General features: G+C 36.8%; 4 protein-coding genes across 5 annotated transcripts in view; 1 reads left to right on the top strand and 3 right to left on the bottom strand.

Moving 5' to 3' along the window:
• Positions 1-5,010, top strand: part of LOC137402547 (zinc metalloproteinase nas-14-like) — an 8,613-nt gene extending 3,603 nt beyond the window's left edge. Inside the window, exons 5-6 of the mRNA XM_068089049.1 lie at positions 1-180; positions 4,865-5,010. The exon at positions 1-180 is cut by the window's left edge and continues 39 nt beyond it. Coding sequence (XP_067945150.1) covers positions 1-180; positions 4,865-5,010 — 326 coding nt within the window. The remainder of the gene's footprint in view (positions 181-4,864) is intronic.
• Positions 5,011-33,028: 28,018 nt separating this feature from the next.
• LOC137401620 (exosome complex component RRP45-like) lies at positions 33,029-77,704 on the bottom strand. Of its 2 annotated transcripts, none has more exons than XM_068088056.1 (11): positions 77,593-77,704; positions 69,053-69,139; positions 67,311-67,405; positions 64,156-64,289; positions 62,952-63,040; positions 37,010-37,147; positions 36,014-36,129; positions 35,010-35,142; positions 34,254-34,409; positions 33,599-33,760; positions 33,029-33,513 (listed from the first exon to the last, which is right to left on the bottom strand). In XM_068088056.1, exons 2-11 carry the CDS (start codon positions 69,116-69,118, stop codon positions 33,343-33,345), a joined length of 1,260 nt encoding a protein of 419 aa, XP_067944157.1. In that variant the 5' UTR covers positions 69,119-69,139; positions 77,593-77,704; the 3' UTR covers positions 33,029-33,342. The 2 variants fall into 2 exon arrangements, with proteins under 2 accessions (XP_067944157.1, XP_067944158.1); XM_068088057.1 differs by having other exon boundaries at positions 36,047-36,129.
• LOC137401858 (uncharacterized) lies at positions 41,213-57,632 on the bottom strand. Its single transcript, XM_068088333.1, has 7 exons — positions 57,329-57,632; positions 56,181-56,335; positions 55,669-55,812; positions 54,088-54,180; positions 49,079-49,255; positions 45,696-45,830; positions 41,213-41,464 (listed from the first exon to the last, which is right to left on the bottom strand). The coding sequence occupies exons 1-7, from the start codon at positions 57,630-57,632 to the stop codon at positions 41,213-41,215; spliced, it is 1,260 nt and encodes a 419-aa protein (XP_067944434.1).
• Positions 77,705-80,398: 2,694 nt separating the features above from the next.
• LOC137401970 (thiosulfate transporter TsuA-like) lies at positions 80,399-92,851 on the bottom strand. The gene is made up of 9 exons (XM_068088441.1): positions 92,736-92,851; positions 92,402-92,485; positions 91,815-91,975; positions 90,963-91,114; positions 87,876-87,978; positions 85,256-85,373; positions 84,141-84,253; positions 83,678-83,829; positions 80,399-80,671 (listed from the first exon to the last, which is right to left on the bottom strand). The coding sequence occupies exons 1-9, from the start codon at positions 92,797-92,799 to the stop codon at positions 80,557-80,559; spliced, it is 1,062 nt and encodes a 353-aa protein (XP_067944542.1). The 5' UTR covers positions 92,800-92,851; the 3' UTR covers positions 80,399-80,556.
• Positions 92,852-104,907: the final 12,056 nt, after the last annotated feature.

The following is a 104,907-nucleotide window of genomic DNA, read 5'->3' as shown; positions in this document are numbered from 1 at the left end:
CTGACTCTTTGGGTTTTCCATACGAGCACAAAAGCTTGATGCACTTTGATGGGTTCAAATTCGCTACTGGTTCCAAGCCGACCATCGTCTCCAAGGTACCAGGAGTACTGCTTGGCAATAAAATAGCTCTGACAGTTCAAGATGTTACCATGATCAACACATTGTATGCTCAGTGCAAGAGTAAGTAGACACTAAATGGGTAGCCTTTGGTCTAGCTAATAGTAGGTTGTCTGAAGGGCATGGACTGCCAAACTGAAGTAATTGAAGTGTAAGGGCTTGTTCTGAGGCTTGCAAGGAATTATTCTTTGGGCTCTCATAATTTGTCATGAACATAGAGCCTAGATACATTATACAACTTTATAGAACATAGATACATTGTACAACTCTATAGAACATAGAGACATTATACAACTCTATATAACATAGATACATTGTACAACTCTATAGAACATAGAGACATTATACAACTCTATATAACATAGATACATTGTACAACTCTATAGAACATAGAAACATGGTACAACTCTAGAGAACATAAATACACGGTACAAATCTATAGAAAATAGATACATTGTACAACTCTATAGAACATAGATACATGGTACAACTCTATAGAACATAGATACATTATACAACTCTATAGATAATAGATACATGGTACAACTCTATAGAACATAGAGACATGGTACAACTCTAGAGAGCATAGATACACGGTACAACTCTAGAGAACATAAATACACGGTACAACTTTAGAGAACATAGATACATGGTACAACTCTATAGAACATAGAGACATGGTACAACTCTAGAGAACATAAATACACGGTACAACTCTAGAGAAGATAGATACGCTGTACAACTCTAGAGAACATAAATACACAGTACAACTCTATAGAAAATAGATACATGGTACTACTCTATAAAACATAAATACATGGTACAAATCCAGAGAACATAAATACACGGTACAACTCTAGAGAACATAGATACATTGTACAACTCTATAGAACACAGATATATTGTACAACTCCATAGAACATAGATACATTGTACAACTCTAGAGAACATAGATATATTGTACAACTCTAGAGAACATAGATACATTGTACAACTCTAGAGAACATAGATACATTGTACAACTCTAGAGAACATAGATACATTGTACAACTCTAGAGAACATAGATACATTGTACAACTCTAGAGAACATAGATACATTGTACAACTCTAGAGAACATAGATACATTGTACAACTCTAGAGAACATAGATACATTGTACAACTCTAGAGAACATAGATACATTGTACAACTCTAGAGAACATAGATACATTGTACAACTCTAGAGAACATAGATACATTGTACAACTCTAGAGAACATAGATACATTGTACAACTCTAGAGAACATAGATACATTGTACAACTCTAGAGAACATAGATACATTGTACAACTCTAGAGAACATAGATACATTGTACAACTCTAGAGAACATAGATACATTGTACAACTCTAGAGAACATAGATACATTGTACAACTCTAAAGAACATAAATACATGGTACAACTCTAGAGAACATAGAGACATTGTACAACTCTAGAGAACATAAATACACGGTACAACTCTATAGAACATAGATACGATCAAGTGTGCTATCACAGGGTCATGCAGATTCTTAAATGGAGAGTGTGAGCAAAGTTGCCATGATGAGGACCCAAAGCAAGTCTACTGCACCTGTCTAAAAGGCTACAGACTGAACAGTGACAAAAGAACCTGCTACGGTATCGTTTATTAGCCATTTCCATTTAACCATTTTCACATGTAGCCATCACTGTAAGCTAGTGCTTGGAGTGTAGAAAAATTTTGATTAGCCACTGTCTCCCAACCTTACACTCAATATATATTTGAGTTACAAATAAGGCATTATGGCTGTATTGCTTAGTTATTAATATAGTTTTATTATTATAGTTATTATCATAGTTTTTGTGTGTTTGCCTTCGGATCAGGCTCCCGGCTTTCATTCCTGTGCAAAGAAATATTTTTTCTCTAAAGCTCTCAGCATTGCTTCAGACGGGTGGATGGGCACTGCTCTTATTACAGTAAAGACTACTACAGACAGTATTATCCCACGACCAAACACGAGCGAAGCGATTGTTTGGAAGATTTATGATAAATGCCTATGTGCACACAACTCACGAAAATTATTCATCAACGGCCGTCACAAATCTTTGTACCGAAATCTCATCAACAAATTTAACCATTTTTCAATAGAGTCGTTTAAGTATAATAACGATACAAAACACATATAAAGCTATTTAAACCATAACTGTCACGAACAACTTTTATCGTATTTACTAGGTAAATCAGACACGCTGATTCCAATTTTGTACTCAAAATAAAGATTAGTCCACTAAATTTCAGAGTAATAAAGGCTTTTTTACAGCGTTTTAATATCGGTCTCGAAAACAACACGATTGGCATAACAAGCTCCGCCCATAAATACGTGACGTAACCTAGCTTTTTAGGAACAGAAGTTACGTAAGTATGTTTAGACCGATTTAGAATAATAGAGATGGGTGTTTTAAAATCCATTAATATCTAAATTCAGCCTTAAAAATAATATTACTCCTTTCTGAAAGGTAGATAAGCTATTTAGCATTGCATATTTAAAAAAGCGCGATAACAACGCTAGCTTGTGATAAAACCGCGCTTTTTGAGCTCATTTTTCTCGGCGTTCAGCCCATTTAAACGTCATGTAACAAGCTACGAGCAATTTTAAATAGTTTATATACCTTTAATAAAAGACTGAAATTATTTTACAGGCTGAATTTAGATAATAATGGGTCTTAACACACCCATCTCTATTATTCTAAATCGGACTAGACATTCCTAACTTCCGTTTCTGAAAAAGCTAGGTTTCATCACATATTTATGGGCGGAGCTTGTAATGCCGATTGTGTTGTTTTCGAAACGGATATTGAAACGCTTTAAAAAAGCCTAAATGACTTTGAAGGTTAGTGGACTAATCTTTATTTTGAGTACAAAATCGGAATCAGCTTGTCTGATTTACCTAATAAATATGATAAAAGTTGTTCGTGACAATTATGGTTTAAATATGTTACCAAGTCTTTATTATTTGTAGAAAGTTTCCTAAACCTTACCCATCTGATCGGATTATACATAAAGATACAGATTAATTTGCCCTAAAATCGTTATTAAAACTTGACAAGCCTTATTTTTATCAAAATTAAGACCGGCAAACGAAACGCCAAGCGACAGAGAATAGAACAATTAAGTCGTGCGCATTTCACGAAACAAGAAACGTGCACATTTCACCAGTCTATAGCATTGTCCAATTGCCGAAGGTTTCTGTACTTAACGTGGAAGTACTGAAAAGTAATCGTTTCTTTTTTGAATTGTTACTTTTTTCAAAGTAATTGACCCTTTGGACACTTGTGAGTACTTTGGTATTCCAACTGATGCCCAAAGCAGTGAAAGTAAAGTAAATGACGATAATAATTTTTTTAACGATTATTATGAGATTATTACAATATTTAATTATAAGAATAATTATTCGACTTTATAAGATTTAATTATCAGAATAAGCATTCGAATTTACAAGATCGAAGTATATATTTTTTCTAAATAGCTTTGTTAAATAGATTTTCTAAAAATCTTTATAAATATCACAACTTCTTGATATTGTTAGCTATGACGTTTTGAAATGTAAACAAAATTGTGCATTGGTTTTCTATTATTATTGTATTACAATATTAATAATATTGGTTATGTGATGTGGAGAACCGGATGTCCGGTTCGCGACAAGAGAGGGGGATTGCGGCATCTTAACTGCGAGAACGTGAGAGGTAGGACGCAAGAACTAGGAACTTAAACCAGGTACGTTAGAGGTTATTCTAATAGTATCAGTGTTTTTCACTTCTAATATTGTATTTCTCCTATTGCGGGGGAGAGATATAAACATATAATCTTTTCCTTTCATTATTGCTGTTTGTTGTACATAATAACACCCAGTACATTACAGCTACCATTGCAGTTATCCTATTGCACTGCAGTGCCATTTGACTGATGATATTGCATTTCTCAACCATCAGTACCCTTTCTTTTTTCCAATATCACTTTGGCCGTGGGCTGTATGACAGGGGAATTTCTAGTAGTTACTATTATTATATTTCTTATAGTGTGGGATTGTTGTTATATTCAGTCTGAAGGTATAGAGATAATCTTTTTACAAATTGTAATTTCGCATGCCTTCATTGTGGTTTGAAATCACAGTTAATTTTCAGGTAAGACGTGGTAAGGGCAGGCAAAAATATTTGAAGCACTCAACTAGAGTGGATGAATTGTTTGAAAGACTGATCAACCGAGTGACAGTAATCAACTGCTGATTTGAAGTTCAGTCATCTGACTCAGCCTGTTTGCTGAGTCAATTTTAACTCAGTTTGCTAGTCTGTTAGAAATTCAATGTTTGACATGTTGTAGTTTGTTTGCTTTATAATAAACAGATACAAGCCTCAGCTAGAATAATCATAACCCAACCAGTGTTATGAATATTACAAATCAGCCAGTGTTATAAATGCTACACATCAGCCAAGTAGTTAAGTTGAACAACAATATTTACTGTTGATATTTACTGTTGATTATCAGGTTAAGATTGGAAAGGCTTACACCACTTTATTCAGTTTGGCCGGTGTGCTGTCACCTACTTGTAGTCGTATTACATCCATGTGTTTTTCAAGTTCACACAAACTGGATTTAGCTGTTTTTAAGTGTTGTTATACTTACGCAGGCTGTTATAGAGTGGATTTACGGATTTACATAAGCGAGATAAATACTATGCTAACTTGATGCAGATGTGGATGAATGCTTGGAGCAGAATGGTGGATGCGACCACGTGTGCACTAAACACGGAGCCTGGTTTGAATGCTCATGCAAAGATGGGTATTCCTTGGCATCTGATGGATATTCATGCGAAGGTCAGTGCTTGATTACCTTTTAGTCATCGTTCTTACCTGTTTCTCTCTCTCGCCTTTCTCTCTTCTCTCTCACTTCTCTCTCTCTTTTCTCTCACCTCTCTCTCACCTCTCTCTCACCTCTCTCTCACCTCTCTCTCTCACCTCGCTCTCTCTCACCTCTCTCTCCCACCTCTCTCTCGCCTCTTTCTCTCACCTCTCTCTCTCACCTCTCTCTCACCTCTCTCTCTCTCTCACCTCTCTCTCTCTCTCACCACCTCTCTCTCTCTCTCTCACCTCTCTCTCTCTCTCTCACCTCTCTCTCAACTATCTCTCTCACCTTTCTCTCTCACCTCTCTCTCTCATCTCTCTCACCTCTCTCTCTCACCTCTCTCTCACCTCTCTCTCACCTCTCTCACTCACTTCTCTTTCTCACCTCTCTCTCCTCTCTCTCACCTCCTTCTCTCTCACCTCTCTTTCTCATTTCTTTTTTGCACCTTTTTTCTCACCTCTCTTTCTCACTTCACTTTCTCACCTCTCTCTCTCAACTTTCTCTCACCTTTCTCTCACCCTCCTCTCACCTTTCTGTCACCTTATTCTCCCCTTTCTCTCACCCTTCTTTTTTAAAACTCTAATCTCACTATTATTTTATTTTCTCCACCCAATGTTTTAATTTTCACTTCTTTTTGCTCTTCTCCCTCTACCTCTCTCTTCTTTTTGTTTAGTTCTCTGTCGTTCTCCTATATATCTTTAGTCTTTTTACTGGTTTTACACTATTTGAATTTTTATCTCTTTTTTCTCAGCTAATGCCAAGAGTGTTTGTATATTTTATAAATTAAGGCAATATAGTTAACAAACAGTATTTAAGGCAATGAAACTTGCTGAATATGGCCATCCTGAAGCTAATTCAAAGCATAGCTTTTCATAACCAATTAAATTAAGGGATACCGGAAGACCCAAGGCATGGCATGTTTTTTCATGATGTAAAGCCTATCAGCTTCTCATACTCATTTTCATTGAAGGGCATTTACCATTATTATTACCAGTACCATTACCATTATTATTACCATTATCATTACCATTGTCATTACCATTACCATTATTATTACCATTATCATTATCATTGTCATTATCATTACCATTATTATTACCAGTATCATTATCATTACCATTGTCATTATCGTCCCACGACCATATGAGCGGAGCGAAGTTTGAGAGTTTTTATGATAAATGCATCTGCACACAACTTACGAAAATTATTCATCAACAACGTCGCAAACCCTCGTTTCGAAATCTCATCAACAAATTTAACCATCGTTTTGTAGAGTCGTTTAAGTATAATAACGATACAAAACACATATAAACCTATTCAAATATATTACCAAGTCATTGAAAAGTGTCAACAGTATCTTGAAACTTACCCATCTGAACGGATTATACACAAATAGACAGATTTATTTGGCCGAAAATCGTTATTAAAACTTGCTAAGCCTTACTTTTATCAAAGTTAAGACCGGAAATTGAAACGCGGAGTGACAGAGAATAGAATGATTAAGTCGTGTGCATTTTACAAAAAAATAACGTGCACATTTCATCAGTCTATAGCATTGTCGAATTGCTGAAGGTGTCTGTAATTAACGTAGGAGTACTGAAATCGTTTCATTTTTGCCGATTTCAAAGTAACTGACATTTTAGACACTTTTGAGTACTTTGGTATTCTAACTGATGTCCAACGCAGTGTAAGTAAAGGAAATGACGATGATATTTTTTTCTAACGATTCTTATGAGGTTATTACAATGTTTAATTATAAGTTTGGATGACTACAGGACAATGACTACGTAGTACAGATTTTCTAAAAATCTTTATAAATATCACAACTTCTTGATATTGTTAGCTATGACGTTTTGAAATGTAAACAAAATTGTGCATTGGTTTTATATTGTTACTATATTAATAATATTGGTTATTCTAATAATATCAGTGCATTTTACTTCTAATATTGGCCAATATTGCATTTCTCCTATTGCAGGGGGAGAGATATAAACATATAATCTTTTCCTTTCATTATTGCTGTTTGTTGTATATAATAACACCCACACCCAGTACATTACAGCTACCATTGCAGTTATCCTATTGCACTGCAGTGCCATTTGACTGCTAATATTGCATTTCTCAACCATCAGTACCCTTTCTTTTTTTCCAATATCACTTTGGTCGTGGGCTGTATGACAGTGGAATTTCTAGTTACCATTGTCATTATCATTACCATTGTCATTATCATTACCATTGTCATTATCATTGTCATTATAATTACCATTGTCATTATCATTACCATTGTCATTACCATTACCATTGTCATTATCATTACCATTGTCATTATCATTACCATTGTCATTATCATTACCATTGTCATTATCATTACCATTGTCATTATCATTGCCATTGTCATTATCATTACCATTGTCATTATCATTACCATTGTCATTATCATTACCATTGTCATTATCATTACTATTGTCATTTCCTCGTATCATTGTAAACCAATCTCAAATTGGTTTACAATGGATATGAGGCTTGGCAATAGGCTTATAGAATTGCTAGTTTTTTGGATGAAAAAACATGAAAGTTGTTTTCTTGTTGCAGCCAATGACCAGTGTGAAGATGGGTCTCTTCAGTGTGAGCAAAACTGCTTATATAACAAGTGCAGGTGTAAACTGGGTTACACATTGAACAAAAATGGCAGAAATTGTGATGGTAAGTTCTACAATTGACTCTTGAAGTAAAACAAAATGATTTAGTTTTTGCTAAATTCTTAGATGGCTCTTCCACGAGTATCAGCTGCTTGAAGTATCGCAGAGGGTGTCTGCAGCGTCTTCATACATCTCTTCAACGTTGTGTGTAATAGTAGCTTGTAATGGTGACCGGAGGTGACAGATGACAGGTGGTAGGTAGTAGTACTAGCTGATAGTAGTCACTAGTAGGCCTGAAAACAGTTAATAGTAGAGTATTAGTCTTTGCTCCTATTAAAGCTCCAAGATAAATCAACAATTGGTCAGTTTTATGTTAGATATAGGCTCATATTCTTTTAGATACCTCATGATCTAGTATAATGAAGTACTCGCTCACCAACCATCCAATAATCTTGAGCTATTCATGACCACTTTTGGAGTGTGCGTGTAGTTGTATGTATAACTTTTAATTTGTATTGGTAATGATGTTTGTTATTACATCTCATAAGAAAGAAAAAAACACAAATTAAAAAACGGAAATCAAGAATTATTGAGTGAGTTGAACAAGTGTTTTAAAAGTTGGTAATCTAATAGTATTGTGGAGTCGGATAGTGAATTGAATGTTGTAGTGACAGAAAGTTCATAAACTAAAACATACGATGGTGGATGTAGTATGTTGGTGTCACGAAAAGGAAAATAATGTTTGTCATATGTGTGGAAGGATAAATACAAATATTCTGGGCATAGCATGCAGGAGAAACGTGCGGTGCAAGCAAACTAGCACGTTTGGGATAAAGCAAAACATTAAAAATTTTATAATAAGTAAAAGTGTGGTACGCCGCAATATGCTCGGTTGTGCACAAGTTTTGGTGTAGATTTCTAGAAGAGGAATATCCTTTAAGGCTGTCGGTATGGGGAGAAGGGGAAATATATATCTACACCATTGATATATACATGGACATGTAGATGCCGAAATACAGATGTAAATATACAGATGTGGATATGCAGATATGAATATACAGATGTGGAGATACAGATGTAAATATTTAGATGTTGAGATACAGATGTGAATATATCGCACAAATGTGATTGTAAAGCATTACAGATGTGGATGAATGTGCTAATTACAATGGAGGCTGTGAGGCAGTATGCCAGAACACAGAGGGCTCCTTCCACTGCTTGTGCCCTTCGAATTCCTTTCTCAGTAATGATGGCAAAACATGCACAAGTGAGTCTTTCTATTGTCCAGTAAGTGTTTTACTGCTAATCTAGTTAATAATCATATAACTATTATAAAACAAATAATAGACTAAATTTGGTATTGAATAATTGTATTGTTTTGTAAAGCAATAGTTATTGTTTCTATGTCATTGCTTTGTGTGAAGGCTTCGCTCCGACCTATTTCTTTTCCAAACTTGAGAGTGCCAGCTGTTTTGAGTTGAGAGAATAAATATATTTGATCAAGAGTAATAATAATAAGGTGCAACTAGGGTGTATTATAGTAAAGGGAACAATATCATTTGAGCGCTCCTGGTGATGTGCGTCTGGTGGGACTCCTGCACATTCTCATTACTGCTGAACCTGTCCTTCCGACTCTGGGGCCGGCTGGTCTTTTCTCTTCTGGGCAGCCTTTGGCCGGTTTGGTTCAGTTTGAGTCATCTTCATGGTTCAACTGGCCCGAGTCGTAGGTCGGCTGGTGTCCCCAACACTAGTCACTACGGAGCTCAATAGCACTCTGACAAAGCATGCTCGAAGTAATGTTTGACTTCTAAGTGACTTCTGTTGGGATCTTCTATGATCCCAGCAGAAGTCACTTAGATATTATTCAGTTCTCATGTTTTACAGTGATCAGTGTCAACGCTTGAATGCAGTGATGTTAGGTGTTTTTCATTGTAAAGTTTAGCACTGAAACATGGTTTTCATTGCTAAACTCGAGCAAGTCCCTCGCTCTCTCAGGACACGGAGAGTGACAGCCAAAGGCTCATGGCTGATGGGACCCACCTGCCATTCTACAGAGTAGTACATCTCCCTATGCAGTTCCGCGATGTAAGAACCGAGAAGGTGATTGTGGTGAGCCACATTAGCAAGGTTGCTATCCTAGGAATGTCCTTCTTGCTGGCGCACCAGTTTGCTATAGAGGGAGATTTTGGCCGTGGTAAGAGCCATGAAACATTTCCCTGCCCTATCTTTGAGGACGGCAGTTCTTTCTGCATATAGATTAGACTTTTATTCAATGGTTATGCTGGCGGAAGGAGCCCTCGAACCGGGTGGCTAGAAACTTTTGCCAAAATAGTTGATTGTATGAGCCTGTTTGCTGCCGCGGAAGCCTGGGAAGTCGGCCAAGTGCCAACCGAGGTCACCTTGAGACTCTTCGACACGAAATGGATAATGAGTCGAGGTGACACCAACAAGAAGCTGGTCCGGATGCAATCTGCTGGACTAGATCAGTGGTCATCATATAGCCATGCTACCATACTCGAACAAAGGAATTAACTTGGGGTCAACTAGAGTTGGGAGGACAGGAACTCCAACAGCTACATAAGATTGGGTCTTTCCTCAGGCTACCTGAATGGGGTACGGGAGGCTCGGACACTCCCATATAGCCACCATCAGTGGTGCATTTGCCATAAGAGAGATAACCTTTTGGCAGACTTACACCCTTACTCACTCTGGGGTGACTAGAACAATCAGCCGATTGCAACTGGCCTGGTCCTGGCCAGAAATGACAACCACGGTGAGAAAAATGATCAAGAGCTGTGGCACGGTGGCACCAAGATGGCCGGCGGCAAGCATAGACTTTATTCCAGACACCTCTGGCAGAAGGTGGTTGTAGATTTTGTGGAAAGGATGTCAGAAACACTGAGAGGGATCAATTGGATCCTGGTGCTAACAGACCATTTCACAATATGACTAGTAGCTCTGGCTTTTTCGGAGGCCATGGCCTCAGTGGAGACTAAAACCTTCAATGATCAACCAGGAGCTTCCATATCAATCATCCTTCCATATCAACCAGGAGCAAAGTTTAAGAGTCGGCTAATGATTGGCCTGTGCCAACTTGGCTTGATGAAAAATTTCTATGATACCCTACCACACACAAGCCAACAGTGTAGTTGAGCGCAATAACAAGCAGCTTGGCAACTCTCTATAAGCACTGCTGCTGACCCAAGATCAGGGGGAGTGAGACAGGTTGCTCCTCCAGCTGATGAGAGCATACCGAGGTACACCGCACTCGGCCACTGGAGAGACGGCCAATGTGTTAATACTCGAACATGAGTTAGGCTTGCCTGACCAGCTAGGGTTCAGCACAGCACTCATGAAAGCCCAACCTTTACACGAATATGCGGTGGAGATGCTGAAAAAGCTGAAAAAAGCTCATGCAGCCTTCAGAGAAGAACAGACGATCATCCCGCAAGAAGACCAAAAAGAACTCTTTCTATATGCACCAGGAAACTGGGTTTGGCTCCTAAATAGAAAATGAAAAAGAGGATAGCCTGCAGCTCCAAACAAGGTTTGTGAGGCAACACTAGATTATTAAGACTTGACCCAACCACGCTTGCCTGATAGAGCGCTAAGGGCAATTGTTTGTGCAAAATGAGAGCCGCCTGAAACTTTTCCAAGCTTGCTTGGAAGAGTGCCAGCTGGTAGCTTCATGAAAACTCATTGAGGCCCGAATATGAAAGAAGCCAGGACCAAAAGACAGGAAGCTCAAGCAGAGTGGAGGGTTAAGATGGAACTGAAAAACCACAAGGCTGAAGCTACCAAAAGTCCAGAGTTTAGCCAAGAACTTGATGCTCAGCTAAATGAACTTCGAAGGCATCATAAAAAGCAGAAATGAGATATTCCGAAAGAGTCAGCTGGACCCGCAAGTTCATTGCCGGTCCAACTTTTAAGCCCAGAGCAAAGAGCATGTGGTGTTACTTGGCACAACTCCAGGCTTGCTCGGATCACTTGGCAACCAGATTGGTATGAAGAGTGACTCAACCAGATAAGGCAGTACACTATTGTGAAAATATGTTGAGTCTGTTAGAATAACTGGAGATAGGAAAGGAAGAAGACTTGGTGGGCTCGCTAGATTTGAGTCAGAAGTCTCCATCCGTGTGTGAAAGCACAAGCCTGGCTTACTTTGACAAGCTAATGGGACCCCCAGCAACCAAGAAGAATAGAGTGTTCTGGCTAGCCCACCTTTCACTCAGAGACGCTCATGTTGAGCCACACCTAGTTGGCACTCTGTCTTTGAGCAACTAGCCAATGCCTGCTCAAACCATTTCCTTCAAAATGCCGAAAAGTCAACCGAGTGAGCCGAGTGAAGCACCCTTCAAAATACACAAGCGTCTCGATTGTGTAAGGGAGGTGGAAAGAGCCGAGTTGTTTGATCCAGCACTGATCTCTTGTTTATTCAGGACCATGCCCATCGAAACATCAGCCTCAATTGAGTGACCTGCCCAGAGGTTACAAGTACAAATAGCAAAACTAACGAAAAGTTTTGACGGAGTGGTACATCAGTGATGACACTTGGACCAGTGTGATCGAGGCGTTGCATAGGCCTAGCACTTGTGGCTTGTTTGGAGTCACTGCTAACGTCCAGCAGAATAGACAATATGTCCTCCAACATTTTGCCATCTACACGTGCCCCTGCCACTAACAGCAGGTTTCTTGTGTCCAAGTAATGTTTAAAAAAACCGAGACCTTGGCATACAAGCCAGCTTGGCAATCCCGAATTGCCTCTACATGGTCGAGTCTACATGCTGCCAGTCTACTTCCAAAGAAGAGGATGACCAAAGAATAGATCTACAGTCCACCTACTCAAACTAGAGATCGAGCAGAAGCGGCTTCGACTCGGGTCGAGTCCCGCGCTGAGAGATTGGTTCTTTTGCTAGGAGGGCTTACAGCCAACAAGCTCCTCTATCACCAGCTAAAGGAGCAAGCACGCCAGCTGTTTAAAGACATTCGCTGCTGGCAAGAGCTAGCCCTCTGTTTTGCCAGACTCATCTGGGCTCGACAGTTTGTGGAAAGGATCGGGTATTTGAGGCTCAAACCCTGAGGTTTGGAATGCGACAGCACCAGTTCTGGTTTCTACTGCTTTTGCCTCTGAACATGGAGTAAACAGCTTTCAGGGCCTCCACCGGGGGAGAGTGTAACTGCAGTGTAACAGCCCCTAGACCAGGGCAGGATGCCTGGCCGACCCCAAGGCCGATGCCACAAGCTGGCTGAGACTTGGCTGAGACCAGGCCCAGCGGGAGATCCGACAGATGATGAAGACTCTGTCGGCCGAGAAAAGACAACCGAGACCAACAAAGGACCAATGGGCGTAGCCCGCTAAAAACGATGTGTATAAGGAGGTCAGAAGAAGGACGAGATGAGATATTGCCGGCAATCTTTTGAATGTTGTTCTGCTGTATGTGCAAACACTGAACTACGTGTATTCATATATATTTGTCAAATATATTTTTTTCTTATTGACTCTCAGGGCTTTGATTCTTTTTGAGCAGTAAAGGGAAGCAGTAAAGTTTCCTTTACAATGTAAAGAATCAGTGAGTATAAATCGTTTGACAAGTTGATGAATACATATTACGTGACAGGTTAGTGATTACATATCATGTGACAAGTCAGTGATTACATATCATGTGACAAGTCAGTGATTACATATCATGTGACAAGTCAGTGATTACATATTATGTGACAAGTCAGTGATTACATATCATGTGACAAGTCAATGATTACATATCATGTGACAAGTCAGTGATTACATATCATGTGACAAGTTGATGAATACATATTATGTGACAGGTTAGTGATTACATATTATGTGACAAGCCAATGAATACATATCATGTGACAAGTTAGTAATTACATATCATGTGACAAGTCAGTGATTACATATCATGTGACAAGTCAATGATTACATTTCATGTGACAAGTCAGTGGTTACATATCAAATAATGCAAGCCTTTTGCAGACATCTTGTGCCCCAAGCCATCCTCAGTGCCCAGTGCCAAGATAAACTGTACCAACCAAGAAATGGTGGATGGAACAGTCTGTTGGTATGAGTGTGCCAAAGGTTTTAAGATGATAGGAGTAGCTGAGATTAGCTGCTCTAACAGGGTGTGGAGTCATGCACCTCCCAACTGTGAAGGTGAGCTACCAGACTGGCCGAGCTAGAGGTATTCAGCAGAGTGCTGGTGCATGCAATGATTATAACCTCGCAGGGTTATTTACTTATTTACCTGATCTATTTACCTTGACCTGCGAACATCACTAGTTCGGTAATAGAGAGCTTCTTTCACTCTAAAAGATAATCGACAGTGTTTTAGTGTGTGAGGTGCTCAATTTTAAATTAATATTTTTTATAACTTTGAGATGAAAAATATGTTTCATGTTGGCATACGAGCAGAAACTGTAGCTAACACTGACACAACATACTGTGAAATATATTTTGTGTTAGCGGATCTGCTTGAAGATGTCTCAATTTTTAAAGAATAAGATTGCAAAATTCTCTATGTGTAATAGAGCTGAATCCTATGAACTTGTGAGTTTCTCTGCTTTCAGACAATGTAAATGTGTTATCGACCGTGGGCCAAGGCATTTTATCTTGCATTTCCGTTGGCTTCTCTTTTCACTGGAAGTTTTGTGCACTTGATAGATTTGATGGTGAGGAATTCATATCCGATGAGTTGCCATTCTTACCATTCCCACTAATGAGATAATTTTCAGATTTTAGGTTTGTTAGATTTTAAGGATTTGCCTCATTTTATACCCAAATGTAATTGGCTCTTTACTGAGCGTGTCACATTTAACAAATAAAGCTATTAGACCATATATATATACATATGTACATACGTTTATATATATATATAAATCTCAAAGTTATATTCATATATAGTGATAAAGTTTTAGGAACGAAAAATGCACTTCGTACTAGATTTGAACTCATGAAGATTACAACAGCAAGTTTGCAGACACATGCACCTAACAACAAGTTAAGCCATTTTTATCGTTTCCATTGTCCTTACCATGTAATGTATATCCTTTTCGAGAATGTACATGATAAATGTGCACTTTTTATTATTAATTAATACTGTGTGCCCTCGGGTTACAATGCCCATGTTATAAAAAATTTTTGCCTTATGATATGAGACGTGATGTTTTGCTGTCTTTTCTATATGAGGCCGAAAATCTTTTCGACGTTTTTCTGCCATATGTTATCAACAAATGTTTCTCTCGAACTGCAAATTTGCCAGACGGTGTACTAGTTGCGTCGGAATAACGAAAACGCCGATATGCTGTTTGCTGAAATCCCTCTTACAATGCCTGAAAGAGATACGATGCTTGCTCTATCTCAGCTCAGGGTTATTTGTTATAAGTTATAGCGAAAACCAAACCGGAAACAAATATAGAATAGAATTTTGGAAGACGACAATTAAAAGTTCAGTTTGAATTTTGATTTCATCACTGATATACTAAATCACTGCAAAATAAATATAAGAAAACTTTGCAAATCTGATGCTCTTACGGGAGAAAATCTTAATGACAGGGGAGAGCTCTTGTCTGCTCGACCCACAGTCTACTAGTAAACTATGCAGTCAAGGAAGATCATTGATTTGTTGGTGGGATTAAGTTTGCTTAGTAATACTGTGTGAGTGCTGGTTGCCTCTTCAATATGGGGATTTGCCTCTCCTGTCGTGTAACTAGCGCTGATATTTATTATATCCCAATTGTACACAGCTGTACAACACTCTTCATCAGATACTGTACATATATATTATATATTTTATTTTACTAAGGTAGGTTATATTTTATGCATTACGTTATTTGAAACTTGAGAATCCAGCATTACAAGTCTACACATTACGTCGAAGATGCTGAGTTTGTGACAGATCTATTGATGCGACACACATCGCATCTATAGGTCTATACATGCAACACACATCACAAAACCCCCCTTTCCAAACTCCCAATCGACTGATTATTGGTGAGAGCACATGGCAGAGGCTGGGTAGTCAGTCCATAGAACACTTGTCAGCTATTCACTCTAGCAGGTATCGGGTGTGTTGGGTTATCGGGTGTGTTGGGGCATCAGGTGTGTCGAGGTATCGGGTGTGTCGGAGTATCAAGTGTGTTGGGGTATCGGGTGTGTTGGGGTATCGAGTGTGTTGGGGTATCGGGTGTGTTGGGGTATCGGGTGTGTTGGGGTATCGGGTGTGTTGGGGTATCGGGTGTGTTGGGGTGTCGGGTGTGTTGGAGCATCGGGTGTTTTGGGGTATCGGGTGTGTTGGGGTATCGGGTGTGTTGGAGTATCGGGTGTTTTGGGGTATCGGGTGTTTTGGGGTATCGGGTGTGTTGGAGTATCGAGTGTGTTGGGGTATTTGAGTGTACCATACTCATGTACTGTTGTAATTGTGCAGTATATCCATCAACCCATATCTTACAGCGACGAGTAGGTGTGCTCTGGACAATGGTAGGTGTGAACAGCAATGCTGGGCCAGCTCTTGGGACAGCATTCAATGCAGCTGCAGGAATGGTTTTAAACTCAAGTCAGACGGTGTTTCTTGTCAAGGTTTGTCAACTTAACAGAAAGCTTTTGATAAACATTGTAAATAAACAGCTTTTTTCTAACTTTACAAACTTTTTAAGTTGAAGTCAACTCATTGTGGTTTGAATTATTCAAGTGTGAATTATTTGTAATCTTTCAACTCCTTTCTGGTTAGAGATAAATATTAGACCTGCTATGGCATACTTGGGCTAGGAACTTTGTCTGATTTAACTCTAGCTTTAGTTCTAGTTGTCTGCAAAATATTGTACCGAGATATATTTCCTAAAGTAATCATCGTGATGCATGAATCTATGATGTAGTATTGTATGTCACAAATCAGCCAAAGCATAAATCAATATTAATGAATCGCATTTCGTCATTGCCTGTCTGTTAGTCTGCATAAATGGTATGAATTTCCACATATTTTGGCTGATTTTATCCGAATTTCATGCACATGCTCCGTGCCTTCAGCCAGGTTGTTAAAAATATTTGGTCTCAGAGCTTTGTGTGGTTTTAGAGAATCAGCCTCTTAAACACCCACCTGGGGGCCTAAACACCCACCTGGGGGCTTAAACACCCACCTGGGGGCCTAAATACCCACTTGCGGGCTTAAACACCCACTTGCGGGCTTAAAGCCCTACTTGCAAGCGTAAACACCCACCTGGGGGCCTAAACACCCACCTGTGGGCTTAAACACTCACCTGTGGGCTACTCGATTAAAAATGAAATAAATCCTGTGCTTCGCGAGACTTCTTGCTAGTATGTGAATAAATCTCAGTGTGGTTTGTCTAGTCACTAATTGGTTTAACAAGACAACGGGTCATTTTTATCTATTTTAATGATGAAGTGTAATGAGCCACTCTGATGATAAAGGATCCATTCAGTACAACACTTGACTACACTGCAGACCCATATATTAATTAAAAAAATTTAAGTAAAATTGTTTCTTAACTTATCAAATAAGTACACGTTATATTTAAAATCTTTTCATCAAGTTAAGTAGGCTACTGCCAGTCAGGGGGAGTTATGTAAATCCAAAGTGTGGTATGACCAACAAATGATGTGAGTTTGCAAGTTTGCTGTAACCTCTGGTCATTTGAAAGGTGTGTGACAATATTTGATCTGACTACAGACTGAATAATGAGTATTTGTATCTTCAATTCTCAAGGCACAAACGCCAGTCTTTTGATAGATAGTATTGCCCAAGTAGCAATTTTCCACTAAAAATGCTAACCAAAAGCTCCTCTATTGTTTTGCACAAGGATTGAGAATGACAACAGAAAGATATGCGTAACGTCAAAAAATTAGGGTATGACGCTAACGCGACTCGTTTAATGTAATATTATAAAAGACTTTGTAAATTAAACAGCTGGCCATTGAGAATCCCGCTAGATAGTAGTATGATAGCAGTAGTACTAGTAGTATGATAGCAGTAGTACTAGCAGTATGATAGCAGTAGTACTATTAGTATGATAGCAGTAGTACTAATAGTATGATAGCAGTAGTACTAGCAGTATGATAGCAGTAGTACTAGCAGTATGATAGCAGTAGTACTAGTAGTATGATAGCAGTAGTACTAGTAGTATGATAGCAGTAGTACTAGCAGTATAATAGCAGTAGTACTAGTAGTATGATAGCAGTAGTACTATTAGTATGATAGCAGTAGTACTAATAGTATGATAGCAGTAGTACTAGTAGTATGATAGCAGTAGTACTAGCAGTATGATAGCAGTAGTACTAGTAGTATGATAGCAGTAGTACTAGTAGTATGATAGCAGTAGTACTAGCAGTATAATAGCAGTAGTACTAGTAGTATGATAGCAGTAGTACTAGTAGTATGATAGCAGTAGTACTAGTAGTATGATAGCAGTAGTACTAGTAGTATGATAGCAGCAGTACTATTAGTATGATAGCAGTAGTACTAATAGTATGATAGCAGTAGTACTAGCAGTATGATAGCAGTAGTACTAGTAGTATGATAGCAGTAGTACTAGTAGCATGATAGCAGTAGTACTAGTAGTATGATAGCAGTAGTACTAGTAGTATGATAGCAGTAGTACTATTAGTATGATAGCAGTAGTACTAGTAGTATGATAGCAGTAGTACTAGCAGTATGATAGCAGTAGTACTAGTAGTATGATAGCAGTAGTACTAGTAGTATGATAGCAGTAGTACTAGTAGTATGATAGCAGTACTACACGTAGTATGATAGCATCTACTACACTTAAAGTAGATACGTCAAAACTCTCCTTCATACTTGGTTTTGTAAGAAAATACCAGACCCTCTGCTAAACTGTTGCTGTTTGATTTATTTTACACCAAATCATGACATACAAGATTATAAAAAAGTAAAGTACACTGAGGGCCTATATGCGCAGTAGCATGGCTATTCGAGGTGCAGAGCCCGAGTTAACAGATTTGATTGATTGTCAATGAAGAGAACAAGGTTGTCTAAGCAATAGAAATCAGAACAAATCTATTCTAGAGATTACAGCAAGTACTGCTTCAAAGCAGCCCTAAAACCACCATAACTATCAATTTACTTCAGCCAAATTGGCAAGGAGTTCCATGCTGATGACACACGATACACAACCCGTCTATGGCCACCAGTAAGGGAGTAGAGTGGAAAGGGTAATAAAAATAAATAATGAAGAGTCTCGTAATATGTTGACAAGTTAGTTTGAGATTTAAATTGTGTGAAGGCTAAAAGACAGCAATGATATACAGCCCCCATGGGGGGCTGTATATCATTGAGGACAGATTCTTAGTTGGTATAGCTGTTGTGTAGGCAAAACACGTGATCTTTTAAACGAAGGAGTTTATGGAAAATAAGAATTTTTTTATGATATACTTTTCTGAGCAATCGCTTCTGGGTAACCAAGATTTTGTTTAAGTAGCTCATCAGAGCATTTCTCCATGCTTCCCATCAAGAAAGTATTTTACTGTTGATTATATTATATAAAAGCAAAAAAAGCATTTCTGGTAAGATCAACGAGGCCTGGGAAATAAGTCCCAGGCTTTGTCGCAGTTGTTTTCTCAATAGTTGTATTAATCGTGTACTACTATCTATTGTAACGCCTAAAATATTTATGCTATCCATCATTTGTATGTTTTGTCCATTCATGGAAATTTTTTCTGTTGATCGAAAATTATTTTGTGGATTTTGAATAGCTATGAAACTAGTCTTGTCAACATTTAATGTTAGTTTGTTTAGTCACATCAACATTTTATCGGGTCTAATTTTTGTTAATTATACTTATATATTTATTCAAGCTTTTAGCAGTATAAAATAAGTTAGTATCACCAGCAAACAAAATAGTTTTAAATTTATTAGTACTCTTTACAAGATCATTTATATATAACAAAAATAGTGTTGGTATAAGGATGGCTCCTTGGGGTACTCCACATCTAATTACTAGAGGTTGGGATATTTTCTGAAATATTATAGCACTTTTATGACGATTTAATAAATAATTTTGAACTAACTTTAAATTTGAATGAGAAAATATTATTTGCTTTAGCTTATTTATTAATATAGAGTGATCTATTGTACCAAAAGCCTTTGAGAAGTCAATGAAAACACCTAAAACAGATAGACTATTGTTTAAAGGTGCAAGTGTATCCTTTGTAAATTCTATCAATGCTTCACTGTTGGACACTCTGATAGCCTATCAGAAACTCCGATAGACAATCTTAGAGAATTACAGAAACTGTTAGCCTATCTGATATACCAATCGCGTAGACTGAGGCCCTTTTAGACCATTGGTATATCTCCTTAAAAAGTGTAGGCTGTCCTTAACTTTTTTGATTATTTTATACTTTTTGGGTCACCTTTCATTCATTGTTTAACGCTTGAAGATATTGCTCCACCAACCATAACAAGCTGCCCGCAAGACATCTATGTCAAAACCGTTCCCAAAAAGAGCTGGGCTTCCATCACCTGGCACCTGCCTGAATTCTTTGTGAGTTCCTAATTGTAAATACTTAAGAGTGTGTTTACTTAACATTTTATGTACATGTTCAATGAATATGTGTAGATCTATGAATAGATCTATGAGAGCGAGTAACTTAATGCCAATGAGAGTTTATGCTATGTGACCTGTCATGTGACCATGTGCATGTCTTTTGTAGAGAGGCTGCATTAATGTTGACAAGTCTACATATATTTGGCTGTGTATATGAGTCAATGCATTTATGTGAAAGATATGTGAACTCAGTGTGAACAGTGCTATGTGAACGCTATTGTGAATGCTTTGTTAACACTATTGTGAATGCTATGTGAAAGCTATGTAAAACTACGTGAAGCTATATGAAACTATGTAAAGCTATGTGAAACTATGTGAAGCACTTTAAAAGCTATGGCAAGTCAAGGAGAGTTAGGTGAAGCTATGTTAAGGTTTATACAATTTTTATTTTTAGCGACGCATATATCAATTACAGAGATAATTCAAGAGCAAGCAACGTTAAATTGAGTTTTTTGGAGTAGATTTTACTTCATTGGTGAAATCTATAATATACCTTAGCTTATTGAGGGTTTCTAGTATGCCTACTATCTCCACCACCTTTAGTCAACACTGAGGGTTCCTAGTATGCCTAGTATCTCCACCGCCTTTAGCCAACATTGAGGCTTCCTAGTATGCATAGTATCTCCACCATCTTTAGCCAACATTAAGGGTTCCTAGTATGCGTAGTATCTCCACCATCTTTAGCCAACACTGAGGGTTCCTAGTATGTCTAGTATTTTCACCACCTTTAGCCAACACTGAGGGTTCCTAGTATGCCTAGTATCTCCACCGCCTTTAGCCAACACTGAGGGTTCCTAGTATGCCTACTATCTCCACCGCCTTTAGCCAACATTGAGGGTTCCTAGTATGCCTAGTATTCTCACCACCTTTAGCCAACACTGAGGGTTCCTAGTATCTCCACCGCCTTTAGCCAACATTAAGGGTTCCTAGTATGCCTAGTATCTCCACCACCTTTAGTCAACACTGAGGGTTCCTAGTATGCCTAGTATTCTCACCACCTTTAGTCAACACTGAGGGTTCCTAGCATGCCTAGTATTCTCACCACCTTTAGCCAACACTGAGGGTTCCTAGTATGCCTAGTATCTCCACCGCCTTTAGCCAACACTGAGGGTTCCTAGTATGCCTACTATCTCCACCGCCTTTAGCCAACATTGAGGCTTCCTAGTATGCCTAGTATTCTCACCACCTTTAGTCAACACTGAGGGTTCCTACTATCTCCACCACCTTTAGCCAACATTGAGGGTTCCTAGTATGCCTAGTATTCTCACCACCTTTAGTCAACACTGAGGGTTCCTAGTATCTCCACCGCTTTTAGCCAACATTGAGGGTTCCTAGTATGTCTAGTATCTCCACCACCTTTAGCCAACACTGAGGGTTCCTAGTATGCCTAGTATCTTCAACACCTTTAGCCAACACTGAGGGTTCCTAGTATGCCTAGTATCTCCATCGCCTTTAGCCAACATTGAGGGTTCCTAGTATGTCTAGTATCTCCACCACCTTTAGCCAACACTGAGGGTTCCTAGTATGCCTAGTATCTCCATCGCCTTTAGCCAACATTAAGGTTTCCTAGTATTCCTACTATCTCCACCGCCTTTAGCCAACATTGAGGGTTCCTAGTATGCCTAGTATCTCCACCAACTTTGGCCAACATTGAGGGTTCCTAGTATGCCTAGTATCTCCACCAACTTTGGCCAACATTGAGGGTTCCTAGTATGCCTAGTGTCTCCACCGCCTTTAGCCAACATGCTTTATTAATGCGTTTGCAGTGACAAAGGTAACTACTTTTGTAGCCGTTGTAAGAGAGGACCTATTCTGATGTTCAATAGACAAAGGAGAGCACATTTTAGACCAGACTTTTAAAACATTTATAATAATATTGATAAAAATACATTCATGTACGCGCAACTCCAGTTTCCATTGAACCTTTAGGTTATTGGCAGCCCAAAAAGGTGAGCGCAGTCTAAAGCTGCCCAGCATTGACATAAAAAACTATAAAGCAGATCTTTGCACAAGTCCGAGTTCTTACCAGAACATGCTAGAGAAAAAGCGGATAGGCATATGCAATTAACTCCCTTTGTAGATGTTGTTTCTATCGCAATTCACAGATATTACAAAAAATCTATTTGAAAACCTTGTCAATTTTAGGACAACGTAAAGGCTGAAATCACCTCTGGTCCAGTGATGCAAGATAAGATTGGGGGTGTGTTTGATATTGGAAGCCACAGCGTTGAATACGTTATTACTGATCAAGCTGGTAACAATGCTACCTGCAGGTTTAAAATTAAAGTTGATGGTATGTCATATAAATATACATATATATATATAAAAACATTTCCTCACCGAATATATATAATATATAATATTGAATCAGCGAAGTGGGTGGTAATGTCTGCTCAGGCTCAGGTCAACTGGAGACCGAGAAGTTAGAGCACTCACCTCAAGAATTTAGGCATTCCCAATAGCACGCTTTTCTATAGCTGACTTGTTTTGGTTTTTACCAGTATTTTGGGCACGTTTGATGTTCCGATGACTAGTGGAATTACATGGTGTTCTTACATGGCGTTTTTACGTGGCGTTCTTACGTGACGTTCTTACGTAACATTCTTACGTGATGTTCTTACGTGACGTTCTTATGTGGGTGTTCTTACGTGGCATTCTTACATGGCGTTCTTACGTGACGTTTTTACGTAACATTCTTATGTGACGTTCTTATGTGGGCGTTCTTACGTGGCATTCTTCCATGATGTTCTTATGTGACGTTCTTATGTGGCATTCTTACATGCAAGCACTTTTCAATCTCAGCATATTGAATGCTTGAATTTAACACTGAGTTAACTCTACAAAACAAACATGAGTCAGTACATTGCACCTAGTTTATGCTGTCTCATACACTCACTTGTTTGCAGATGTCGAGCCACCAAGCATGTTCAATTGCCCCAAGCCGAGAGCATATACTGTCACAGGTTTAGAGCAAAACATTGAAGGTGCTTATCTGTATTTCTAACTCATTCATTTTTCTTTATTGACTTTTATTACATGAAGTTTTTCTGTTAAAACTTAGGAATGCTTTCCAGTCTGGTCAGCGTCAAGCTATTAAAGACAACATCAGAAGCAACCCTTGTAACTCGAAAAGACCATAGTATTTGTTTTACGCCTCTATTCTAGTTGATTGGAATGATCCTGGATTTTGGGACAACTCTGAGACAAAGGTCAAGGTCACCACAGATCTGCCAATAAATAGACGAATTGATCCTCACTCTCAAGAAATTCACTATATAGCCTCAGACCCATCTGGGAACTCTATTGTGTGCACAGTTATCATAACAGTTGATGGTGAGGATTTTGACTAGAAGTCTGATGATTTTAGTGCCAATGTTTACCTTGAATAGCTTGCTGATGTTTTGAGTTATTTACGTGTCTTACGAAAACATGGAATCCTATGCGCTTGACTTCAAAAGGGGAGACAACTATTAATTATTGCATATATCTACAGTCAAACCTCAGCTTACAATCATCTTAGCATACATGTCTGTCGTAATGTTGGAGCATAAATGTGCCTTAACATACTTAATAGTTTCCAACATAAATGTGTGATACACAGAATTTGGATGACCACATTTGAACTGATCTGAAACAGTATCAGTGAACAACCGTTTACTTTTTTTCTTGTGGTATGGTTGATACTCCTCTTATTGAGCTTGTGTCAAAATAAAACGCGCTCTGCTTATGAAGAGTATTATGAACTTATGCTCACGAACTTAGTGATTTTGTATTTTTCCATCGCAGTTTTTCTAAAGTTGAGATGCAATCTACTGTGCCGGATGTTAGCGAAATGAGCCAGCTAAGAACATTAGCACATAGTCAGCCGGCTAAGACTTCATAAACCAGAACATGCACTGTCAGCCAAGCAAGCAGAAATTAATCAGTCGACCATGTACAATTATTACGGCTAACGCTAGCACGGTTACAGCTAACTCGGGCTAACAAGATGAAAGTGGGCGCTGCTGAAAGCATCTCGGCTAGCAAGGATAAAGTTGGCTCTGCTAGTAACTGCTAGCTAACTTTGCTAGTAACGGTTAGGCTATAACCGGCTAGGCTGAAGCTGCACAATTAACGCATCACTATCATTATTGGAGACGTGTTACATACCCACGACTAGCCGAGCATGGAGAAGGGGCGGAGCTTGCCGGCCAGAAGAGAATATAAGGAGAGCAGATGAGCAGAGAAAAACAGAGCTCACCTGGCAGACTCTTGCATGCAGTTCTCTTAGCCTCTCTTGTAGACACACATTTTAATTGTACTTTTTTACACATATTTATATTAAATATATCTTTCCCTCGTACTCAAAGTTGTCTGGTTCTTGTGAAACAGTAATGGGACATACCAGTTTCCTTTACAATATAAAACAACAATGATCAGCTCAATACAGGCTTATTTCCTAATGATGAAACAAAACCTTTTTTGTCTTAAAATCATGCTTCTCAACAAACTAGTGCAAGTATTAGCAGCTGTAAACAAAAAAATTAGGCATTTCTTTCCCTAAGTAAAGACAATAACTTATGAAATGAGAAAAATCATTTAGTTCATTCTTTAAAAACCTATAATCTGTTTTTGAAGTCGCCGTAACAAAGAAAATAAGAGCAATACGGTTAAAGGAAAGTCTCCACCAAAAAAAGCGCTGACGCCGGACGTAATAATTAGATAAAAAATGTTAAAAATATCAAGTATTAACAATAAATATATTTATACAGTAAATATATTGTGCTGCGTTTAAGTTTAAGTAGTCTTTAGTAGCTTCGCTCTGTCACCACTCTGCATATCTCGAGTTTGTCTTTTGTAGTGCCAAAAAAATGTATCCATAAACAATAGATCTACCAAGGTTCCACAAACAATAGATATACCAAGGTTCCACTAACAGTAGATATATCGAGCTTCCATAAACAGTAGATATACCGACATTCCACAAACAGTAGATACACCGAGGTTCCACAAACAGTAGATATATTAAGGCTCCACAAACAGTAGATATACCAAGGTTCCACAAACGGTAGATATACCGAGTTTCCACAAACAGTAGATATACCAAGGTTCCACAAACGGTAGATATACCAAGGTTCCACAAACAGTAGATATACCAAGGTTCTACAAACGGTAGATATACCGAGGTTCCACAAACAGTTGTTTGTTTCAATGAAAATACGTTAATATACTCTTACTATTCACAAATGGCATAACTTATATAATATTTCAGTAATCTTATGGTATAAATATTTTACAGTTAAACCCATAAGCTGTGACAAGTTCCCCATTCAGCCTCGTGGGGGGTACATGAAGTGTGACAAGTTTGTGTTTGGAACTCAGTGTCGACCAGTCTGTCAGAATGGTTATGACTTGAGCAGGGATGGTGTTGCTGATATCTACAGTTGTACCAATCAACTGTGGGCACCAATGCCGAACCAGTTTGAGTGTCCAGGTACACACAATGTCTTTATATGTAGGGATTTCCTGTCATCAATGGAAATCTGCAGTTTATGGTCAAGTCATTCAAGTGTCTTTGCCTTCCATGCCGTGTGTACTATCACTGTCATCCCGGTTTCATTTTACATTGTATGTAATGCCCGCATTTTGTTCATGTCTTACAGAAACCTTTGTTAAAGCACATCAATTATATCAGTACTTTTATCAGATATTTCAGTACTTCAAAGTCTTGGCTTTCGAGTGAGCTTATATTCAATACACAAAAAATAATAGAACTATGAAAAATAGGGTGTAAAAAGTATGTCCTGCAATAACAAAACACTTGGTTGTGGTTCCCACAATGTGATGTCATAATTAGCATTTAACCTTAGCTCGTCGATCCCTTTCGCTGCCATTGAGGCTATGCTTTTCTGTGACAATCGGTGCACTTAAACTCAAAGAGCACTAATAATAAACTAGGATTCTAGATAATCAACAATGTCCGAGGATCGTGCTAACGCCCGACCGATACAAACACATGTTCTGGGTTAGTAGATTTCGGATGATTGTTATAGTTTGCTTTTTTCATCTTTCCGTTCATTTTAAACATTTATAGTAATTATCACATCGTTTTATATGGTGGCATTGTTTGTCCCTTGCTGCCTTTAGAACCAAAAGTTGTGAAACTAGTCGCTGCTGTAGTAATATTCTTATCTGAAGAATTCGTATCACTTTTCATGCTGCTTTTTAAATACAATTATGCTTCAATAAATATACTATCGTTGATAAAGGTAATGAAATCACATCGATTAAATTGTGACCTGCCGTGGCATGGCTCTAGGGCTATATGTAAATTGCACTCTCGCGAGATCACGCAATGCTTGAAATTAGTTAGCCTCAGTCGTGCCCCTCAACATCACAATAAAAAGAAAGGGCTAGTGCATAATATCATCAGGAAAACATAGCATGGTGCTTGGAATCTGAGCTATTTATCATAGAAATAATCTGTACATGGAAAGCTAATGACACTGATTCCTTTGTCGTCTTCATTAGTTCTCTGGAGTTGTCCTACCTTTGCCTGCCATTAGCGTCATTATCGTAGTTGATAAATAAGCGGTAAGAGCACACAACACCGAGTATGAAAATTGTGATGTCATACTTTGCGAGCCTATACCATTGAACATTTCTGTGGTAGAACTCTGTGGAAATCCTATTAACACCAACCAATGTCTGTCTCACCATGTCAAGCAATGGCTCATTTGGAAGCCAAGATTTTGAAGAACCTGAATAAGCTGAAACAGTACTGATATACTTGATATGCTTTAATAAATCTGTATAACTATCATGACATTCTGTTTTTTATGAATCTATCGCAACTTTACAACTCACAACTTGACTTATCTTCCAGCCATCACCTTAATTTCTCATTCTAACAAATTCACAACACTTTATAACAGCTCATTTGTTCCTACTGGTAACTTATCCCCTTTCTCTACTAGTTTTCAGTTATGTTCCCTTGAACTTTCTATGTATTCATTTGTCTATTCTATCCAGCCTCAACCATCGTAGCGTTCTTAGAATGAATTCCCAAAAGTGAGCTTATAGCATGGCATAGATTTTTGGAGAGCTTTTCTGTTCATTGGTTCTTTGATAAATTAAATATTTCATACATTTCAAATTGATTTGGTGTTAGTGTTGAACTGTAATAGCTGCCGAGTTCTCTTAAAGGTTTACTTGCAACAAAATTCACATTACAGTTATTTGGTATCAAAAGATTCACCATGTCTTACTCTGCTGTATTGTAGGTGCAAGATATTTGGCAATGTGATTACAAGCTTTTAAAAGCTCAAAAACGAACAGTTAATCGCAGCCATCATGAAAACGCCATAGTTTGGAATCTCTTTATTTCGATGACGTACTCAAACATTGTGGTTATTGTTTTAACGCGTGATGTTATCACGTGAAATTAAAGGCCAATAAAAGGCTAAACATAAAATGTCTCTGAGCACTAGCTTATGACAAAAACTTCGCGTTCTACCAGAAAGCCAGTATCAAATATAAATGTTCGCTACTTTACAGTTTCGTTTCAGCCTGGTCTAACCATCCACTCGTAATCTGATCATGTGACCCATACTTCCTGCCAAACGGCATGAACAGCAGCCTATTTTTGCAGCATTTTTCGACCTTCACAGGTGACCAACAGGCTCCTCAGATTTATCAGAAGATGATATGCATTCCTTTGAGGTAAGGTTAAAAATTAAACGAATTTTCATGGTAGGTTTTGAGATATCAGTGCTCAAAGTGACAATGATGATAAAATAGACGCGTAAGGACAATAGACATGGTTTTATTGAATGCGAGAAGTATATTTGTGAAAATATTTTGACGAATGAGGTTGTATGGAAGTGTAAACAGAAGCCATTGCATTCGATTGTGTCCCATTTGAGCCGTTTTGGAAAAGAATACCAATCTACGGCATTTTCGTGATGGCTGCGATTAACTGTTCGTTTTTGAGCTTTAAAGAGCTTGTAATCAGGTTTCCACATATTTTGTGCCTACAACAGAGCAGAGTAAGACATGGTGAATCTTTTGATATCAACTAACTGTAATATGAATTTTGTTGCAAGTCAACCTTTAATTGAGTAGATCAGATTAAACCAATGAAGTGTAACTTTAACCTAATATTATTTGCATTTAAAACTTAGTGTGAGTTCCTCAATCAATAGTTTAATCTAGCGGTAAAAACTAATAACTGCCAATGTAAGTTCAAAGTGGTCTATAATCTATTTTCAACAGTGAAATACTCAATAATTACCTAACATTAGATTTGAATTTATTGTGGTAGAAGATTAATGATGACGCTGGAGAGTTAAACTCCTATACGCTCTAACATGCCCTCTAATAAATACTTGTGCTCAAGTCTCAAGTCTGTTATGCCTCCAGTCTCAAGTCTGTTATGCCTCAAGTCTCGAGTCTGTTATGCCTCAAGTCTGTTATGCCTCAAGTCTGTCATGCCTCAAGTCTGTTATGCCTCAAGTCTGTTATGCCTCAAGTCTGTTATGCCTCAAGTCTGTTATGCCTCAAGTCTGTTATGCCTCCAGTCTCAAGTCTGTTATGCCTCAAGTCTGTCATGCCTCAAATCTGTCATGCCTCAAGTCTGTCATGCCTCAAGTCTGTTATGCCTCAAGTCTGTTATGCCTCAAGTCTGTCATGCCTCAAGTCTGTTATGCCTCAAGTCTGTTATGCCTCAAGTCTGTTATGCCTCAAGTCTGTTATGCCGCAAGTCTGTTATGCCTCAAGTCTGTCATGCCTCAAGTCTCAAGTCTGTCATGCCTCATGCCTGTTATGCCTTAAATGGTAACCATAACAAAACTCCTGCTGTTACTTTTTTATAGCTATTATATTCTTGCCATTTGGTTTTGGTAAATGTTGGCCTAAATCTGATAATCTTGCTAAACAAAGTCAAATAAATACTAAAGCAAGAAAGTCTGGAATACGAGTTGAGAGATTCACTTTATTGACTTTGGTCCTCACTAACACTCACTTGCAACTCAACTAGTAAACATACTTTATCTGTAGTCATTCAGAACGCTCTGAGGGGTCCAGTTCTCTATTACACTTTGCTCTATCATGTCCCCTGCAACCACTCCATGATTCAATCTGTGGAGCCAGTCGCGGCTGCCACTGCTGACAGGTAAGCCCAACTAAGAGACCAACTATATTAATAGACTTTATATCTATAATTTGGAGTCGATCATTATCTCTTGTTAGCATGTGACATTATCACGTGACAATAACATATAATGTTATCATTTCACATAACATGATGTTAACATATGACAATAGCATATGATATTAACATATGACATTAACATATGTTAAAATATGGCATTAACATAACACATTATAGAACATATAGTAAACACCTTAACATGTTAACATATGATATTAACTTATGACAATAACATACCACATCAACATATGACATTAGCATATAGCAACAATATACATTGTATGATACTACCATATAACAAGGCATATGATGTTAGCATATGACAATGACATAAACATATGATATTGACATATGACAACAATACATTAACCTATGACAATGGCATTAACATGTGATACTAAAATGGGCCATGTTGACAATATCCAGGGTTATTTGTGCCTTACAGTTTTAGCTGTCTTGGGACTCCTTTACAGATATAAGAATATCTTTTGCCCTAACAATGGAGCATCTTGCAAGTTGACTGTGACGACAACATGCATTGGCAAGTACTTCGTTGTACGGTTGGACACGGATGAGCTGCTCACTGCCCCTATTACTGATAAATACTTGCGCAAAATAAAAGATGACATTGCAGCCAAGGCAACAGGTGATTCAGATTATTCTCTAGATGTCTAATTAGATCAGCAGCGAGTTATCTGCTGTCAATTATGTCATATTTCATCTAATGAAACACTTCCTAGCTAACTCAGGTCTTAACACAAGTGCTAGATTACTGAATTCAAATCGTGTTGTTGTCTTACACAAAGTTTAGGTGGTTACGATTGCAGTTTTAAGCAATTGCAATGCTGCTTTGTTTGAGAGCTACTTCTTTAAAAAATAAAAACGCAAGTTTTTATTAGGCATTATTATCTTAGCTATACCTATTTTAGCTATACCTATTTTAGCTATACCTATCTTAGCTATACCTATCTTAGCTATACCTATTTTAGCTATACCTATCTTAGCTATCCCTATCTTAGCTATACCTATCTTAGCTATACCTATCTTAGCTATACCTATCTTAGCTATACCTATCTTAGCTATACCTATCTGAGCTATACCTATCTTAGCTATACCTATCTGAGCTATACCTATCTTAGCTATACCTATTTTAGCTATACCTATCTTAGCTATCCCTATCTTAGCTATACCTATCTTAGCTATACCTATCTTAGCTATACCTATCTTAGCTATACCTATCTTAGCTATACCTATCTGAGCTATACCTATCTTAGCTATACCTATCTGAGCTATACCTATCTGAGCTATACCTATTTTAGCTATACCTACCTTAGCTATACTTATCTTAGCTAACACATGATACTGGTCAGACAGCTGTTAGCTGTTATACACCTTTGATAAACAAGTATGGATTGGTATACTAAGCATTAGTAGCAGTAGTGAATCATTCTCAATAAAGCTTTATTTCTCAGTTGATCCTATTTGCTGTCCATAAGTTCATCTATGATTTCTTATAGGACTCTTCTATTACCTGCCCGTTTCTAGTATGGTTATATCACCTGCTGCTGATGCTGATGGATATAAGGCTATCCCTCATATCGATTTTGAGTGCCAGGATGGTGCCATTAAGGATCTTACCAATCTGAAATGCTGTAAGTTGCACTTATTACTAGCACTTGTTGTATCATATCAACATACGGAAGGTACTTATTACTAGCACTTGTTGTATCATATCAACATACGGAAGGTACTTATTACTAGCACCTGTTGATCTCATCAACATACTGTAGGTACTTATCACTAGTACTTGTTGTATCTCATCAACATACTGTAGGTACTTATTACTAGTCCTTGTTGGATCTCATCAACATACGGAAGGTACTTATTACTAGTACTTGTTGTATCTCATCAACATACTGTAGATACTTATTACTAGTACTTGTTGTATCCCATCAACATACTGAAGGTTATGGCGCCTTACAGTGCCTCGCCTTGCGTGTTCGCAACTCGAGTTGTACAACTCGAGTTGTACAACTCGAGTTGCCGTGTTGTACAACTCGGCCTGGGTTTTTGATGAACTCGAGTTGCGTTACGCAAAACTAACACGGGTTCGTAAAGAAAGCAAAGTGAGTAATTGGGGTGTCTCATTTACAGAAATTTAATAATAATAATTTAAATATGTATACATATTTAAATTATATATATCGGCGAGATTTGCGCATATTCATTTCTATAAATTTAAAGAGACAAAAACAATTGTAGAATGTAAAAAGCAAACTAAAAAACAATCTATATGAGAGCCGAGCAGCGAAATTTTTTTCCCAAACAGGTTTACATACGGCAGTAAAATTTTGGCTCATGATTGGCTTTAGTAATTGAGTTTTAGTAATAAAAACCTACATCATTACATTGAAAGTTAATAGTTATAATTAGAGAGGAACACAAAATTCCAAAATTGTATTCAAAATGGCTTAAATTAATGAGTTTTAAGTGAGCGCCTCTTACGTTTTAACAGCACTTTTTGAATGATAACATCAGTTTTGCTACTTTAGAATTTTGTGTTCCTTTCTAATTAAAACTATTGATTTCTAATGTGATGATGTAAGTTTTGGTTACTAAAACTCAATTACTAAAGCCAATCATGAGCCAAAATTTTACTGCCGTATGTAAACCTGTTTGGGAAAAAGAAATTCGCAGCCAGCCGGGCAACTTCTTTTTCAAATAAAAAAAGAGTCATCTCTCTAGAATCTGACAAGAAACTGAATGAACACCGAAAATGAACATAGAAATTATTTCAATGGCATTTAATGATGCACCAAAATAAATTCCATATATAGAAAATATTGCTAGAGAAAATAAAATGATGAGATGTTCTCAAGCCGAGTTGTTGAACTCGAGTTGCTGTTGAAAGAACTCGGCTTGGATTTTGATGAACTCGAGTTGTGCAACTCGAGTTGTACAACTCGAGTTATATTTACAAACTCGAGTTGTGCAACTCGAGTTGTACAACTCGAGTTGCAAACTCGGCACAGTATAATTCTAATAATTCGCTATTAGCTCTAGTTTTACAGTACATACATAGTTTAATTTCTTTTAGCTAACGGGTGCCTATTGATATACTATTGTTAATATAACCAGATCTACGGTTATTCTACCGTAATACCAATATATTGCACCTTACTTTTGAAAAGTCGTGTTGCGCGTTCACAACTCGAGTTGTGCAACTCGAGTTGCGAACACGCAACGCGAGGCACTGTAAGGCGCCATAGAAGGTACTCGTGTTGTATCTCATCAACATACTGAAGGTACTTATTACTAGTACTTGTTGTATCTCATCAACATACTGTGGGTACTTATTACTAGTACTTGTAACTCATCAACGTACTGTAGGTACTTTTTACTAGTACTTGTTGGATCTCATCAACATACTGATGGTACTTATTACTTGTACTTGTTGTATCTCATCAACATACTGATGGTACTTATTACTAGTACTTGTTGTATCTCATCAACATACTGTGGGTAGCCTATTACTTTGCTATTATGTTTGTAGTTTATCACTCAAGTTGAAGCAGACTCAGAGGTTGTAAAGATTTGCTGTCAGATGAAATATTTGTAAAAACTGAGAAACAAAATACAGTTTAAATTAAACCATGGTTTACTTGGTACTTCTAACTTTGTACACCGAAATTCAAATGGCAGCAAGCCATAACACTTTTACTTCAGAATACTATGAGTCCAAATTCCATATCGGTTGGTAAGTCTAACTCTTTGTCACCAATATAGTAAATCTCGTATCAGTTGACAAATCTATCCGTCTTCAGCACACAACACCAGAAGTTGTGTTGTTTGTCACCAGAAGTAATGACTAACAGCAACGACTTGTGCTTAGAGAATTGAGTCTCTAGACAGCAGTGTCTGGTGTGTCCAGTCTTACCACTTCCTCTTCCTCGCTATCACTAGCTCTCGTCTTTATCTTTACCTTTTTCCTTCGCTTCCTTTTCCTATCGAGTGCTTTGTTCTGTTCTGATATCGGCTCTTGGGTCCATGCTGATCCGCCACCTGTGCCTATTTCCTGCAACATCACCACCACCCAATCAACAGTCTTGTAGACTCTATTTACATGTAGATATTTCGGTATACCACTAACGCTGACTAACCATAGTAGACTCCCGAGCATCCTTTGCCTCTTCGCTCACCGAACCACCTTCCATTTCATTTACACTCTCCTTGCCTGTCTCGCCACCACTGTCTTCAGCCTGGTCATCGGAAGAGTCACTGAACTTTGCGTGTGACAGCAGGGTGACGCTCTTCTCCACTTTCTACATGATTACACGGCAAGAATTTCTGATCATGTTCCCTGCAGCTCAAACTTATATCTACTAGGCAATGGTTAAGCATTACATAATTATTCACTCCTATAGCTCATAATGTCGCTGATACGAATAGAAATAAGATTGAGTATAATTTCACTAGACGTTAGAGCAATAGTGGGATATATTGGTCAGTAGCAAGTGCAGATGAAGTTCATATCAAAGTCATTGCTCTAAAGCACAGCTTGAAATTTGTGTGTATTTATGCCGTTTGCAGTAAAACATAAATTCATCAATGACATCATAGACATCAAGAGTATTCACGACGGATGTGAAACCACAGCAACAAATGTTGTAAATTTCAACAGAGAGATACTTCATTAATCAAAGGCCATCAAAGGGTCTAATCCTAGTCTCAGTTTCGGCCATATCTAATCCAATAGCCATTCAGACTAGATACCTGCTATAGGCCTACTTAGACGCGCGTAACATCAGGTATTACCTCTGCTAAGGAGTGCATTCTGAGATGTAGGTGCAAGTCGCTAGAGCTAGGGCCATTACCCTGTTCTCTTGAAACTTTGTCACGCAAGAGTGCGTGCTGTGCGAATTCTGTAATGGTAATCACTTTGCTGGCAGCAATGTTCGTACATCTTGGTATCTGAAAGGGAGAGGATCTATTGAGGAAGGAAATGATATTAAAACAAGGCTATTGCTTACCTACTACAGTGGGCCCCTGGGTTACGATGTCCCTGTTATACAACTTTTTCGTTTTACGATGTCACACACAAGGTTTTCTAGTAAAACTTATCTTTTAGTATGCGTTTAGTAAGCTAAATTCTTTCAAGTTAAATTCAATGTTTATGTTATATGTCTGTCTTGAAGGTCATATTATTAACAAAATTAAAATCGTATGGCAAGGGTCCACTGTAGATAAACTGTGAAATGAAAACTATCTATGCACTAGAGCCTGGAGAGTGCGAATAGGTAGAGAACTAACCAAACTAGCAAGTTTGACTAATGGAAACTGTGCTATATCTCATGCTTGTCGGTCTTTACTGCTATACGCTGCTGTCCTTCATGTCTTTATCGTTTCATAGATTTTCCAAGCAAGGTTTGGTTACACTAACAAGTATGATACTAATTTAGGAATCTAGCCCAATACTTTATATATTATAATCGTTGTCTAACCACATTTCGTAGCGTATACATTCTGAAGTTAGTTTTTTCAGAGAAAAGATGCTTGTACGCTAGAAGGTACCTGATCTTTGTGCAACAGATGTGTTCCGTTCATATGCTCTGCACAGATCTCTCTGTGTTTATTCATTGCAATGATCATATGACCTTCTCTCACCCTTTCTTCCTCGTATGATGCGTCCAGCAGAAGAAAGTCCCTGCAGATATGTTTACCTAAGTCAACCTCTAACGGTTATACGGATGGCACAATGAGCTATCATGATTCATCTGTTCATATGAGTTATTGCAACAGCTAAAAGGTTTTAGCTTCCTTGTAGTATTCGTAAAAATAGTATAACCTAAAAATCATGTAACTTTGTGACATTTACACGTCATATCTTATGTGAAGAGTAAATTTCTAAACAACAAAATTGTATGCAAAAATAATAAGGGCTAAGGCATTATTGAACATGTCAACACAACAGACTAAAATGTGTCAAGTACAACTGACTAATAGGTCAACACAAGAGACTAAAGTGTGTTAAGGACAATTGACTAATATGTCAACACAAAAGATTAGAGTGTGTCAAGTACAACTGATTAACATGCCAACACAAGAGACTAGAGTGTGTCAAGTACAACTGATTAACATGTCAACACAAGAGATTAGAGTGTGTCAAGTACCACTGATTAACATGTCAACACAAAAGATTAGAGTGTGTCAAGTACAATTGAGTAACAGGTCAACACAGGAGATTGCAGTGAGTCAAGTACATCTGACTAACATGCCAACACAACAGATTAGAGTGTGTCAAGTATATCTGACTAACATGTCAACACAAGAGACTATAATACGTCAAGTACAACTGACTAACATGTCAACATAACAGACTAGAGTGTGTCAAGTGTAAGTGATTAACATGTCAACACAATAGACCAGAGTGTGTCAAGTGTAACTGACACGAATAAAAGTGTCACAGTTCCTTTTTGATTGAAAACAAATATGATGGAATGCAGCCTTATCTACATTTGACGGTGTCAGCAAGCTAAGAATACGTAAGTTTTATAATGCAGCTGTGCTAGCAAGACAATAGAAAGAGGGAAAAAAAGAAGAGAACCCACCCAGAGTGGTAGAAGGAGAAGCTCATGCATATAGGCATGTGCTGGACACTGAGGGTTATGAGACTTTTCTCATCAGCGGGGTGCTACAAGAGATCATGTTCATAGTATATGTGACAGGCCGTATCATTGTTAACACAAAAGAGGCATTTCATATAGTGCACAATGGGCTTCCATAGTTAAAATTGTCAATGTGGCTGAGACTTTTGTGGAGCCCAGTCATCTCCAACATTCATGAAAAATTAATGTTTGTAGCGCGTGGTTGCTATAGCCTTTCCTAAAAGAAGTCAACAAATAATACGATTTAAAATCCAATCTATCATCATTGAAGACAAATTTCTCAGTTATTTTTGTGTTGACCATGTTGATCAACATCATCTTCGAAAAAAGTCGGTATTTCATGGTTAAATTGCTTTGACTTCCGTTCCTAAAACAGTTTTGAAAAGCTGAAAAATTATATATATATATATATATATATAAATTTACACTCAAACGCATGAAGTGATTTATATTAGTAAAACTTTGACGAGGAGACAACTGTAGATACCAACATTCATAAAAATTTATCTTTGCAAATGATTATAAAGCAAGAGATTGCATACCTCCATGTGTTACATGTACAAGTACATGAAGGTAAGACTAACAGATAAGGACACACTGTACTAACATACATACAAGTGTTACATGTAATGAAGGTACGACTAACAGATAAGGACACACTATACTAACATACCTACAAGTGTTACATGTAATGAAGGTAAGACTAACAGATAAGGACACACTATACTAGCATACCTACAAGTGTTACATGTAATGAAGGTAAGACTAACAGATAAGGACACACTATACTAGCATACCTACAAGTGTTACATGTAATGAAGGTAAGACTAACAGATAAGAACACACTATACTAACATACCTACAAGTGTTACATGTAATAAGTTGCAAAGATGAGTTTCTACGTACAATGGTGACTTTGCCATCTTCCACAGACACATCCGGTCTTTTAAAGTGTGAGAGGGCAGTCACAGCAGCGAGACATGCAGCATCCACTATGTTACCGTCATGGTTGAGCACATTCACATCTACTCGGATCTCCCAGACCTAGTGGACAAGATGAACAGATGAAATACCCAATTACGGGACAACTGAGTTTTTCCAACTGAAAATATTATCGCTAGTAGCTTGTCTAGGAGAAATTAAATTTACGATTCACATGTATTTTACTGTCCGTATAACATACAATTACTATAACATTAGCATTTCCAAAACGGATTACGTATTTACATTGAAAAAGCATTTACTGTACAGGACAATTTAGTTATGCCTTGTATGTATGAACATATGACCTGTTTAGAATCCAATCGACTATCCTCGCAACTTTAAGAGACATACAATAGATTTCACTTTGTTTGTGATACATGATGGTACATGATAACCAAGCTAGGTAGGGCCTGATGATAATTATTATAGATTAGTGTACGTGGAGCGATGCCTCAGCAAAAGATGCGGCCTCTAATTTCTATAATTTATTGTTTAAAGGTCAAAATAATAAAACACTTGCCTATAACCAAGCATACGCTAGAATTTTCATGAAATCTTTAGCAGGTTAAAAATCAATACCACACACCTGCACAACATCAAATATATTGATACATGTTGGACTAAACATGCATCAATCAGTTCATCATATCCCCCACCCAATGATAAATATTTTTACTTAATATCGTGATGCCCTTTTAGCTACAACCGGCGATTCTAAAGCTGTTATTCTAGGAATTTGGAGTTGAAGTAAATGCCATCACAGAAAAAATACAAGAAAACACTTGCTACTTGAAATGCCTTGACTTTCAAGTAGTACCCTGAAAGATGACTTTTGCATCTTTTCAGTTTAAGACCTTAGTTAATCTTTTAAAAAAGGATTTGAAGCATTGAAAGGCTATCTGTCATGAAGAGTAGAAAGGCTATCTGTTATAGAGAGTAGAAAGGCTATCTGTTATGGAGAGTAGAAAGGTTATCTGTTATGGAGAGTAAAAAGTCTATCTGTTAAGGAGAGTATAAAGGCTATCTGTTATGGAGAGTAGAAAGGCTATCTGTCATGAAGAGTAGAAAGGCTATCTGTTATAGAAAGTAGAAAGGTTATCTGTTATGGAGAGTAGAAAGGTTATCTGTTATGGAGAGTAAAAAGTCTATCTGTTATGGAGAGTATAAAGGCTATCTGTTATGGAGAGTAGAAAGGCTATCTGTTATGGAGAGTAGAAAGGCTATCTGTTAAGCATTGTTGTAGGGTTATCTGTTAAGCATTATTGAAAAGTTATCTGTTAAGCAGTGTTGAAAGGCCATCTCTAAGGAAACTGATAAGCTATTTGGTAGGAAGTGTTGAAAGACTCCGTCAGCAAAGTGCAAGCTAAAGGCACAGGAAACTGCAAGTTACGTTCCGGCGTGACCAAGCTACCTTTGTTATAGGTAACGTTGAGTACTAGAGACAACTGAATGCTTTTCGATCACTACATTACCTTCCAAAGACACACTTCAGGAAGTGAGATGACATGAGACAACTTTTCAATATTTGATTTATGTTACAACGACAAGTTAGTTTCACCTCTGTTGGTCTGCCTGTTACACAATGAATAATACCTTCTACTGATCCTGTACACGCAATTTTGCTGCCAGCACAAAATTATATAACGGTATATAGAGACAAATTATGAAATTGAGTTATTTCTGTTTTTAGCGTTGTTAAGGAAGTAAAATTATTATAGTTTAATTGGGATAAATATGAATTAATTGGGTAGAATTGAAAACAAAACGGCAATAAACTATCTTTTCGCTTGCCCATAGTGGTACATTATGATTGGCATCAATAGAAAGGGGAAGATGAATTTTTAGCCACATTTAAGCGGGATTCTCATATAAGCCACAAGCACCGGTGGCAGGATCACCGAGGTATCGGCAATAAAATGGGAACCTACACGTCGAGTGAAGCTGATAGTTACCAGCAGTGCAAGAGTTCAAAGCTGTTCAAGTTTCACAAGGAGCCGCACACAAAACCTTCTCAAAATGCCCTGTACAGGTGAAGGTCAGCAGTTTCGAAACAACATGGTGAGTGGTAGCAGCATCGCAAATGACGAAATACAGTTATTATCTCTGGTTCAGAATTACCCAGCTTTGTACGACTGACAAGGTAAGTGTAGATTATTATGATAATAATATTTGATTACTGTATTAAGATAGTAGAGGTGGTAGTACAAAAACCTCAGATACAAAAGTGGTTTTGAAATTATTATGAAAACAGTAATAACATGTAGTAATAGTGTAAGAATAGGAGTAATAATTCCAATAGAATCTTCAGCCGATGTATTAGATAAGAATAAGTTATCCATAACAATGGGTTAATTAGATAACAAGCTTTACTATAAGAGCCGTGTCAGCCTTCCGAAGCATGGGTTTTGGGATTTGGAAAAAAGACGATCCTTTGACGATCTCTCACAGCACACTAGACTGCCTGGGAATTAGTGTTGACGATATACCATATTTGGTATGGAACAGTGCTAATATGAATGAGTAAGGAGAATTAGTGTTGACAATAGACCATATTTGGTATTGAACAGTGCTACTATAAATGAGTAAGGAGAATTAGTGTTGACAATAGACCATATTTGGTATTGAACAGTGCTACTATGAATGAGTAAGGAGAATTAGTGTTGACAATAGACCATATTTGGTATTGAACAGTGCTACTATGAATGAGTAAGGAGAATTAGTGTTGACAATAGACCATATTTGGTATTGAACAGTGCTACTATAAATGAGTAAGGAGAATTAGTGTTGACAATATACCATATTCAGTATTGAACAGTGCTACTATGAATGAGTAAGGAGAATTAGTGTTGACAATATACCACATTCGGTATTGAACAGTGCTACTATGAATGAGTAAGGAGAATTAGTGTTGACAATAGACCATATTCGGTATTGAACAGTCCTACTATGAATAAGTAAGGAGAATTAGTGTTGACAATAGACCATATTTGGTATTGAACAGTCCTACTATGAATGAGCTGTAAAAAATTAAGTTTTACTAAGAAAACACGGAAAAGTCCAAAAAACAAGAAACGGTCTATGAATTAATCATAAATAAGAATATTAGGTGGTGGTGATACATGATAATACTAATGAGAAGGCAATTATCTGACTTACTCTATAAACAGTAAGTCTAGACTCTCAATAGAACTAGTTCAGTTTTGTAGTCTAACAGAGCAAGTGGCTAAAACAAATTACTTGTTCTGAAAAAAGGCACCTAATAAACCACCTTCTAGTATACTATGTGTAAGATATTCATTAAAGAGTGAGCTTCATTTTAAATGCTGGTCACTGTGTACATTTACTTTTATACAATGAAAACAGAGATGCAATCCATTTAACTTCTGATTTACAAACAGCTCCTTAAATAAATGGTCTTCATTTCTGTGACCAGTTGACTACAGCATCTATCTGCTGCATCAGCAGATAGATGCTGTAGTCAACTGGTCGCAGCAGATAGATGCTGTAGTCAACTGGTCACAGCAGATAGATGCTGTAGTCCATTAGGCGGTTTCCATTAGACCAGTTGACTACAGCATCTATCTGTTGCAACCAGTTGACTGCAGCATCTATCTGCTGCGACCAGTTGACTACAGCATTTATGTATCTGCTGCGACCAGTTGACCACAGCATCTACCTGCATTAAATGGCTGAATCTACAAGGAGTTTTGGAGAATTTGTTATATGACACAGCCCTAGAAAAAGAGAATAGTATAGGTAAGTCATGCCTGGGCAAGAAAGCATCCGAGACAACTGATAACTTTTCATAAATCAATCAGCAGACAAAAACACAGAAAATAGTGCAAAGCAATCGTTCAAGGAGTAAATTGATGAAAAACAAACTAACCACAAGTACAACAAACCCGATCAACATGCAAGCAAAAAGATCTACGACTAACCTGCGCTGTGTAACCAACCGACAGAAAGGCGCATATACTCAGTTTATAAATGTGAGGCAGTTAAAGGTAGAAGTCAAGTTTGCATGAGATGAATTTATTCTTGAAAGAAGAGATCAGTTTGTTTGTCAGGCAGCAGCCAGTGTTTATTTATTCAATACAACTACAAATAGACACATTCAGGGAGCGATCAAGCATACATGTTTAAAATAAGACTAGGGTCTCTTCCATATGCCCTGTAGAAGGTTTGGATCACATCTAGCGTTTGCTGGCTCATTCCCCTCAGAAGGCCTTCAAGTGCTCCAGCCTCCGACAGCCACAGCGACTCCAGCTCTTCTTCAGCCTGCGCGTACGATGCTGTTGTAGAGAGAAGCTGGGAGAGTTGAGCCACTGAAGATGCGTACGATGTGGAGTTCTCATAGTCTATGTACAACGGTAAAACCTGCAACAAAAGATGATTAGTACCATGTGGGATACAGGAACAATACAGAAGCCAACGCGCAGACATCGTGCCAAGCAAAGATAAATATTCAGAAAAATTATAAAAGGATGAATGTGGGTAAAAGTAAGACACAAAAAGGACATTGAGAACGAGTGAGAGCAACAAATGAATGCACAGACTAGAGATATAGAAGAGATGATGTAGCAGACAAGGGCAGCGAGGAAAGACTTGCAGGATACATGTGCAAGAGCCATGTTACAAAGGTGACTTCAAAATATGTTAGACTAATAGAGAACCATAAAAAATAGTTAAAGGTTGACTTGCAACAAAATTCACATTACAGTTATTTGGTATCAAAATGTTCACCATGTCTTACTCTGCTGTGTTATAAGTGCCAAACATGTGGGAATGTGATTACAAGCTCTTAAGAGCTCAAAAACGAACAGTTATTTGAGGACATCACGAAAATGCCATATGTTGGAATCTCTTTATTACGAAGACGTACTCAACTTGACATGGTTATTGTTTTGACACGTGATGTTATCACATTAAGTGAAAGGCCAATAAAAGGCTCAATATAAAACATCTCGTTGTACTACCCTAGGACACTTATGTATTCGCCTCATCTAACTTTCGCGGAGTCATCCTTCCGCGAAAATTTCATGAGCGAAACTAAACTATCATAACGAACGAGCAAAATGCGGAATTAAATAGCTTTGTTCATTGATACTGTAGAATGGAATTTTATAACGACATTTATTTTAACGTTTTTAACGACCACTATAGCATCGTTAAAATATAAACCAACAAAATAATTTGACTCTCAAAATTTATTACGCTATTATTTTGCAATTAATTGTGATTATTTTCCCATTAAGATTGATTTATAATGATAGGAATTTGATGTCAATGCTCACGCATTAGTAGCATTATTGTTTGTTGGGGACATCAATCAATGCAGTGAGCACCGCCTGTGTTGAAAGAAAATAAGACACACTGACGCTCACAGTACTACACAAGCAGCATGGCTCTGGAAAGGTTTAGATTCACCACTGACACTTCTTCAATAACTTGTAATGGTTCAGAAGATGAGGCAATAGAGAAAGAGTTGGCTCTGATAAATAACACTAATAAAAAAGGAGAAGAAGTTATAATAACTACACACTGTGCTAGTATCTGTAGCTGTAGTATTACTAGCAGCTGTATCATGTATGTATTTGTATACAACTTGTAATTGTAATTACTATAATAAAGATGTTCAACAATTATTAGCAGCAGTTGAAAGTTTGGGAAAACGTTAAAATTAATACCTATACACAACACCGTTGATCGTTAAAATAAAAATACGTTAATATAAAAACAAGCTAAATTGTGACAAAACGTTAAAATTTTCAGCGTATTTAAATTCCATTCTACAGTAGTCCAAGAAACAAATGGCAGCAAACGATCACATTGCATTATCGATCTCGGCCATACAATTCTACCTGCGGTTTACAATTACAAACTAGTCCCAAAATGAAAAATTTTTCTTACCGGCGAACCAAACCTGAGGAACATAATTATGTTTGTTCCACTGCATTTATTTTCACATCATTATATTTTCGCACTCATCAGAGTTGCAGCGAAATTTTACTCTGTATGCTACTCACGAAACTAAATACTAGCGAAATATAAGTGTCCTAGGGTAGATCATGGCAAACATTTTGTGTTTTACCGAAATACCCGTATCAAATATAGATGCTCGCTACTTTACAATTTCTTTTCAGCTTGGTCTAATCGTTTAGTCGTAATCTGATCATGTGACCCAATACTTCCTGTCAAATGCAGCGAACAATTTCTGCAGCATTTTTCGACTATCACAGGTGACCAACAGGCTCCTCATGTTTATCAGAGGACTAGCTGTGCTACCCGGCGCTGCCTGAGTGTCAAAAATCAGCTTATCAATAATGCGAAGTAATGAGAGTTGCCAGCCACTTGCTGTTAGCCTGGCAGATTGCCAATGAATAACTTTAGTAAGCTAATGACAATTACTTACTTACGCAATAAGTATCTGCGTAAGTATCTGCTGTGTGCTATGCAAAGCTGTTGAGTATGTGCTTCCCTACCCAATAGGCTGTTGAGTATGTAAGCCCTACCCAATAGGCTGTTGAGTATGTAAGCCCTACCCAATAGGCCACAGAGAATGAGTTGTTAGCATGCCGATATAAGTCGCTATATGGAAGCAGATACTCAACAGCTTTGCATACCACGCAGCAGATACTTACGCAAATACTTATTGCGTAAGTAATTGTCATTAGTTAGCTTACTAAAGTTATTCATTGGCAATCTGCCAGGCTAACATCAAGTGGCAGACAACTCTCCTTACTTCTCATTATTTATAAGCTGATTTTTGACACTCAGGCAGCGCCAGGTAGCACAGCTAGTCCTCTGATAAACATGAGGAGCCTGTTGGTCACCTGTGATAGTCGAAAAATGCTGCAGAAATTGTTCGCGGCATTTGGCAGGAAGTATTGGGTCACATGATCAGATTACGACTAAACGATTAGACCAAGCTGAAAAGAAACTGTAAAGTAGCGAGCATCTATATTTGATACGAGTATTTCGGTAAAACACAAAATGTTTGCCATGATCTAGTACAACGAGACGTTTTATATTGAGCCTTTTATTGGCCTTTCACTTCATGTGATAACATCACGTGTCAAAACAATAACCATGTCAAGTTGAGTACGTCTTCGTAATAAAGAGATTCCAACCTACAGCATTTATGTGATGTCTGCAAATAACTGTTCATTTTTGAGCTCTTAAGAGCTTGTAATCCCATTTCCACATATTTTGCACCTACAACACAGCAGAGTAGGACATAGTGAACCTTTTGATATTAAATAACTGTAATGTGAATTTTGTTGCAAGTCAACCTTTAACCTTTTCACTGCCGTAGACGCATTTATGCGTTTTCTATGGTCGACTGGTGTAGACGCATTTTTGCGACTTTCCCAGCAATTGCGGAGTAGATTAATTTACTATTCGTTGACAACATAACCAACGATCTATAGGAATTTTATGGTATGGACAGTGTTGTCTGAAGTGTTGTTTCTCTATAAAATTAGACTAAATTAAACAAGCAATTTTAAAGATTTGCTTGGGAATTTCCAACATAAAAATTAAGATTTTTGTGTAAGTTTTGTAAGTACCTCTTGAGTTAGAAAACAAATTACTTATGTTGATAACATTATAGCCAATTCAGATTACAATTTTTATGATTACACAGATAATTTAGTAGCAGCACTGGCTCTGATGGTGATTAAATAATTGGTTTTGTAAGATTAAGGAACGTTGTCAAGGATCATTTTAGCTTCGTAGCGATCATAGCTTCACATAGCTTTAGCAATGCACAATGTATAGATACATCGAATTTGTGTAGATACATCTATTTGTTATTATGTTAGCAAAATAAATAACATAACAAAAGCGTTCTAAATGAAGTTTAAGTTAAAAAAAATTGTATACTATCATGAAGCAAAATCGGCAATTTTCGGTAAAATGGCTGGCAGTAGGCCGATAGCTAAACTTGTGCATGGACGGCAGTGAAAGGGTTAAAGAACAATGTCCGTTAGGAATACTGTGCAACGAAAGCGCTAACACTACATTTTACATGAATGTGAAATCTGCGAAAAACATAGACATGTGAGATAGACAATAGACGTGTGAGATAGACAATAGACGTGTGAGGTAGACAATAGACGTGTGAGGTAGACAATAGACGTGTGAGGTAGACAATAGACATGAGAGGTAGACAATAGACACGTGAGGTAGATCATAGACATGTGAGGTAGACAATAGACGTGTGAGGTAGACAGACGTGTGAGGTAGACAGACATGTGAGGTAGACAATAGACATGAGAGGTAGACAATAGACATGTGAGGTAGATCATAGACATGTGAGGTAGACAATAGACGTGTGAGGTAGACAGACGTGTGAGGTAGACAGACGTGTGAGGTAGACAATAGACATGTGAGGTAGACAATAGACATGTGAGGTAGACAATAGACATGTGAGGTAGACAATAGACATGTGCGGTAGACAATAGACATGTGAAGTAGACAATAGACATGTGAGGTAGACAATAGACATGTGAGGTAGACAATAGACATGTGAAGGAGAAAATAGACATGTGAGAGAGACGATAGACTGGTAAGAAAGACATTGCGCAAGCAAAAATAGATTACGTACAAATTCCTGTGGAAGAAGATCCCTCAGGTCAGCCATGTAAGGGAGGTAAATTCCTTGGAGCAAATATGAATACATTGGATCTGCACCAGAGTCCATCTTTTGACAAGTTTTTGCTCCATGCTCTTTGATGCAGCTCTGCAAAACCGAAACACATTAGGTTTGATGAATTCGAAGGCAACACTAGTTATATAAGATAATATCTGATGATTGAACTATACATGCAACCTTAGATAGAAAGGCTCAAGCCAGCAGTTTATAAATCTGTACATCATAAAAATCTGTTACTAGTAGATATCATAAGTCTGTTACTGTTACTAGTAGATATCATAAGAGTCTGCTATTGTTACTAGTAGACGTCATAAGAGTCTGTTACTGTTACTAGTAGATATCATAAGAGTCTGTTACTGTTACTAGTAGATATCATAAGAGTCTGGGACTGTAACTAGTAGACATCATAAGAGTCTGTTACTGCTACTAGTAGACATCATAAGAGTCTGCTATTGCTACTAGTAGACGTCATAAGAGTCTGTTACTGTTACTATTAGATATCATAAGAGTCTGTTACTGTTAATAGTAGACACTATAAGAGGCTGTTACTGTTACTAGTAGACATCATAAGAGTCTGTTACTGTTACTAGTAGACATCATATGAGTCCGTTACTGTTACTAGTAGACACCATAAGAGTCTGTTACTGTTACTAGTGGATATCATAAGAGTCTGTTACTGTTACTAGTGGATATCATAAGAGTCTGTTACTGTTACTAGTAGACACCATAAGAGTCTGTTACTGTTACTAGTAGACATCATAAGAGTCTGTTACTGTTACTAGTAGACATCATAAGAGTCTGTTACTGTTACTAGTAGATATCATAAGAGTCTGTTATTGTTACTAGTAGATATCATAAGAGTCTGTTACTGTTACTAGTAGACATCATAAAAGTCTGTTACTGTTACTAGTAGACATCATAAGAGTCTGTTATTGTTACTAGTAGACATCATAAGAGTCTCTTACTGATACTAGTAGACATCATAAGAGTCTGTTACTGTTACTAGTAGATATCATAAGAGTCTGATATTGCTACTAGTAGACGTCATAAGACTCTGTTACTGTTACTAGTAGACACCATAAGAGTCTGTTACTGTTACTAGTAGACATCATAAGAGTCTGTTACTGTTACTAGTAGACATCATAAGAGTCTGTTACTGTTACTAGTAGACATCATAAGAGGCTGTTACTGTTACTAGTAGACATCATATGAGTCCGTTACTGTTACTAGTAGACATCATAAGAGTCTGTTACTGTTACTAGTAGATATCATAAGAGGCTGTTACTGTTACTAGTAGACATCATATGAGTCCGTTACTGTTACTAGTAGACATCATAAGAGTCTGTTACTGTTACTAGTAGACATCATAAGAGTCTGTTACTGTTACTAGTAGATATCATAAGAGTCTGTTACTGTTACTAGTAGACATCATAAGAGGCTGTTACTGTTACTAGTAGATATCATAAAAGTCTGTTACTGTTACTAGTAGACATCATAAGAGGCTGTTACTGTTACTAGTAGACATCATAAGAGTCTGTTATTGTTACTAGTAGATATCATAAGAGTCTGTTATTGTTACTAGTAGATATCATAAGAGTCTGTTACTGTAACTAGTAGACATCATAAGAGTCTGCTACTGTTACTAGTAGATATCATAAGAGTCTGTTACTGTTACTAGTAGACATCATAAGAGTCTGTTACTGTTACTAGTAGACATCATAAGAGTCTGTTATTGTTACTAGTAGACATCATAAGAGTCTCTTACTGATACTAGTAGACATCATAAGAGTCTGTTACTGTTACTAGTAGATATCATAAGAGTCTGATATTGCTACTAGTAGACGTCATAAGACTCTGTTACTGTTACTAGTAGACACCATAAGAGTCTGTTACTGTTACTAGTAGACATCATAAGAGTCTGTTACTGTTACTAGTAGACATCATAAGAGTCTGTTACTGTTACTAGTAGACATCATAAGAGGCTGTTACTGTTACTAGTAGACATCATATGAGTCCGTTACTGTTACTAGTAGACATCATAAGAGTCTGTTACTGTTACTAGTAGATATCATAAGAGGCTGTTACTGTTACTAGTAGACATCATATGAGTCCGTTACTGTTACTAGTAGACATCATAAGAGTCTGTTACTGTTACTGTTACTAGTAGACATCATAAGAGTCTGTTACTGTTACTAGTAGATATCATAAGAGTCTGTTACTGTTACTAGTAGACATCATAAGAGGCTGTTACTGTTACTAGTAGATATCATAAAAGTCTGTTACTGTTACTAGTAGACATCATAAGAGGCTGTTACTGTTACTAGTAGACATCATATGAGTCCGTTACTGTTACTAGTAGACATCATAAGAGTCTGTTATTGTTACTAGTAGACATCATAAGAGTCTCTTACTGATACTAGTAGACATCATAAGAGTCTGTTACTGTTACTAGTAGATATCATAAGAGTCTGATATTGCTACTAGTAGACGTCATAAGACTCTGTTACTGTTACTAGTAGACATCATAAGAGGCTGTTACTGTTACTAGTAGATATCATAAGAGTCTGTTATTGTTACTAGTAGATATCATAAGAGTCTGTTATTGTTACTAGTAGATATCATAAGAGTCTGTTACTGTAACTAGTAGACATCATAAGAGTCTGCTACTGTTACTAGTAGATATCATAAGAGTCTGCTACTGTAGCTAGTAGACATCATAAGAGTCTGTTACTGCTACTAGTAGACATCATAAGAGTCTGCTATTGCTACTAGTAGACGTCATAAGAGTCTGTTACTGTTACTATTAGATATCATAAGAGTCTGTTACTGTTACTAGTAGATATCATAAGAGTCTGTTACTGTTACTAGTAGATATCATAAGAGTCTGTTACTGTTACTAGTACATATCATAAGAGTCTGTTACTGTTACTAGTAGATATCATAAGAGTCTCTTACTGATACTAGGATACATCATCCATCTAGCTTGTGGCGAAACATACAAACTGACCAGAATTGGGAGTGTCATGTGTAAAAAAGTCAATCATTCAATAGTTTAATTGGTCAGATGGTGATTAGTTGAGGGAGATAGAGTACCAAGTTTAAGCCGCTTGTTCAACTTTCAACTATGAACAATTAGGAAAAACACTACACTGGAGAGATCTACACTAGAGATATCTACAATAGAGAGATATACACTAAAGAAATCTGCACTAGAGAGATCTACACCAGAGGTATCTACACCAGAGGTATCTACACTATAGATATCTACATTAGATATATCTGTATTTGAAGAACCAGAATAGTAAGCACATAGAAAACGATGCACGGTAATTTACCTGGGCTCTATTTATTCTTGTGACAACAAAGCTGTGAACTGCCTGTTTAGTTGGTTCCATGGCAACGAGAGTTTCCTGAATATGTCGCAGCAGCCGGATGCTTGGATCACACAAAATCACGACTAGCCTTGAACCCGATTGTAGCCATGGCAACAACCATCTTGTTTTGCTGGTGAGCTACGAAATCATTAAAGACCAATTATAAATCAAGACTTCTTGTCAAAAACATTGTAAATTAACAAATTGACAATGAAATTTTGAAGATGCGCTTACATATTGTATCTATGTAGAAAATCACTACTAGAGAATAGAGAAAAATTTTGATATTAAAACAAAAGTGTTGAAGCTAAGCATGTATGTAGTATGGTTTGTGAGTTGAAGCTAGGCATGGATGTAGTATGGTTTGTGAGTTGAAGCTAGGCATGGATGTAGTATGGTTTGTGAGTTGAAACTAAGCATGTATGTAGTATGGTTTGTGAGTTGAAGCTAGGCATGTATGTAGTACGGTTTGTGCGTTGAGGCTAGGCAAGTATGTAATATGGTTTGTGAGTTGAAGCTAGGCATGTATGTAGTATGGTTTGTGAGTTGAAGCTAGGCATGTATGTAGAATGGTTTGAGAATTGAAGCTAAGCATGTATGTAGTATGGTTTTTGAGTGCTAGAAAAGGATGGATATTGCAGTACTCGCGAATGAATGAATATTTGTATGACTTATTTAACTATTAAATATTAAATCAAATAGTTGTCATAGTTAAATATCCGTAAGAATATTTAACAATGACAACAAAGTAGAAATAATTTGCAGGTACATGAATTTTTATATTAAAAGAATTGTAAATTTTCACCCACAAAGCTGGCAAAAAAGTAAATTCGATGAATTGTCAGATAGATTAGTTTTAGCAGATTTTAATTCCAACCTGGATGTAAACTAGATTCGCGATTGGCCGTTCTTTCGCAGAAGCATAATAAATATTGCATTGCTTTAATAATTTATCTTTTAGGTTTGTCAGGAAAAATAAAGATGACTCGGAAACTCTTCGAAAAATTTATTTCTAATCTTATATACATTTAAATTTTAAAACCGCTGATACGGATTACCACTTATTAACTATCATTTCTATTAATAGACACTTCATGTTTAACAAACTCTAAAAATAGTGTACAATTTCAATATACAGTAATAACAATTGTGTTTCTGAGTGTTTTATACGGAACAAAAATCCATACAGTTGAAGAATCATGAAGAACTTTTCTTTAAAGAATAGATAAAGCATAATATTATTATGCTTTATTAGTTATCTTGAGGTGTTGACTGATGTTCTAAAAAAAGAATCAAGGAGGTTGACCCACTAGAAGCTGAGATATTTCCAGCCAAACACAGGTCTACCTAATAAAGAATCAGAGGAGAACCCTTCGAAAATCCCGAAAACTGTGACGTATAAAATCAACTTAATGTTCATGTGCCGGAGTTGTGCACCCTTACCGCCGTTACGTATAATGATTGTTTTGGCTACGAGATGTGAAACGCTTCTCGCGATAGTAAATAATTTACAGACTAGCTCTGGTTTCTCAGGAAATTCAAGCAAACATTGTGTGGTAAAGGCATTTGCCCACAACCCCTCGCCATGATTTTTCAAAACAGAAGAGCAGATTTTGACTATTGTGCTTCAAATTTTAACTCGATCTCAACGGATATGCTCCGAAGATCCTCTGTTCAACGAACGGCGCGTGTATAGTCTAAATGCGAAATCCACGATTGCAGTTCGTTTAGAATAAGAAATGAGAATGTGAATTTTTGTTCATTCATCAGTTTTCTATTGTGTATTTACTGCAGAATTTAGTTGATTTTCATGATTATCGTCACTATTAACAGACTGTAAGTTCACTACAGCCATAATCTGAAAAAGAATAATTTGACCGTGCTGCTCTTGCTGTAAGAAAAGAAAACGATAACTTTTGATTTGATTTTTCTATTGATCTATTATCTTATCTATGATTATTTTTTATGATTAATATAATAATCATAATGCATATTATACAAAATAATAATATAACTGCGGATAGAATAAATGATGTAACTAATAAAATTTGTAGAAAATGATAGCAGAATGTTGCGAAATAATAGATGCGTGTAATTATTTTATTCTAAAACTAAGGGACTGGTTCGGAATTCTCAAAGCAATGATTGTTAGGCCCAATTTGATTGTTCTATACTTCCAGGGATTAAACCAATTAAAACGCTGTGATTGTTATAGGAGAGCGCATTAGTTGGCTTAATTGACCAATGGCACACAAGTCGATTTCATACGTCATATATTGATGATTACCAAAACACTTATGTTTTTGGTAGACCTGTGTTTGGCTGGAAATATCTCAGCTTCTGGTTGGTCAATCTCCTTGATTCTTTTTTTAGAACATCAGTCAACACCTCAAGATAAATAATAAAGCATAAAAATATTATGCTTTCTCTATTCTTTAACTTAAATATTAGCCCGTCTGATCGAATGCAAGGTTTGGCATCTATTTGTAGACTTGTATTTGTTTCTCACATAATAGTTCTTTTTTACATGATGTTAATAAAGCAAATCTCTACTAACTATTAATAAAGCCTGGACTGTCAGTTTAACTAACTGGTTGGTACTGTAGGAAAAAGATGGGCTACCATAAGTTAGACTACTCAGTACTCATTGAGAGAAGAATATATGCAGAATTGAATCAGAATATAGATTACCTGGGAAAGGATTTTGATTGTCGAATGATCTGAAAGTTACCGAACTATAGACAGGGTTTTAAACCGCTCTTGTTCAATTTTTAGAAAATAATCTCAGTATGATAACCAATTAGAAGATTCAAACAACAAGACTGTCTGGTTTTATTTCACCACAAGCAATTATCAGTTTCATTTTATAAAACTAATTCCAAAGCAACAAATTTATGTGTTAAATGAATTTGTGGGTTCTTTTTAAATTCCCAACACATACATCGCTATAGATGGACTTATCCACTCCCAGAAGACCACACATACATCTCTACATAATATTTGTATTAATACATCCACCATCAACATATCTTACCTAACTTGATTATCATGTACCATCATGTATTGTAGTCAAAGTGAAATCTATTGTATTTCTCTTAAAATTGCGAGGAGTAGGTGATTGAGATTCAAGCACTTCTACATTCCCTAATGTGTATGGAATTCAAAAGCAATTTTGAGCCTTTTACAAGTACCTAACCGCACAACCTCAACACCCCTCTCACAGATACCTAACTGCACACCTTCAACACCCCTCTCACAGATACCTAACAGCACAACCTCAAAGCCCCTCTCACAGATACCTAACTGCACACCCTCAACACCCCTCTCACAGATACCTAACTGCCCACCCTTAACACTCCTCTCACAGATACCTAACTGCACACCCTCAACACCCCTCTCACAGATACCTAACTGCACACCCTCAACACCCCTCTCACAGATACCTAACTGCACACCCTCAACACCCCTCTCACAAATACCTAACTGCACACCCGCAACGTCCCTCCAACAAATACCTAACTGCACACCCTCAACACCCCTCTCACAGATACCTAACTGCACACCCTCAACACCCCTCTCACAGATACCTAACCGCACACCCTCAACACCCCTCTCACAGATACCTAACCGCACACCCTTAATGCCTCTGTTACAGGCACCTAACTGCTAACTGCACATCCTCTACGCCCCTCTCACAGGTACTTTACCACACACCCTCTACGAGTTGGAAAGCTGAAAGCAAACAACACTATTTCAGTTACCGACTAGAGCATATTATTAAACTTTCTGTGTTGTAACATCCCAATAGGATTAAGGCAAAATGTAAACCTTAACCATGACAGCTGTAGTAATATTGCTAAAAATTCAACAGACTTGCAATTCAATGAATTTCTAGCAATAAGAGTAGCTTTACCCAAAGCAGAGTTGATAAGCAAATGTTGCACGAGGCTGTAGAAATAAATGTACCTACTGATATTTTTCTACATTCAATATGTAGTTTGTTGTATTTAGGAAAACAATCAAGAATAGATAACACAATAAAACAAAAATGATTTTTTGGTATTAAGAAATGAAATACTTTTGTGCAATTTTCTAACAAAAAGCAGCTATTACTAGAAGTAACAACCTGGACCCGCTTTAAAAATCCTTAAAAGACTAACCTTTAAACAAGTTTTCAGATTTAAATAAATAGATGTATGACATTTTAAATTTAATTTGATGAGCTTATAGAGAATCTGTCGGTTCAAAATAGACTGATGCGATTTTACAGTATCACTCAGTAGCAAAAAGAGTGCAGAAAAATCAAAAAAGTGTGCTAACTTTTGAATTTCCAACAAGACTGAAATTGTGGCATCAAGCAGATTACACTTGCAGCAATAAATGTGAAAAGAGCCCATATTGCCTGGTGTACACTTACTTTATAACAAGCATTTCTCATGTGACAGCATATAAAGTTTCATTTAATGACATGATTGGTTTCAAAATAAGGCAGAACTTAAAAATAGAAACAATGAGTCAACCAAAACTGATAGCAGACACACCACCAGTGACATGAGATGTCTGACAGCAGAGACCTTGTCAGACACACCACCTGTGACATGAGATGTCTGACAGCAGATACCTTGTCAAACATATCACCAGTGACATGAGATGTCTGACAGCAGAGACCTTGACAGACACACCACCTGTGACATGAGATGTCTGACAGCAGAAACCTTGTCAGACACACCACCTGTGGCATGAGATGTCTGACAGCAGAGACCTTGTCAGACACATTATCAGTGACATGAGATGTCTGACAGCAGAGACCTTGTTTAATACCTTGGTTAATAACAGAGTTCTTCTTAGACACCAGAAGTGACCAGAAATACCGAGCAGCAAAGTACTTGGTAGATAATCCTATGACATACATGTAAGAGCGTTCGCAGCAACGCCCTCAACTTAACCCGTAATGTCAGAACTCCACTTACAGGCATATCTTTGGGTGATAGTCCGATGGATGAGGTAATCAACTCCGGGTCATTCAAGTAGAGAGCTGGTTCTTCTGCTTTATCTAGTAGCCCCTGCATAATAAAGAACAACAACTATGACTCCATACAAATGATGCATTAAGGACTGTTGAAAAGTTTGACCTAGGAGCTACAGCAGACTCTGGTCTATTGTTTACCAGATCATGCACTATCCTATAAATTCAAAGGTCAATTGATAGCATTTTTAACTTACATCTGCTTATACCAGTTTAATAATGATATTTCACTTTCGCACAATGACTTTAATATTAGAATTTCAATATTAGTTGAGACAAAAAGAATTGGGACGCAAATCCCAAGTTGTGATATAAGGAGGTCACTTCTTCTGCAAAACATAGACGTATGATATAAGAAATCGCTTTCGACGATTAGCCAATGCAAGAACACGAGACACAATCGCTTCTGTTGGCCGCCATTTTAATACATATTCTCCATCTTGCTGCCACCCTACATTTTTTGTTTACCCAACATTACAATTATAATGCAAGGTCTAAGTAGATTCCACAAATACCAAGAAACGTCTGCGATGTATTTATACGTCCCGCATTAGCTTTCAAGCGTTGGTTACAGAATTGAACCAAGAAATTCATCCTTTATGCAGAAATTTAAAAGGTTGTTTGTAAAAGTTAGTCATTCTGGTAAATCATCTGTCAAAACCCTATTAACAATGCTCCTCTTTCATGAATAAAGATTTTGAACAGACAATTTTTACACAATTTCGTTCAAAAAATGAGCAATTTTAATTTAATCATATAGCATTTTTGGTCGACATTTTTTCAAAAATTGCAAATCTTTCTACCAATTTTCATGGCTTGACAATCAATGGTGATGAAACCTAACATTCGGCCGTAATTACACAAAATATTATTCAAACACCAATCTGTAACGTAAAGCGTTTTCGTTTCAGTCAACCTGTAAATGAAAAGAATTGGAGTGGATGTTATAAGTCTAGCAGCTGGTGCGATGAAGAAACCTGTTACATAAACTTAAAAATTTAGTCGAAGCTCAACTATTCCTGTATCTACCAGTTCAGTTTTGTGCTTTTTGTTATAGAAGACATACTGTACAACCCTTAACACCTCATTGTTCTTCTGCTATAGTATCATTTGCAGTTCTTAACAGCTCATGTAGGTGCTTGCTATTGTCCTTCTGTTATAATATCACTTAAAACTACTGAGAGCTCATGTAGGTGCTTGCTATTGTCCTTCTGTTATAATATCACTTAAAACTACTGAGAGCTCATGTAGGTGCTTGCTATTGTCCTTCTGTTATAATATCACTTAAAACTATTGAGAGCTCATGTAGGTGCTTGCTATTGTCCTTCTGTTATAATATCACTTGAAACTACTGAGAGCTCATGTAGGTGCTTGCCATTGTCCTCAGAACTGTTAAAGCATCCACGGTCATCTTAAATAGTTGGTAATATGACTTCTAGGCGCTACCTTTATATAAACCATGTGAGACTGTTACTGGTAAATCTTTGCATTTCCCTTCTGATCTTCAAGTAACTGCGAATCATACCTCTTGATATTTGTTGAAAAGCACCTCTAGGGGACACCGCCCATCAATACTCAGCCTGTCATCAACCATGACAGCTTCTGGCCAGCGAGTTAAAGATGACACCAATTTGCGACTATAGCAACCATTTATTCCAGAAAGTACTATCTGAAAAAAGTAAAAACTGATTGACATCAGTTCATAAGTTCAACCCTACAGCCACTACTACAACCTTTCAACCTGAAAGGCAATGGTTTTAAGATCGCAGAACGTAGCTTTATTATAAAGACCATGCAAAAACATTGTATTTGCTGGATATGGCGGAGTACTGCAACAACTAAATATTGGTGAAAGTGAGCCATGGGTAGGCTTAATGACTTTGATTTGGCCGTTAATTCTTTGGCTATCTGTAAGCTAATAAAATTAGCCTCTCTTTCTCTCTTTACAGTTTTTATTTGATCCACCAGAGGATCTGAATAGCGTTGTTTCCTAGCATGAGTAACATCGTTCCTAGTCACACCAGGAAAGTAACTCACCTTTGGGGCACACACCGTCGTTTGCTGACAGTTCTTAGAGCAACCAAATGGAAAGGCAATGTTCCAACAGGGATTGATGTGGCCTAACGCTATTGTATTGTTTACTTGTGAGCACTGATAACCCATGGACCTCCAGCGGTTAGCTGACACAGCGCCTAAAATGAAGTGCAATTCAAATTAAAACTGGCAACCAGCCAGAATATTAAAATCATTATTAAACAAATCTTCAGCCATTGTAAAGGCAACCATGACGGGGTGATAATATTTCAGATGGTGAAATAAAACATTCACTCGCTAACCAATGTCGAGGGTGGTAAAGGTAACTCTACCAATACAGAGGATAGCGGAGGTAACTCTACTGGTACAAATAGTTGCAGTAACTCTACTAGTACAAATAGTGGAGGCAACTCTACTAGTACAAATAGTGGAGGTAACTCTGCCAATACAGATGGTAGGAACTGTAAATCTACAAATACAGAGGGTAGGGGGTAACTCTACTAGTACATAGGATGGTGGAGGGAACTCTACTAATCAATGCTGGTGTAGATATCAGTAAATGACAAAATGGTAAAATACTGACAACACTTTAAAGATATACATGTATTTAAAAAAAGCTAGAAATCTTTAAAAGTTACTTTAATTGAACAAATATAATGCAAATCTGACCAGAGAAACACTTAAGCATTATTGGAGCAATGATGAATTACGATGAAGGGGTCAGAATGATGTTATTCCCATTGCCAGTCAGAAAAGCTCATTATTATGTTTATTATTGTTATTAATGTTGTTCAATCAAACTCGCTTAAATTCTATGAAATGATGCTAAAATATCCATTTTTCCCAACCTTGGTCCAATTGATACTACCAGCTGGTAAAGTCAGCATATATAGAACTATTGTAGATAATGAGTAAAGTGCTGAGTTGGTAGCGCACCCCTTTACAATAGAACCAATGAAATAAGTTGCCTGCTCAGTTGCATCAGCGGGTCAGTCAGCGGGTCAGTCAGTAGATCAGTCAGCAGGTCACTGATCTTTCATGGACCTAACATATGGAGGGGGAAGGTTTTTAATACGTTAACTTTTCATTAGTAACTTTATTATAATATACATAGTATGAAATCGAGAAAGACAGATGGTAGGTAAACTTACCTGTTCTCCAAAAGTTAGCAGATCTCTGGCTATAACCACCCCAAGTCAGAAAAGTAGCGAGCACAACTCCAGCTAAAATTATTCTTTGTAGAAAAAGGCCAAAACGGCAAAACAGCATTCGCTTGCAGCAGCCTGAAAAAAAGCATCGATACGTCGATCTCATCGGTGTAACATGCGCTGACGGGGAATCGTCCATTACCAAATCTTCGCTGTCTATGGATAATTTGTCATGAGCCGTGCATGAACGCGAGTTGGGCAGACCATTGTTTAAACCAGACACGTGTCCCTCCGAAAACGCATCCATGACAGTTGTCGCAGCCGGTAAACGTTCAGGGTGTATGGAGATGAAGAAGCTGAGAAATAAGATGCCGAGAAGACACTAAATATTTGTGTACACAGATGAAGATCAGGTTGATTGCCACAGCACCTGGCATGGGCTGGCATGGGCTGGCATGGGCTGTGTAAGAATTATAGGCGTGCATTCAGAAGACTGTGTTTAACATTGAGATTACTAAATCCGGCATACAGACAGGCATCGTATGATCACACAATAATGCCTCGGCTAATCCATCTTTAGCGCCTCCTAAGTCTACTGTAAAGCTACACTGAAAGTTGCGAAGATATAAAAATACCTTATTGCTGAGTAAACAAACTAGTGTTTGAAAATCTGAGATCAAGCCAGCTATGAAATGTTTGGCATATAAGATAAGTCTGAAGCAACTTGATCTCACAGATTCACAAGGCTTTCAAAATCTGTTCAGACAGATCGGTAAGTCTGTTTAGAAACACGCCTGGTCTATATGGAATAGCAAAAGTAATGAAAAACAACAGGCAGAGCAAGAGTGTTCTCGGTGACAATTTGCTCCAATGCAACCAAGATAGGCTGAGTAGCCCTAACTTTTATATCTATATCTCTCAAAGTTTGTGTATCTGTCCATCCATGTGTATGTTCGGCTATAGCTATTAAAATCTGGGAATATAGAAATCGTATCGCATAAGATTTGGTCTCAGACCCTCCCACTCACCAGTTTGATGCCTTACCAATTGAGCCACACTACCACTCTCTGTGACGGCACACTGTGATGGAGAGGGGTAGAGTAATTTTATGTGTGATCAATTGTGAGAGCAAGTAGTTAGCTCTTACTGGTAAGCTTACTCAAATTATCCATTGCAATGTACCAGGCTAATAGCAAGTGGCAGGCAACTACAATGGCTTCATACTGGATTTGAACTCACTACAATGCCCCTGTTATAAGATTTTTTCGCCTCACTACTTTGCACACAATGTTTTATTCATTTTCACCATAAGCGGACGATTTTTCTTTGACTTTTTTCTGCCATACGATTTCAACAAAATGTTCTCAAGAAATCAAAAGTTAATTGAAAAAATTAAAATACCAAAAATGTCGATATAATATTCGCCAAAATCTCTCTCACAACGCCTAAAAGAGTTATACACTGCTTGCTATCTTAATTCAACGTTATTCGTTAAAAGTTGTAGTAAAAGCGAATTCAAAAACATACAAGTGAGAAAATTTTAGCTTATGACAAAGTTGAAGTTTAGTTTAGTAAAATACTTACTAAACTTAGCTTCAAGCATGTGTTCAGTGAATTCATTTAAGTTAAATTCAACGTTTATATTACACATCTGTCTCGAAGGTTAGTACTCCTCACGGCACGTACTGTGCATAATACATTGTAATGTCACATTTTCTTGCAGATCATAACCACTAAATACACTTTTGTTACTGTAGGTAACTATAGTTACAAAAGTTAACATAATGTTCCGTTAATAATTTTTAATATGTACAGTACATATAGAAAGTGTTAATGATTGTTACCTGAGGGTGTTTGCATTATATAATTACTATGCGTTTCTATACCGCTCTCTATGATATTTTTGCTGCAACACTAAAACAAAGTAAAATCATATAATCGTATACCAAATAATTTTTCATAGTAATCATTGCAAAACAGACTTTATATTGCAATTACCTGCTAAGTATTTCACATTTACGTTTAAACACCTTTACAGTTGTTATATTTTTCTCTTAATTTATTTCAACAAAACACTTTTTTCATGATATAAAATTTGAAAGTTACAGTTCTTTGAAAAAGGTTGAAAACCTTTAGTTGTTTTATTTTTTTTCTTCCAATTTATTTGAACTGTACAAAACACTTTTCTCATGACATGAAGTTTGAAAGTTAGAATGGTAACTGTTGTTATATGTTAAATAGAAATAAATTTTCTGTGCAGACTCTTATTATCCGCACAACGCTGAGCATTCATCTAGTATGGCTATAAAAAATAGATGTACTTTACTAGATGAGAAACAACAGTTTCTGCAGTAGCTGGGTGAATTGCTGAGCAAACAGACCAATAAAAGTTCAATAAGTTTTGATTTTTAGAGTTGCCCTGCCATGCCTTATTTTCAAACTATGATCATGACTCTGCAATGGCTATAATGGCAAAGCCGTTTAGTAAGTGAGTAAAGTAAACAGTGTCAACGGAGCTATAATTAAGCCTGGTTCCCATATACGTTGCAGAGCACCGACGACAGCACCGCAGGCTATTAGCGGTGAAATGGGAACCTAAGCGCCGGGTACCGCCGGTAGTTGCCGGTGACAACACAAGAGTTTAGCGCTGTTCAAATTTCGCGAAGAGCAGCAAGCAAAACCTTCCCGAAATGCACTATACAGGTGAAGGTCAGCATTATAGACACGGCATGACGAGCGAAAGATTTTTATGCCGTAATTAGCGATGCAGCTTTATGTGAACATAAGCCGCCGAGCCTAGCCTCGCAATCGTTTTGCCGCGCAATATTACCGCCGGAGTCTCGCAATCGATATGGGAACCAGGCTTTAGTTTTTCGGTGTAGCATTGTCTTATATTGCTAATTCTAGATATATTTTAGTGTACTGTTTAAATGAATGAAACGCTTGTAGTATCTTGTTTAAAGCCTCCCTTTGCCATCTACTCATCCATCTACTCAGCATACACCTAACACATAGCTAACACATCATCCCCGGAAGATACATTTTTCTCCAAAACACTCAAACACAAGTAATTACACTAATCAGTATCAGCATTCTCTTGTTCCACTACAATTTTCTTATGAGACAGGTGATGAACAGCTGCATGTTCTGCAACTCTTGCGATCCAAGTGGGCTGCTGAGAGTTGCTAGAATAACAAGTCACTAGAAAAGAGCAAGGAGCCAACGATTTAATGAATGAATAGGGAATTAATGGATGTCTAGTTCAGGAAACAGAATACGCTATCATTGCAGCGATAATCCATTATGCTGAGATCCTGCATTTCTATCAAAGCTGTCCATGTACCCAAACGCCATCCACAATATTGTTAAGGACTTTATGTTTATTAAAAGCTTTATATGTTTGATACAGAAAGAGTGACTTTACGAGTTGTATTGCTTTAACCATGCAAGACAGGGCATATGACAACATCATAAATAACAGGACAGTATAAAAAGGGTTTGTCAGAGTTAAAGGTTATCGGGATGAAGGTATTTTTACAGAAAAAGGTTGCATGGCTAGTAAAGACTAGCCGGGTCAGAAAAAAATGGGGGAACTGACTAGATAGGCATCAGAAGAGTGTTGTATGATAGCATACATTACTTATGACATCATCAAGGACTCTGTGTGAGACTTCAGCCTCTGTCTATTTTTTGCACACCTCATGTTCAAATATATGACTATTTTATTATTTGCTTTCATAGAAGGCAGATGATTTGCTAATTTATTACTCAAACAAGTGTATACGTTAAACATTGCAAGATGATACAGATGGTATCTACCTAAATGTCGCTCAGCCTCATTGATCTCTATGATTGATCTAAGAAACTAAAGGATTAGAACAGCTTCTGTCACGACAATTAAAATTATACAGTGCACCCTCAGGATACCATTAAACTGATATTTGATTTCTGCAGCTTACGAAGTTGAACATTATGATTTTTCCACCATAAAAATCTTATTTTACCATACGAATTTAACAGAATTTTCGCCGGAGTTCAAAATTGGCAGTCGATGTGCTTATTATGTATGTCAAAATAACAAAGACATCGCAATGCTGTTTGCCAAAAATATATTCACAACGCTGAAAGAGACACGATGACCAATTTTTTTCAGTAGAGCAATTTTCGTGTGTAAAACGGTAATATTCCTTTTAAAACTCGTAGCTAAATTGGAATTGCGATCTCTTGAAAAAGGACTCAGTGGTCAGACAACTTCTTTTAACCTGCTAACAAAAATCTACTTCATTACGAATACAACATCGTTCAGATTTTCTTGCCAAATTAGGTTGAAAAAGGTTCTGATGCATACTTGCCAAGTCTCCCGGTTTGGCCGGGACCCTCCAGATTTTTAAGTCAGTCTTCCTTTTGCACAAAATCTCCCGTTTTCCTTCAGCTTTTTCAATAAAAGTAGTGGTTTAATTTTTTTACTGGTCGTTTTCCCTTTATTTACTAGTTGTGAGCCCTCATCATCATACAAAGTTAGCAACAATGAAACAGACCGCTATTAAACCGTATGTTTATCATAAAACCTGGGCTATTTTGATTTAGCAACATTGATGTCTAACGATTTGCTCTACAGTTTTTCATCAATAAACAGAGATTATACATGGAGCTGTGACATATCGTTGGCAAACGACCATGACCTCACATCAATAGTAAAGTAGCTAAACATTAAAAAAAATCGTGGAAGGGCTTCCCATGTAGGTACCAATGAAGAAAAAAAAACTTCACAAATAAATCTAGGCTTCAGATTCAACTACTACATTTACTGTCAATCTCACGCTTTTTTTTTTCAACTACTTGGCAAGTATGTTCTGATGAGACCAGTTAAAAGTATAAAGTTGAACCAGAAACTAATGAGTGCTAAAATTTTAGTGATAAAAAGTTGAAATTCAGTAAAATAAAAATACATACTAAAACTTAGCTTTAAATTTGTGTTCAGTAAGCTAAACTTATGTAAAGTGAATTCAAAGTTTATGTTATACGTAGCTGTATTGAAGGTAAAAACATTTCCGGTATGCCCTACACAGCACATTGCAACGTTACCTTTTAATGCAGGTCATAACCGATAAACACACTAAATACACCAAAGTTACTGTGGGCAACTATAGTTACTAAAGTTAACATACTATTTTGTTACTAATTTTTAATATGTTCAACACTTATATAAAATTTTTGATGATTTTTACCAGGGGATGCTTGCATTTTATAATTACTATGGTCTCTATACAATTTTTTCACCATACGATGCCAACCCTGGAATGGATCAAAATAGTATCCTGAGGGTGCACTGTAGTTTGTAGCTCGGTCATACTGCGAGTAAAAACATTACATTGCGAGTTCGAATCTCATTTCCTAAAACAGTGGATTCAATTATGGCTTGTTTAACGCAAAAAATAGGAAAGTATATCGTTATTAATGAATAGCGAGACTCGATGTTAGCCGATACGAGAGAAATAAGATTGAACACATATCTGGTCAAGTTAAAACTCAACATTCATATAAACTTACACCAACTGAATTTCAAAGCAAGGAAAGAACTCAAACAGAAACAACAACTGCATGAGGCAACAGAAATGTATCTCACCTGTTTCTCAGCTATGATGCAGAGAGTCTCGAGGTCGACACATCTGCACTCTTTGATACATCTCTCTAAAAGTCTGTTCATTTGAATTCCTAAATTATTTAAAAGACAAACTGTCCTACCATCATCTTAAGCCTACCAGAAATGGGACACACCAGAACAGCAGGTCTGCAACCAGTAATATATTTGCTATCTAATGTGATAGTGAGTGGCATCAAAAATGTTACAATGTAAGACTGCATGCCCCTTGACTCTTTCGCTACCCAATTAATTTCTTTACTGTGACATAATTTAATATTCCGTAAAGCGGAAGAGTTGTCATATAAGTTGTTATAGCCTTCGAAACACAAGCTTTTGATATCAGATTAATCAGCATGTAATTTTACATCAGCTGATGCCATAAAAACAAGTCTGAAAATGTGTTGCAGACTGAGCTCGGACATTTTTCGGCCCCTTCTACTACAACTGTGAGAAACAATTCAAACAAGTCAGAAGGGTTATCTCTATTATTATAGTTTACACTAATATTATTAAAAATAAAATAATCCCTGTTCCTAGGACTATTATGCAACAGATAATCACCAAACGTCAACTTCACTACAAGCTGTGAAGCCTGTAGCTGTAATGCATCTGACACTGGAAGTTTTTGCAAAGAAATTGGCGATTAAAAATTAATGCTTCTACGAAGCAAAATTCAGCTCAGCCTAAAACATGTTTTCTATTGGCTCAACGCATGCAGAAGATTATTTCCTTTAAACACAGACATGATGGACTAGTTAATTAACTACTCATTAATCAGAAATACTTTGTACAAAGCCTAATAAAGCCGCACCACACGGATCTTAGCCATACGCAAACGCTGTGCCAAGCTACACTACAAGAAAAAAACATTGAAATTATGTTGTGCTTCCAGAACATTCTGGTCTCCGTAATGAGGCTATGAAAGGGTGCCGCTGACACCCGTGTATGTCGCCGCTCGTCAAAGGGATCGGTAATCGTGCTTTGGTAATGTTGGCAGGTGTCGGCAGGTGCCTGTTTGCAATACATTTAGGAACAAGGAGTATTACTGCTAGTGCTGACTGCTGTCGATCAACGTAGGCCAAAGTCAAATCAGGCAGAAGAAATCAGAAAAACCGGGCATCCTTAATCCACCATGACCAATGCCCAAAATACAAAATTAACATGGTGCCAGTATATCAAGACTCACCAACTCGGGAAAGGCGGCTGGGCTCGAAGCCTGGGGCTGCTACGTGATTGAAGTCCAAATTGATCATAAGACAGCCTTCATTTGGCCTTGACTGCTTCGGTTCAACTAAGTCACATCGTACCTGCGCCATCACCCTAAGTATTCAGAAAAATAAAAAGTTTCCATAGATATGCTACCTTTGAGCGGCTCTATGCTTGTAGGCATAGAGCTAACACACATGTATAAAGTCAGAGCAGCTCAGAAACTTCCTATCAGAACCTAACATCATGACATCGCGCATTACTAGAATGTTTATTGTCACTGCACAATGGCACAATTATATATGTCACTGTACAATGGTACAATTATATATGTCACTGTACAATGGTACAATTATATATGTCACTGTACAATGGTACAATTATATATGTCACTGTACAATGGTACAATTATATGTCAAAGTACAATGGTACAATTATATAGGTCACTGTACAATGGCACAATTATATATGTCAAAGTACAATGGTACAATTATATATGTCACTGTACAATGGTACAATTATGTATGTCACTGTACAATGGTACAATTATGTATGTCACTGTACAATGGTACAATTATATAGCATAATAAACATAAAATAATATAAATATATAGCATATATAAACACTGAAAATATTAGAAACCAGCAAAACTTATCACAACACAATTAATGTAGTAATAAATTAATCCAAACTGTATACCAACAGAAAAGGGACCAAAATGTATACCAACAGAAAAAGGACCAAACTGTATACACTATACCAAGAGAAAAGGGACCAAACTGTATACCAAGAGAAAAGGGACCAAACTGGATACCAACAGAAAAGAGACCAAACTGTATACACTATGCCAAGAGAAAAGGGACCAAACTGCATACCAACAGAAACGGGACCAAACTGTATACCAAGAGAAAATGGACCAAAGTGTATACCAAGAGAAAAGAGACCAAACTGTATACACTATGCCAAGAAAAAAGGGACCAAACTGCATACCAACAGAAACGGGACCAAACTGCATACCAACAGAAACGGGACCAAACTGTATACCAACAGAAACGGGACCAAACTGTATACCAAGAGAAAAGAGACCAAACTGTGTACACTATGCTAAGAAAAAAGGGACCAAACTGAATACCAACAGAAAAGAGACCAAACTGTGTACACTATGCCAAGAGAAAAGGGACCAAACTGCATACCAACAGAAACGGGACCAAACTGTATACCGACAGAAAAGGGAACAAATTTCCCACTTAAGCTGATATGGAAATGTGAGTACTCTAAGAATTTCAGTATGTCTCCATATAGGCTTATATCACGCAGGAGTAAATTGTCTACAAATGCCCAATAAGCAGATAGTGAGACACAGGAAGCAAGTATTTATTTTATTTGTGCTGTTTGGAAAATTCATGTAGTCAATTCAAAATTTTTAAATACCAAGATTTGGAACACTGCCTGTAATTAGGTTCTCCATGGACATGTGGAAACAAAATGGCTGCTAGAAAATGAGGATCTAGTTAAGATGATAGAATTAACTGAGTATATATAGTATAAGATGATAGCATTAACTGAGGATATATAGTGTAAGATGATAGAGTGAACTGAGTATATATCTAGTATAAGATGATAGAATGAACTGAGTGCATCTAGGATAAGATGAAAGAGTGAGCTGAGTATATCTAGTGTAAGATGATAGAGTGAACTGAGTATGTCTAGTGTAAGATGATAGAGTGAGCTGATTATATCTAGTGTAGGATGATAAAGTGAACTGAGTATATATATAGTATGAGATGATAGAGTGAACTGAGTATATATATAGTATGAGATGATAGAGTGAACTGAGTATATAAAGTATAAGATGATAGAGTGAACTGTGTATCTCTAGTATAAGATGATATAGTGAACTGAGTATGTCTAGTATAAGATGATAGAGTGAACTGAGTATATCTAGTGTAGATGATAGAGTGAACTGATTATATCGAGTGTACGATGATATAGTGAGCTGAGTATATCTGGTGTAAGATGATAGAGCGAGCTGATTATATCTAGTGTAAGATGATATAGTGAGCTGAGTATAACTAGTATCAGATGATATAGAGAACTGAGTATATCTAGTATAAGATGATAGAGTGAGCTGATTATATCTAGTGTAAGATGATAGAGTGAGCTGATTATATCTAGTGTACGATGATATAGTGAACTGTGTATATCTAGTATAAGGTGATAGAGTGAACTGAGTATAACTAGTATGAGATGATAGAGTGAACTGAGTATATCGAGTATAAGATGATAGAGTGAACTGAGTATGTCTAGTATAAGATGATAGAGTGAACTGAGTATATAAAGTATAAGATGATATAGTGAACTGAGTATGTCTAGTATAAGATGATAGAGTGAACTGAGTATATCTAGTGTAAGATGATAAAGTGAACTGATTATATCTAGTGTACGATGATATAGTGAGCTGAGTATATCTAGTGTAAGATGATAGAGCGAGCTGATTATATCTAGTGTAAGATGATATAGTGAGCTGAGTATAACTAGTATCAGATGATATAGTGAACTGAGTATATCTAGTATAAGATGATAGAGTGAGCTGATTATATCTAGTGTAAGATGATAGAGTGAGCTGATTATATCTAGTGTACGATGATATAGTGAACTGTGTATATCTAGTATAAGGTGTTACAGTGAACTGAGTATAACTAGTATGAGATGATAGAGTGAACTGAGTATATCGAGTATAAGATGATAGAGTGAACTGAGTATATCTAGTATAAGATGATATAGTGAACTGAGTATATCTAGTATAAGATGATAGAGTGAACTGTGTATATCTAGTATAAGATCATAGAGTGAACAGTGTATATCTAGTATAAGATGATAGAGTAAACTGAGTATATCTAGTGTAAGATGATAGAGTGAACTTAGTATATCTAGTGTGAGAAGATAAAGTGAATCAGACAATTCTAGAGTAAAATGAAAGGGTGAACTGAAAGCAAAAATGCATCTCGTTTACCCACTAGAAGTTGTAACAGAAGCACATGGCATTCACCAGTTGATATACTACAATCCCATGAACTCCACTAGTAAATGCACTAAACTTACACTGTATTTACATATAGATGCACTGGACTTACATTGTATCACCCAACTTCACATGACAACAACCATAATCAGCTCCAAACTCTATTTGGATATTTCTGTAATCATAAGCTCTCCGGCCATCGAGCCTCTACAACGCAAATCGAGACAATCATTTGGCTGGAACCATTAAAAGCTAAATATTTGGACCATGTACTGAAATAAAAGAATTCAGTCCAAAAAGTAAATTTAGGTAAAATAACAACAATTACGGGTGGCGCATAAGACCCGCCACAACACATCATGATCAGATGTTTAAACAGATATTGACAAACATAATTTTCCAGAAAGACCAGTAGCAACATGGCACATGACCAAATCGATATATGAATTAAGGATGGATATGGATTAAGGATGGATATGGATTAAGGATGGATATGGACTAAGAAGAAAACAAATGAACAAGTAGCCCAATCAAAGGAAACATTCTAAACTTGTAGCATGTTCTCTTAAAAAACAAATATTTAGACAAAAATGTCGAACAACGCATGTTCTCACCACACTGTAGGTAAGAAGGTTGCATTTGCCATTTACAGAGAGAATATTAAAAAGCCAAGTAAACAAAAGCAAGCATCCAAAACGACATGATTTTACTTGAAAAGATTTGAAAGCATTTCAAAGTAGGTAATGAAAAATAAATCCAAGATGATTTAAACTTTTACTGTGACAAGTTGCGGAAATTGCATTGAAGGAACAATTTACTTCAGGTTTACAGCTAATTCAAATGATAGAATACGAGTTTAAACTTTTAACAATATCAAAAATAACGAAGTGTATAAATAAGCAAAGTTACTTCAAAATTTGCATATTCTTTGTGAAGCTAGCCATGTGTCTTCATCACTGCCCGTATGCACTGTCCATTGCCTATGCTGGCAAGGCTGCATCTCAATTTGTCAGTGTTTAAAGTAAAGGCAATCTGACAATAAAACCAATAAGTATTAACTAAAAGTATTAATATAATATTAGTATAAATATAAAACCTTGTATTAATTAATACTTTCAGTTTTTACACATAATTTAATGTTTCATGGTTTTATATAATGCATGTTTTAATGTTATATGAAATTGCCTGAAGAGCTAGTATTAGGCTTTTAAGCTGTGGAATGAATTAAACATAATACAATGTATTTCGATAGGAATATCGGTTCCAATGGTTTCGACATACAAATTAACTTTGTATGTCGATGTTAGATTGTACCATAAATAAGGCAGCCTAGTAACCATATACCGTACTTTTCGGATATTAGCCGCTACTTTTTTCTGATGATTTGAGCCATGCGGCTTATATAAGGGTACGGATATTCTGTGATTTTTTTCTTTGACTGCTAGGGCGCATTAACCTGGATCTCCGGTTAGTGCGCCTTTAGCGGTGAAAGAAAATACGAAACAATGCCTAACGGTACTGTTCCACTAGGCACTAGGTTAAAAAGCGTCGGTTAATACGAAACAGTGCCATTAGACACTGTTCCGTTTTAAACAGGAAAGTTGCTGCCGCGTTAAAAAGTATCGTCCTGAGTTTTGCAGCCTATACAAAGGTGCAGCCTATGTATTGTTTTATCATCATTTTTTGGAAAAAAAAAGCAGATGCGGCTTATATAGGGGTGCGGCTTTTAGTCCGAAAATTACGATAACCTACAGGGTGCAGTTGCTGTGATGCTATATAAGATACATACAATACAGCCTGATAGACCTTAATCATGAATCATGTAATGTTATGTAGAAGGTGCTCACAACCAACCTTCTTATCTTTAATTATTTGTAGAACAAAGTCATGCTCACAGTTGGCTAATGGTCTCTCTTTCATAGTTTCAGAAAATGTCTCCTTCTACAACAATTAGTTAATAAACTTATTCATGCGATACAAGGTAAATAATTTAGAAACAGCATAGCCAAAATGTGAACAGTATACATTAAAAATGAAAAACGACTAATCTCAAAGTACATATCCCACCAATTTAAGTTAGTAAGTTAGTAGCACGCCTAGCACATACTGTAAAACCTCTATTTGAACATCACTTTTATTTTAATACTACCTTTATTTGAACACCACCTTTATTTGACCGTCACCCCTATTTGCCTGCCACTATAGACCGATTGAAAAATAAAGTGCCACGCTTTAATTGAACGCCACTTCTATTTGGCCACCACTTTGAAATTCTTTGATTTCTATGAACCCATAATAGCAAGGGATCAGAAGAAAAGTGTCCACAAAACGGTGCTAATGATGATTCATTTACTGTAAAACTTCTAATTTAATGCCATGGCGCTCTATTTTTCAACCCTTCTCCTTATGGTGGCGGTCAATTAGAGGCATTAAATTGGAGGCGACATTCAAATGGAGGCTGGCGGTCTATTTTTTAAATGGCTCGTCAGAATTTTCGGAAAATAAATTTAGCCCTATCACAGGCAAAGCAAATGTCACCTATATTTTGCCCTCTTTTTCCGGTGGAGCAATATTAAAACTTTTGGATGCAATAAATCTACCAACTCACCTCTAACTTGTCAAAGATCTCTCAATAAATGTGCACCGAGAAACCGAAAAATGTCTTTACCAGTTGATATCCATTGCTTGCAATTGACCTGCGATGATATTATAGCTTATGTCCTTCTTTGCATTTTGTTGGAATTTTCAACTTTTACTTCATTCTAAATTTGATGACATTTTTAAATTTTCTCTATATATTAAACATTGTTGAATAAAAGCTCATTGCACTCATTGATATGTTGCTACAGTTTACAGCCAAAACTAGCTTTTTATGTTTAATAGAAGTGGAGTTATGAACATCGGTCCATTGTAAGCTGTGTTAAGATAGCCGCAATGATGCTATTAAATAGCATGCTAGAAATCTGCATATTTATAAGTTATATAATGATAATATATTAAATGATACAAGTATATATTCATGACAAGTGACATAAACAACCATACTTATATTACACGGAGAAACAAAAATTAATGTTTTCAAAACAAAAATGTTTCCATCGTTTGCTAGGATAGCTACATTCTGATTGTTGCTTTCAATGGAGCGAGAATCTTCTGGTTGTCCAATGCCTTCCACAATGTCTATTGACCACAACTCTTCTTATGCACTGATGAACTAGTCGGTATTAGCGTCCAAACAATTTTTTGACATAGCAAAACTTTCACGACCTGCATTTAGCACTGACGCAGTGCTAAAAGTTTGCTCGCTAAACGTAATCTTTGGACCAAAAATTGCTAATCAGTGTTATATGTATGTCCTTTGAAGTATTAGGACCGCGTTAAACAAGGAACCACTATTAGCCTGAAACAGTAATTATTTCTATAGCATTGCTTTGAAAGTTCATCTACCATCGTAAATTTAAACCATAGCTGCCACGAACAGCTTTCATCGTTTTTCTAGGTAAATCAGACACCCTGATTTCAATTTTGTACTCAAAATAAAGATTGGTCCTCTAACTTTCCAAGTCATGAAGGCGTTTTTACAGCGTTCTAATATCGGTCTCGCAAACGACACAATTGACATAACAAACTCCGCCCATAAGTATGTGACATATACTAGCTTTTTAGGAACGTAAATTGGGGATGTTTAATACAACCTAGAATTATAGAGATGAGTGTCTTAAAACTCATTATTATCTAAATTCAGCCTTCAAAATAATCAAAAAAGCAGATGAGCAGTTTAACATTGCTCATAGCTTGTTACAGGATGTTTACGATGTTACAGGATGTTTATTTAACATTGCTTACGAGCAATGTTAAATAGCTTATCTACCTCTCATAAAAGACTGAGATTATTTTGAAGGTTAAATTTAGATAATAATGAGTTTTAAGACACCGATTCCTATAATTTACATCGGCCTAAACATCCCTAACTTCTGTTTCTCAAAAGCTAGTATACGTCACATATTTACGAGACGAGCTTGTTGTGTCGATTGTGTGCTTTGCTAGACCGATATTGAAACGCTGTAAAAAAGCCTTTATGACTGAAAGTTAGTGGACCAATATTTATTTTGAGTACAAAATTGAAATCAGCGTGTCTGATTTACCTAGAACAAATGATGAAAGCTGTTCGTGTCAGTTATGGTTTAAGCCGTTTTTTATATATGTAGTCTACTTCAAAGTAGAAGGCCGTGTTAAATAGAAAGCTACTACTAGCCTGAGACCGTTATTGATTATTGCTACGGTGTCACTTTCAAAGTTTGAACGAAAAAATGAAAAGCTTTGGAATTGGACAACAAGAGAATTAACTGTTTTTGATATAAACGATTAATTATTAATACGATTTTGTGGACATTTTTCTACTGATCAGTTGATAATACGGGCTCGAAAAGATCAAATAATGTCAAAGTGGCAGTCAAATAGAGGTGGGCGTTCAATTGGAGAGTGGCGGTCTATTTTTCAATCCTTCTCTCAGGGTGGCGGTCAATTGGAGGTGGCGTTCAAATAGAGGTGGCGTTCAATTAAAGATTTTATGGTAAACATGTATGTCAATTATATATAGATACCATATACAGACGCTTCCCAACCTAGGAACGAGCTACGTTCCGAACGATTGTTCGTAAGGTGAATTTGTCCGTAAGTTGCTTCAGTGCTATATTTTGTATTATAATTTATGTTCAAGGCCTATATAAGTATATTGAAGGTTTATATAAGTATGTTTAAGGCTTGTATAAGTAACCTGTATTGGTTTATACTGAAAAAAAATTTAATAAAATGGAGATAATACTTTGGTGGACGCCAGGCCATAACACTGCATTTCTTATTTATTGTATGTCTTGTCCTTTTTATTATATTGTTGCTTTAATCGTTATTCTATCACTTATCATTGTTGTCTTAGTTTTTGTATGTGTTGTCCGTTTATTATATCGTTGTTTCAATCGTTATGCTATTGTTATATCTGATATACCGTCATAACACTATCACTTATCGTCACTTATATTGTTATCATAACAACGCGCTAGCGGTCCTATTTATTCACCTTGTTAGCCGGTGTTCTTACTGTTTGCCGTTAGCCGGAACGGTTGATATTATTGTATATAAAGGAGTACGCTCATTTAGTTGAGCAGAGCAGATAGCCATAAGCTCCTCGGCTAGTGAAATTTCTTTCGCTAATTAAAAGCTGAATGAAACTACACGCACTCTCTTCTCTTTATTTATTAGTCTAGATCGTGCCAAGTAAAGGCCGGCAAATCCCTTCACAATACATACAATAAAAATTAAAAAGTTCTTTGCGTACTGGAGATACGTTCACGCACCTATGCACTGCAACGAACTGGGCAGAGAAAGGTGGATGCTGGGTGGTGCTTCTGAGTAGTGCCTACGCGCAGACCTGTTCGTATGTACCGTTGTTCGTAACTCGAATTTTCGTAAATAGGGAACCGTCTGTATATAGATATATGGTATGTGTATATATTTTTGTTAAATATACTTTTAAAATAAAAATATGCCTCCAAATTTAAAATAATGAAATAAAATATTGAAGTATCTAACAAAATGCAACACAGGCTACAAGATCATCGTTGATTAATCGCATGCGGTTACACGACAATGATCTTATAGTCAACTGGCAGAGATATTTCTCAGCTTAACAATCCATATTTATTTAGAGATTGATGAGGAGTTGAAGGTAAGTCAGCAGATATCTTGCATCCATGTCAAAGGATAAAATGTCGCAACTATTAAGCTCGGTACGCGGGGCAATTCTAAGTCAGATGCGAAAGAGTTAATGCCACCCCACCCAAAAGAGAGTGTAACATTTAGGCGACATTCGCTTCGTCTGTAAAAGGGTTAAACTTGTCTTCCCCAAATCCTGACGAACTAATCGAAAAATACAATGCCATCCTCTATTTGAATTGAAATGCCACTATAGAGGAAAGGCTGAAAAATAGATTTTAAATAGAGGTTTTACGATACTTCTAACAACTGGTTTAATTATGTGTGTGTCACTATACAACACTATATAGTTATTCTCTCAATCTTAAAGTGAGACTTTATAAACAAGAAATCAACAATTATGCATGTAAACTAGAGGCGTTTTAATCAAAGTGAAAATGACTCAATTCCAAATTCAACTTACAGAAAGCAGAACATATACAGCAATGGACCAGTCAATGTCCTTAAGAATAGGCTATCAAGTAGAACTAAACACTGTAAAGGGATAGATATGGCAAGCAGAGTAGCAGGATGGGTGGATTATAACTGCCAGAGACGACTAAAAACAGAACTAAGTCAGATCGCTTAGTGGGTAGCAATAGGACAATTATGCATAGTTATTACTCATGGGCAGGGCATTATAGCCACCTGAAGCCTCAACTTGAGTGAGTATGCAAGACAATACGTACTTTTCTTTGATAAAAGAATCAGTGTGTCAGTACATCAACACACCGACCCTCAACCAGAAATGTTTACGCTGCTAGTTTCTTCTTGGTTAATTTCATTAGTGCGGATTATACTTCAGATTTTGAATCAAAGATATTTTTAACTATTGAAAATTTATGTCATTTCTAGTTGTACTCTAAGAACACGGATGTGCGATTTTTGTAAAGGTAGTTTATTAACATGTGCTGCTTGCCTGTAAAGCAGCCACGCTGAACAACATCACTAAAAATCACACCTAAAAGGTTTTCCTGCTAAGCATGCCTACCATAGGTTTAGTTATCCTATTGCCTCACATATAGCTACCACATGAAGGATAGCAGCACAGAACTCTCATCTACCATAAAACCTCTAATTGAACGCCACCTTTATTTGACTACCACCTATTCAACTACCACTATGGGAGAAGGGTTGAAAAATGGAGCCCCACCCTTTAATTGAACACCTGTTCCATTTGACCGCCACTTTGACATTCTTTGATCTTTACGAACCCATAATAGCAAGTGATGAGTAGAAAAATGTCCATAACATCGCATTAGTAATGAATCATTTACGTCAATAACAATTAATTTTCCCGCTGTTCAACTCCAAGACTTTTCATTTTCTTTTCATACAAACATTGAAAGCAACACCATAGAAAAAATTAATAACTCTATCAGGCTAAGAGTAGTTTTTTGTTTAATATGGTCTTGATACTTCGAAATATATAAAAACGGTTTACATTTACGATGATATATGAGCGACTAGTTTTAGGCTAAAAGTTGTGCTCAACCCCCATGTGGCTAAAAAGTTATCATTACATGTACATCGTATTTGTATGAAATGCAATGCGTAGAAGTTTTGCTCTGCTCAAACAACTGTTTCAATACTAACATTGACTAGTTCAGCAGGGCAGAAAGAGTTGAGGCCAGGAAACATTGTGGAAGGTATTGAACGACCAGAAGATGTTCATTCCATCGAAAGTAACAATCAAAATGCAACAGCCAAGCCAACTAAGCAAATATTTCTGTTCCAAAAACATTAATTTATGTTTTTTCATGCGTTATAGGTATGGTTCGTTTATGTCACTTGCTCATGAATATACATTTGTTGCATTTGATAGATATTTTTATATAACTCATAAATTTGCCAATTTATAGTTTATTATATGACCATATCTATGCGGTAACCTGATCCTACAATGAATCGACGCTCGTAACTCGACTTCTATTGCAGATAAAAAGCTGGTTTTGGCAGCAAACTGTAGCAAACATATCAATGAGTGCAATGAGCTTTTATGTAACACTGTTAAATATAGATATAAAATAAAAATATGTCTTAAAATTTAGAATGAAATAAAATTAAAAGCTCCACCAAGGACACAAAACACGGGACACAGGCTATAATATCATCGCATATTAATTGCAAGCAATAGATATTAACTAGTAGAGATATTTCTCCGCTTCTCAATGCATTATCATTAAGAGATCTTTGAAAAGCTAGAGTAAACTAGCAGATTTATTGCATCCAAAAGGGTTAATGTCGCTCCACCGGAAGGAGAGGGCAAAATATATGCAACATTTGCTTTACTTGTCAAAAGGCTAAATTTATCTTCCCAAAATTCTGACAAGCAATTTGAAATACAACGCCAGCCTCTATTTGAACGCCACATCTCTTTGATCGCCCCTAGAGGGGAAGGGAAGTGTTGAAAAATAGAACACCATGGCATTCAATTAGTGGTTTTATGGTAATTGCTATTTACAGTACACTCTTTTCATTGTTCATGAAGTGTGTGAAGGGCCACATTAGCAGTACAACCAGCAGAGTCAAATGAGATACCACTAATACTAGTTACCTTTAGCTTTGTGTACATTAATTTCTACTTGCAAGCCAGGTAAGCCCACATAGAACGGATAGGAGGAAAACGCAAGGATTGAGTGCGAAGAGCTATTGCTCAAAGTTCCCAACAGCATTTCATGCCCAACAGCATATCTAGCAGAGGAATCATAATTGTTGTGTCACCAGGTAACTCCAACTTCTCATACCTCCATTATCAGTGGAAGTTTATGTCATTGGTGAGATAGCCTAAAGGTCCGTTGGAACCAAGAAGTAAAAATTACCTCCTCTTACAATGTTACAATAGCCAAAAAGCTATAAGGAAAGCAAAAAGCAAATGACAGCAAATCTCTCAAAATGCATTCTTAGCAAGTGTGTCAATCCAGGTGGGACTCTCCAGATTCATTACTCAACTCCATATTTCTTAATTCTTAAAGGTATTGCAAATTCTTAGATTGAAGCCACAAGGACTGTACTTTAACTATCATTATACACATGCACCTGAAATAACAAGCTGTGAGACTTCAAGGAAAAAGCTATGGCCTTTATTATAGCTCAATTAATTCTTAGCCCTGCTGTACATCGACTTGATCATGCCACTTAACGGAAATCTTTTTCGCTTGCTAGCGCCATATGTGGTAAAAATCTACAAACAAATTTGAAATAAGGTTTTTGGTTATGAAACTTTTTGATATACGCAATTCCCTTTACTAAACCAATGATAGACAGCCCCCACATAGGGGCTGTATATTGTTGTATGAAGATACTACGAAAACAATATACCAATAGGGAATGCAGCCAGACTACAGGATAAGCATATAATGCGTACAAGCAGCAAGACGCCTAAAAGATGTCAAAAGATCCAACAATTGAAAACGTCAAAAGAAATTTAGAAACTTCCGAATTGGAAGAAATCAGTCATGGAAACCGCATCAGCGGCGCCTGTGGAAACCATCAAAGGGAAGTGGAAGCTATTAAACCTACCAACCACCTTTACCAGAAAACCACCAGAGAAACATTAGGGACGAATCAAATGAGTGCACACATAGATCTGCCACCCCTGTCAAACATGACCTAGATACCAGGAGTAAGTCACGAGCTCCACCCTGCACGCCAACACCATGCGCACCAGCTGAAGACTTGTGCAAACAGTATATCTTCATACACCTGACAGAAAGCATTGGACATTAACACTCAACCTACACCCACAGGCTAACCATATGCTAATTCCACATGCCAGACATCTATTATAGAGAACAGCTCCAATGACTCAGCATCTCTGTCCCCATTTCTATCTCCGGCTCTAACTTGAGCTCTGCCTCTGGCTCTCTCTCTTCCCAAGGGCCTCCTTGGACGCTTTCCCATCTGCCTGCTGAGGAGCCTCTCTCTCGCTTCTCTACTGATGGAGCCACCTTCTCCTTAATCGGCTGAGCCTCTTCTACACCACTATCTCAACTGCTGACACTCTCTACATATGGCCTCTCACGACTCTCGTTTGACTGTCGAAACTCACAGCTGTACAGGACTGATCAACAAGCATAGACGACCGTTCGAGTAAGGATGTAATTTTTATTAGCCCTTCTGATTGTTTGTCATTAATATTATTGTTTTAGAATTTTGTTAGTTGTGTATTTCATTATTTGACTTATAGAATAAAAAAGTAAGTTTGACTGGTAGATATTAGTATTGCTTACAATAGCTTAACACCTTCACTTTACCTGAAACAGTAATAATTAAATTAGTTCCCACAAGCTAAACAAAAGTAGGCTACACAAACTAAACATAGTCAAAATAGAATAATACGACAAACAAATTCAACACTGATGTTGCGTGTGAATTCGGATGAGTTATGCATAACATAATTTCTCCACAACCACACAATATCATTGATTAAACACAGTGCTTATGGTTTTGAGGTTATATGGACAAGGAACAGTGGGCAGAATAGTTTTGGTAATTAGTGAAGCAAAAATGTCTCACCGCATACTTGCATGCAGCCCCGCCAAGCAGCTATCACAAATAGTAAATCAATGATAAATATCTTTGGAAAGGTACCAAGCAGCACCAGTTACGTGACGGATTAGTAATTTAGTATAACAACTTACAACTAAAAAGCTGAGCAAAAAAGCTAAGGCGTCTCTTTAAAATGATACACCTTGTCTGGTTAAAAAAATACACATCGCTACAATAACAATATTTAAAGCATTCTTTCACGCCAATCTATGCTAAAGGAACAGGAAAGCATGCGCGGCCTTCTCTAGGAAGCTGCCATTTTGTTTTTAAAATTACAGTTTAATTTATGTATTTAAATTTTTTAATTATAAAATTTTATTAAAATTCAGTAATTAAATAAAAAACATTTTTAATATTAAAAAAATAAAGAGGCGGAGCCAACTTTTTCTATGCCAGGATTAGACTCGTGAAAAAACTGTCCAGTATTGTCTGCGCAGCCGACCCTGTCATACAAGACGACTCGTCTGTTACGCTAAAGAACGGGATAAGAGCAAGAGATGATAAATCTCTTTTTCGACTACCCCTTGCATTTGCTTCAGGAGGGTTTGGAAGATCTGTATTAGGTATGTTCGGAATTGTGTCCAGCACCTCCTCCAGAAACGCTGAGTGTGATTTTTAAAAATTATGTTTTACACAATTCATCTGTATTCTTTCATACATCGGTGTAGAATTTGCATTGTCATCTTATTCCATCATGGACTGTTTAGTTTCTATGCTTTTTCGCAGGTTGAATGACCTAATTAATTAATGCTATCATTTAGTAGTAATTGATGCGTCTTTATATACTATATTCCAATAGCTTGCATACAAAGTCTAACAAAAATTCTAAAATAATAGTGATAAAATGTCGCATATAGCTAACTATTTGTTAACTATAGCTAACTGTTTTTGTAAGGCTGTAACTATAATAGTTACAGCCTTACAAAAACAGCTGCCATTAAGCCCTGACCTCTGCTGACCTGCTATTGTCAGTTGGTCAAAAAAGGGTGAGCAACTAAAACTGCTTGGGGCCTATATCATGTTTAGGTGCTCAGACTATAATATACTTGATGTTGCGGAGTGGGTCTATTAAGCATAGCTCAAGCTATGAATACCTTAGCTTTCAGTACGGAGATGTATAATTATTTGGTTTAGACAGCCGACATAAAAGCATTGCGTGGTAGAAATAAAGAGGAGTGATGCACACCACTTATCCCTTTTTTGGTATCTGGTAGTTGGCAGAAAAGGGGCATCAAATAAGTCATTTTGTACTTCTGGATTGCACTCATATCTGCTCACGGTTATATCTATTTCCAATATGACTGATATCATTTTATAAACTTTGTCAGACAGCAATCTTCTGACTATATAACACTATGGCCTTTTTTCATATAACACAGTTATCAACACCTGTACCTCTGCATTATGGCTATGTTATGGCTTTCACAACCTCCCAAGTACATCTGTGCTCATTAAAGAATCATGCTTCACTTTATTTTAGTCTGTTCTTTACTTGCAGTGAATCCTGCTATCTAGGCAATGGCAACAACTGCATACTGCAAGCAACCAGTTCCAGTTATAAAGGTTAGTCATTCTTACTATGATGAAGACAGTTTGCATCAATTTGATAAAACTTCCACGTCATTATTTGACAAACAGTGCTTCAAGGAGCCCCTATGAAGAGGTAATATAGTAGTGAACTTGAAGACTTCATCTCCTACTGGTTTATCAGTGTTAGTATTACAGCAACACCCCCACTTCAACTCACTCCAGTGTTAGTATTACAGCGACACCCTCTCTTCAACTCACTCCAGTGTTAGTATTACAGTGACACGCCCTCTTCAACTCACTCCAGTGTTAGTATTACAGCGACACCCTCTCTTCAACTCACTCCAGTGTTAGTATTACAGTGACACCCCCTCTTCAACTCACTCCAGTGTTAGTATTATAGTGACACCCCCTCTTCAACTCATTCCAGTGTTAGTATTACAGTGACACCCCTTCTTCAACTCCCTCCAGTGTTAGTATTACAGCGACACCCTCTTTTCAACTCACTCCAGTGTTAGTATTACAGTGAGACCCCCTCTTTATCTCACTCCAGTGTTAGTATTACAGTGACACCCCCTCTTCAACTCACTCCAGTGTTAGTATTACAGTGACACCCTTTCTTCAACTCTCTCCAGTGTTAGTATTACAGCGACACCCTCTCTTCAACTCACTCCAGTGTTAGTATTACAGTGACACCCCTTCTTCAACTCCCTCCAGTGTTAGTATTACAGCGACACCCTCTCTTCAACTCACTCCAGTGTTAGTATTACAGCGACACTCTCTTTTCAACTCAGTTCACTGTTAGTATTACAGTGACACCCCCTCTTCAACTCAGTTCAGTGTTAGTATTACAGCAACACACCCTCTTTTCAACTCACTCCAGTGTTAGTATTACAGCGACACCCTCTCTTCAACTCACTCCAGTGTTAGTATTACAGTGAGACCCCCTCTTTAACTCACTCCAGTGTTAGTATTACAGTGACACCCCCTCTTCAACTCACTCCAGTGTTAGTATTACAGTGACACCCCCTCTTCAACTCACTCCAGTGTTAGTATTACAGCGACACCCTCTTTTCAACTCACTCCAGTGTTAGTATTACAGCGACACCCCCTCTTCAACTCACTCTAGTGTTAGTATTATGGCACTTGCACTGAATGTGTATATATTAACTAGTTTAGTAGATCAGGACAATACAAGCATTAAGTTTTACAAAATCTGCATTCTATTACTATTTATAACATTTCATAGAAAGCACTGCTAATATCTAGTGACACGTGAAGACCCTCACCCAACTCCTCATCAAAGAGTGTTAGCTAAAATACTTTCTACAAAGATGCAACAGCCAATAAACTTATTAAAGATCTCAGAGCTTTCATTTTATTAATAATTATGTAAAGGTTAATAATTACTTGCATGGAATTATCATTGTAAGAAAATACAGCGTGTCATTACGGATGAGTTATAAATTTATAGGAATGCATTGAGTGAGCAAATTGATATGATTGATAAACGGCATAACAAACTATTTTTAAATGAAGCCTTGCATCATGCCAGCGTATGTAGCCATAGCTCCTCCAAACATGGCTGCCGTCGTAATGAATGAGTCGACGAGAAGTAGTGAGCAACCACTCAGACCGTGTCCACTAAAGCAAATCAGGCAGTATTTAGAAATGATATGATATACCAACAACATACAATGAAAAGACGAAAAGGCTGGCACATGTAACCATGTTGGCCAAAGGTTATTTGAACAAACATGATAGCCGTGTAAGCATAACAAGCACTAACCAAACTCAGCACCTACAGTTGTACATTAATAAACCCCATTCACCATTGTGTCTGTCTGTTAGTCCGCATAAATGCTGCGCATTGCCACATATTTTGGCTGATTTATCCGAACTTCACAGTTTACGCTTCAAGCCTTCCGCCGTAATGCAAACATTTGGTTTTAAAACTCCGTCTGGTTCCTGAGAAACAGCCTCTTAAACACCCAGCTGCGGGCTAGCTGAATGAAAATGCAAGAGATGCCGGGCACCGCTGGGCTTACTGCTAGTATTTAGTAGTTACATGCAAATGAAATACTTTCCTACATTTACCATGTCAGATAATAACTACTGACCAATACACTCGCTTTATGTTAAATCTCCTTTGATTGGATATCTTTATTAACAGTATCTTTATGATCCTAAAATATAAATAAATAGCGCAAAGAGGAGAGGATGAGATCCAGTACCCACAGTAACCGCAGCACCCATAGTAACCGCAGCACCCACAGTAACCATAGCACCCATGGTTACCATGGTAACCACAGTAGCCATGGTAACCATTGTACCCACAGTACTCACGGTAACCACAGTAACTACATATAACAATATATCTCACAAAACTCTAGTGTACGGAACACGTTGCGTCAAGTTTTTCTCCCACTGCCAAAGGTAAAAACTCCATACAGTACTGTACATTTAGTAATGTTACATTTCAATGCAGGTAATAACCACTAAATAGGTGATTGTTTCGTTTTGTAAGAGCGTTTTTAATCCCAACAATTAAAAGCACATTTGCCATCGGAATATCCTGTTTTAGGTAGTTTTTTCATAGTATGATAGAATGGATTAATTTTTATTTAGTTAGTTTATATAGGAAATACTGCATTGAGATACGAGCATATTGACATACATACATGACATACATTGGCATACATGTACATGTACAAGCTCAGTCTCAGCATGCATTAAGCTCGTATGTCGAAGCATGACTGTACGTGAACAAAAACCAAACTTGTTTATATATATAAACAATATACATGTATATATATATTAATATATTGTTTCATATATAAATTTTCTGTCCAAAGACTGGTTATTCCCCGGGTCTTTAACTAATCTATCTAGATAAATCTCAAAGTTTGTGTGTAATTTAGTATGTCTAGCTATAGTTATAGCTATAGACTATAGCTATAGCTATAGACTATAGCTATAGTCTAGCTATAGTTATTAAATTAGTGGAATGAAGATTCCAAAAAGTAGCAAAAAAATACTCTCGGAACACCCCATTCGCCAGGCAAATGCCTTACTAATTTAGCTAGGTGAGCTGATAAAATCATTGGGCGTTATATGTCGCTATGTGGGTGAAAATACGCTACCGCTCTCCGGGACGGCGCAACATAATTTTATGTTTGCTCTCCTGTGAGAGCAAGTAGTTAGCTCTTATTCGTAAGCTTACTCAAATTATACATTGGCAATGTGCCAGGCTAATAGCAAGTGGCCGCCAACTACATTACTTCTCATTGTTTATAAGTTGATTTTTAACACCCGTGCAACGCCGGACATTCCAGTAGTATATATATATATGTCAGTTATACATATCATATCATGGGAAAAGTGTTTTTGCGCAGTTGAAATCAATTAAAAGAAAAAATAAAACAACTGTAACGGATTTAAAACTTTTTCAAACAACTGTAAGTTTTAAATTTCATATCATGAAAAACGTGTCTCGTCGAAATAAATTAGGAAGAAAAATAAAAGTGTAAATGTGTTTAAATGTAAAATTATTAGCAAGTAATGGCTAAATGTAGTCTGTTTTGCTACGATTACAATAAAAATTTATTTAGTTAACAACTATATGATTTTAGTTGGTTTTAGTGTTGGCATCATAAGGCAAAAATATTGTATAGACTTATAGAGTAACATAGAAACCCATAGTAATTATCTAATGCAATCACCTGGTAAAATTGATCAAAATCATCATCATTAAAAATAGTAACAAAACAATATGTTAACGTTAGTAACTTTAGGTGCCTACAATAACTAGTGCATTTCATGGTTATGATCTGCAAAAAAATGTAACATTACAATGTACTACATGCAGAGTTCTTACTCTCGAGACAGGCGTCTAACATAAACACTGAATCTAACGTTAATGAATTTAGTTTACTAAACACTTATGCATAGTTTTAGTACGTATTTTAGTAAAATTTTAACTAATATTTCATCACTCATCTGCTTGCGAACACGTTTTTACCAAAAAGGATAAGTAAGGCTGAACTCGCCGTGGTGAGCAACGTATATCCTCTTAATAACGTATATAATCAGTACACAAATCGTCAAACTTTGATTTTGAGAGAAATTATTGTTGATATCGTTTGGCTGGAAAAAAATCGCCATAACGAAAAAATAACAAAAAAGCATCGTGTTTCATAGAGTTAGGCAAAAAATATTTTATAACAGGGGCATCGTAATTTAGCGTTGTTTCATACATCATTTAGCATGTGTTATCGAGAAAAGGGTATACGGTATATGATAAGTGCGATAGAATGTTAAGGACTATGTTTAAGAAGTATAGCTCAGCTGCAACCGCCACCCTTTCTTAAACTCATCTGGTGCAACCTATAACCACTACCTGACATAATGAGCGCTCATCAGGCGCAATCAAAAGCTTTGCCTAAAATAGAGTGTTTTCAACTGCTACACCCTAAATCTCCTCTTATATGTAGTACACAATAGCCTCAGCTACTACAATACAACTATCTGCTCTTTTTTATATCAAGTAGCCTCAGCTACTATGTCCAACAGCCCTTTCTGATAAAAGGTGCCACACCACCCGCGGATGGCCACCACCCTATCCCAACCACGGATGAGAAGTTGTCTTACCTGGTACACCCACCAGCCATACGTGCTCCGAATGTCATCAAGCCTCCTCCAACCAAAGCCTGTACTAGAGTAACGGGTGAACCTTGACCTAGGCTTCCGGAAGCTTGAGCTGACAAATAACTTCCAATGACTGCACCGGTGATATACATGACCTTGAAAAATTAAAAGCATATCATATGTAACTTTAGACACAGACTCGGTAGCGAACAATTAAAATATACGGTAACTTTCTTAAAAATTTACTGGAATTGTTCACCATCAGCTTTTAGAAACTAAACTTTTAGATGCTAAAATTCTTGAGAAGTCTACTAGTCTTGCAGTGCAGGCATCGTCTTGTAGACTAACAGCAAGAATGCTGTTTTTTTCATCTCCAATTTTAAAAAGGCTAAAATATATGTATGTTGCCCTTTGTATAAGAGAGTCATATGCTACAATGTGCCATAACCAACTGTATTTCACACACCTGCCACCAGTTATCAAGTCCAGACTTGTATTTGGCTAAATAAGGAAAGGCATTCCTGAGACGGTCTGTAAGGAGAAGTTGAGAGAGCACTGTACAGTAACCTCCACTCCCAGCTGGAAGCAGAATAAAAGCAGTGCTGATTAACAAGAAAATACAAAACCACCATGTGAAGTTAACATAAACAGGACTCTAAATATAACTATTTTAACATTATTGACAGATGTGTTTCAGGGAGCTTTCGAATTCCATGCGAGTACCCTTAATTATTCTAAAAAAACATTGTGGATACAGCTGCTGACGGCATTGATGACAGTAGAGAACTTGACTTCTTGATTACTACAGTTTCTGTGACCTTGAAATAGATATTTGAGAGACCATCATTGCAAACAGCATGCTATCTGCATGCTATCTGACAACTTGACATGCTATCTGATACCTTGACGCGCTATATGACAACTTAATATGCTATCTGACAACTTGACACGCTATCTGATATCTTGACACGCTATCTGACAACTTGACATGCTATTTGACAACTTGACGCGCTATCTGACACCTTGACACGCTATCTGACACATTGACATGCTATCTGACACCTTGACACATTATCTAATACCTTGACACACTTGGTCATGATCGATCCATTCAGAGAGCATAGCTTAGTGAGAGGCACAACTCATATCATAAAAATGTAACGCCTTTAATATACTCTGATTTACTGGTAGCTGCCGTGCTTGCGCCCAAATAATATAACAGCATGTCAGCAAGAACAGTCCACTAGAAGAAAAGATTCTTCAATCGGATCAGCAATAGCAGTACCGCGGTTATTGGCCCATGATATGTTTCTAACACTCATAATATTGAATTAAATGATTCAAATTACAACAACGTTGACAGCATCTTTTGTCCAGGGATGCATCCCATCATAAAGCTACATGAAGAGGTCAATGGTAAAACCAAAAGTAAATCTCATGGAGTACAAAATAACTTTAAGATTGTTTCATATCATTTTATCCATCTTCTATGATTGCACCAGCAGATTATAACCCTACCCTTACATGTATTACAAAACTTGAAACAACTTGCAGTTTTGGATTAATGAAAAGACAACTCACACAATGTGTCAGAGACTGATAGAATGAGTGGGGCTTGCAAAGCACCAATGAGAACACCGGAGATGTATGGAGGCCATGCTTTAGCAGTCCAGAAGAAACTCCCGGATGAGATACCCACCTACAATTGTTTAGAAACTAAATATAAAAAGCTGTCAAAGATGAAGTGGCTTGATGTCCATTCTATCAATCTAACCGACTTTCTTTAAGTCAGAAAGCCATGGGGAGGTCATGACGAAGTCACGGCGAACCGTTCTTTCTAAAGGTGCTACAACTCAGCTTTGCCCTGCATAGAATGATCGTATCATAGAGTTATTTTAAACATAAACCTCAAATAATTGTGGAGTGGAAAAGGTCTTTACTTGCTTCCGGTTTAAAACAAGTGTGCAAATAGGTTTTTAGTAGCTAGAAATTATTTTCAATTAAAATTCTGATAAAAGTAGCTTTGCAGGCATTGACTAAGATGTTTTATGTCTGAAATATTGAGGATGGTCACTGCATTTGTTAGCAGTCATGAACCAACAATAATTCACTCTTTACTGACTATGCATTGTTTCATAGCACCAAAATACGTGTAAGAATTGTTTTATAGTGTTAGGATGTGTGTAGATATTGTGTTATAGTGTTAGGATGTGCGTAGGTATTGTGTTATAGTGTTAGGCCGTGAGCAGGATTTTGTGTTATAGTGTTATGTTGTATAGGTATGGTGTTACGGCGTTAAGTTGTACATATTCTGGCCTCAAAAGGTAGGCTTGCAGACTAAAGTAGAGATGATCAACCCACCTCAACCTCTGGTTAAAGTGATCTATTCTCTCATCACCTGTACCACCATCTACCCTCTACTCAGTATTATTAACTAAATAGAGAAATGAAAAGCAACCGCTAACCAGTGTAACCATAATGCTCCTCTTTCTCTATGTACTATATACACTCATTCATACTAGTAGAATCAGCCATATAAAATCAATTTATGTTAAAAACGTTCCCTCTGCCTGAAGGCTGGTTCACCCTTTATATCGTTAAATTTCGGCTTTGATACCACAATACTTTGTTCATAACAATGTTCACACTATCACAAACCCACCTGTATCCCCTGAATGCAAGTTGGGGCTGCTAATGTTAGGCCACTAGTTATGAAAACCTAGTTATGTATGATATGGGGGTTTGAGGGTGGTGTAAGGCCCCCAACGAGGTTCGAGGCAGCGCCTCGAAGCTCTGGACCTTTTAAGCATCACCAACCCTCAAGGTATGCATAAATGCAATCAATTGTAAGCATCAAAGTCTACATAAATATATTGCTTATGATTCATGGTAGGCACAACTTTTTCTTTATTCAACGAACGATATAAAACTCATGACGCTACAGATTTCTGTAAGGGACATTGACAGAACAAGAGCTATTACTTCTTTATTGCAATAGCTCTTGTTCTTTCAATGTGTCCATGGCAGAAATCTTTCACAATTGATTCTGTATCTATTTCAACATCTTTATATATGTGTAATATTAGAAGATTATTTAGACAGCCTGCCCCATAGTGCTCCTCATCAATGTTTTGATTCCCTTCAATGCAGGAAAGGATCTTTCACCACGGAGACAATATAGAACGCTAGTTGCTAGTACATTAATTGTTGGAATTTCCAACAGTTTTTAGAATTTCCAACTTGGAAATTCCAAGTGAACGAGCTTACAGTGCAATTCTTAGTACTTTGCCGCCAAAAATCAATAAAAGGTTGGGGCGGGTTATCCGCCCAGCCGCCCCAGAAAATACGAGCCTGCACAAACCCATCCACATTTGCATCAGCAAATACTCCGTGACATAGTGTCCTCATTTTTCTTGTTGAGGTTTCGCAAAGAAACCTTTTTATTTTCGCGTGCTTGAATCATATACTATCCTCGCAGCAACTATCATAAACAGAAATAAGTAAATCCCGCCACCCATGACTATAAATTAATAATTAGTATCGCCGAAATGGTTCACATTGTAAATGCTGTTGTCGATGCTTGGCAAAATATCGAGAACATTTGACAACTGCAAACCTTCTCGACGTATCTGTGTTGCTTTGTTGATGCCATCGGTTTAAATTTAACGAATCGACAAGGAACATCGAAAATAAAACGCTAGCACACGGCTCTATAGAGTAAACCAGCCTTAACTTAACACTGAGATATGTGTTTATGGTTTTTAATGACAACCCTCAAATTGGAGATACAGTGGGAGGTTTGAAGAAACAAGCTATTAAACCCTGGAATGTTTCAGATGCTCAACGTTTTAAAGCAAAGAAATGAAGCTGAATCGGAGAGGTGATCTCTCAAGATGATAATGAAGGGATGTGTACATGTATATTGTATTGGTATACTGTGAGAGAACAGCAATTCTACGAGTAGGAATTCATGCAGCTATGTGTGTATATATAAGTTGCAAGTGCTTGCTAAATGCCCATACTGTTCTGCAATGATGATTAGTGACTGCCATGTGAAAATAAAAATCAATTCACTTAACAAAATAAACTTGAATGTTAACCAAATGTTTAAAGGAAAATACAAGAATGTAAGAAACTTATTTTGCAGCATAAATTCTCATGAATTTACAACATGCATCAAAAGGTACAGGCAAAAACTTACATCAGCTGTCCATGGCCTGTATACCTCGAGACCAGCTACAGCGCACGCTATGATAGTAGCCAATGGCAGAGCTGTAGAGAGATAACTACCTCCGGAGTCTAACCTACAAGAAAATGTTGAATGGCTAGCTTTAAGGGTGCTTAAGAAATTCGCACACATGAATCCTATTGGAGTACACAGCCTTCAGACATTAATAGTATTCATCTCACAATTTTATGAAAACTATAGAAGTCTTTGACTCTAATGGGTCTATGAGGTCATGTGAACATAAAGTCAGGGCCTGTTGACAGTGAACAAGCACTCACGCAACACTAAAACCTTGGCCCCAGATATGTAAAAGTATTGTAATGCACCGAGGCTACAATAACCTAATTTTTACCTTACAACTAAGGCATACAGAACTATAAAACTTTTAATTTAGTTGCTCTTAGCGATGGCCACGAGGATGAACCGAAGATTGGAGCTGGTAATGGTACATTTAAAATGTTCCATTTGAACACTATAAAAAAGGGTTATGAATTTTGAAATGACTTTTAAAATTTTGTAAAAAACAAAACAAATGCAAAAGGTAATATTAATTAATAATTAAAAGTGCATGCCCATCTAGCGACAAACATACCATAAATAAAACAGCTAAGTAAGACAAGAATGGCTTAGCCCTGTGGTTAAGCGCGTGTGTTTACAATCATGTGATTGCAACCTTCATGAGTTCAAATCCAGTAGGAAGCGAGATTTATACACAGACTACTGAAGGCTGGCAATGCTCGGGTATTAAATAATAATCTTTTCATTTAACATATAAAACCGGTTACCATTCTGACTTTGAAACTTCTTATCATGAGAAAAGTACTTTGTACAGTTAAAATAAAATCAGAAAAAATAAAACAACTTTAAAGGTTTTCAAACCTTTTTAAACAACTGTAACTTTTAAAATTCACACAAAAAAGCGTTTCATGCGGTTGAAGTGAAGAGAAAATAAAACAACTGTAAAGGTGCTTAGATGTGAAATAATTAGCACGTAATGGCTAAATAAACTCTGTTCTCCTATAATTACAATGGAAAATTATTTAATATACACTTATATGACTTTAATTTGTTTCAGTGTCGGCATCGTAAGGTGAACATGTCGTATAGAGTGGTGTAGAAACCCATAGTAATTATCTAATGCAAACACCCCCAGGTAAAAATCATCAAAAATTTATATATATATTAAAAATTAGTAACAAAATAATATGTTAGCCTTAGTAACTATAGTTACCTACAGTAACTTCAGTGTTTTTAGTGGTTATGATCTGCAATAGAATGTAACATTACAATGTACTATGTGCAGTACATACCATATGAAGTTCGTACCTTCGAGACAGACGTATAACATAAACATTGAATTTAAATTAAATAAATTTAGCTTACTAAACACACACTTGAAGCTAAGTTTCAGTATGCATTTTAGCAAACTAAACTTCATTTTTGTTATAGGCTAAAATTTTATCGCTTATCTGTTGTTAGTGTTATTTTTACTATAACTTATAAAAAAAGCTGAACTGAGATAGAGAGCAAGCGAGCATCATATCTCGTTAAGGTGTTGTGAGAGGGATTTCGGCGTATAGCATATCGGCATCTTTGTTATTTCGACTTAATCAGCACACTGACCGCCAAGTTTTAATTTCGATAGAACTTTTTGTTGATATCAAATGGCGGGAATTGAAAAATCTTTTGTCCTCATATGGCAAGGATGAAAAAACCTCGTTTTACAATTTGTAAGGCGCAAAAATCGTACAATAGGGGCACCGTAACCCGATGGCGCTCTGTATTAATTAATAATAAAAATGGCACAATTAGCGTGTGCAATCGCGAAAAGGATATACGATAGATGGTAAGAGTGATGGATGTGACAACAATGGTTTAGCCTGGTGGTTACACGCATTTGTTAGTAGACTTGCGATCGGAATGTTGCAAATTTAAATCGAGTACGAGGGTGATTTTTCGTTGCTAAAACTTTATAGCTATAACTGGCCAGACAGACGACAGACAAACACAGATATTTATATATGTAGATTAGTTTTATATAACTGGCCAGACAGACGACAGACAAACACAGATATTTATATATGTAGATTTGTTTCATATAACTGGACAGACAGACGACAGACAAACACAGATATTTATATATGTAGATTAGTTTCATATAACTGGACAGACAGACGACAGACAAACACAGATATTTATATATGTAGATTAGTTTTATATAACTGGACAGACAGACGACAGACAAACACAGATATTTATATATGTAGATTAGTTTCATATAACTGGACAGACAGACGACAGACAAACACAGATATTTATATATGTAGATTAGTTTCATATAACTGGACAGACAGACGACAGACAAACACAGATATTTATATATGTAGATTAGTTTCATATAACTGGACAGACAGACGACAGACAAACACAGATATTTATATATGTAGATTAGTTTCATATAACTGGACAGACAGACGATAGACAAACACAGATATTTATATATGTAGATTTGTTTCATATAACTGGACAGACAGACGACAGACAAACACAGATATTTATATATGTAGATTAGTTTCATATAACTGGACAGACAAACGACAAACAAGCACAGATATTTATATATGTAGATTAGTTTCATGAACGTTATTAAGGTCTGTCTAAAAACTAACATCTTACAACAGGTAAACATATGATGACCATGAGAAGCATAACTAAATGCTATAGCAGATAACTAACTTCCTTTATATAGTATTCATGATGAAAAGGAGTGCTTGAAACTTGTAAGCTACTTCTATGTAGGTCAAGCTATGTGTATTTAAGTCAACCTACCTGGCTTTGAGGCAACTATTGGTATTTAGGTCAAACTACATGTATTTAGGTCACCCTACCTGTATAATTCAGATCAAAGTACTTGCATTTAGGTCAAGCTACCTGTATGTAGGTCAGGCAACCTTTATGTAGATCAAGCTATCTATATTTAAGTCAAAAAACCTGTATTTAGGTCAAGCTACCTGGACTTAGTCTACGAGTTTGCAACCTTTGCTACATTCAAACACTCACTGTTTATGCTGATAAAAGCCAGAGGGCTTGAAAAGCTCTCTAATAGAAGGTTCCAGAATTGTATACAACAACACTCCTAGAAATCCACCAGCTAGAGTGTACAATGCATTGTCTGTAAAGCTACCAACCTGCACCAGCACCATACCCGGGCACTAAAATGAAGAGATGATGGGTGATGATGAGGCTCGATACTTTCAGTTCGACTATTAGAAAATTGGATGTAAACAATTGTTACAGCAATATCAAGGTGTGTAGATGTACACCTACGCAGGCGCAAGCTCTGTAGCCAAATGTGAGCTTTGAGAGAGTTATTTACAGACTCTAATCTAGCATTGCTCCATCTATTCTTGCTGGCCACCATCGCTAAACATTTCTTCTGTTTTAATTGCAACAAAAACGTTTTAGTGCACCTTATGCGACTGGTAGAGGCTTTACTAATGGATAGGACCTCTATTTACGACCTATTCCTACTGATTAGATGATGATACAGATATTTACTATGTTAGTTACGAAGGACCTATTTCTACTGACTAGATGATGATACAGATGTCTACTATGTTAGTTACGAAGGACCTATTTCTACTGACTAGACGATGATACAGATATTTACTATGTTAGTTACGAAGGACCTATTTCTAATGACTAGATGATGATACAGATATTTACTATGTTAGTTACGAAGAACCTATTTCTACTGACTAGATGATGATACAGATATTTACTATGTTAGTTACGAAGGAGCTATGTCTAATGATTAGATGATGATACAGGTGTCTACTATGTTAGTTGCTTAAAAACACATAGATATATTATTATATCCAGAGGTTTACCAATTGCAAGGCCGGTACTCACCGCTCCTGCAATAGTCATTCCTGAGCCAAGAAGGGCTCCACCGAGAACAAAGGATGATAACCCTTTGCCACTCAGACATTGATGATAAGCATTGCGAGCATCAGACAATTGTGATTTCCATCTACGAGGTGCCACGCTGAGGATAGACATTATTGCCATACCTGTAGAGAAATAACATTCTTCTGTTTGACTTATCAAGAAAACCATAGCAAATAGAATAAAACTTCGCTGAATGATATGACTGCTTATGGCTTGCTGTTAGTTTCTGCTTATACAATCTTCAATACACTCTATACTGTAAACTCTGCATAACTTTTAAACTATAGCACTCATATGTAGCCTACTGTATGAGTCACCTGACAATCTCTCAACTAATAATAGTTACCAGGCAATAACACTCCTATGCATGAGTTACCTGACAATCTCTCTAATAATAGTTATTTGACAGTAATACTCCTATGCATGAGTCACCTGACAATCTCTCACCTAATAATAGTTACCTGACAATAAAACTCCTATGCATGAGTCACCTGACATTCCCTCAACTAATAATAGTTACCAGACAATGACACTCCTATACATGTTACCTGAAAAAAGTGCTCCTAGGAACATCTTCATCATCACATTATATTGAAAGTTCATTTGACCCCTGATCATCATTGGCTCATGAACTACAAGAAAAAGCAAATAGCTAAATTGAGTTACAAACTCTCAGACAAATGTTTATATTTGCACAAATAAGTCTTATACTGTTGATAGAAAGCATGATGCCCTTGAGCAGATCCTTGACTAAGCAACTAATAAGAAAGATCTTACATTTTGCTGGCCACTACTGAAACACGGTAATGACACTGAACAATTCTTATTACAAAGGTTATGCTTCACGGGTAGATACACTTACCCCTTTACTTACACACTTACCCCTGCCCTTTTCAGCAAATATACCAAAAGCAATGCCACAGATTCCAGGCACAATGTACTCCATTTTTTATGTTTCTTTTCTACAATAACACATAAAATTAGCACTGCCTCGCCCCTTTCCCGGCTCCAAACATATTTCATCGAGTCTCATACGAATATAATGCTATTTTCATACCGATATAACACTACTCGCATACAAACATAACACTACTCACATAACACTACTCCCATACGAACATAACACTACTCACATAACACTACTCACATAACACTACTCACATACGAACATAACACTACTCACATAACACTACCCCCATACGAACATAACACTACTCACATACAAACATAACACTACTCCCATACGAACATAACACTACTCACATAACACTACTCCCATACGAACATAACACTACTCCCATACGAACATAACACTACTCCCATACGAACATAACACTACTCACGTACGAACATAACACTACTCACATACGGACATAACACTACTCACATACGAACATAACACTATTCTCATACGAATATAATACTACTCTCATATGATTATAATACTACTGTTTCAGATTTGCTACAAGCAGTGCAATTGTCCGTCTTGCACTAACAACCTTAGCTTTTCAGGTTCGGTAGAAACATTGCTATTACCCATCATTGTAATGACCTTAACACTAGTCATTAGTTGGATTGCAAGTTCACCTTAAAGGACTATTTTAAAGTGGGCAAGTCGTTCAACACCTTATCTATACACATCAAAAGGAACATCTGATTTTACAAGAAAAATCTTCTGTTTGTCACCATCCATATATCCTACCCAGATACTAGCACAACTACTCTCATATGAATATAATACTACTTTCATATGAATATAATACTACTTTCATATGAATACAATACTACTCACATATGAATATAATACTACTCACATATGAATATAATACTACTCACATATGAATATAATACTACTCTCATATGAATATAATACTACTCACATATGAATATAATACTACTCTCATATAAAAATAATACTACTCTCATACGAATGATACAGGTACATATACCATTAATGTATATAGATAAATAATTAAAAAAGATTATTTCTAAACAAATAGAAAAACTTGTTTCCCGTTCTTACGTGAGAGATATTTCCAAGTTCTATTAATATATGTATAATTTGAAGAATGACTGGTATGACATTGTTAGGGGGTATGCATAATCATACTAGCACTAGAGGTGCAAGGAATGAAAACAATGCTAGTGTGACTCTTTGTAAAATTCATCATAAGGAACAGTCCTAAGAACTGGAAAGTTCACTAAAAAATGTGACACAAATTGGTCATGCTAAACCTTATGAGACTTTGTCTTTTAAAGCGACAAAAGCTGTAGTGTGCAAATGGTGCTGTAGTGTAGTATGCAAACTGTACTGTAGTCTAGTATGCAAACTGTACTGTAGTCTAGTATGCAAAATATGCTGTAGTCTAGTATGCAAACTGTGCTGTAGTGTAGTATGCAAACTGTGCTGTAGTCTAGTGTGTAAACTGTGCTGTAGTCTAGTGTGCAAACTGTGCTGTAGTCTAGTATGCAAACTGTGTTGTAGTCTAGTATGCAAACTGTGTTGTAGTCTAGTATGCAAACTGTGCTGTAGTCTAGTATGCAAACTGTGCTGTAGTCTAGTATGCAAACTGTGCTGTAGTGTAGTATGCAAACTGTACTGTAGTCTAGTATGCAAACTGTGTTGTAGTCTAGTATGCAAACTGTGCTGTAGTCTAGTATGCAAACTGTGTTGTAGTCTAGTGTGCAAACTTATCTTGTCATAAAGACAGCTTCGCTAAGAACTGAAAGCCTTATCCACTGTTTCTATTGTGCAGATTTGGAATTATGTGTATGTTGAGTTGCCGCACGATAAGTGTTTTAATGAGCATATTGCGGGTTAACATGAGTGCTTTGTTACTAAAGATGAGGATTTCACTGCCAGAGGTCATGGCGGTGCATTCGGAACTGCTGAAATTGAAATAAAAATAACTGAAATGTGGAAATGTTTAAAATGGAATTGCTTGCACGACATTTTCTTGCACATCATTCGCAAAAGCCCTCTCTATCATGTAAAAGTTTTTTTTTATTTGCATCGATTATAAACAATCTGAGATTAGTAATCACAAAAAGAAAAAATACATGTATATGTAAATATTTTATCAATCGTTAGCTGTGAAAGTAGTAATGTAAGCCACGATGCACAATAGCATGACTAATCAAGATGCTAAGCCTAAAAGTCGGCAAGCAACCAGCAAGCATCCATAATAGGCTATCCCTGAATATCTAGCAGATATGGTTCCGGTGCCAATCTACATTAAGCATTACATCTTATTTCTCATAGATAAACAGCAAGACTGGCTCAGGCCTCAGACATCTAGTATGAGATCTGTCTCTGGCCATAAGTTGACGTAGTGGCAGGTGTAGGTAAAGAGAGTTTAGACTGTCGAGTAAGGTAAGGTAAGTAAGGCAGTACAGTGCAGGTTGAGATTCAAAGTGAAAATGATATGCTGTACAAGCCAAGAGACACAGACGCTGTTGGCAAAGCTGTTGTATTTGGAGAACTTTGCTTTTTTTGAATAATGGAGTTGCATGATAAGGAGCAGGTTTTCTGTACATAATTCTTAAAATACGCTTTTGTATAACAAGTTTGTTAAAATAAGTCTTTGACGCATTTTCCCAAGCTACCAAACAGGAAACTAGTTTATTGTTTATAAGACAACTAGCGGAATGATCAGCGTTGCAGGGGTATTAAAAATCAGCTTATAAACAGTGATAGCAGTGCCACACTTACAAACTCAGCTTATAAACAACACCATTTACCATTAGCCTGGCACATTGCCAAGCTAGTTTTTACTAAAACATAGAATGACCTTGCGCCATAATGGAGACCAGCGGTGTATTTTCACCCACATACCGACATATATCGCCAAATGAAATCATCAATCTCGTGTGGTGCAATGGTTTAGCATATCATCTGGGGAATGGGAGGTTCTGAGATCAAATCTTCCATGATACAGATTCTTGATTTCAAAGTTTTAATAGCTATAACTGTACATACCGAACTACACAAGTACACACGTAGAAGCTTTGAAAATTATATATATATAAAGAATCACCACATTTTGGGGAAAGCTAGAAAAAGCGAGATAAGTCAGTCCAGAAATAGATGCAAACTCAGTGCATAACTTTGTAATATGAGAGTACCAATTTAATTTAAAATCAATAATTATACCAGAAAATTTGATATTCTAAGGTTGTTCTATATTAAGGCTTTTAATTACAATCATTCTATAAAGAGTCTTTCTAACTTAGGAAATCTTAATCACAAAAAAGTTTGTCTTTTTAACATTTAATGTGAGTTTATTTATAGAGCATCAAGTTTTGACAATGCTTAATCCATTATTTATTATGGAACAAAGAACTAGCTTGTGTCATAAGCAAACGGAATGGTGTTAAATGATTTTGTGTAATGAAATAAGAGATTAATGTATAATAGAAATGCAGTAGCGCATAAGATGGAGCCTCGGGGAACCCTGCAAGTTATTTTAAAAAGAGATGACAGAGTGTTAGTTGAAAAAACTTGTTAGCAGCTGTCAGTTAGGTAATGTTCAATCAATCTGATAGAGGTATTGGAAACATTCATGAGCCTGTGCGATAATATATCATGGTGAATAGTGCCAAATGCTTTTTAAAAGTCAAAAAATATACCAATGAACATTTTACCAGCATTTAGGGTTGCAAAGGCATTATTTACAAACTTATTAAAATCATCTTGCGTACTACCTCTCTTGTTCTCAAATCCAGATTGTGTGCCAGAAATTATAATTTCATTTTAAAGATGAGCTTGTATTTCGTGATTTGAAGTTTTTTTTAAATATGTTTGAATATATTGGAAAAACTGAGATTGGTCTCTAATTGGTTAGCAAAAGTTTTGCAATCTTTGTATTTAAAGATAGGTAGTACTTTAGCTCTTTCATCCTTGTTGGTATTGCACTGTATCTGATTAGCTTTAGTTGTATGTTATCACTGTCAATCAATTCATATTGTATGTTGTCACTGTCAAGCAATTCATGTTGTATGTTGTCACTGTCAATCAATTCATGTTGTATGTTGCCACTGTCAATCAATTCATGTTGTATGTTGTCACTGTCAAACAATTCATGTTGCATGTTGCCACTGTCAATCAACTCATGTTGTATGTTGCCACTGTCAATCAATTCATGTTGTATGTTGTCACTGTCAATCAATTCATGTTGTATGTTGCCACTGTCAATCAACTCATGTTAGGTAGTACTTTAGCTCTTTCATCCTTGTTGGTATTGCACTGTATCTGATTAGCTTTAGTTGTATGTTATCACTGTCAATCAATTCATATTGTATGTTGTCACTGTCAAGCAATTCATGTTGTATGTTGTCACTGTCAATCAATTCATGTTGTATGTTGCCACTGTCAATCAATTCATGTTGTATGTTGTCACTGTCAAACAATTCATGTTGCATGTTGCCACTGTGAATCAACTCATGTTGTATGTTGCCACTGTCAATCAATTCATGTTGTATGTTGCCACTGTCAATCAATTCATGTTGTATGTTGCCACTGTCAATCAATTCATGTTGTATGTTGCCACTGTCAATCATCTCATGTTGTATGTTGCCACTGTCAATCAACTCATGTTGTATGTTGCCACTGTCAATCAATTCATGTTGTATGTTGTCACTGTCAATCAACTCATGTTATATGTTGCCACTGTCAATCATCTCATGTTGTATGTTGCCATTGTTAATCAATTCATGTTGTATGTTGTCACTGTCAATCAATTCATGTTGTATGTTGTCACTGTCAATCAATTCATGTTGTATGTTGCCACTGTCAATCAACTCATGTTGTATGTTGTCACTGTCAATCAATTCATGTTGTTTGTTGCCACTGTCAATCAATTCATGTTGTATGCTGCCACTGTCAATCAATTCATGTTGTATGTTGCCACTGTCAATCAATTCATGTTGTATGTTGCCACTGTCAATCAATTCATGTTATATGTTGCCACTGTCAATCAATTCATGTTGTATGTTGTCACTGTCAATCAATTCATGTTGTATGTTGCCACTGTCAATCAATTCATGTTGTATGTTGCCACTGTCAATCAATTCATGTTGTATGTTGCCACTGTCAATCAATTCATGTTGTATGTTGCCACTGTCAATCAATTCATGTTATATGTTGCCACTGTCAATCAATTCATGTTGTATGTTGTCACTGTCAATCAATTCATGTTGTATGTTGCCACTGTCAATCAATTCATGTTGTATGTTGCCACTGTCAATCAATTCATGTTGTATGTTGCCACTGTCAATCAATTCAAAAGTAAACTGTTTGAAATGATGCTAAGGTTTATCTAAGGCAGTGATGTTACACTCTGATGTTGAGTTAGCTAAGTGGGGTCCTACTTCTGTAAATAATTTGCTAAAAGAGTTGGCTCATCATTATCACCTTTTTATTTCTGAGTTTTTGACTAGAACTTCATCAATATTTGATGTAGGAGCTTAGGTATAAAACTCTTAAGTATAAAATATTCGGTAAAAATTTGCGAATAATAAAAAAGTTTGGTTTGGTGATTTTTGCTGCTCCCACTTTGTAGATGAAACAAACTTACAGATTAACAGAGTCATGGAAACAGTGATAGGGGCAAAAACATTAAGCCTGCGACGGCACAAGCAGTGCTTGAAGAATCATGAGATCGGTATTAAAATGTTATTCTATCTAAAGAATCGGCTGTAAAAACAAGTTGAAGACCAGCAAGCATGATACCAAGTTGAAAGAACAGAACCATGGGATGGCCAAAGACCCCATCATACGCGATTCAGCATCAATGGCTATTCTTAGCTATTCTCCATTAGCTTGACTAAATACATTGTATATTGTTCAATTGCAAAATGCATCAACAGTTGCAAAAAATGGCTTAAAACACAATGAAAGACATGGCATTAGTTAAAAAAGTTTGAAAAGCTTGAAAGCAATGCGAACGCATTACAAGATTGGAATCTTTTTCTTACCACTGTCAACCAAAAAATTGCATGAATAGCTATAGGCTTTTAGGTAATAAATAACATCGTTTAAATTTATAAAAGTTAGTTCTAGTTCACTATACATAAACAGCTCTCTAGGTACAGTGCAAGTGTAAACTATAAAAAGCATTTAAAAGGAAACACACAAACTAGATAAACTAAACAAGATGAGATGTTCGAGAAATACCTAATCTTTGTGACTGTTCAAAACAAGAATGTAACCAACTTTCAATAATCGAAACTCTCGGCATATCTTAAAAGCCTCGTCCATTATCATAAATTTGTTACTGTTTCAATATCAATTTAATCACATTAAAAACAACCCTGTGAGAAGAAAGCCCACTTATCGATTAAATGGCCAAACTGTTAAAATAAAAGCCTGTGAGATCATCTATGCTAGCAAAAGATTGTAAGATAGAAAAGTCCTTTCATTAGCTCCTTGATAACTTGTATTTTTGTGTCTTTACTGACCAGCAGATAAAGTGATGTAACTGTTTATTAACCCATCCAAGTTTGTTCATGTTTTATGCTATAGATTCATGTGTGCAGCATTCACTTATTCTACAACAATAAGTTGTCTACCACAGGCAAATTTTGCTATTACGCTTGTATGATGTTTTTCAAATTCTCCTCTATTGATATAACCATTTAAATTCTGAATTGCTGGTTGTGGATAGTAGAAATATTTTCAGAGACGACGTCTGTACTAAGCCTGTAAGAGCCACACAACTTTAAGTTGCACTAGGCACCCTTATAAGTGATGGCTTTGTTATTACTTAATCATTTTTATTATTATAAAAATTCATGAGATAGAAACAAGATGATATTTGAAAACCCTAAAAATCATATACTTATGATTTTCAAGTTTCTGTTTCGCGAAAGCCCAATAATTGCTAACAATCTGTAAATAATCATATGAATAAATTAATTGCTAAGATCAAAATTTTGCATGTGACAAACTCCAATACATTGATATGATATGCTGACACCATATATCAAATTAGGGCTGTTGCCTCTAGCATGAAAACAAACAACTAGGACAAACGCGAGTAGTGGCATATAACTTTTTATTGTATTTGTATCCGATTTATTGAATGTTGCACATTAATTTAGTGACACTGCTGAAGAGCCTTTACAGCTATGCCTATGATACATCTTGTCACTCACCCCCTTCCCTAACCTCACCACCATCCTCTTGTTAGCTTCAAGTTTACGGCAATAAGTAAATTACATTGGTGATTTGTAGGGCCACCCACTTATCTGGCACATCAACTAACCTATAAGAAGTTTTAAATTATTCAATTTCATAATCAATTATTAATCTCTACTATAATAAGAGTCATGTTTGTCCATCCATAGCCACAGATAAAGGTTAGAAGAAAGTTGTCTCGTGCAGGACGCGAACGACATGCACTAATCGAGCACTTCTTGCATTGAGGAATAATTGGGCAGATGTTCATTACATTTAATGACTTCGTACAACGAACCGGATTGCCAAGAGACAAGTATCTATGATAACAGCACCAGCCTGTAAAATGACCATGAGCTCCATGTGTTTAAACAGCTTGACAAACAGTGTTTGCTCAATTATAAGTTTAGTTGTTTGGGTAGTATCTATTCAGTAGTGCAATCACAATACTGCATGGAAATGTCACCAAAACAAAATGCAAACAGGAAGTAAAGCCAGACCACAAGATAAGCAAACAACACGTAGAAGCGGGGTAGAAGCAGAAATACATCAAAAGATGCAATAATTAGAAAACGTCAACAAGCAGATTAAAAACTTAAAAAATGGGAAGAATCAATTATAGAAAATGAGTCAAACACCCTACCAGAAAACCACCAAAGAGACATTTAAAACGAATCAGATGATTACACGTATAAAAATCTGCCAGACACGACATAGATACCAGGAGTAAGTCACGAGCTTCCCCTACGCAAACAAGACTTCAGTCATTTGGATCAGCCAAGTCATTGTCTTACATTTTGGTTTCTATTTGCACACAAACAAAACACTAAAAAGATTCAATATGTAAATTTATAGAACATGTAATTAAGATTACTCTACAAATACACAATCGTATCTTCAGCTTCGACACTCGCCTAAAAGTGTTAGAATGCGTGCGACTAGATTAGAAGTGTTTTAATACATCGGTACGATATTTGGTACGATTAATTGTAGCTCTGATGGTATAAGCTTTGTTATTAATTTGGTTCTGGTATGTACTAAGTTGAGCTTTCTGCCGAAAAGTTAAGCCAAGTTGAGCGCCGTTCTAGGCTTACTAGGAAGTCTCAATAAATTTTAACTTAATTGTTGTACAATCGCCTAGCCGTACGGATGTCAAGGTCGGTAGCACTTTATTTCAAAGAAATGTCAAGGTCAGTGAAGTGCACTAAAATACTATATCTGTCGTAGCTTGGTAGATGATCGATATAGGCATGATTTTCAGAAGTTTGCATCCATTGCATGTGCATATCCAATACTTCGTATAAATCATACAACATATCTCTCTAAATTTGAAAAATTCTATGACATTGTCTACTATACGCCGTAGATGTCATGATTTTACTCGAAAGAGGCGAACATATTTCAGCTGAAGTCTTGACTGAATAACGTCACTGCGTGTATTGCTGTTTTATGGAAAAAAAGAGCTACAGTTTGATAGCCAAAGCTCGAATATTGCTGTCTGACAAATTGGTTTATTTCAATCAAATTTGCAATCCAGAAAGGAGAGACCGACAGGCCTGCCAGCCCAAGAGTGGGACAGTGCGTGAGATTTGGTTTTGGGGCGATTGATGTATCAATGATAGTATATATATATAAAATTGTGGAAATTCGGGCAAAATTCTCACGAATTTTTTCCGCATTTTCATTTTTTTTGGGGTGATTGCGTGAGTCTCACGCCCAATGCGTGAGAGTTGGCAGGTATGGAGACCGATGCAATTAAAAACAGGTTCTAAAGTTAACACTGTGCTTGTTGGTGTCATCCATTACAGACCACAAAACAATAAGAACTTACATGTACTTCTATAAGGTATACCTACCTGCAGTTTATTTGATTAGCAGAACATCCAGCAATTTAGGATAAGACCACAGATGTAATGCTCATGGCAAATTCATTGCTGATCAGCGAACTGCAAAGAAACATTAGAAACCGTTGCGAAACGACAATAATGCCAACCTCTGCAAGATGTGATTAAACAGCGAGAAAAATGAGCAGGTTTCAATTATTGTTGCTTGCACTAGCCATCTTGACAAAGGATGTATTATGCAAAAATATGTCTAGAAATTTGAGCAGAATCTTGGTCTAAAGCAAATTGGTAACTTTGTATCTTGTTCACTTAACCACAGTCTCTTGGTAGACCAACCCAGTCTTGCCAGGGTTTTGCCTACAAGCAAGGGGCTAGATTCTGCCCACTATACTTGTTACCAGGTGGGCTACTCCAGCCACGGTCTAGCACTAAGTTCTATAGCAAACGGGCCTCTCCAGCCACAGCTTGCCAATTATTGAGTCATGCGTGCCCGCTCACGGTTCAATGAAACTAGCTTGTTGATGAGGGAGACAATCCGTCTACCGCTCATTGGGTTATTCCTATTGCAAGAGTACAGCCTAGATCCTGACTAGTACTATTACTAACCTAGTCCTATAAATAATTTAGACTATGTTCAGTTCAACTCTAGACCATGTACATAGATCAGAGCAAAGCCAATTCAATCTAACCTACTAAGTAGAGAGAGCGTTGAGAATCGTTTGAGGTTCAAACATATTCTGATTCTATTACCGTATACCAGAGCAGCTGCTTATATACATCTCAGTTTACTTTGATTGGCTGGACTGCATAATCAAACGATAGCCAATGAGAAAACAAGAAAACAGATGCAGTATTGACTGATCAGAATCCAGTATTTATGAAAACAGCCAATCAGGCGAATGCTCAAAACAGGATACAGCTAATACTCAAACAGGAAATATAGGTGGCGCTTTTGGTTAGTAACAAGTACACAATGTGGCTACCCATGAGTTACTAATATATATATATATATATATATAAAATTATAATGGGCGATCTTCAAACATCCGTAACTTGGCGGCCATTGGTCTGATTTTAATGTTCTTTGTACCATTGAATAGGTTATTTTCGGCTCTTCCTTCGCTATATAAGTTTGTATATTTTCCATAAAGTAATGTCACAAACAGGCTTGTTTTAGCCCACTCACGGAGGGTGTTAGTAGAAAGTAAAAAGAGAGCCACCACCTATAAAATATAATTGACTATGATTAAAAACGAGTATTTAATTTTGGCAATAAGACTTTAGAAGAATTAAAATACAAAATAAAATGTTAGAATAGTACTACTGAGAATAATAATAAAGTCTATTTATATATACACAAAGTACCAAACGGTTCATGTTGATACACCTCAGTCGGTCTTCATTCGAATGTCATCTCTTTACTACAAATAGAGACTATAATATGAGTACTTAAACTACTCTCCTCAATCTCAAAGAAATATCTATAAAAGACAACAGTTCTATCTATTTGTCCTCATGTGACCATCAAGAATCCTAGATGTATGAGACTAGGCTCAAAAGTCACCCGCTGTTTATGTAAGGGTGTAACTTTTATTGGCTGTTTTCTATTCTTGTCACTATTATTATTGTTCTAAAGTTGCATTAGTTTGTGTATGTAAGGTGTTAAACTTGTAGAAATAAATATATACATGTGTCTTTTTCTACTAAGTGTTCACATAAGTTATAGCTTTATAGGAATACTTATAGGTTGCTAGGTCACATAAGGTAAAACACATCACTAGTGTTGGGCCCTATATGACCTAACAACACCAAGAAAGATCATAGAGCCTTTTGTGGTAATCAATTAAAACCACTCAATCTTGCCTTGTTCAAAACGAAATAAGATAAGTATAAGCAAGCTCAACACCCATGCATAGCTAGAGGTACAACACCCATGCATAGCTAGAGGTACAACACCCATGCTTGCTTAAATGCAGAATTGTAGGACCTATATCGTGTTCCCAAGAAGACAGCATGCAATTGTTTGCAAGAGAATTGTCTATAAAGGGGTATTTCTAAAATAATTATAGTTAAATACTAAATATTAGAATAATTAAGAAATAAACTAATAGCTTTACATAAACTATCGAAACTGAAATTAAGAGGTTTCTATCCTTTCTGAGGTTGATGAGGATACTTCTAGGTTCTGCCTATACTTACAAAAAGATAATTACCGTTGAGCCTCTATATGAACACTACCTTTATTTGCAGGCTGCCTCTATATGAGATGGGTTGAAAAATAGAGCGCCACCCTTTAATCGAATGCCACCTCTATTTGACTGCTACCTTGACATTCTTTACAAACCCATAATAGTAAGTAGATCAGAAGACAAGTGACTACAAAATGGTGTTAGTAATGACTCGGTTACATCATTAGCAATTGGTTCTTTCGGGGTTGGCGTTGGTATCGAAGTCTGTTCTTTAAAGTTCTTTAAAACTCCGAAAGTAACACCATAAACATAATAAATAACTGTATCAGGCTAATAGTAGTTTTTTGTTTCACGCGGTCTTGATACATCAATGTATATGAAAAATGGTTTAGCGAATACTGTGGAATCTGTACTTCTATTTTGAGGCTAAAACTTCTGCTTAGCAAGCTAAGTGTACAAGCCGTGCCACTTGGCTAAAGGTTTATCATTATTTTTGCGCAGTTTTTTTCAGATACCAACTTGTAAAGGTTTTGCCTCCGCTAAAAAATTGTTTCGGCGCTAATATCGACTAGTTCAGCAGGGCACTAGAACAGTTGAAGTCAGAAGACTGTGAAAGAAAATTGTGAAAGGTATCAAACAGTCAGAAGATGTTTATTCCATCGAACGCAACAATCAGAATGCAGAGCAAAGCATACAAAGCATTTTTGTTTCAAAAGCGTTAATTTTTGTTTTTGCATATATTATGAAGATGGTTTGTTCATGTCACTTGTTTTTGTATACATACTTTTAGCATGTCACAGATATCACGAGACTGCTTCAAGATTACCCTGAATGACGTGAAACAT

Source organism: Watersipora subatra, chromosome 8, assembly GCF_963576615.1.
Source record: "Watersipora subatra chromosome 8, tzWatSuba1.1, whole genome shotgun sequence".
Taxonomy (NCBI): Eukaryota; Metazoa; Bryozoa; class Gymnolaemata; order Cheilostomatida; family Watersiporidae; genus Watersipora; species Watersipora subatra.
The sequence above is the reverse complement of the archived record's forward strand: the minus strand, read 5'-3'. Positions and strand labels throughout refer to the sequence as shown.

Coding starts and splice junctions, on each gene's coding strand:
- LOC137401858 (XM_068088333.1), bottom strand. CDS start 57,632: ATGGATGCGTTTTCGGAGGGACACGTGTCTGGTTTAAACAATGGTCTG. Junction 49,256..54,087: donor TATCACCCAAAGATATGCCT/GTAAGTGGAGTT, acceptor ATGATTTCGTAG/CTCACCAGCAAAACAAGATG. Junction 41,465..45,695: donor ATCTTCTTCCACAGGAATTT/GTACGTAATCTA, acceptor CTTTTGTTGCAG/GTTTTACCGTTGTACATAGA.
- LOC137401620 (XM_068088056.1), bottom strand. CDS start 69,118: ATGAAAGAGAGACCATTAGCCAACTGTGAGCATGACTTTGTTCTACAA. Junction 64,290..67,310: donor GTGAAGTTGGGTGATACAAT/GTAAGTCCAGTG, acceptor CTGAATACTTAG/GGTGATGGCGCAGGTACGAT. Junction 63,041..64,155: donor CAGCCGCCTTTCCCGAGTTG/GTGAGTCTTGAT, acceptor TAAATAATTTAG/GAATTCAAATGAACAGACTT.
- LOC137401970 (XM_068088441.1), bottom strand. CDS start 92,799: ATGGAGTACATTGTGCCTGGAATCTGTGGCATTGCTTTTGGTATATTT. Junction 83,830..84,140: donor GACTTGATAACTGGTGGCAG/GTGTGTGAAATA, acceptor TAATTTTTCAAG/GTCATGTATATCACCGGTGC. Junction 80,672..83,677: donor ATGGCTGGTGGGTGTACCAG/GTAAGACAACTT, acceptor GATTTGCTTTAG/TGGACACGGTCTGAGTGGTT.